At 38.5% G+C, this 120,336-nt stretch overlaps 14 protein-coding genes and 1 long non-coding RNA gene across 18 annotated transcripts; 5 read left to right on the forward strand and 10 right to left on the reverse strand.

Annotated features, from left to right (window-relative positions):
* Positions 1 to 12,397: 12,397 nt before the first annotated feature.
* Positions 12,398 to 21,149, reverse strand: psat1 (phosphoserine aminotransferase 1). Its single transcript, XM_042488141.2, has 9 exons — positions 20,973 to 21,149; positions 19,348 to 19,408; positions 18,286 to 18,355; positions 17,794 to 17,999; positions 16,406 to 16,578; positions 15,979 to 16,148; positions 14,853 to 14,981; positions 13,026 to 13,163; positions 12,398 to 12,832 (listed from the first exon to the last, which is right to left on the reverse strand). The coding sequence occupies exons 1-9, from the start codon at positions 21,027 to 21,029 to the stop codon at positions 12,730 to 12,732; spliced, it is 1,107 nt and encodes a 368-aa protein (XP_042344075.2). The 5' UTR covers positions 21,030 to 21,149; the 3' UTR covers positions 12,398 to 12,729.
* A 1,827-nt stretch (positions 21,150 to 22,976) lies between these two features.
* Positions 22,977 to 27,729, reverse strand: LOC121944403 (G protein-coupled receptor 54). 2 transcript variants are annotated; one of them, XM_088076528.1, is made up of 7 exons: positions 27,385 to 27,729; positions 26,419 to 26,698; positions 25,547 to 25,671; positions 25,124 to 25,259; positions 24,173 to 24,411; positions 23,934 to 24,086; positions 22,977 to 23,764 (listed from the first exon to the last, which is right to left on the reverse strand). In XM_088076528.1, the coding sequence occupies exons 2-7, from the start codon at positions 26,636 to 26,638 to the stop codon at positions 23,525 to 23,527; spliced, it is 1,113 nt and encodes a 370-aa protein (XP_087932654.1). In that variant the 5' UTR covers positions 26,639 to 26,698; positions 27,385 to 27,729; the 3' UTR covers positions 22,977 to 23,524. The 2 variants fall into 2 exon arrangements, with proteins under 2 accessions (XP_087932654.1, XP_042344115.1); XM_042488181.2 differs by having other exon boundaries at positions 26,928 to 27,729.
* A 263-nt stretch (positions 27,730 to 27,992) lies between these two features.
* LOC148189722 (uncharacterized) lies at positions 27,993 to 30,662 on the reverse strand. Its single transcript, XM_088076530.1, has 3 exons — positions 30,606 to 30,662; positions 29,367 to 29,829; positions 27,993 to 28,308 (listed from the first exon to the last, which is right to left on the reverse strand). The coding sequence occupies exons 1-3, from the start codon at positions 30,660 to 30,662 to the stop codon at positions 28,181 to 28,183; spliced, it is 648 nt and encodes a 215-aa protein (XP_087932656.1). The 3' UTR covers positions 27,993 to 28,180.
* A 962-nt stretch (positions 30,663 to 31,624) lies between these two features.
* On the reverse strand, positions 31,625 to 37,667 carry isca1 (iron-sulfur cluster assembly 1). Its single transcript, XM_042488257.2, has 4 exons — positions 37,523 to 37,667; positions 34,675 to 34,728; positions 33,435 to 33,540; positions 31,625 to 32,661 (listed from the first exon to the last, which is right to left on the reverse strand). Exons 1-4 carry the CDS (start codon positions 37,601 to 37,603, stop codon positions 32,513 to 32,515), a joined length of 390 nt encoding a protein of 129 aa, XP_042344191.1. The 5' UTR covers positions 37,604 to 37,667; the 3' UTR covers positions 31,625 to 32,512.
* A 1,126-nt stretch (positions 37,668 to 38,793) lies between these two features.
* Positions 38,794 to 54,671, reverse strand: tut7 (terminal uridylyl transferase 7). Its single transcript, XM_042487877.2, has 29 exons — positions 54,572 to 54,671; positions 52,589 to 53,021; positions 51,767 to 51,921; positions 51,375 to 51,491; positions 51,051 to 51,228; positions 50,794 to 50,882; positions 50,346 to 50,397; positions 49,623 to 49,692; positions 49,234 to 49,360; positions 48,998 to 49,117; positions 48,759 to 48,881; positions 48,054 to 48,231; positions 46,406 to 47,103; positions 46,086 to 46,236; positions 44,748 to 44,834; positions 44,470 to 44,570; positions 44,123 to 44,180; positions 43,881 to 43,984; positions 43,709 to 43,798; positions 43,493 to 43,606; positions 43,094 to 43,171; positions 42,820 to 42,997; positions 42,505 to 42,552; positions 42,325 to 42,416; positions 42,128 to 42,243; positions 41,829 to 42,019; positions 41,537 to 41,610; positions 41,375 to 41,438; positions 38,794 to 40,549 (listed from the first exon to the last, which is right to left on the reverse strand). Exons 2-29 carry the CDS (start codon positions 53,001 to 53,003, stop codon positions 40,491 to 40,493), a joined length of 3,927 nt encoding a protein of 1,308 aa, XP_042343811.2. The 5' UTR covers positions 53,004 to 53,021; positions 54,572 to 54,671; the 3' UTR covers positions 38,794 to 40,490.
* A 1,454-nt stretch (positions 54,672 to 56,125) lies between these two features.
* ccno (cyclin O) lies at positions 56,126 to 59,268 on the forward strand. The gene is made up of 3 exons (XM_042487633.2): positions 56,126 to 56,513; positions 57,331 to 57,516; positions 57,608 to 59,268. Exons 1-3 carry the CDS (start codon positions 56,160 to 56,162, stop codon positions 58,223 to 58,225), a joined length of 1,158 nt encoding a protein of 385 aa, XP_042343567.1. The 5' UTR covers positions 56,126 to 56,159; the 3' UTR covers positions 58,226 to 59,268.
* Positions 59,269 to 59,275: 7 nt separating this feature from the next.
* Positions 59,276 to 63,848, forward strand: mcidas (multiciliate differentiation and DNA synthesis associated cell cycle protein). The gene is made up of 7 exons (XM_042487594.2): positions 59,276 to 60,716; positions 60,796 to 60,865; positions 60,967 to 61,046; positions 61,501 to 61,561; positions 61,720 to 61,946; positions 62,893 to 63,003; positions 63,083 to 63,848. The coding sequence occupies exons 1-7, from the start codon at positions 60,540 to 60,542 to the stop codon at positions 63,521 to 63,523; spliced, it is 1,167 nt and encodes a 388-aa protein (XP_042343528.2). The 5' UTR covers positions 59,276 to 60,539; the 3' UTR covers positions 63,524 to 63,848.
* Positions 63,849 to 66,013: 2,165 nt separating this feature from the next.
* LOC121944700 (cell division cycle protein 20 homolog B-like) lies at positions 66,014 to 80,983 on the forward strand. 2 transcript variants are annotated; one of them, XM_088076531.1, is made up of 12 exons: positions 66,014 to 67,523; positions 67,848 to 67,907; positions 74,445 to 74,667; positions 75,726 to 75,835; positions 76,305 to 76,356; positions 76,644 to 76,757; positions 76,990 to 77,207; positions 77,361 to 77,455; positions 77,623 to 77,851; positions 78,669 to 78,794; positions 78,868 to 78,991; positions 79,656 to 80,983. In XM_088076531.1, exons 2-12 carry the CDS (start codon positions 67,854 to 67,856, stop codon positions 79,751 to 79,753), a joined length of 1,443 nt encoding a protein of 480 aa, XP_087932657.1. In that variant the 5' UTR covers positions 66,014 to 67,523; positions 67,848 to 67,853; the 3' UTR covers positions 79,754 to 80,983. The 2 variants fall into 2 exon arrangements, with proteins under 2 accessions (XP_087932657.1, XP_042344522.2); XM_042488588.2 differs by lacking the exon at positions 66,014 to 67,523 and having other exon boundaries at positions 67,552 to 67,907.
* On the reverse strand, positions 69,550 to 73,030 carry gpx8 (glutathione peroxidase 8 (putative)). The gene is made up of 3 exons (XM_042488360.2): positions 72,744 to 73,030; positions 72,320 to 72,581; positions 69,550 to 70,099 (listed from the first exon to the last, which is right to left on the reverse strand). The coding sequence occupies exons 1-3, from the start codon at positions 72,948 to 72,950 to the stop codon at positions 69,936 to 69,938; spliced, it is 633 nt and encodes a 210-aa protein (XP_042344294.1). The 5' UTR covers positions 72,951 to 73,030; the 3' UTR covers positions 69,550 to 69,935.
* Positions 75,675 to 77,798, reverse strand: LOC148189723 (uncharacterized). Its single transcript, XR_015776393.1, has 3 exons — positions 77,621 to 77,798; positions 77,055 to 77,464; positions 75,675 to 75,809 (listed from the first exon to the last, which is right to left on the reverse strand). It is a non-coding gene; the product is annotated as an uncharacterized LOC148189723 (long non-coding RNA).
* A 911-nt stretch (positions 80,984 to 81,894) lies between the features above and the next one.
* Positions 81,895 to 86,963, forward strand: LOC121944794 (uncharacterized). Its single transcript, XM_042488691.2, has 5 exons — positions 81,895 to 82,314; positions 83,266 to 83,634; positions 84,136 to 84,444; positions 84,871 to 84,975; positions 85,073 to 86,963. Exons 1-5 carry the CDS (start codon positions 82,269 to 82,271, stop codon positions 85,195 to 85,197), a joined length of 954 nt encoding a protein of 317 aa, XP_042344625.1. The 5' UTR covers positions 81,895 to 82,268; the 3' UTR covers positions 85,198 to 86,963.
* A 677-nt stretch (positions 86,964 to 87,640) lies between these two features.
* On the forward strand, positions 87,641 to 91,855 carry LOC121944665 (granzyme A-like). Its single transcript, XM_042488539.2, has 5 exons — positions 87,641 to 87,789; positions 87,981 to 88,119; positions 89,649 to 89,781; positions 90,735 to 91,010; positions 91,107 to 91,855. The coding sequence occupies exons 1-5, from the start codon at positions 87,726 to 87,728 to the stop codon at positions 91,263 to 91,265; spliced, it is 771 nt and encodes a 256-aa protein (XP_042344473.2). The 5' UTR covers positions 87,641 to 87,725; the 3' UTR covers positions 91,266 to 91,855.
* A 4,140-nt stretch (positions 91,856 to 95,995) lies between these two features.
* Positions 95,996 to 107,345, reverse strand: areg (amphiregulin). Of its 2 annotated transcripts, none has more exons than XM_088076533.1 (6): positions 107,220 to 107,345; positions 102,187 to 102,360; positions 101,126 to 101,354; positions 100,839 to 101,009; positions 98,993 to 99,106; positions 95,996 to 96,348 (listed from the first exon to the last, which is right to left on the reverse strand). In XM_088076533.1, exons 1-5 carry the CDS (start codon positions 107,248 to 107,250, stop codon positions 99,013 to 99,015), a joined length of 699 nt encoding a protein of 232 aa, XP_087932659.1. In that variant the 5' UTR covers positions 107,251 to 107,345; the 3' UTR covers positions 95,996 to 96,348; positions 98,993 to 99,012. The 2 variants fall into 2 exon arrangements, with proteins under 2 accessions (XP_087932659.1, XP_087932658.1); XM_088076532.1 differs by lacking the exon at positions 107,220 to 107,345 and adding an exon at positions 103,062 to 103,221.
* A 333-nt stretch (positions 107,346 to 107,678) lies between these two features.
* Positions 107,679 to 116,134, reverse strand: LOC121943904 (proepiregulin-like). The gene is made up of 5 exons (XM_042487505.2): positions 115,827 to 116,134; positions 111,031 to 111,114; positions 109,950 to 110,076; positions 109,707 to 109,853; positions 107,679 to 108,792 (listed from the first exon to the last, which is right to left on the reverse strand). The coding sequence occupies exons 1-5, from the start codon at positions 115,864 to 115,866 to the stop codon at positions 108,732 to 108,734; spliced, it is 459 nt and encodes a 152-aa protein (XP_042343439.2). The 5' UTR covers positions 115,867 to 116,134; the 3' UTR covers positions 107,679 to 108,731.
* Positions 116,135 to 116,799: 665 nt separating this feature from the next.
* On the reverse strand, positions 116,800 to 119,391 carry LOC121944616 (epigen). Its single transcript, XM_042488471.2, has 5 exons — positions 119,236 to 119,391; positions 118,792 to 118,908; positions 118,039 to 118,159; positions 117,738 to 117,890; positions 116,800 to 117,192 (listed from the first exon to the last, which is right to left on the reverse strand). Exons 1-5 carry the CDS (start codon positions 119,267 to 119,269, stop codon positions 117,138 to 117,140), a joined length of 480 nt encoding a protein of 159 aa, XP_042344405.2. The 5' UTR covers positions 119,270 to 119,391; the 3' UTR covers positions 116,800 to 117,137.
* Between the last annotated feature and the right edge of the window lie 945 nt (positions 119,392 to 120,336).

The following is a 120,336-nucleotide window of genomic DNA, read 5'->3' on the forward strand; positions in this document are numbered from 1 at the left end:
TTTTTTTTGTCAAGAAGAGATTTGTTTCTTGTCTGTTGAGAGCTGACAAAAAGTGTGATTAAAAACAGAGCTTATAGTAAAGCTACCGTCTGTAAAAGGGAAACAGAAGATTTTAGATCATTTTAAAGCAATTATTTGGTCATTTTGACTAATTTAGACTGCCTGTTCAGTATGTATTTTATATAATCAAAACGAACACAATTTCTCTTTAGGATAAAAAGAAAATGCTGAAGTTCATTGCCAAGTAGAATAACAACTATTGAGATCTGCAAAGTTTGTAAGCTTACTTTATCTAATGAATTCAATAGTTATCCAAGGTGATTTTTTTCTTTCATGCCAGCTATTATTTTTGAAGGTCTAGAGTGACAAAGTGTCGGCGTTATCTTTCATACTTTTCTGAATTTAATGTGATGATCTCAAGACAAAATATCGGCCGTGTCAAAGAAAAGATTAAACACATTTTTGAAGTTCAGAGTCTAACTGATGAGATGTGTCATACTGAATTAAGAATATTTATCAGCAAGTGAAGCATGTTGGTATTAACCCAATTGCCATAAAAAATGTAAGTATTGCACGATGACATTGTTCTGCAAATTACAGATACATTACCTTTGAATGTTATTATGTGGCAGATATGTTGACATTTCTACATTTCAGTTATGCTGTAATTAACGTGTGGTTAGGGTTAACAACAAAAACCTCCTGGTTATGTTAAGGAAAAGATCAGATTCTGAGGGGGCACAGATAGGTGAGTGGGGAGAGTGGGTGCCCCATGTACAAAGGCAATGTCCGTGCCACAGCGGCTGTGGGTTCACTTCCAGCCCGTGGTCCTTTGTGCATGTCATCTCCTCTCTCTCCCTCTTTCATGCTTATACTGGCCTGTCAAATAAAGCCAACAAAGCCAAAAAATAATCTTAAAAAAAATCATGTTTTGTCTTAAAATAGTCTAGCCAGTTTTTGCATGGCACAATCACAGCAGGCAAAGCAGCAATGTATGGTGCCTATCTGGTCTTCCAACCATGTAAAGCACTTTTACTCTACACGGCACATTCACCAATTCACACTTTCACACCAGTGGCTGAGGCTAACGTACAAGGTGCCACCTGCTACTCATTAGGCTATCACAGGCACTCACACACCGATGGAACAGCCATAGGGAGCAAATTGGTGTTCAGTATCTTGCCCATTACTGGACGATACTTCTACATGCAGACTAGAGGAGACCGAGCACAAACTGCCAAACTTCTGATTAGTGGATGACCCGCTCTACCTCCTTAGCCTTAATAGAGGGAAAAACAGGAATAACTTACTAAACCACAACCATGTTTTGTTGGTCTCAAACAGGGTGTCCATCAGCCCCAACAAAATGTAGCAAGACGTTTATTTAAAACAAAAACAGGAGTGTGTCACGCAAGCACTGTCTTTGGTGGGGTTTATTTTATTGCAATTCAAAGATTTATTGGTAGGGGAGACAAGGTTGAACAAGAAACCCGTCGCTCAACCAGAATATCACAGCAAAATTCATGGGTTTTTGTTCTGTTTTTTGTTATTTCAAAATCATGGGTAGATGGCAATAAGCAACTTAAGAAAAAAAAAGAAAAAAGTAAAAGTAAAAAAGTAAAAATTTTAAAAAAATTATATGGCCTGAGAAAAAGGGTTTAAAGATTATAACAGTCCTGTAAAATGATTCTCTGAACATTTTCCCTTGCTTTTTAAAAAAAATAAAATTTTAAATCTACTAAATTTTTTTTGCAATTTGCAGGTCATGTCTTTTCCCCCATGTTTTTGAAAAAAATCAAACCAGTTTGCTCAGGGTTCAAAGCTTTAAATACTAGTTACCACAGGTAGATTTCTGCTAAAAAATACAAAAAATAAATTGTTCATGTAAACCCTCAAAAAACTCATTAGGTTATTATTTTTGCATGACAAAGTCCAGGACAGGAAATGTTTAGCCAACCTGTAGCAGATCAGGAAATGTGGAGTAATCAGAATAAAATAAATTCATCACCTGATTTTGTGCATAACCTGTTTTATCGCAATAATCTGTTTTGTAAACGTAGTCAGTGATTTAGCAAAACCATTTCAACAAAGCAAATGTTCAGTGATTCTGTTTCACCTGAATAAGTTAAGCACACTTGTACCTCCGCGGCGCTGAATGAATGAGTGTCAACGGTGGCAAAATGACAACGTAACACTAAAATCAATGGCACTCTGCTGCTAATGAATGACAAGGCTAATTGCAGGAACGGCTTGTTGCTCTTTGGTTTAGATAAATACTCCGACAAGTGAAGTGCTTTAATTATCCCCAGTGTGTTTGTGCCTGAGCGCTGCCGCCGCCGCTTCACTCGAGATGCCTGCCGAATGAGACAAGCTAATTAAGAGTGATTTCCCCGCTCCCTACTCATTAATAACACAGCAGCAATTAAGAGGAGCTAGCGGAACATGGTGCATTTGGTGCTAATAAGATTAGCCTCATGGAGCAATGAGTTTACGAGAGAGACAGAGACGCACACAGAAAGGGAAAGGTAACGCTGGGAGGGAGATTCAATTGAGAGGGAAAGATATAAGAAGGTGTTGAAAGGAAGGAGAGTGATAGTGTGGCTGTTAAGAATTGAGACTGGAGAAATGAGACAAGAAGAGCAAAGGAGGCAGAGAAAAGACAGAGTAGGAAGGAAAAGACAAATGAAGTTAAATGAGGAAGGGGATGGTGCAGAGAAGGAGGAAGAAAGAGACGAAAACGAGAGAAATTGCTTGCTTCGGATTCAGACAACCTATTTTTTTTTTTTTCATTTCATCGCATGAATCACCAGATTGGCCTTTAAATGAGCTGTTGCATAAAGGACATTCAGTTTCATGAGCTCCCTGAATAATAGCAGAGGCAGGAAGAGACTGTGCACCTCTCATTGTGACAGCATTTAATTACCAACAATACTTCAGCCTGTGTGAGGGAGATTATGGTGGTAATAAACAAATTCAGGATGTAGACAAAAATGCAGTATGTAGGTTGTGTTTACACTCAGGCACCAGTTTATGACATGCAGGTACAACAATCGGTACACGGAACATTAACATGGTGAATTAGATCACCTCTATGAGTCACATGGCTGTGGTTTGCTATAAAAAGCAGCCAAACTGGCTTCAAGGGGTTTCCTTACTAAATGAAATAATAGGATGAGCCAAATTAGGGGCCTGAGTGATTTGGAGCAGGATCTAACTGTTAATGTTTGGTGGTTTGACCGAATCTCATGAGCAAAGACCTATAGTCTACAGCTGTGAAAGACCTATAGTCTACAGCTGTGAAAGACCTATAGTCTACAGCTGTGAAAGACCTATAGTCTACAGCTGTGAAAGACCTATAGTCTACAGCTGTGAAACACGACTTATGGCCCATGAGCCAAATCTGGCCCTCAGGTGCCCCCCCCCCCCCAACCATTTTCTAATTGATAATAAAAATAAAGTGATTCACAATTTTTTTTGTTTTATTTTTACTATACACAAGGTGCCAGAGTGTATGACACAAAAATCGAGCTTTTTATCACAAAAAAAGGGCCAATAGAGGATCCCCCGACAGAGGTCTTAGAGGCCCCTAATGTCCTAGAATGCTAGAAAAGTCCTAAAATATTCGCTTAACCGAAGAGCTGTCACGGGAATAAATACAAGTTTCAAGATAAGTAATGATTTAAGTAAAATTAGTAGATTAGTAAATTAGATATTTTTTGCATCTTTTCAAGTGGCTTGACTACCATGTATTTCCTAAATTATACAATATTACAGATTTTTAATGCATTTTGTAATCTCAAATGGTTGAAAAACAGTGCATATGGCTGCCATGAATGAAAAAAAAAAAACACCCGGGGGAGCATGCTCCCAGACACACCTAGATTTGGGTTAAGCCCCAAATGTTTATTAAGTCTGGCTCAACCCCTGCTGCAGACGATGCACATCTGTATAAAAATCATGGTCGTTCACTTGAAATCTAAACTATTCATAAATCTCAGGATGGACGCGCAGGAGCAGTCAGGGGGTGCCCAAAATCACTGAGACTCATCATCTGGACGGCACAGAAGTGTGTCCATCCAACATTTGTTTAAATACCTCAAGATATACCAAGTACTGACATTGCTGTGCTGCTAGAAAGTCCCAGCACTTAAACACCTCTCCAAAAAACTGAAATATGCTTTGGGGGGGTCAACTCACCCTTCTATAGTTGGAATCTAAACCTATAATGATAGTGGTTCTCTGAGCATGTTGTTTGTGTGATTTCAAACTTTGCACTTTGCAATTAACGCATAAATCTGTGTTTTTTGTGTGAGCGCTGACCTTGTTGTGGCACTGTTGAACAAACTAGCTCATTTACAGAATACAGACATTTTCAAGCACTTCCTTTTCTGTTGCTTCTTTGAAAACAAACTGAAAAAAAACAGTCTTGTCCATGTGTTCATGAATAATAACCCTAACAGCAAAAGATTTTAAACAAAGAGCCACCCTAGACTGAATGTTGATGCTGTCCATAACCACTGCACGTACGTATATTTATTGTGCTCTTGGTTCTGAAAAAAACTTGTTTGACCAAATTAAAGCAGGTGGTGATGCAGGTTTTATGATCAATACACTGGGCATCACATAGCATCACTCTATATGACTTACAGTTGTGCATTTCCCTATAGGACTTCTGTATGCAGCAGTTTTGGAGTAAAACACATTCACTTTTTTCCTTTATGTGGAAAAGCGTACTTGATGTTCTGTAACGCACACTGAGCTGTTCCAGGTAAAAGGACTAAACTAGTTCAAGGATAAATTCTGAATTGAGTGATCCTCTTTGGGCAGACAGTATATACAGTATCTATAGAAAACAGACCCAGAGGCAATTCAAACTGTGTGTGTGAGTGTGTGTGTGTGTGTGTCTGAAATAGGCTGTATAAAGGATGTCAGTCACAGTAACTTTTCATGCTGCAAGCATGGAGCTCTTGACAAGAGACTCAATCAGCAGCACTAAAGCCTGCCTCTGCCTCCTCTGCCTCTGCCACCCTACTTTTGTGTCGACTAATCTCCTCTGTAGGATGTAGAGGAGCCATTTGATATTGTCTTCCCCGGTGTTTTTCATTATCACCGTCTTACTGCAGCCTGCCGGTGGCATTACCTCGACATTAGTGGGCTTGACAGGACGAGAATCACCACACAATCCTGTCACAACCTCCCATCTCTGCTGTAACCCTACTCGCATTTCAAAGCCCCTCTGCCTCTTCTTATTTTTCACTTGCTTTTTTTTGCTGCTTTGAGGCGGATCTGCAGCAGGGTCATGGACAATATTTTGGGGGGTGCTGCTGAGAGGCTAGGCAGTTTGTTGGAATCCAAATTGCATTTAGACAGAGTAGGGTATAAAGAACTTGTCACAGAGATACAAGAGCAAAATCTCCGTAGTGCAGATTGAATTCAATGCACAAACATCTATACTATTTCCACATATATCCCTCACAAATACGTCTCTTCTCACACAAAGAGTTGGAATTAGCTTCAATTCACCACTAACGAGGATTCTTTCCCAAACGTGATCTGTTTTTTCTTCACTGTCAAAAACGCACACTGCACAGTCCATTTCACAGCCACCAGCACAAACAGCAAGGTTTGTTCAACACAGTCATGCACTCGCAAACATACACAAATTGTTGACAGGCTTGTTCCAATTAATGCATGACTGCTATCAATTACTGCGCCCTCCTGTGGCTGTTGTAGCCGAAAGCAGCAGATTTGTTTAGACTAAAAGATCTGCACCTTCATTTACATGCTTTGTTCCAGTTCTTTCTCCGGTCTCTTAGCTTTGCATGAGCAGCTTTTCTCTCCTGAAACAGAGATACAAACATAGAAACAGAGATATTGGAGGAAAGATTTCATACTAATCCTTTCGCATCATTTACTGTACCTCTCTTGCCTCAGGTGACAGTGGATCTTATTGTGTTTCAGCCTCAACTTGAGGTCCCAACCCAACAGATATTTATCTCTGATTGTCTCATATTTCTTTTATCCTGCCTATCCACATGGTACCCAGAATCTTGATTCAATCCACAGTGAGTCAGTCCATCACTGTGCATTAGGGTAAAATAATGCAACTATTCTCCCCAATCTCTATCGCCCCCTGGTGTCTGTCTGCAGCATAGGTCATAAAGCCCACCCTTTCATGTTAGTGACTGGGACATTACTCAAATACACACTAAATACATTTTTCCCAAAGATGGTCTCTGTCACTGAAGAAGTGAAATCACCATCCCATAATGGCAGCACCCATATCTCGAACATTTTAACCTCACTTAAGAATAGCGGGGGAGTGTAGAGGCTTTGGTACGGACATTTGTGGTGTCCAGAGGATGAATCTCGAACACCACCATGAGACTGACAATTGTGGTTTTGAGTAAAAAATCTCTTGGACTTGGATAGACGTGATCCCCTGACTTTCTCATCAGCCTTAGCTGTACGTTGTTTTTTGTGCCAAACAGCAAATATCAACATGTTAGGATACTAAGACAAGATGATGGTAAATGGTGAAGACTCATTGCCAGCCATGCAGCATCTCTTATTTGAGGCAATTTGATTTTTTTCATTTGCATTTGTCGTTAAACACAACGACAATCACTGTCTCCTCCATACATACTTCACCAAAGCTGAGCCCAATGCAAACATGCAAGTTTGATTTGCCACGTTTTATTAACCCGACTGCTTGGATTTAATGGGGGCGAACGGGAAGCAAATAATTGCCATTATTCTTTTTGTTCATGTATCGCTCACTGTTTGTGAGCATGTTCACATGCAGATGCTAGCAGATAACTGTCCAGTTTCACAGAGCCGCCAGCTTCAAAGCTGCACAACACCTTGATCCAAACACAAGGTGTTGCAAATGTTTAAGTTGCCATCTTGGACACGGTCCCAATAGACATCCCACACCGTTCTGGAGCACCATGACTATAAAGTGCTCCAGAAGATGTTTAACCAGGAGCTGAACTACAAACACGCTGTGTGTAAGCTTAAATAGCATAACTGTCTGTCAAGATGCAGTTTCAGGTCTTGGTACACTGAAGATGAGACACCAAATCATCCTAGGAGCTACAGATGAAGTGAAGAAGCAGATGTGTGCTCATGCCCCTGTGGCTCTAATGGGAGCGGAGTAGACTTCCCGCAGCTGATGAAAGCATGAAGGCTTTCAAGGCCTTTGTTGAAGACGACCATGAGCCAGAAGACAAACTGTTGCTGAAACACCTGCAGCCTCCGAAAGCTCCAGATATCAATGCAAAGAAAATGATAAGGCGGTCTCTTATCACACTGACAGAAAACTCATCTGGCTTAAAGCAATACCTCACTCTGGAAGAACATTTTTACCTTTCAGCACACAACTCTCCGCAGCAGGTCCAACATCTCCCGCTCTGGGGATCCACAGTCAACACCAGCATTCAGACTTTCTCCCCTGCTCTTGGTATTGATATTTGCTAACAGCCAAAATTACTTTTTGGAAAGAATCATCCGGGATGTTATATAAAATAATAACTCCTGGATCAACTTTACCTTGTGTTTCATTACATTTCAAAATGAAAGTAAGAAAATAGCTAGCTGCTTTTTCGTCTTTTTTTTTTTTGACTCAAAAGGAGTCCGTTTCAGAGGCGACACTTTATGATGACCTGCCATCGAGTTTTCAAGAGGCATGTTAAATCTATGTGGGGGAAAAAATGAGTTAAATGGGAAATATCACTTAAAGGATCTTGCTTTTACAAAAGTGGGCTACAACATAATACAAATGCTAAGCCTGAAAACGTTTTGAGAGGCTGCAAGGTGAAGAGTTCAATTCCCACTTATTCCACACAGCCATTCATGCACTGATAGATTTGTAAAGGATGAAAGAGAAAAGCACTGACAAAATGGTGCATCTCATGCTCTATTAACTCCATGCCCACTACACACTAATAGCCTTTTTACACGAGTTGACATCAGAGGTGTTTTTTCCTCTTATTCTCCTAAATTAACCAGCTACTGGAAAGTGAATTATAACATTTGCCTTATAACAAAAAAACTGCAAACAACATGCTTTTCTTTGTCTAATATGGATATTTTTCAGAGCTTGCGATTTATTTTCAAAGAAATAAATGCTAACGAACATTAGAGAGTGAAATGCAATCATGCTGAGCGCTCGGCATTTTTGTTTTTCTCTCAAAACATTATGAAGAAGAGATGTTTTCGGAAAAGATACTAATTTTGTTCTGTAGTTGAGCACTCCTCGCTTGTGGTGGTGACTTAACCTTATCAGAGGAAATCACACAAATCAGTGTGTGTGTGTGTGTGTGTGTGTGTGTGTGTGTGTGTGTGAATACAATACAATGCCTTTTCTTTTTTTGAGTAATTGTCAATAATTTGTTGCTTCAATCCATGTTTTGTTTGTTTTTGTATGTTAATCACCACATTATTCACATTTTTACACTATTATTACTCTATTATCATATATTATTTTCCACATGATGTTGGTCTTTTCATGTATATGCTTTGTCAACATGATTTAGTTAACATTTTAAAGAAATAAATCCTAAATGAATGGGATGGGCAGCACCAGACATCACTATAAAAGGAGTCAGATCACCTTTGATTGCCTCTGCTTGTAAATGTTTCGTGTTTCTTGTTGAACACTTCCACCTAGAGGCCAATTGCAGCAAAAACAGTTTCTAGTCCCATCTGCCGAGACTCTCAAAAACTCTGCTATACTATGAACCATTGAGACCTCTCATGTCACCTGGGACCAGTGTGCGTTGTGTCCCCGGAGTCAAGACTAAACCTGAAGAAGCAGCATTTAGTTTTAATGCACCACATAGCTGAAACCAAAAACCTGCAGGTCTGCTGCAACTCGGTTTTAAACAAAGGCTGAAAATGTATGATTTTTATTATTCAAATATTATTCATTTCTTACACTGCACCATCGATTTGTTTCTTGGATTGTATTATAATATTTTATTTTCTATTCTGTTGCTGTTTAACGTTTTTAATTGGATTAAAATGTTCTTTTATAATGTGTTACTTTTGATGTTTTATGTAAAGCACTTTAAATTGCCAAACTGTGATATATTAATAAACTTGCCTTGCCTTAATTCTTGAGCATCTTTTGGGTTACGAGTGTGACCTTTTCTGGTCCAGATTTTTTTTTTGTCCGTTCTGTTTTGTTTGTTTCTTGAAAAATGATTTTTAATTTGATTATTTTGTGCCTTGTTTGAAACAGTATTTTAAGTACATTATAGTTGCAATATTTTTTCAGTATATTCAGGCAGTCTCTACAGAAAACTTTTTACATATATTTGAATATACATACGTATAAGAGACTCGCTGATGAACCCCACCACCCAAATTTGTCTTCCCCTTTTATTTATGTCGACACTTTTTGTTTATCCAACACTAACCAATAGCAGAGTTCCCACACCTTTAGCATCAGATTCAGCGACTGTTGTGTTTCACCAGCCCAGTTCCCTTAAATTCAAGGACCAAACATGGCATAGCAGTATGAGACTCGGATCCAGGTTACCTGAGAGAGAATTTTTATAATGAGAAGTAGCAGGCTCCGCAGAAGCTCCCAGAAAATTAAAAAGAGAAAGATACGAAACAATAAATTGTGTAAGCTGGGTGATAGACAGATTTAATTATGAATTAAAGAGCTGTTCTTGTTCTTAAATGTAGAGAGGATGAGATTTGCAATCCATGGATCGACTGATAAATTGTTGAATGTGTGGCGGCCTTTTAGAACATGCTTGCTTAACCAGTTGTAAATATATTTATCTCCTGTTAAATCGGTGCATAATGTACCTTTGTTACTGCAACTAATGTTAGTGTTTGTGTAGGTTTTGCAACTTTTTGTTGTTTTGGAATTACTTTGTTTTTTTCCTTCTTGCAAAGAGGGATGTGGTTATTAATTTATTTTTTATTCCCACTGCAACAGACTTATGAAATAGTCACTACTTTTTTTAAATGTAGCTATGCACACTTTTTTAGATATCTATTGAACTGTTGTGTGGTTTTATGTGTCTCATGAGTGTGAACGCTTTTTTTTCATGTTGTTTGAGACCCTGACTGAAAGCAATTTTCTGTCACTATATGATATTAAATAAAGTTTTTTGGATCTTGAATCTATTACTGATACTTTGCATAGAAAACCAAATAAATCAATTGTTTGTTGTTGTTTTTAAGAAACTATTCTTGCATAGATGTATAAAATCAAGCACTTTAATGACCCATGTCTTTTAAGGTCTATTGTCTTTTAAGGCCTTAGTCACAAGCTTTCAAGGATTTCATGGACACGTGGGCACCCGGCCGTACAAGCTTTAGCCTCTTAATCGAAAATTCGCACTTCAACAATGGACAAGCCCATAAACAGACAATTCAAAAATGCCAATCTGCCTCTATGAAGCAAAGAGTTGGATATATTATCAACTTCCAATCTTCTACCACCATGAAAAGAGTGAAATTCTCCATTTTCCTGTTTTGCAACTCCTCTAGGGAGGTCAAAGGTCAGGGTGAGATGCGCTCAGCGCTCCTGGAGCGGATACGGCTGCTGCGTCTTGCTGAAGAACAGCCTCAGCGGGGTGAAGGCAGCGGGGAACTGGCCTCTGGACATCCAGACGGAGGACAGTGTCTCTCACCATGAAGCCGTCCTGCCGCCCTGCTGATGTTATGTGGACCTGTTCACTCCTACATACCGAGCTGTTTCTGCTGTCAGTGAAGTCGTAGGAGGTGACCGCTTAACCTCGCAGGCAAAAGACTAACTGTGCTTGTAAAGTAGCTGTGCTGCATATTATCATTATTTAAGAGCAACTTACTGACAGGCTAAAACGCTTTTTGTCACTGCCCCCAAAACCAGCCATACTGATGCGATTCCATTGACCTCCATTGTTTTGGGGTCGAGGCAGAAATCTTGGACACTGACATCTAAAAATCTGATCACACAAAACTTAAAAATGTCTGCATGGCTAAATATCACTACAGGTAAGTCAGAAATATGCTTTTCAGAAGTTTAGCGAACTAATCCTTTAAAGTTATATTAACCAAAGTAACAACCACAGCCAATCTGACTGGTGAGGGTACATTTGTACAGCAGTGGGTCATTTTTCTAAGAATATCTGGATTGTGACAATTCTTAATAAAATTCCTCATTAAATCAGAACCAGACTGGCATCACATTGCTCACTTTGGTTGTGTAACACTACTCCTCTGGTCTCAGAGGTGAGAAATGGTCGCTTATTAGTGGTGTTTCCATTCAACAGTCCAGTGAATTTTTAACACTTTTAAACATGTGCAGAAAAGAAATGCCAATTGGACGCATCAGGTTTCAAGCAAGGTTATTATAGTTCACTAAAGCTAAACTAAAAACTAAAACTAAGTGTGAAAAACCATAGTTACCAGAAATAAAATAAAAAAAGTGTTTAGAGAAAAAAAGGAAAACTAACTAAAACAATAATGTTCTTACAAAACTAAAACACATATATAAAGTAAGAGTTGTAAGTTTTATTCTTTGCCAGTTTAGTCAAATTTGTGAACACAGCCAGCATGAGGAGGCATTGGTGTATCCGTTTCTCAAGACTGGGATGTCTAAATAACTCTGAGTTAACTGCCTTCAAAAAATGGTTGGTCTGTTGTAATACCTCTTCTGAACTTCCTAAATCTTGCTCCTAAAACTAATAAAAACTAAACGTTTAAGTAACAAAAACAAAAGGGAGACAAAGCCAATCCACTCTGGTAACTAGAATAAAAATGAAAAGCTAAATACTAATAAAAAGGGAAGAATACAAACTATAATCAGCGTGGTTTAAAGTGAATAAACTGAGCTACACAAAGCACTTTTGTCAAAAAGTTGGCATTATAGGCTATTCGATTTAGACATGGCTGTGTTTTGACAGTAAACAGAGTAGAGGAAGTAGAGGCTGCAAGCTGATGGGAGAAAAATGAAGCGAGGTCTTAAAGAATTTGTTTCAAGTGGGCAAGTTTCAGTTGTTCTTTCATGTCAGCGAGTATTTGCCATAATTCATACTGTTCAGGCACAAAGGCAAATTGGGAATAACCAAAAAGTAGCAGACAGTAGATAAAGTGCTTCAGTCATGTTAAATGTTTGCTACTTACTCAGCAAAGGTGTTTCCATATCCTATTTAGCGCATTAACTCTTTTTCACGAAAGGCAAAAACCACCCAATGACTGTTTTTCTTTTGCAAAATTTAGGATGTTCTAGCAAATGTTGGGATCTCCGTGCAGCTTTTTGTAATGTAACACTTCAAAGTGCACATAAAAATATGTTTAGGAAACTGATATTGGCTCAAAATGGTTATAAAATACAGAATGCTGTTTATAGTAAAATGCACTCAAGACAATAGATTGTGCTGCAAAACTTAAATATTGCCAAGTTAATATTTACTGGAATGTAAATGTATTTTAAACAGCTAACAAGAATTACCTACAGTATTTACATTAAAGCACTGTTAGTCAACAAATGCATTAAAACAGTAATTCTAAGACACACACATGTATTTAAGACATTACTGGCAATAGTAGTGGTTAAAGCTTATTAGGAAACATTGAACAGGTTTTACAAAATGTGTCTAAAGGTGCACCTTCCAGATCCAACATGGATCTTATCTAGAAGAAGCAAACTTTTATTTTCAGCTGTAAAATGTAGTTTTGAAATGCTTCTGTGTGATGTCACCTGACTTTTGAGACTGGCTTGTTTTACTGGTGCTCTTTCAGGAACTCTTTCATATAGGTGGCCAGGGCTGCAGTGTCCTCCAGCGTCACAGCGTTATACAGAGATGCCCGAATTCCTCCAACTGACCTGCAGGGGGAGACAAAGCGTGATGACCGACGTCCACAAACAGAAAGAACACAAATCCATCATGCATCTCATTTCTAACTTTACCTAACCTCCTTACTTATGAAAAAATAATCAGTATTCTCTCTAGTAACACATGAAAGTTAGCAATAAAGAAGTTATTAATGCAACAACAGGAGGCATGTGTTTGACTGACCTGTGTCCTTTCAGCGATATCATTCCACGTTTGGATGCACCGGCCAGAAAGTCCTTTTCCAAAGCTTCGTTGCCTTCTTTCTTCCCCACACGAAACGGTACGTTCATGCGGCTTCGACAAGTCAGGTCTACGGGACACCTGGACAGGTGGACACACCCCTAAGTTTCTCCAAATTCAACGTTGCAATTAATTAGATTAAAACTTTTTTTAAAATAAATGTTACATTGATTGTAGACTGTCTGGTCCTTAGTTTGGTTCACTAGCTAAAAATAGCACAATTAAGTTGTTGTTTTTCATGTGTATGCATGACATGTTTTTTTTCTTAAGGGTTTAATTTTTTGCTTTGGTCTTTAAGGCTCAACAATAACGGTGAAAACCAATTCTTGGCCTTCGGTTAGAATCAGACAGATGATGTCTACACTGTATTAAAAGCTCCCCAGCAATTTTAATTGTGTAGCATTTTTACATAGAGTCCATTTAATACAGTGTACAGTTATTGCCTTAGTTTGATTTTTGGATCCGGGACCTGTGAAAGTTTTTTTTGGAAGTGCGTACCCTCCTCACTGCTTGTTCTTGGCCTTTGGTTGCCATCTGTGGCAGCCACTTCTTAACATATAAAAAACAGGGCCAGCAAACAGCAAAACTTCCAATGAAAATAAGTGCATTTTTAACAATAGTTGCAGAAGTATTTAAATAGAAAACGCCCCATTTAAAAACACAGCAGGTGCGTTTGTGGGTTTACCTAAGGCACAGGTGTGTTTGAGAGACAACGCTGGAGCAAATTCATTTGTTTGAGTGTGGTGTGAATTAAAAAACAAGAACTAGATGGACCTGAACAAAAAACAAACAGGAAATTTGTCTTGGGAGGTAAAGTATAGCAGCATCTTCAGCTGGACTGAAAGCATTTATAACACACACCTCAATAAGTCACACATCAAGTTTGTTTTTGGGTGATTAAGTATCTTAATCACCCAAAATATGGTGACTAAGAAAGGAAAACATATTTACAGAAATTAAAGAAAGCTCTCATTTTTGTCAATTTGTTCGAGGTCAGCACAGTAAAAGTCTGTTTGCCAAAATAATGGAAAAGCATTTTATCTTTGACGTCAAGAGCCGACTCTTTATCAGCTTTTTTTTTCAGATCAAGTGACAGCATCGTTTCATAGCTTTATTAAATTTGAAGGTGCGTGTGTGAATCGGCAGGGCTGCAATGCTGCCCTTTAGCCCTCCATCACAGACATTTAGGTAAAGATAAAGAGTATTAAAAGCAATTCATCATCAGTCTGAGGTTTGGGATAAAAGACCTTAAAGTTTGTGGTTTATTGTCTCTTTATAAGATAATGAGGCTGCAGATGTTAATTCTGTTGGGATACCAAATGATGGAAATGTGTTTTTTGTTGCTCTTGGAGCAGCTGTATTGTACACCACCACATCTCCGTCAGTTGAAGAGTTAGACCATGATTCAGCCGGGGATGCTACACAGTATTTCATGCTAATACAAGTGACTTAAAATGTAAAATTTCAGAACAAATAAATAGTTTGCACATCTATTTCCAAACAGGTGCCTGAGAGAGTGAGCACAGCTTGCAGAGAAACTTAAAAACTTGCCTAACCTGCAAAAATAATTATCTGATTGTGGCAAACCTGCCTGACCACCTGTTATTCTTGCAAGTTTGACAGTGTGCGGGAGTTTTTACTGAAAGTTTGAAACCTTAAAACAGATTGTGGACCTGGACTGGCACTGATGGTTCAGCATTCCCAGAAAGTTTGGACTTTCGTTGAATTCTACCATTTCTACCTCTGCTGTGGAAGTTTTGTTTTACTTACTCATAGAAACCATTAGAGGTGTTGATGATGTCATAAATCATGGAGGACTTCTGCTTGTTGAGCACCTCCATAGCAGCACTGCCTCCGTTGTTCTTAATCCACTCCAGAACCAGACCCATGATGTAGATACTAAAGCAAATAAGATTTAAACAAATGTTAAATTAAAAAATATGATTTTTTTTATATATAACTAGGATGATAATTCTGATTTTTAGAATAAAATAGAACAGAAATACTTAATTAACCCCGTGAGGGAAATTGTTTTGTTACAGCAGCATATAAAAGCAGCAACTGAAAATATTTGTTAAAAAGGCAAAATAATGCAAATATATATACAAAGGAAGGCACTTAACATAGAATAAAAGAGAATAAAATAAAATAAAATAAAATAAAATAAAATAAAATAAAATAAAATAAAATAAAATAAAAATAATAATAATAATAATAATAAGAAAGATTCATTCATTAGGAGAATATAATATTTTGGTAAATACACTTACTTGCTTTCTTACCAAGACTTAGATGAGAAAATCGATGTTTATATGTGACATTTAAGGCTACAGCCGGCAGATGGTTATTTTAGCTTAGCACACATTAAAGCCTGGAAACAGCTAAGGAAGTACTCCAGGAAGTAAGCGGGTCCCAGTCTAGCACATGAACCCCCAGAAAACCACACAAAAGACATATGACGTGCTGGTTAATGAGCTTTAGAGGTGCTGGTAATTTTTTTTTTTTTTTTTTTTTTTACCTTTAAACGGAGCCAGGCAAGCTTTTTCCCTGTTTCCAGTCTTTACGTAAGCTAAGTTATCCAACTGATGGCTGTAGCTTCACATTTAACAAACAAGAGAGTGACATCGACCTTTTCATCCAACTCCCAGCAAGAAAGCTAACAAGCACATTTCCCAAAATGCTAAACTATATTTTAAAAAAATGTCTAGTGAAAAATGCAACCAGGTATTTCAGGAGACACAGAAAAAAGTTTTAAAAAATTAACATGTTAATAAAAAAAAAACTAAAAAAAAACAAACATGTAGATTATACAGATGCATTTAACCAGCAGGCAGGTATACGCTGATAATCTGTAAGAAACATGCTTAAAGTGATGTGAACAGAGGCGAGTGTGTACCTGAAACACGGCGGTGTGTTGTAGAGGGAGTTGTTTTCAGTCTGCACCTTGTAGTCCAGGACAATGGGACACTCTTTGAGGGCGTGGCCTATCAAGTCCTCTCGCACGATGACCACAGTTACCCCAGCACAGCCGACGTTCTTCTGAGCGCCGGCGAAAATCAGCCCAAACTACAAAATGCAAAGAGGACACATCTTTCTTTATTAACCTGTGAGACAGAAACTTAAATTCGCCTTTGGAAGATCAACACGAGGAAATGTTTTTACCTAAGTCGAATATGAGTGCTGCCAACAGAATTTCTCTTATAGTTTAGGAATAATAAATGTTTTCCTGACTATCGATCCAGTCAACATGGAAATTTGAGGCAAAACTTTGGCTCAGAAGCAAAACAACTGAATATTTTATTCAGTATTATTCTTGTGTTCACCTTCGACACGTCCACAGGTCGAGACAGGAAGTTGGAGGACATATCGCTGACGAGAACAACCCCGTTAGTCTCAGGTGTGAAGTTGTACTCCACGCCGTGGACCGTCTCGTTGCAGCAGTAGTACACGTATGAGGCTGAGGGGTTCAGGGTCCAGCTGCTGGGGTCCGGGATTTCTGGCAGGAGCAACAACAGAATATTGTTAAAGAAGATCAACAGAGTTAAACCAGTTTCTCTGGTTAGTTTTTAAATACAGTTGTCTAAAGCAAATCACTGACTTGTTAAAAAAAAAAAAAAAAAGAAAAAAAAGTCTGTACAGGAAAAAAGAAAATTTGCTCTGTCATTTTTCAAAACCTAGGAAAATTCCTGACTAATTGTCCTGATGTTTAAAGTTTACAGTTAGACTAGACGACCAGTCTAAAAGCACACAATAATACAATTTTGTTTTTTTTAAATTGTGCTCAGTTTTGACTATTTTCTTATATTGTAGAAGCCATTTGAAATAGTGAATCATATTTGTCCAAATAAAAGATGACAAGTCACTAAATAAAAACTGACAAATAAGAAACGTTTAGAAACAACTCATCTCCAATCAAAAACCACACACACACACGTGGTAACTGTCCTGCATGAGTGTGCAGACACACACACACACACACACACACGTAACTGTCATGCATGAGTGTGCAGACGCAGACACACACACACACACACACACACACACACACACACACACACACACACACACACACACACACACACACACACACACACACACACACACAGGGCTACATTCTGCCAGTGCAAACATGTGTGAGGCTCAGACATTGTTTCTGCGCTGAGCGTCTGCAGACAGCTGCAAACAAGCTAGTTGGAGCACAGAAGGCTCGACATATTTTGACTTTGTATGACAAATCTGAAAGTAATTTTGCATTTATTTTTTTTTTTTAACTGTGAAACTGCATCCAAAATTAGAACAAACAAGAACCCTGCTGAAAGCCTCGAACCCGACCATGTGGAAAAGGCTGCTGGCATTCCAGAGTCTTTCACAGGTCGTCTGCTCTATTGTTTATTACCTAACAGCCTGGGCACGCAGCCAGGGTGTGCACAGGGACTGTCATTAATGCAGCGCGAGTGACAATGGCCACATCATCAGAGCTGAAACTAGTTTTTAATGAAGTCATTATATTTAATTAAAAAAAAAAAGAAATTTATCTTGTTATCCTTTAAACTATTTGTTACATAAACTTCATTCTAGGACTAAACTTTGTCACCAAAACATGCCTGCTATTAAAAAAATGTTGATTTAAGCAAATATTTATTTATTTTTTTTGTAGAATAGCCAATTATTAGTCTGTCTCTACATTGACACAACATGCACACAGACTTACTCGTGTAACTATCCAGCTTCGGGTGGACAATGTTGACTTTGCCATATTTCTCTGCTTCTTTCGCTGCTTTTGCCGACCACGTGCCGGTCACCAGGTAATCGGCACACATGTCCTCTTTAAGACCAATCAGGTTGAGGGGGACACCGCTGAACTGTCCAGAGCCGCCGCCCTGCAGGAACATCACCTTGTAGTTGTCCGGGATGTTTCTGTCAAGACAAAAGGTCTCGTGTTAAAACGCTGTATTCAGAGCAAACACACGTCATACTGATCTACTGTCTTACAGACAGAGACGCCGTTTACAAAATATCTAAAACAAACGCAGCATATCAGTATCTGATTCACTGGTGCTGCATATTGTGAGAGAATCAGAATTAACACACTAGTTTAGCAGTGTTACGGTGGTGCTGCGGTACAGTATGGAGGAAGGAAAGAGGAGCGGAGAAGAAGGATAAAACACTAGAAGTCATGTGAAACAACAAAATCGGCACTTACAACAACTCTCGCAGGAGATTCTCCGTTTTGTTGATGATTTTGTTGAAATCTCCTGATCGGTGACTCATCTCTGGTTCGGACAGAATCAAAAACATCATTAGCATTTACTCACCTTTTAGCACATGTGATCTTAACTAATGATTACTTTCAACTCTGGTTTCACATCTATGAACATGTTTCCAGCGAGTGAGGAAGCAGCGACCAGCTGTGAGGGCAGATAATATTGTATACGGCTTTGAGTACATCACATCATTTTTCTTGGTGTATAAGAAATATGTCAAGTAGATATCTTCCAAGGTCACGGTCTATTAGCACAACCTTTCTCCTCTGCAGTTAAACAGGGAAACAAAGAGGGTCTTTTATATAAAAAAAACCTTGTAACAGACTTTATTTGTTCTATTCAGACCGCTGAATATCTGCAGATAAACTTTGGAATAAATGTGTGGATTTTGTTCCCATTCTTTTCAACTGAAAGCACATCATCACTTAATGTCCGGTGTGAACAGGAGAAACGATTACAGCAAGAAAACCCCGACTGAAGAACAGACCTGAAAATTTGTGAACTTGTTCTGAACCCTGAACACCTGGATCGCTGCATTCAGAATTTCTTTTGAAAACATGGGGAAAACGTAATGAGCAACTTGGCAAGACATGTCCAGCAAAAAACCTAAATTAGCAAAAGATGACAAAAAAATGAAAAAGTAGCTGGTTGTGATCATTTGATATTATCCAAAAACAAGGAAAAATGCAGAGAAAACTACACTTACAGATCATTTTCGTTTGTTTCTGTAACTTTTAACTAATTTCTTGCAGATGTTGTTTGGCTTAGTTTCAGATAAATTTTCCTTTGAACTTTTTACTTAATTCTTGGCAAATTTTTGGGCCGTCTCCAGATTAGTTGCTCATCTCTCCTTCCCTTGTCTCTTGACAGAAAGTAAGCCAATTTGCTTAGTTTTCAAATGCTTAAATGAGTCTTTCATAATATACCTACTGATCATGACTGGAATACAGAAGTTTTGTCACATAAAAACTTAAATGCCACTCATCTGTAGTTTTACTCACCGAGGACACTAATACCGAGGCCACTGAAGTTGAGGAGCTCCTTCTGAGCTTGAAGCAGCACCTGCAAAATAAAAGCATCATTCATAAAGCCTTTCTTCAAAGACTTAAGAGACAGTTCACCCCAAAATCAAAAACACCTTTTTTTCCTCTTACCTGTATTGCTATTTACCAATCTAGACTGTTTTGATGCACGCTGCCGAGTGTTGGAGATATTGCCAACAGAGATTGCCCACTTACTCAAGATAATCCACAGATATTGTTTTTAGCAATTTCACACAGGAACTATTTTTTTTTCGACCAAACTACACCTGCTGACGGTGCCACTGCGCAGAAGGAGACGTGCATCTACTGCCAGCTCACCTGTCACCACTGAGCCAGCTAACGTTACAGCTCAGCCAAAGAGGACATGTTAACATGTGGCACTGTCATAAATACAAACCTCTTATCCATGAGTAGATGCACGTTTCCTTCTGCACACTGATTTTGTTTACAGGTGTAGTTAGGTAGAAAGAAAATAGTTCCTACATGAAACTGCTCTCAACAAAGTCTGTGAATTATCTTCAGTGACCAGGTCATGACGTCTGGAAAGAGACACTGCTGTTGAGTTTTTCCAATTGTTTTCTTTTTAGTGCTTTGAGCTCCACAAGCTGAGTGCCATCCAGTGCTGTTATGTAAAAGAGACTTTATCTGCGACACTCACGTACTATAACAAATCTAAACTGATAAGTAGCACTACAGTAAGAGGAATCATATTCATTTTGGATTTAGCTGTGAAATGTCCCTTTAAATCCGTTTCGAAATGATGTTTCTGTAACATAACAGTTTGAAAGATAAAGTCAAAAATTAGTCAATTCCAACCAAGCACTAAAAACTGGAAAACACAAAAAACTCAAATACAGTGTGTCTTTGCAAATGTAATTAGTAAACTTAAAAAAAAAACGTGCATGGTTAAGTGTCTACATTTTATTATGTAGCGATTAAAGCCTTTCTGTCATGTTAGAGGAAAATGATCTTCCTGTAAACTTCTTTGGTACTTTAATAAAGTAAAAAAACACTCAATCCTCAATTGGATTATTGGGATCTAACGTTAGAGAATCTCTGACTCAGCACTAAAAAAAATATCTCAAAATATCCTCAAATGATGTTTCATGCAAAGAACCAAACACACAAATGACTCAGCGAACTTCACCAACTTCAATGTGGCTGAATTTACCATAAAATGTGAATATTTACCATAAAATGTGACTATGGTTTCGTACGTGCTTTGATTTATTTGTCAGACACGTAAAGTGTTTTTCTGCCATCTAGAGGTTTTATCTGCTGCTGCCAGTGAGGCACAAAGGAGCAGGTTTCCACTTCAATGAATGAGGCTGATGCAACTCAACACACGATTTTCAACCCGGTTGAGCGGAAACATACAAACGCCAAACCAACAGCAGCTCTGACACCGACAATCTCACGTTACTGCGAACAAATCTCACTCCGAGGCTCAAACAGGGTCCTAACATTAACAGCGAATAAGTGGATGCGGCGTTTTAAATGTTGCACTGAGTAAGACTCGTGTTTTTGTAGCTTGCTCTCGCATAATTAAATGTTACACAAGCAGTCTGAGGATCCAAACTTACGGATTGGGGGAGTTTTGCAGGACCGGCGCCAAAGTTGATGGTTTGTTTCTGCTCCATGATGTAAGAAAAGATTTCCTGGTGGATGTTTCCTGCGTTTGGTTGAGCGATGCTGCTAATTTTCAGACGCGACTGCACTCCTGCTGCTGCTTTCCTCCGGCTGCGCTCGGCGGCGGCGTGGATGCCAATTATCAAGCAGGGTGTACAATGCTGCGTTCAGGTGCGCCCCGGAAACTCGTAAACTCGAGGAAAAGCCAAAGTCAAGCTAAACACAAATTACCATATGTGGACAATAAAGATAAAGATACAGTAAATAATGAGGCTTATAAAAAATAATTTCATGGTTATTGGTTTGATAAGTTAGCATTTTTTTTTTGCATATTCTGAGATAAATAGGCTTTTTTTTCACAGGAATGGAAATATGAAAACAAACAGCAGTAACAAATGTTTTGCCCCATTTTTATTTATTTATTTATTTATTTATTTATTTATGTTAAACACACAAACAACAGATGCCAGTAGATACAGTTTACTACAGCACACCGTGCCTTTACACAACAATGGTTACAACAGAGACCATTACAAAGGTCACATAAGAGGCCACCATAAATACACATAACACAGGTCAGAATAACTGTCCAAGGGCTTAAATTCTGTCTTCAACAATAGTTAGGTGCCCATAGATGCACTAAAAATGTTTTAAGCTGTAATCATTCCTAATGTCAATATTGATAAAAGATCTTTTTCCAACATACTTTAAATGTATGTTATGAGGGACAAAATCCATAGCCCTTGTTCTGTTCAAATATTTATTCTTAATTTTATCTGAAATTTACATGAGGCTACAGTGTTCCCTTGTTGAGCTGCATTGGAAAATCAATGTAATTTTGGCAGATTCACACTTAATTTGTCTAATTCACAAAGCTGGAGTCTAAAAGTTGCTGTGCATTTTGTCTTATATACGGTTAATGGCCTGTATGGACATGAGACATAATTACAGCTGGAAAATCCTGTTTGATTCTTTATATTGGCACCTGACTATTGTGTTAAAGCAGGTATAGACTGTGCAGGTGGGCATGTTTCAACAAGAGATTGTTTCCAACAGTCACAAACGAGGAACCTCCTCTGGATTTGAAGTTTGAAATTCAGTCTGTCAAATGCCAATCCATGTTTTTGTCTCTGAAAATCTGAATGTCTGATATGTCTGTAATATGTATACATCTGCTGTGGGAAATAATTTCCAGTGCATAATTAATACAAATAATAATAACACAAACCCAGTCCTTAAACCCAGTTGATAACCCAGGCCATTATTGGGGTCTGTGGTTTATTCATTCACGGGCAGTTTGTGGAAATACAACTTTTTTCGGTACTATCTGAAGGCAGCACAGGGACCCAAATTCTCAGCCAGCGTTTTTATTGGCTGGTGTCACATGTATGTTTGGTAAGCAGCTGTCATTGGTGGATATCGACTCAGCTGTGGACTGATTGGCTCTAAAGTCACGCCACAAAACTCTGAGCGCGCGACAGGCATGATGGAGTCAAACAAACAATTCCAGAGCAGGACAGCTTTACATTTAACCATTAATATCACAGTTAACAGTGTGGCATCATGGGAGACTGCAACCCCTCTGCCACTGCATTTAGGAGGAATGAAACTCTGCTGCAAAAAATGGTTTAACACACACACACACACACACACATATATATATATATATATATATATATATATATATATATATATATATATATATACACACACACACACATATATATATATATATATATATATATATATATTATGCCTCCATCTGCTGTTGAGCCATCATGATAAGAGCATGCATAATATGATTTTAAGTCCACTACAGAAGAGGCCTGATGATCACTAAAATTAGGTGGAAAAAATATTTACTGTATATATATATATAGATGTTAACATCAGTTATCAGACAAGTAAGTTATATATTGGCATATTGTATACTATGCTACACAAAGATAAAGCGCCGAGGTCCCAAAAATCCCAGTCTAGAGAACTCACTCAAACAGACACAACACAGTGGGAGAAGAACATGAACATTTTTTTTTTTTTAAAAGCAGGTGATGACAAAATGACCTTTGAAAACTGACCGAGCAGAGTTTGTGCAGTTTGGAAACGGCGTATTTAACCCAAATTGTAGCACTTGACCTATACACTTTACTTTACTTCCTTGAGATATAGTAAAGAAGATAAAACCAGGATCTCAAACATTTTCACATCCAGTAAACTGATTGCTTCACTCCACCTAAATTGTAAAAATGTGACAAAGATAATTGTGTTTCAGCAGCTCGTGAGGGTCACGAGAGGCTCCTGATTGGTTTGTCCTTTTAAAAGATCATACAGCATGCTCCTCGTTGTGTGTGCGTGTGCGTGCGTGTGCGTGCGTGTGTGTGCGTGTGTGTGCACACTAGCAGTATGTCTATGCACACATAAACCAGATTGAGCAAACTGCTCTCATCTCCAGAACAATCTATAAATAAACAATGAGCTCACAGTGTCCGAATGCCCAGCATGGCCTTTAGGAGCCAGATGAAAGAAAGTGCATCTCTGCTTCTCCTTTGGGTGCCTGATGATCCATCTCTCCAACGTCCTCCTCTGCGTCCATGTTTCCCACCCTGACTCTCCCCCTTGTGTGCCACAGAAATATGGCGGGGAACGCGTGCTTGAAGGCCTTTCTGAAGTTATTGCCCATGAAGGCGTAAACCAGCGGGTTGACGGAGGAGTTGGAGTAAGACATGCAGTGACCCCAGATCTTCAGCTGTGGATGTAAAATTGAGATGGAGTCAGATGAAAGGCATCGATCATCAGGGTCACAGTGCAAGAGTATAGCAAGAGCATCAATTTCTGTCCTCGCAGTCCAGTCATGAGATAAATTGAGACTGCAGTCTAGTTACCTATGCTAGAAAACACCATGGTGATTAACTCACCTTGTATAAAATGTAACTGCGGAAGCCAAAAGCTTGCAGGAGGATGCAGATCTGGATGGGGCCCCAGCAGATGAGGAATAACGCCACCATCACCACCACCATTCGGGAGACTCGCGCCCGCACTGCTGCAGCTCGCTCCGCCTGAGCCTGCAGCTGGAGTTGGAAAGGCTTAAAACATTTTATTCTCTCTAGAGTTAAGAAGTACAAATACAAAGAACAATCCTATATTTTTGTCTTACTTGGTATCCGCTGTCGATGGGATTCACGCTGGCTTGCCCCATGCGCTTAAGCATGAAGGCGTAACAGGCTGTGATGGTGAGCAGTGGCAGCAGGTAGACAGCCAGGAAGCTGTAGATGATGAAGGCTCTCTGGAGGCAGGCTGAGGGGAAGACCTCACTGCAGTACGTCTGAGGGCCAAACCAGTATCCTGCTTCCAGACGCTGGTACACAGCTACTGGAATCGACAGAAGCAAAGAGCCTGCAGCGGACAGAGGACATGACTGTGTGACTCAGAGCGTGGTAATATGTTTCAGTTGTGCCACAAGTTGCTGGTGCCAAACCAAAAAACAGACCATGTGGAGAGCAACTGGAAAATCCACAATTATAGTGACTTTGTGTATACTTGCTCAGTAAGTTTCTCATAGAGCCTCTAGATCAGCGTCTGCATGAGACTGTAAGATTTGGGCAATCAGCTTTTTCTGTGAAAACTACAAATCAGTGGACCACTTTGCCTGACGATGTGAGGGGCTGCAGCTTTATCAGGACTTTCAAAACCACCTTGAAAAGATGGCTGAAAGCTGCTCAGCTCTGTACTCACAGACCTTGAACTCTTGACTTGAAGATTGTGATGAGTTAAAGTGATAATCTCAAAGATTTTCACCTAAATAAATATCTGGTAAGTCACTATTTGTTGCTGAATAAGGTAACACAACAGTGACTGCACTTATGATCCTCTGATGATATTTTTGCAGTATTTTCTATATTTGCATTGTAATTAACTGGGTGTCAACGGTGACATTCCCCCAAAAAATGCTGTATTAAGTTTTCTACTGCTGCAGCTTCATATTAAAAGTATTTAAGTGGTTAAAAACTGGTTGTGAATGTGTGTGTGTGTGTGTGTGTGTGTGTGTGTGTGTGTGTGTGTGTGTGTGTGTTTGTGTGTGTGTGTGTGTGGTGTGTTTGTGTGATACCTATCCAGATAGACACAGAGACGGCCAGAGCCATGCGTGGGGTGCGGTGTCGCAGTGACTGCAGAGGATAGACGGTCACGTAGCAGCGGTCCACACTCATAGCTGACAGAGTGATGCATGTTGCCTGAGCGGTCACCTGAAACATGACGAACACAAGGAAGCTTTGTTTCTGTTTCACACTCTATACTTTTACTTTTAATTTTCCCTTTTCTTTTCTTTTGTCACTGTCAATTTAATTTTGATTTATGTTTTGTTTCTACATTTAGTATTTAGGTTTTTTGGGTAGCTGCACATCTAATTGCAGTTATTCTGCACATACAGTCCTTAGTCCTTAATGCTACAACGCCATGATATTACTATTGTGCCAAAGTCTCCAGCACTTCCAGACCGGTTTGTTTGTGTGTTTTTGTGTGCGTATCTCACTTGCTGAAGGTAGTTCACCAGTCGGCACATGAACTCTCCAAAGATCCAGCTGGGCAATGGGTACAAGGTGGCAGTGAAGGGAACGCAGCAGACCAGAAACAAGAGGTCAGTCGTGGCCAGGTTTACTGTAACAGAACAACAGCCGTAACTCCTTAACAGAGAAATTCAATTCAAGACACGCTGAAGTGAGATGCATTCAAAGACGATTGCACAAAACCACAAATACCTGTGTTAATACCCATAATTCTTCCTTTCAAAATTCACCAACTGAACTGTGTGCTCACTTTTGGATTACTCAGAAGAGAGCACTAAAAATTAAAATGATGAGGTGTAGGTAATATTAAGCTACATGGGTAAAAATGTCTCAGATAAAAAGTCGGTTGGTTAAAATTGACTCTGCATTACATTTTTAAAGAGGATTCTCTATATGATGAGGATAAAAATGTTATGTGATAGAACTGATAAATTAAAGACACCTTTAGGCTTAAAGGATACAACAAAAGTGTGTTTAAGACCTAGTGTGTATGTGCAGACAGCAACCAAGTCAAACTTCTGAAAGAGAAATCCAGCACTTAATTCATATACCAGATGAATGACAACTTAATTATGAAGTTGGATGTTGTTCTGATATATAATCAAATAATCATCAATGTATAGGCCTATTATCAGGCATCAATATAATTACACAATTACACAGGGAAAAGAATATATATTTACATAAAATTAACATTACCCTAAATGCACAAGATAGGCATGGACTATTAATTTTGCCATGAACATTAATTATGCATGTTGTAGCCACCAATATATAGAACTACTGAAAGGTTACCAAAAAGACTTGATCTTGCTGCAGAAATGTTCAGAAATGTTACCTATGTAAAAGTTGGTGACGGTCTTCATCTGCTGGTGCTTGGTAACCACATGGATGACCAGCGAGTTCCCGACCAGGCCGACCAGCATGATGAGGCCAAAGAAAGTGGGGACCAGCCAGGCGTCGACCAGCACCGGGGGCCCTTGGCCCTCCTGAGCTGTGGACTCGTTGCATACAGACCCACAGTCTGGACCCTGATTGCCTGTTGGTTCCTGGACCATCTTCACAAATCAAAGCCAGGAATATTTCTAAGGTCCACGTAGAACATATTTGATTAGTTTCTAAAAAATAAAGAATAGAAAATAAAAAAATAGAAAATAATTTAAAAAACACTTAAGTTACACAAAAATCATCATATTATTAAGAATTTATATTCAAAATAAAACCAATTAAATTTATAAATATATGCCCATTTCAAATTATATTATTATTATAAGATAAAGCCTATTTAAATACTTAAGCATATTTAAAAAGTTGTTTTTTTTCCTGTGCAATAAGGTTCTACCTGACCTGTGCCTCTTTGCTCCTGCAGTGTTCCTCTCTCTGCTCTGTAAAGCCGGGTTTAGTCCCGTGTTGATCAGCGATGGGCTGCTGTTCTGTTCTCTGAGATGAAAGCACTGTTATAGACCCCCATAAGTGCGGAGGGGAGGGGGAGTTTGGGGGAGACAGGAGTCATTTCAATTTGTAAGCAGAGAGAGAGAGAGACGGAGGGAGCAGAGGCTTTCAAACTAAATCTTCATCATCGCTTGTAATTGCAGAACCGGGTGTCAGAAATGACAGCAGCTGGATTTGAATTATTTAATTTTTTTCATTGTGTCAGCATCCTGACTTTAAGACTTTAGCTGTCACATGCTGTCTAAATTCTTGTCACAGGTCAAAGTTATTCCACTACAGTGTTTTTTAATCAATAACAGCTGATTTATAAAAAAACAAAAACTCTGGAATAATCATAATGACTAGTGCTTACCTGAAACCAAAATGAAAATGAATGGGAGATGCAGCTGGGGGTCGTGGTGACAGTACAGCTTGATCTTTGTACAACAGGCAGCTTCTAAAGCTGACATTACATCTTCACCCTTTGCTGCAAAAGAGCAAGTGGCAACTGTTGCCAAGTACTCAGCGTGACACAAATGGAGAAAATGTTCAAGTACAGGGGTGACGTCTGCTTTTGCAGTTGTTGTTTGGCAGATTATGCTCGCCATCAGACATGTAAATGTCTTTTCTTCAGATAAAATAAAAGAAAACTGGTATTTTACAGGCTTTTTTTCTGTGTGTGCAAATCAAACGTATTTGGGATGTGTTCAGGGCTTCTGAAAACCTTCATTACAGCTACTCCTATTTAGAAAAATTACTTTGCATATGTTAGACCAGAAAGTGAAATATTTGCCTTTTATCAATTTGCCGTTGCAAAAAAAGAAGGAGCTTATATTTTTTTGAAGTACGTAGAGAATATTCACAGTGGAAAATGGGTTTACTGAGGCGCTCTTAGTTTGGATGTGTGCCAGGAAACATTTTCAGTCATTATTTTTTTGTCATCTGCATGCTGAGTCACTAATGTTTATACATGCAACTCCTTATTTATTTATCATGTATAACAAGCTTCTTGTTTGTCCTTGTCTTTATCAGTGCTGCAGTAATCTTCAGTCTTTTACACAAAAGTGATATGTTAAAAAAAAAAAGCACACTATCTCTGCTGGTTTCAGTTTGATTTTTATCTCTCCATTGTCTTTTCCTCAGCTGAGTGTTAAAGATATAAGTTTTGATTAGTCGTGGCGAGCAGTTTTCCACGCCGTCTGTGTGTTCCTCTGAACTCCAGATTTCTTTGAGGCACCTAAAAACAGCTTCATCTGGAGGTCCGTCAAGTCCTTGAAGTACCATGGACATGTTGACTCTGGATCAGGAACAAGCATTAAGACAATTAATGGAGGATCCATTATTGATTTACTGTTTGGTCCACGGTTGCTGCATAGAAGGTAAAAACACAAGGAATTATTATTTCATGATGAATTAAGCAGGCTTTGTTTGCTATGATCATGAAATTCTTATGTGATCACAGGTAAATGGTCTGTCTATTTATACGTTTACATCAACTTTTTTACATCCCATTCATTTATACTTGTTTATTATGGCTTCAAGAAACATGTTCAAACTAAAAAGTTAATAAAAAACAAGCTATATTATAGCTTGCAATCAGGTTTCCTTATTATCCAGTAAATAATCCCCTATACTCATGTCCTCTGTGGCTCGCCGTCCACAGGGAACAGGGTAAGTTGAGTCATGGGCATCATTCTTTTTTCTATGTTTTGCTTTCCTGTTAAAAAAAAATCAAGACTTAATCAAGACACTTAACATAGAATAAAATAAAATAAAATAGAGGCCCAAAAGTTATAACCATACAGCCATAAAGCTCAAACAATCAAAACACATGACGACAACATCAACAACAACCAGCTGTGAAAGCAACGTCATTAACCCTTAGGGACCACTTAAATATCACACGCACTTATATCCCTCTGAGCACAAAAGGCTTTTCAAAATCAAGCTTAAAAAATATTACACATTAATATTATTTTCTACTTTCAATGAGTTTTTTTATTTATTTTTTTTTTTTTACCAATATCAGTACTAATCATAAATATCAAATATTAATAACTTTTCACAATTTTAACCCTTTGAATGCCAGGTTTTTGACACTATTTTTATAGGGAAAATTATCAAACACAAAAACTGAATTATTTTAAAATGTCCTGTATGCAAAGTAGCTTTTTTGTTGTTTTAAAAACAGCACAAGCTAACTGTAGCAGGAAAGTAGTAACTGCAAAATGGCCTCTCAAACCTGACTATAGTTGAAGCACAATCCTCCAAATAATTAGTTTGTGTTGTATGGAGGGAGGTCAGTAGGGGAACTATATGTATTTGCAAATGTAACAATGAATTGTTGCTTTTTACCAGTTTGTGGAAGCTGCTCAGGCAGTGTCCTCTGTGGTTCACAGGCCTGCTGTTTGGTCCAGGCCTGCACACCCAGGATGTGTGGATGCATCTCTTTAAGCCGCTCTCTGATGGAGGAGGTTGAGCCAGAAGGCAGCATCTTGGACTTTGCTACCAGCAGTGAAAGGATGGCAGGATTTGAAGATGGTAAATGGGGCTGCAGTTGTCTCTCCTGAGAGGAGGCCACTGTAGTGATAATGGGGACAGAAACAGGTGAGGTTTCTCTCAGGTGATCCCGCCTCTTAAAGTGACACTGGGACAACCGGCTGATGTTTTCAGGGAGGACAGCTCTGGATCTGAAAGTCCCACGGGTGTTAGGAGCGCCTGTCCTAATGTTCTTCAGGGTGGAGAGAGTGGTGCTGATGTTTCGGGGGTCAAAGGTTGGTGGTTTGATCTCAGCCAAAGCCTTTAATAAGTCTGAAATCTGTGAGAAGTAGCAGACACAGAAAGCACACAAAAACTGATACAAAGATGAAATATTTGTGAAGATTCTGCCAACACACATCGTTCTCAGTGACTTTACTGCTGTAATTCATATATACATGATGTGAATCTGGTTTCAGTGGGTCGTTAGGGTTTTTTTTTTTTAATTTTTATAATACTTAGCCACATTTTCTTTGTAAACATACTGTATTTCATAGCACAAATTAGCTAAATAAAATCAAAAAGGAAGTACAGGAGAACAATGATACTAACTGCAAAATAACTGAAAAATACCCCAAACTTTTTTAGAATTATTATAATTATCAGAAATTATTATTATTTATCTATATAATTTTTTTATTTTGATGGTTTTTAGGTAATTTCCTGTTTTGGTTCATTTACTTTTATCATTATTTTTGCTGACTAATTTTGCTAATTTGGGGTAAATTTGGTAATTTTATTGGAACTTGTTTCTTGCTCTTTTTTGGGTCATGTTTTAAAAGGTGCTCATTGCCTGATTTCCATGTTTTTGAAAGTAATCACGCGAATCTCAAGTTTGAAGGGGTTAACACGAATGGGACTTACGGACGGACAACTCAAAAACATGCTGCCTCCAACCACGGCTATCTCCATTGCAGAGTCTAAAAATAAAACTGAAATATCTGCACATCCCTCCCCGGTCCCATGATATCATTCTTTAAACAACTCAAACTTTTAATGTTAAAAGGTGTTGTGCTTGCTCTGAAAAAGCTCTTTGTAAACAGTATTATTCACTACCTTCAGCTCATAGGACTCTCTGCTGTTAGAGTCTCCATCCTTGTTTTGATGGTCCATGACCCCAATGTACCTTAAAAAATATCAAAGACCCCACCTATTACTTCAGCAGTGAGAATGCTAAAATAGGGATTAAAATAAGTCTTTAAAAGTGACTGTACCTCCCTCTGCTTCCACCTGAACAAAACACACAACAACACAAAAACAGTGAAAACAACTTGAAAATTTAACAGGCAGAATCCATCTGGCTCTGACAACAGAGCCGTCACCATGACAACTGTGCTAAATTTGTCAGTTGAGTAATGATGCAACTGTAATTCTGCCACAGATCCTACAAACTGGCACAGAAAATGGCTTTTACCTTATAAATTTGGTATTCGTAACAAAGTGAAAGAAATTCATTTCAAAATTTTGCACATCTATCCAGCAAATTCTATCATTTCTAGGTATGCAGATGCTGAAAAATCTTACCTCTTCTGTGGGCTCGCTGATGTAACTTTAATCCAATATTTTTTTCATTGTAGTATCACAATGAATTTTTGGTCTAATTTCAGTTGTCACGTTTTTAATAATTGTAACATCACTCATGATTTAACCTTTAAAGACATGATTTGTTATTATGTTGATTTAAGTAACAAATATTTGAACTATGTTTTGTTTGTTTTTATAATGGGGAAAATCTTTACCCATTAACAAAAGATTCACATCCCTCTGTTTATCTTTTCTTAACTAATTTCAACTCAACGCTTTCCTCTGTTGTTCTTACAAATAACAAAAAAAGTGAAAGGTTTTTAGACTATTACAAAAGTCGACTTGGTAAAACCCTCGGATGTGACATTAATTATTTTGGCTTCCTTGCTTTTGCTTCTGTCCGTGTTGAATGTCAATTATCTGTGCTCTCATGTATGTTTGTGTTCTTGTTTGCCTGACATACTTTGTACATATTTTTGTGAAATAAAGCTGTGAAAAAAAACCAACAAAAAAAAAACTGCTGAGCACAAAACAACAGCCAAACAATTCCATATGACTGGATTTATCTATTTATTATTTCATATATACACAGACATATTGCACAGTACAAACACAAAGTCCTGGCTTTAATCAAGCAACAATGAACATAGACCTCATGTACTCTTATGTGAGGGATAAGTGTTTTTTGTGCGTTACTTTTTTGTGCGTTTGTGTGGTTCACGGGAGATAAACATTCTTTATATTTACACACAGAGATAAATATACACTTTACAAGCTCATAAAGCAGTTTCAAGACACTCAAAATCTTCCACCTCTGCATACTGCGGGGTGCATGACACTGGGTGATGGTACACTGTCTTACAGTGTTTATCAAAGCTGATGTTGGCCTGTGGATTTCAGTGGATGCATTCAAATTAGAAAACAGAATACTTAATAATTCATCCAACTAAAACCTGAACAACTCTCAGCTTCAGTGAGCATGTTGGGCCATGTGGTACCGTTTCCTCCTGCATACAAGTCATGGTGAAATTTGACTAGAATTTGTGCATGTATGTGTAAAATTGCAGCCACTAAATTAAAAAAAACTTGCCTGTGAGGTCCTTCTAAGTTTTTTTTTAGATGCAGAGCATAAAAAAGCAGTTGCTGACATCAGAGGTATCCTGAACATAAAATCAACGTTGAGATCGTGACTACACAGACTGTATTAAAACCTTCCACGAAGCATGAATATGCATACTTTGTGTGTGTGCGTGTGTGTGTGTGTGTGTGTGTATGCGAGTGGTCTGCAGGAGGAGCAGTGGTAGTAATGCAGGCACGTCCACATCTCAGAGATTAACTCATGTCCGACGTCCTCGTCAGCATTCAGTCTCTCAGTCTTTATGGGTGGGGGGGGCTTGGAACAGGGAGGGTTGGGGGAGGACGGAGAGGATCCATGATGCTCAGATGTTGAAGCTTTCTCCACAGCCACATGTGCCCTTTATGTTTGGGTTGTTGAAGACAAATTCGCTGGACAGCTTAGACTCCACAAAGTCCATCTCAGTTCCCAGAAGGGTCAGCTGAGCCTTCTTCTCTATGAACACCCTCACACCTGCAAGAGAGTAACAGTAGTCTTTACTCCCACGCTCCAACCTGAGCCACAATGTTCTGGGTTTATACACTGCAAACAGTGAAACAGCCCTGTAAGTGCATTCAGATCAAATGCTTATAAATCATAAACCAATTTAAAATTAGACCCATCTATCTGCACCGAATCAGAAACTTTTGTATTTTGCATTGCAGGGTTTCTTTAAGATGCCAATAAAAACAAGCATATCCATAAAATAATCATTTATGCTCATGCATTATATCATTATTACATAATCTTATATTCCTGTTTATACCGTCACTCAACAAAATGGATATTGATCATTTCATCCATTTGATCTTGCAAAATAGTGCTGTCTTTGACAAACAAAATAAAGATTATAAAAACAACAAAGACAACATCTGGGATGTACAGCAGCTGAGATGATTTGCTATGAAAGAGGCTGCATGCAGTCGATCGGCTGTTGTTGTTCGATGCAGAGCTGCTCTCCGTCTGCTTTTTCTGCCTGGTTAGCACGAGCTAACACAGCAGGGCTAGGCACAAAATGTTTGAACACAAAAAAATCTAAGAATATTTTGTATTTCAAGCTAATTAGTTTCAGCCCCCGGTATGCCTTTTAACTCCAAAAAAATATATTTTGTTATTAAAGCCACTACGTGTGAAGTTTTATCTTTAGCATGCAGTTATACTTTTAATCTTTGTTCTGCACGTCTTCGTAACTCAAATATTCAAAATTTGTTCCTAGAAGGAAAGCATAAAAATAAGACACAGCTTACCATCCTGCAGCACTTCCTCATCCGATTTGCCTTTCTCCATGGCGTAGTCCAGTGTGTAAGTCATGCCATTACAGCCTCGTGTTCTCACTCCGACCTTCAATCCCATCTACAAAGAGCCAGACAGGCATTACCATTCGGGTCATTAAGCCCTTTACCGATCACTACTTTACAGTTTAATCAGTTTGAGTGCCACAATTAAAGGCAGAGAGAAACGCCAGCAGCCATCATACAGGATTGGGTACCAGGCTCAGTACTGTAAGGGTAGCAACTGAATAATGTCAGTACTACTGAGTACAGATTCATGTTAAAGCGAAAGGCATTCCTATAATTTCTCTTTAAAGGATTATTATTATTATTATTATTATTATTATTATTATACTGTACCTTACTCCTGACAGTCCACTTAAGTCTTGTAATGCTCAGTTTGATTTTAAATTCAACCATTGTTTTTTCTTTTGTGTTGTAGTTTTGCTTTTTACCATTTTTCCTGTGTGTTTTATTTTTTTATGTGTAAACACTGTAACATTGGTTTTGATAAGTGATATAAAAATAAACTTTATTATTATTAAATACATCTGTCCCAGTGAGCCAAAACTGTCACTGTGGCACCAGTTACTGAATTGGTTCTGACATGTGGCCTTATTTCTTTTCTATATAATTTTACAAGCAGCCGAGTGCCACTGCTAGACGAGCACAACACATACGCACAAGCAGACAGACTGAGACAGACGATGTGGAGCAGAGCTGCGTTTACGTCTACATGTCTCCCCTTCAGCTTGTTTAAAAATTACATTTTTGTTTTTACAGAGAAGATTAAGTACTGAAAAAAGAAACTGTTGGGTACTGGTACTAAATTTCACGTACCTGAAGAACATTAGCCCATCATGATCACAGAGAGGGCTTTTTGATATGGATACAAGTGCAAAGGCACAGTAAGCAAGTGGAGGCATTTAGTTGCACTCTGTTGTACACATGAAAAGTGTCACAAATTGTTGAGTAACAGATAAAAATAAAGAGCTACAGAAAGAAGTTCAAACCCAGCTTGCTTCCTCATCTCCAGACAGCTGGTCAATCACCATGTAACATGGGTTTAAAGGCGGGATTGTTGGTTTTGTAAAGTTACAGAAATGATGAGACACTAAACAACATAACAACCTACTGTCATTACTGAAGATGTGCAGAGGCATTGTCTGTTTGATGAGATTACGTGTCAGTGAATGTTGATTTATCTGTTACTCACACATTCCGGCTTTTCCTGCAACAAAAACCTGATCTTGTTCACAGCTGCTGGAGTCTAAAGGAAAGACAACAGAAGATAAAAATGGTTAATGCTGGATTCTGTTTATTTTTTGCTCAACCAAAATATTGAGCTGGTTTATGTTTCTGTTTTGGTTCCCACTGTGAGAAGTTTCTGTTGCATGGGCAAATACTTCAACAGGTCTGAAATAAGTATCCATCTACAGTATAATGAAAGAACCTGAAACCCCGTTGCTCGTGCTGTAATTGAGTGGGTGTATGTGCAGAAAAGAGGGAACACTTTGTGTGGGGCTCTAACGTGGAGGCTTTTGGCAGAGTCAGGTGAACCATGTTAGCCACATGGAGTTAATCCCTTAAACCCAGCGTGTTCATCTGTATGAGAGAAGCTGCTGATGCCAAATGTACAGTAGATCCTAACTGTGTCACAGCCTGGACTTTTTTCAGGACTATACTGTCAATCAAGTGTGATGTTAATCTCCAAAATTTAACTTGTAAGCAACAGATTGCTGCAGGGATGATGTGTTTTTAATGCAGGCCAGCCTGGAAGTCAGCATCCTCCTTGTTCCCTCAACAAAAAGCCAGTTGGATTTTTCTAGTGGATTTTGGATTATTGCAGAAAATAAGCTATGTGGCAAACAAAAGTTTGATACAAATTACACGACTCCTGTGATTTTTGAAGCTTAAATGCAATCGCCAGAAGAAAATGCTAATGTCACCAACAACCTCTGTAGTCTCATTTAGCCAACTGATAGCAGCCACCTTTTTTAAGCCAAGTAAAAGCATCAAAATTCACAAAAGGTATATTTACTAACGTTCTTTGTGTTGTAGACCAAAATGTTAAAATCCCGTTATCTCTTGTTAACCACAGACCTCGTTTCAGACATCGAACCAAAAACTTTTTCAAAAAGCAATCAACTTTGAAATGAGGGAACTGGAAGTGAAAACGTGCTGACTCATTTCCAGGTTTTAGGACTCACTCCAGGAGCACTCTGTTGTAGAGTATACGGTTAAGAGATGCATAAGTATTTTGCACTGGGTTTTTAATTTTTATATATTTTTTAATCTTAATTCATAAAGGGTAGGATGGCTAAGCACACATTTCTTAGCTTACTGTTATATCAAACTGAATGCATCATTTGGCAGCATTTCGGTTTATCATTATCCTTAGTCCCCGACAGGTAGAGTATATGGTGACGATAATATCACAATTGTTTTTTACCAACTACCTCAATAGTGACATTGCAACAATATTGTAGAGTTGACAATTAGTGCTTTCAATACATAGTCACACAATGAGATTTTTGATAAATAATTATCAGTGATAAGGATATAATGACTAAGTGGGTAAAATCAAAAAATAGAACAGTCTGTTGAGTTAAGAAAATTACAACACAGAAAAAGACCACACTTACAATATAAATATTCAAAAATAAGAAACATTTAAGGACACATCATCTGCAATTGCCACTGTGTTGAGGGACTTCCCACCACTTAACATTTCCTGTAGCTTACTCCCTTTATCAGCTCAGACCACCATACGCACACATTATCTTGCAGCAGCACCACCATCACACCTTTTATCCCGCCCATAATGACAAACCACGACTCTTCAGCAGTAACACTATTTTATTTGCATTAATACCACACTGATTGGTTTTCCACTAACCACTGATTATTTTCTGTCATGTTTTCCTTTATTAGACAATGACGAGTAAAAAGTGGCAGTGGATTTGGGGAGAGACTGGAGCAATGACATCACATTCAGAGATGGGTGACAGAATCATTATGTTTCTCCACTCTCCCAAAAAAGATTTATTAAAAGATAAAGATTATTATTATTACTACTATAGATTATAGATAGAAGATTTTTATAGTACATAACGTATGTTAAATGCTGTAAATTTGTTTGTTGTATACCTTTACTTGTTTGAGTGATTTCTGCAGCAAATGTTTCTTTACATCTTTTGTACATTAAAGGGGTGATCAACCGCTTTTACACAAAAAGGTTTGTTTGCTATTCAATTGTGAAAACGTGTAATATCCGAGCACAGACTTTTTAAAAAGTGTACAAAACAAACACATCAAAATTATTGATTGTTTTAAGGAATTTTATCTGTCTTTTTTGGTTGTTTATATATTTTTAACTACTAGTTTTGTTGTATTTTGCATGTTCGACATCAATACATCAGTCAATAAATGTTGGGATATTTCGACCACTGCCGCATGACATTTTAACCACTTTTTGGCCGGTCTCTTGTGGGCCGGTACATCAACAAAGAGTATATTCATAAGTCAACAAACCTGCATGTTGCTGTTATTATCTAGTAAACTAATGTCATTCTAACATATGTGCTTTTTCCCAAAAATGTTTAAGAGTGTTTAATTACCGTGTATTACTTGTCATTATTGTCTGTGTTGTGTTTAATTGTTAGTACGCAGCTTACTGTCGCTATTAAAGAAAAGGGCAGACGATGACACATAGCGTTACCAAACAGCTTAGCTTAGCATCGTGCTTGGGAGTAGCATTAAACTCAGCGAAAGACAATTATAATCTTACGACCGACCTCGTGTGCCAGGCAACTACTACATCCTCACAGCCACGATGAAAATTAATGTTACAGAAAATGTCAGTAAAAGTAAAAAAAAGTTATTATAACCGCGTGTTAAGGTTCAAGTCACAGACGGTTAGCCAGCTTAGCTAACTTTGGGTCACGTAACGTTACGCTACGTAACGGGCGCTTAGTGTTAACAGCGCACTTTGTGTACAAACACATCCTGAAGGAGCATAAAAAATGATTTACGTGTCTTAATAACCACAGTTTGATACTTACAAGTGTCAGTGCGGCTCTTGTGGGCAGAATCTTTCTTTTGCTGACCGCTCGGACGGTCGCTCGCACCATGGAGGCAGACATGTTGCTTCAGTTAAAATCATAACAATGTACTGCGCAAGTGCGTAAAAACATCGGGATCCGCCCAAAGAAGAAGCCCGTTCAGTGATTGGCTGATATTATGACGGACGGGTGCGAAAGCCAATAGGCGTACGGATAAGACATATAGCACATAAGCTTCTTGTGTAAGCCACTTGTAATGTTACATTTAAATACTCAAACTTTAATGAGTTTAAGCTTTGTGGAATTACTCGTTAGGAATATGTTAATTTGATTCTCCTGGTCATACGCATTACTTTGGGAAAAAAAATCCTCTATAGGTCCACTTTCCAGCTCATCATTGTTGGTCAAACCACTACTTCCCAGTTCATTAAGGGACAGTTTATGAGAGTAAACAGTATGTGAGAGAAGGGGTGGTGCATGTCAATATTTTTTAAGCACTGGGGAGGGACTTATGTTTTTTTTTAAAATTTTGGCTTAGGGGAAGGGAATACAACTATAAACGGTTGTTCTTGTTTATTTTACAACGGATTTATGAAGAAAACGTGTCTTCAAAACCTGCGGCGGGGTTGCAAGGCATTTCACTATCATCGGGGAGGGAGGAACACTTCCATCGGAATAAAACAACCAAATCTGACCTCAAAATAGCGACATTTTGTCAAAATCACTTTATTCTACATGTCTCATTTAAAATTTAGCCCCAAATTAACCATTTGCACTAACTAAACAGAATGCTTGGCAAAAGTGAAAAAACAAAGCTTTTCTTTCCAAATCAGGGATTTGCTATTTAACTTTTCACTAATAACACTGAAGGTTAGGTTTTTAAATTTAACAAGTAATTTATGGTGGTTACTCAGAGAGGCTCAAGGAAGAGTACTTGAGGGACTATCAAAAATAAAGTGATCAAGTGGACTAACTGTACCATCCCTAATTGTATGATCTAATAATTTATGTAAATGCACAAAGTTCCTTTTTCTTACAAAAACTACATAAATAGTACAGTTGTTTATGTTTACTGGTCACTGTATCGACTAAATGAAGCAAACAGAGGGGGGAAAAAAGTTCAAAATAGTTAATCATCCACCCATAACTTCAGAGTTGTCAGTTATATTATAGGAGTTGCACATTACTAAAGATTCATTTACAGTCAGTTTGATATCAATAAACATTGTTTTTTTCCGCACAAAGTCTTTTTTCAAGGAAATATTCCACACTTGGATGCGATTTCAGTTTAATGAATGCTTTGAGACACAAAATGGATTGCAAGCCAACCTTTTGTGGCATGATCGGGGGCTCCTTAATAACAAACTAAACCTCCCATCTGAGTCCAACAAAAGAAATGCAATAAAGCTGGCATTAAAACAAAGCTACTTTAAAATGAGAAATTTGATTACGATACCATCCACAACACAGTTCTTTTAATAAAATTCAGCCATATTAGGACAACAATAAAGCAAGTCCATCTTCGAAGTTGAATTATAAGCAGGTCTTTGAGACATTAACTAGCAGCAACATAATTTAAGGGCGTGTACCCTCACACAGTGCAGCTACCAATCTGTGGCACCAATACAACAAAATCAAGCCTTTGTGGCAAATAAATACATTTATCTCTCCACTGAAACTAACTGAGATTACCTCTAGTTTAAGAGTAAGTGAACACAGTGTCTGCAGCAGTGTACACCATCAGCTGGACCAGTTAAATGTTGTTTTTTCTTTTTTTAAACTTTACAACTGAGTGTAAGCATGAAACTTTTTGTCAAATGTACCCAACTACAGCATATGTTCTTGAACTACAGTTACAACACCTCTTAGCATGTGTGGAGACACATACATGTATTGTTAGCAGTTTCACTGTCCTTCAGTTCACACTTACAAAGGCAGTTGAGGGGCATTATGTATATCTATTAAACAGGGGTGGATCAACAGTCTCAAAAAATTAAACTATGATCCTGAAAAAATATCTACAGGATGGTTTCTCCAACACAGAGACGCATTAACACACAGACATACTGTAAGTAGAGCTGCTCTCAAGGCTGAGGGAGAGTTGGACTGATGGACGTCAGTGCAGAGAACAAATTAAACAAGAATTAAAACAAAGTCCATAAAAAGTAAGATCCTGGCCATTACGTACACTGCCATTAGAACTCTTTTGAACAACCTATATTAGAATTTTGGGGGATTCAATCTCAAGAAACAATTGGGTATTCATCTTAAAAACCTTGTAATTAAAAGATAAGGAATAACAAAACTAATGAGTAACTTCTTGGTTTAATTTGAAACGACCTTCATCCTGATAATAATAACTGACCTCAAGTCAGTACAATAGCAGACAACACACCATTCGCATGTCCACTTGTTTTATAGCTGTCGTGGTGTTTGTGAACACTTTCCATACTGTGAGGACTGTTGAGCCAATACAGATTTAAAAAGTGTAAGCATTATGTATAAGACAAATATATGGTATGTTGTCTGCAAAAGATGTCTTCTTATGGTGATAAAGATCGAAGCCATCAGCTATTAACTCATGTACCAGACACTCAACAATCTAATTTAAGAGATTTCACACTGAATCTGCAATGAGATTTTCTGAAATGTAATGAGTATAAAAAATAAAAAAAAAAAACTTGACTGGCAGTGTAGTAAACAAAGACATGAGGTGCATGCAGAATGGCTTCTCTTGTTAAAATGAAAGCTTTAAAAAGTTCCTCTGAGGAGGAGAGCTTTAGGGGGAGAGAAAAAAAACACATAAAAAGGCCCTATTTGGCTTCAAGTCGAGGCGTCCTGGCTTTGGCTTTTAACGGGCTCCCATTGGCCCAACAGTTCCATTCAGATTCAATGGTTTCTGGACTTTGGGTTGCTGCCTGCCTGGACAAGAGTGGAACCATGTGGTTTGTGTAGCCGCGGCTGCTGCTCATTCCACTGGGCTCTTCCTGTGACCAGAGCGACCCAAATTTCGGCAGGCTAAACTACCTGAAACAAACCAGAATGCAATTGTAAAAATTAATTCCAAAACATAATTTCAACCTGTACCGTAACACGTAGATGTAATGTAGAATATAGAAACTACCTATGAGGCTAAATGACAAATCAGGGAAGGTTGCCTCATCCTGATGAACTGACTGCTGTATTTACTTTATTTGCAGCTTTATTTGCACAAAACCAGATCAGGTTACAGGTACAATCACTCACAGAAAATGCTCTTGGACTAAATAAAAAAACAACAAAAAACAAGAGGAGCAAAATGCTAAACTTTAGCCCAGATATCAACGAGCATATAAGACACAGTCCAGAGAAAGATGAATCAACCTGCTGCAAACATTCCTTTTCCTCATTCTGTCTCCTCACCAGCCCTAAGACAAGATAGTTGAGTCAAAATAAAAAAAAAACAAAAACTAAATGACACTGCTGATAGTTATTACTGAGACTAATTCTTCTGTGCAGAGAATACATGGCACATTGTAAATTAAATTATAGACAGTTTTAGTTCAAACAGGTAGTTGTGGCTGGGCATATGGTGAAAGATAATTCAAAAATGGTCCTAAAGAAAAAACACTTGCACCCTCAATGGGGAAAAGGGTGTTTTTTTGGGTTTTTTTTACAACAGGTGAGGTGGAATATTTTAAAATAACTTCCTCCATTACAGGACGGAATTTAAAATAAATTAAAAAAAAAACAAAAAAAAAACAATTAAATGTGACATAATTTGGCACTGCCACAATTTAAGATTGATTGCCTAAAGATTTTTAATTGAAACCAAAAAAAAAAAAAAAAAAAAAGTACAGCAAATTTTCAAACCTGCTTGTGGACTTAAGATCACATTTTGTTGCTTTCTCTTCTTCTCTTCTTGTATCGGTAAACCCTGAAAATTAAGATGAATGGGGCACAGGTGTTGCAGTGTACAGAAATTATGAATGTGATTTAAAAGAATCATTTTAATTGACTGTCACAATATTATACCTGTCTCTCCTTCTCTCTCAAATTCCTCAAGTGGACTGAAGAGGTGGATGAAAAGCCTTCCATCTTCACATTACCTGCCAAATGACGATCGAAATGGAGATAAGAAGTCAGTTGCTTCACTATAATCTTTACTAATAACATCAATGAATAATAACTTCTTTATATTTTCAATGAAACAGAAAGTAAAACAAACTAACAAACCTGTCAGTTCTGCTATGTCGTTACAAGAAATATCTTTTGGTAGGACACAACAATGCAAGTGAAAAAAAATCTAATAAAAGACTGTGTGAACCTGCAGGGTTTCTGTACAGCTGACAGTCCTTCTTGATGTGGGCACTTGACCCACACAGGTAGCAGCAGCGCACCTCCAGTGCATCTCTTTTCCTCCAGTGCTCGCTCTTGTGTCTGACCTGATCCTCTGCTCCGTCCATTTTGTCTCGCAGGTGCTCCGGCCTTTTCTCCGAGTCCCGCCTGTGTTTGGACCTGGGCCAAAATCATCGACAATATTATACAAATATGTAGCTCCACACATTGTGCATGCAGACATTTAAAACCACGACAAATTCACACACGTATTGTGAGTACACCTACTTCTTACGCATGGGGCAGTCTTTCATGAAGTGGCCGATCTTGCCACAGATGCGGCAGCAGCGGTCATTGGGAGCCACTTCTCCTTCAGTGAGGACTTCAGGGTCAAAGAAATACTCCTGAAGACAAATTACAATTTTTAATGCTTAGATAATGCCATCATAACCTGCATACGATGTGTTTAGACAGCAAACACTAACCATCAGACTGGGGTACACCGGAGGAAAGACTTTGACTGGTGTGCCAAACACTTTTCTGCCGTTGATGAAAGCCTTCATGATGAAATTAGTCACTGTTTTCATGACAAAAAAGACAATATGTTAGAGAAGACACCGGGGACAAAGGCAATGAGACAATAGAGGATACAAACATGGTCATACTTTTCCTGGACAGACCAGCACCAAGATTATGATTCAGGTCAAACGGATCTGGAATATGAAGAGAGACGTTAAAAGCAAAACAAATTGACAATGAAAAATATTTCAAAGCAGCCATGTTCAGTGTAACAATACCTAACATCAACAGTGAGATGAATTTATTGAACTTGATACCCAAAGCGCCACAATATTATTTTCACCAGCTTGTGTTGTTGGATAAATGGTTGCATCTATCTAGTGGGATAGTTCTTTTGCGTCTGTGTTTTATGTTTTCCATCTATTGTACAAGTCTGAACTCTGTTTGTCACAGAAGCTGACCTTCAATGACGATGTATTTGGACGTCCACTGCTTGTTGAAGGTGGTGAGGCGGTTGTGCAGACGGATGCAGACGACATGTTCTCTGAAGTCGAAGTCCTCAGTATAAAAGCGGAGTAGGCCGAGCCACAGCTCCCCCACCGACTCAGTGTTTTTGCCAAACTGTGGCAAGCGGCTGGGCTGCAGGTATAAGGAGGGAAAATTGATGTGTTATTAAGAGGAAGTGTTACATCCATCTAATTACTAACCTGAATATAAAAAAATCAATATACTCACAAGTGCTTTTAAATCATCGAAGAAGTACACGTTCCAGCCATCAACGAGCACCTCCGGCTTCTTCTTTCCATCATAGATCTACAAACAAACCGTTCAGAAGTGTGAAAATTTGCAAAATTTTGGCAAATGCATTCTAGATTTTTCTTTATGGCTCTGAAAAGGCTCACAATCTGGTGGTATTTGCGATGTAAAATATCAAAATAAAACTGAAAAAATAAAACTAAACACTTTCAGGAGTGCCACAACAAAGAAATTACGTGAGGTCACTCTTAGTTGTTTTAACATGTTTAAATTAAAAGTGTGTTTGGACCAGAGAGATAAAATACCATTTCTGGGATAGTTTAATACAGAAACATAAAGTATGAAACTTTTTTGTTTTAACAAACATGCCATTCATACCTCTTGCAGCACAGGGATAACTGGAGGGTTTCTCTGCTGGAGAAAGTACAGCACCATGAGAGTGTAAGCGTAAGACGAGAGGCTGCCACGTGAAGCATCCCCAATGTCACACATCTGTAATGGGACAAAAAGAAATATGATGTAATAAAGTAACGCAACATACAGTATAATATATGGTCCTGAGGACATACAAAGACGTGTCTAAAGCACACTAACCTTGGCAAAAACCTTCATGATGTAACAGAGGATTTTAACTCTCCTGTCAATGGCAGCATACGAAGCTAGCAGGTTTGTGTTGTGCAGAGCCTGGGGGAAAAAAGTTTGTTTTAAGGCAATATAAGTTATCAAATACCAAATCTAAGACACAATGAAACAGAGAGGGCCCTACCAGAGTGTTGTAGAGGCTGATGTCTCCCTCCAGGCCAGTGCGAATATGGTAGAACTTCACAATCGGCACTTTAGCTGTGGTGATGGGCAGGATGTTCTTCAGACCTGGTCACAGGGTGCAGATGTGGAAAAACAAGTGAGTGTATTAACCTTTTGTGTTTCAAAAATGACAGAGGGCGTTGTATGCTGCACAGTTTGTGATCTTGGGCTACATAAATAAAGCTGCCTTGACTTATTACTAACCTGAGTGCTTCTTCAGGAGCCTTGCTAGGCTTTCAATGATACTGATGCAGTCAATATCCTGTGGCAAAAAAAAAAAATATCATAAACCAAGTTACATTTCATGGATCAGAGATTAAAATGAATCTCAATAACAAGTCACTATTACCGATACTAACAGAAGCCTCATAAATTAATTTAATCCTTCATCATTTACTGAAACACTGAGCACCAACATTTTTTTTCTGTTTCTATCCATCAATAAGTTACACTCACACAGGTTTCTGAGTTAGAGAGTCATGTTGCCAAATTTAAACTGCATACAAAGACAACATCTCAGTATCTTGAAATAAGTTAAAAAGATAACTCACATCTATGGAGTCCTGCCCCTCCAGCACCATGCAGATGTCCAGGTCACTCTGTCTGAAGCCAAAGCCATTTTTGGATGATCCAAACAGTTGTAGTCGAGCTCCTGTCCATAAAAAAAAAAATACACAATTTGTATATTTAATCACAAGTGTGCCCTCTGTTCTAACACCTTAGCAGTTTATGGTCAAGTCAATAAAACATAATAAGGTGCACAGTCATGCTGGTTTAAATCTAAAAAACATAAAAGATGCACAAAAGTGAAGATGTTAGTTAACTTTACCTGCAAACTGTCGTCTGACAAAGGTCTCCAGGTCCTGAAGGATGTGTTCTCTCACACCCACTTCCAGTTCGTCTGGGGCAAAGTCAGCTATAAAGGGAATAGACACATAATCAGACGGTTTTTTTTCATTTAATTAGAAAACTTACAGTTCAACAGCCGCTAAAAAAAACTTAAATATCTACAGCTGCACTGGGGATTTTGTGAAAGTCCATCCAAGTGAACATCCTTCATTCTCGATACCTGCTTGATAATATTCTATCAAAACCGTGACTCTGTTTCAATCTAAGTCATGAACAGCTTTGTGTTAAAGATGTTTTTTTGCCATTAAACACATGTCAAACCATTCTCTTTATATCTACTCCACTCTGCTGACTTTGCTTCATAGCAATAATAATAATAATAATAATAATAATAATAATAATAATGTTAAAAGTAATATTGAAATACTTTCAGGTGCCTCAAAAGCAACTACTGACACCACTGCATTTTCTATAATTTCCTCTGACATTTTTGGAAGATTTGAAGGTTCCATACTTTTTTCTCCATTTAGAAACATTTAGTCTTGTATAGAAAAAAGGGTAACTGAATGAGAAGTGAGGACTGATGTAATGTCCTTGGCTGTGATTGGTTGTTTTATTGATTGACACTTGTTCTACCAGTTATGTGCAGCAAAGGGGATGCCACATGGTGCAGCTCCGTGTTCGCACTTGTGTTGGCAGCCATCAGACAAAAGTAACCTTACATAGTTTAGCTTTGGGATTTCAGTATCTGGATTTTGTTGGTGTGCAGTCCATTGTGCGCCTAAAAGAAAATGCTGTATATTTTTTTCACATTTACTTCAGAATCACACCCACCTACCAACTTGCACACCTTCAATAAATGGCATCAACAAAGAAACTCAAGTAGAAATAACCAAGAGTGTGATTCAAGCCCTCACCTAAGAAACAGTTAGCTTTCCAGTTCTAATCCTTCACCCTGTGGTGATTCAACTTTTCTTATCATCACAGATAGCCTCCTGGAAATATTTATAAGTGGTTTATGTTTATGCTAATATTAGATCTCACAAATGCACCTTCTGATGAGCAGGTGGCATTCGTCAAGTTGAAATGGGCAATTTATATCAAGGCTGCGAAAGTAAGTTAGTCTGCTGAATCTGACTTGGAGCACTTAAAACATTCAGAAAACGTTCTTGTATGAGCTTCATTGTTCATCAAATATGCTTATGCCACAAGTGAAATATAAGAATATTTAAATCTAAAAATAAATCTAAAACATTTTTTGTATACAAGAAAATACAAATGTAATCATCTCCAACGCAAACCACCACACAATACTCACTGTAGCACTGCTCACAGACTTTGTTAAGGACACTGAGAAACTCCGGTGTTAACGGCGGCAAAGGATCAAGTTGCACTTTCTTGAAATCTTCAGGACAGTCTTTTTTCAGATGTCCATCACGCTTGCACAAGCTGCACACGACCATGTGTGACTGAGAGAGAATGAAAGATTAACTAAGCTCATTTGCCACAATTATTAATTTAACTTCCAGTCACCTACAAGCCCAAAGAACCCCACACTGATGTTCACCAAAATGTGTCATTTGAGAGGCATTCACAGATACTGTATAAAAGTGAAAACAAACATGAGGAGGCACTTACTTTGCCTCTGGTGAAAGCTTGCTTGGTGAACACATAGGAACGAGTCTTCTGTTGTTGGTTTTTATTTTCATGACTCTCATCCTTAATTGTGTCCTCTACATGTGGAGGTGAGAGACTCACAGGTGCCAACTCCAACTCTTCCTCCTCCTCCTCATCCAATGAACCAGGTGTGTCCAAATCTGGGCCCTCCTCATCAGACAAAAGCTCCTCCCCCGAGATCTCATCAACTGGGAAGATCTCCTCATCCTCTGTGGTGAAGCTGTCCAAGTGTTGTCTGTCATGCGTGTCCACATCAATATCCTCATCCTCCTCGTCCTCAGAGAGACTGCTTTTGCCCAGGTCCACTTTTTCCTTCTCTCGCTCTTCATCTGAGTCACTGAATTCCTCAACTTCCTCTTCTTCCTCAATAATGCAGTCAGAGTCTTCAGGGCCGTTTTCTACAGCTTTAGGTTGACTTGCATGTTGTAACTGAACACTGAGCTGACCGAAATCTGTTAGAAACGCAATGTCTTCATTCAAGGCCTCTGCGTTGGCCCCTTGAGCGGGCCCACGCTGTGCCTTTGTCTTGTGATTAGCTGCTGGCGCGTTCAGTGGAAGTGCAAAGTACTTGTAAGTAGTTTTGAGGCAGTGGAGGATGTATTCGTACATTTGTTGGCTGTTCACTGTGCGGGCCACATTTCTCTTCACAGCAAACGGGTCTGAACACAAAAACAGACATTATTTATAAATTAAATAATGTAAAAATTATTAATCTCTTTATGCATTCAACATAAATTACATTATATTAATCATTTACAATGACTTACTTACCAGTAAGTCTAGGGTTAAGTACCATTTGACAGCCTATAAACAAAATCCCAAAGTAGCACTTACAAAATCAACAATATTAACATTTCCATTAATGGCTGTGATAGAATTAAAGTCTGGACATGGAAGTACGAAAGTGACATTTCATTTCATTTCCGCTTGTTTATTTCAATCTGGGAACCCAGTCAGGGTTCTTTCAGCTTATGGCAAGTTAGATTTAAGACTTTAAGACTCCTTGAATGCCACTCATACTGAGGTTTAAGTCTAATTTGACAATAACCAAAACTGAAGACGGATAATTTTATAATATAAAAAATATGATGGGGGTTTCTAGTGAAAAAGCTGAAGTATCTACATCAAATGTTGAAAAAAAGACCCAACCACTTTAATAGTGGAACACACAGAACAAAATGATCTTATATTATATCATTATTATAAAAGTATCTATTTGGTTTACCAACAGAAGTGGGAAATATGTGGCTTTCATGGACAGTTTTCTTTACGATCTCTCTGCAGAGATTCCACTGCTTGGATTCCCATTATGACAACTTTAAGAGGAGGAATTTTTTAATTACTTAACAAAAAGCAGATGCTGGCAATTATTAAGAGATTTTATAACGATTCATTTTCTTGATTCATAAAATCCTGCTGTCCATGTCTTAGCATTTTTAAGACTTTCAAAAAAGTAATTTAAGTCATTTTAATACCAATTAAGGCCTTATTTTTAGATTAATGAATTCAATGCATTTTAAGACTTTGTAAGGATCCGTGGGAACCCTGAAGTCAGTATTCAAAAGCAGAAACCTTCAAATTCAGACTACAAAACGAGAAATCTTCTGACCCTCCACAGCGATGCGTTTCTTTGGCCAGTCTTTCATCTCTCTCGAGAGGACAGCAGTGGTCCGTACACTTATCACATAGTCAGCCAAGTTGAACTCCAGCGAGTAGAAGCGAAGCATTTCCACCCAAAGAAGCCCAACTTCCACAGGTGGGTGAGGGCTCTGAAACACCAGTGGAACCTGCAAAGGAACACAGACAGTACATACTTGAAGCTGCAAGTCAGGATAGTGGATTCAGTGACCTCACTATGCATGCTGGACTGTTTGTCAGATAAGTTTTCTTTGAAATATTCTTCTGATTTACCTGACTCACTTTTCTGTTTCCCTGATTCATGATTGAGTCAGCAATCATGGTGAAAGATTGTTGATATGCAATATTTTTTGCAGTAAGAAAAAGATTTTATACCAAATTGAAAAGGTAATATCTCTTTTAGGTGACCTCCCAATGTATTATGAGTGATAAACGTAACAAATATTAAAATTTTAATTTAATTAAATAAATACATTTAACCCTGCTTACTAAGAAATATCACCTATGATATCAGAAATAGTCAGGCCTCTGTATTTTTTTTCTTTTACTGTGTTGGAGAAAGCATCTAAAAAGGCACATTCATCATAAGCTATAAAATCAAGTTATTAACTGTCAAAAATAAGAAACCAACACCCTTTACAGACAAAAACAAATACATTGTCGTCTTCATGATTACCTTTCCCTTTATGCCCTCTGCTGGCTGTTCTTTGGAGGAAGGCGTGTAAGCCCAGTGTATATATCCATCATCTGTATGTGTGAGATTGAAGTCTGCCAATCTGCTGAGCGAAAATACCTTAATCTAAAAACAAATCAGATGATGACATTAGTATCAGTTTAAAAAAAAAACTACCAAGGATGCATACTGCAATGAATCCTCTGTATTTTATTTCAGGCTCAAGACAAACAAACACACACCTCTGGATTTAGGTAGGTCGGCAAGAGGGACTCTTTACGCTGCTGTAAGAAGTAGATCGCCATGAGAGCGAAGACATACGGAGGCAGCCCACCTTCCTCTGCACGGTCGATCTCACAGATCTAAGCCAGGAGCAGGAACAACACAAACATTAAATGTGGAGTTTTACAAACTAAAATGTAGGCTGAGCAGCTTTTATTAGTTGATAATGTGAGCAGGGTCTTAAGGTGACACATACCTGAGCCCAGCGTCTGAGGCCCAAAACCAGAGCGAGGAGGAGATGCTCTCGACTGGATAGAGCAGAAAGATAGGAGGTGGTCTGGAATGCGTTTTCATTTCCTGCACTCACTTTGCAGATCAGGCCACTGTTGAGAAAAATAACAGTTTCTGTTTACTGCTTTAATGCACTTGCTCATGTAACCCTAATATCAGCAGTAATCTTTTTCGCTCTCTCTGCATGTCACAAAAAAAACCCCACAACATTCTGCTAGTTTCATAATTTGATTATGGTCATCTTAAATATTTTTAAAAGATCATGACTTCAGAGTTTGTAAAAATAATAGAGTTTGATTCATAAATCTGATGTGCAAATAATCCAGTAACCCAACAACTGTGGGAGACACCAACCTCTTCTTCTCTTTGCAGATGACCACGGGCACCCTGGCATGAAAATCAGCTTCCATATCAACAAAGAGAGCTGAAGACACAACAAGATGGGTTACATTTAAAACAGGGTTCCTGCAGCTTTAGGACAATTAAATGTAATACTTTTAAAGACTTTTTAATGCCACTCAGGATGAAATTTAAGACCACTTCTACAAAACCCAAAACTGGAAGAAAAAAACAAAACATGAAAACAATGAACCAATTTTTTTTTTTTTTTACACAGAGTTAAGGGTTATATCTGATTAGAATTGGGAAACACCGAGCAGTTATTGGTGAGTTTTACTGGTGATCTTGTATTTCTCATGCTGTATGTGGGATTCCACTGTTTTAATTCCCATTATGAAGAGTTTAAGAAAAGGGATTTGGTAAATTATTAAAAAAAAAAAAAGATTTTACCAATAATTTGGAGACTTTACAATTCAATGTCACAAAAAAAAAGAACAAAGTCACTTCCCATGTCTTTGCATTTTTTAAGACTTTTGAACAGTTGATTTATGACATTTTAATACCAACTGAGGCCTTATTTTTAGATTAATGTATTCAATGCCTTTTAAGACTTTTTAAGGATCTGTGGGAACCCTGTTAAAACTTCCATGACAGTTTAGCACATGACTGACTTTCCTATGGCGGCTTTTTTTAAAACAAGGAAAAGTCTTGTTGTTAAATGAATGAGAGGTGACTCACGGCTCACAGAGAGGCTCTCCTTGACCAACAACAAGACGTCTGGCTGATGCATCTGTGAATACATTCCATTTCAAAGCCTTTATATAACATAAATACAATATAAAAAAGGACATATGAATGCGGTGTTTTTTACAAAACAACTTCCACAAAACAGTCACCTTTAAAGATAACAAATACAACATAATTGCAATGGAAATTTGCCAACCAGAATGTCACAACAGTCCATTTCTCACACTGATGTGAATGAATATCTAACATAGATATGAATTATATTGAATCTCAAATGTCTTGTCGAACTGGAATAATAAAAGCTGTTTATGTATCTTTTTGTTACTGAGAGTTGTGAGAGTGTTTTCTAAAAATTTAGAAAACCCAATTAAAAACTGTTTTTTAAAAAAAGACAACAACAACATTATTCACACTATCAAACTCACACTGGGCTACTCACGTGAGGTGGATACTGAATGTCAATGTTGACATCAGAATCCTTAAATCCAAACTTAGTGCAAGATGATCCATAGAGCCTGAGCTTGATCTCTGCAGATGAGATAAAGAAAGAGAAAATAATGTTTTGTTTTGTTTTTTTTTAAAAAAAGAATGGATTTCAAAAAGGAAAAGCTGACAGCCTGTTTGCTAAAAAGCAATATCACTATCAGGATGAATTCAGGTCACGTCTCCGTCACCAAACATCCCTAGGTGACTTACCAGGCAGGACGGACAGAAGGAGGTCTTGCATCATGGAGACGACACATTGCCTCGTCTCAACATCCTGGTCATTCAGCCCATGTTCCCGAACAACAGCCTCTAGTGCCGCACTCACTGCACTGATCTGCTCTGGACCAGGGGGCAGAATCTCAGTCAGCATCACCTGCTCTTGCCTTTCCTAAAAACACCGACAAGAAAATACAGGTTAGTTACATTTGATGCATAGAAAACATAACTACAGTGACAGTATAGTTGCACTATCTCTCTATAAAAGTGTACAGTAATTATTTAAATGGGGATTTGCATTATGAAACCATTTCTCACCCTGGCCCTCTTCTTATGCCGTTTGTCTCTGATATGTCTGTAAGCGTCAGACACAGACTCCAGCAGAACTTCACACAGAGTGCAGGTGTATTGTGCAGCAGGGTTGCTGTGGGACTTCTGAACAGATTTCAAAATGAAGGAAAATACAGACAACAGCTGCAACAATTATACTGTTATGGATGTTCTTGTCTCAGTTACACCTCATTAACGTCAAATACTGTATCACTGAAACAACTCTAATTATAGAAAGAATGCCTTATCAAGGTAAATTACTCTAGAGAGATCTGTCAAAGCAAATTAAGGGTGCAAGTACCGATTATTTTCTTAATCAATTAATCTGCATCTCTCGAGCAAAAATCCATAATTTAAGCTACCACACTAAGAGCCTGTACCTTCTTGAGGCTGTGGATCTCTTCTCTGTTAAGCCGCCTCTCTGCCTGCCGGAGGCTGCGCAGCTCTTTGGCTGAGAGTGTGGACTCTTCAATCACAGGACCCCTGTTCTCTTCAACGTAAGCTTTATTTTTGTTTCTGTTTCTCCGTCTTCTGCCTTCAGAAGGAAGATATATATGTGTTAGAAATGTGTTGAATATATTTTTGTGGAGATAGTTAATCAGTAATGGGTATATGTCAATGGCCATATGTCATATGGCAACCTGCGGTTCTTGGGCCACGTGAGCCCTGTAGGCCCTTTCCTGTGGCTTTGACAAAAATGATATGGATATGACTAACAATTGTTTTTTAAACATTTTAATTTTCAGTTTTCCAATTTAATGGCCTGGCACCTTTTCCTGGAGTTTTTGTTACCCTGCCCAGGTACCTATGCATTCCAAATCCATAAAACAAAAAGTCTCAGGGGAAAATAGAGAATTGAATGGTGTCTGGATAGATCTGTTTGCTTTCACAGCCAATGCTGTAAAGTTTAAGTACCAAATAATTATAAATAGCCCACTGCAGAGTAGCCATCTTGTGGTAAAACATATCAGTTCAGCTCATTTAGACCAATAAGTAAAATTGATTGGCTAATTTAGACTTAATAGGCCTTGTTAACCTTAATTATAAAGGCTTAAATATGTTTTTATGGTTAGAGACATACTCTTTTGATAGTAAAGGTTCCCTACCCTTCCTTAGACAGACTTCATTTTAATTTTATAAGGTATTCATCTTAAAAAAGTTCAACTTTTTTCCCCCAGAGTCGCAAATCTTCAAATCCTCACCTGATTTATGAGCACCACCATCAGTGTCCTCTCGTCTCCCCTGCTCCCTGTCGTCCCTTGGACTTTCTCCCTGCGTACTCCTCCTCCAGTGTGGCTGCTGCAGGCGTTCTCTCCAGTTATCTTCTCTACTTCCACCACTGCTCTCAGGACCTGAGAACCACCGGAGGTCATCCTTCTGCGAGGGGCTGTGTCCACCTCTGAATCCACCAGGGGAGTAACTCATGGGCCCCAGCCCTCCTTTCTTAGGACTGGCTCGGTAGGGCCCTCCCTGGTTCTTGCCCTGCTGACCTCCCTCTGATCTGTAGTTCTGTCCTCTGCCCTGGTCCTGGATCCTCCAGGCTTCTGCCCTGTCTGCTCCCGCTCCTCTCTCCCAGCCACCTTGCCTAGCCCGGTAAGGCCGTCCTGAGTTTTCCATAGTTCACTTCTGTTAAAACTGCAAGATGAAGAGTACACTTACTATGGGAATAGTAGTCATGTAACCAGAACATCCGAAATATATGAATGTATGAAATATCTATTTTGTTGACAACCTGCCTAACTTTGTGTCTACCTGTATTTTGGTGCATAAGAATATACTGTTGACCCATGACTGTATTTTTTTGAAAATTTCATTTAAGTCCACGTTATGACTATTGTATTTCACCTCTTTTTCTGTCTATTTCTTGTTGCCATTGTTGCATGCATGTCTGCCTGTTATGCTTAGTCTGTATAGTTGCTTCATGCTGCATGCATAACTATTAGTGCTAAAAAGCTATCCATTGTTGAATAATGTTGTGTGAATGGCTTTGTTGTGCTAAAACACTATATGCTGTTGCTGTGCTATTCTTTTGCACTGTTCTGCTGTTTTTTGTTACTTTGCATGGCTTGTGTGCTGTGTTCTGTCTTGGGAGATCCTGTTTGTTGTAGCTGTTGCTGTCTTTATGGTGTCCTGATAATGTTGTTATGTGAACTTCCCAATTTTACAGGTTTCATAACATCTTTCCAAAGGACTACAATTGAAAATTAGCCTGATGGCTAACACTGGCACATTTACAGAAATTTTAATTAATATGTGTAGTCCTCATACATAAAATAAATGAAATTGAAATATTCATCTATTCGTTCGTCTAACGTTTTATTTTGGAAGATGCCCTTCCTTTAGCGAAGCAGTATGCCATTTTACTTGCTTTTCTATTTCTTTGTGCAGAAACGTTCACTAGCAGTAACTTCTGTCACAGCTCATCGTGTACTTCAGACCAATCTGTTGCACAATATTGCAGCTAAATAAATCACAGCTACATTGTGAAGTTAAAACCAACAGAAGTCTGGCGGCAAATTGTGTCATTTTCGTCTTGTATAACATTGCTGTCTGACATGTGCAACTTCCAGTTAACCGTTAACAGACTTTTATTGGCTGTGAACGTTGACAGTTTTAAAACCGAAAGTCTGAATCCGGTGGAAAACTAACGATAAGATTGATACTTCTCGTGTTACCAAACATACCACCAACTAATATAACATCACCGTGAGGTTAACTGGGGCAACTGTGCATACACAAATGTAACATTAGCCAACGACTCAAGTTACCTGGCTAACGTTAGCTGACTTTAAGAGCTTGTTATTGCTTGGTGTTAGCGTTAGCTAGCTAACTAGCTTCTGTAGTCTGATTTGTCTTTAACGTTACTACGTCCACTTCTTCGAGTTGACTGCGTTTAACTTCACGCACGTAGCTAACACACCTTTTAAAAAAATAGCCTAAGTCACCCAATTTCATGTTAGCTAACTTGCCACATATAGCCCAAACAGCTTACATTACTGGTAGCTATTCATATTTAGCTTACTAGCTAGGACACATAACAGCTAGCTACCCAGCTAGCAACAGCTAGCGCTACTGTTTATTTCATAGATTTTACCCAACGGTTCAACCTGCAGCTGCAGCATAGCGGCCAGCAGTCGACTGTCAGCGATAATTATCCACAGAGGACATTACAGTCATTAAAATACCTTTAGTACGGGTGCAGAGGGCATTCTTGAAGCCTTGCTCGGGTCTGACTTGGCATGATCGCTGGTCTTGCGCTGGAGTTTGAAAGATGACGTACAGCCTGTCTGTTTTGTAGTCGACGCGTTAAAGTTCCGCCCACCGCAAAGTCAGCACAGGCCCCCCTCTGATTATTAATATTACACAAAATCCAACTGCATTAAAATATGATCCATTACTAAATACAACATATCTTTATGAACTGTGTCTATGTAGCATTTAAAGTCAGTTGAAAAGAAACCCTGTAAAACCAAAGTTGTGTCATTGTTATGGATAAACAGTGACCTCATCTCAGTCTCCTACCATCTCAGCTGTTGTTGTTTTTTTGTGTTACTGTTTTCAGAAAAATTCAATTGCAAATTGCAATTTGCAGATTTAGAATATTTTTTTTTTAAAAAAGCTAGTAAAATGTGTAAGGAAAGAAAAAAAAGCCATGGAAAAAACATTAAGAATGATCAACATTAAATGTTTAAAATTATGGTCAAAATCATATTATTTGAGCAACTTCTTTTAATTTAATTTAATTTCTTTATTATTAATTTTTAACTTTCATTTTTTTCTTGTTTTTTATCTTGCTAAATTTTGGGTCATTTCTTCTTTTGCAGCTCATTGCCTTCTTCCAGTGTTTTTGAAAGACATTAAGCCAAGGCTCGGGTTTCAAGGGGTTGAAGGTGATTTTTTTGTGTTACTGATTTCAAACCTCCCTTAATTGCACTGTACAGGTCATAATAATAATAACAATAATGATAACAATAATAAGGATAACAATAGGGAATGTCCTTACATTGCAAATAATGGACTGTTCATCCTATATGGGGAAGTGCAAAACAGGGGGGGCATTTCTTTTTTTAATTTATTTATTTAGGGGAGGTTTTCGTAAACATTTTAAATGCTCTCTATTTATAGCTTCAGGGAAGGTCAAAATTTAAAAAGAAAAAAAGTCACACACCACCCACCCCCTATTCTGTTAAATAAATTACAGTCCCTAAGGCATTTTGATTTATCACATTGAACACTATGTCATGTATTTATCACGTGCAACGCCATTTCACACAAAGGCAAATGTTGTTTTAAGTTAGTTCTTGTGATATATAAAATATCTGATGTGAGAGCAAACCGCATTTGTCAAATGCAATGGACTATTACAACTGAAACAGCAATATAGGCTACAGTTGATGCATTTACGCATTCACATATGTGATCAATGAAGACTACATATTTGTTTTGTCTCTCTCTTTCTTTCTTCTCAATATTTTGCTATTCTCTTGTGAAACAGGTCCTACGGGCATCAAAAGAATTGGCCTAACATATGGCCCATGGTTTCGGATAATTAATTCCTAGTTGGGACAAGTGATTGTTTATCCTCGGTTGCCTGGCAACATGAGAAAGGTGCACTGCAGGAGCGGGGACGACCCCGGGAAAACTGACGTAAGCCAAACCAGACGGGGCTCCCCTCTCCATCCTACAACCAGCATCCAGGAGACTGCTGCTGCTGTGTTAGAGCTGGCCACTCTAATACACAACCAGTGAAGGCTCCAGTGAGAGATACCGGAGATGGTATCATTTGTGACCGGTGAATGTGGCACCGAGACTGTTTACAAACGGAGACGGACAACCGGCGTATCTCTTCCAGCAGAAGCGCGCACACCGGCGCAGCAGCGGCACACTGCCCGGCACAGGAAACAGACACTCATGTCCAAGTTGAGTGACTCCGGTTTTGAGGAAGACTTGGGATCCTCCCCGATTTCTTCCCCATCTCGGAAAGATGTTTCCCCGCTCTGTTCAGACGAGCCCCCTGCAGGACAGCTGTCCAGCTGGTACCTCCAGTACGGTGACATCGGATTCAAGATCCAGAGAGAGAAAGAGGCCCACTTTCACCCCTGCAAGAGCTTGGCCCGACAGCCACAAGTAAGACAATTTATACAGTTTTAGGGGATGTTCATGACACTGAAATGTTGCCAGACTGAATAGAAACCACAGTATAGAAATGCATAGGCGTAGATTTCTGGGGGAAACGTAGCAGATGACTTTTATTTTGACAGAATCAACGACATTTACACTAGAAATTGGTGCAAAAATTGCATAACAAGATATCAGAATGCAGAATGTTATGATCAAAATTTTCTGGTGGAGGGCCCCAAAAACCAAGTTTCAAATGTGTCCCCCTCATCCACACCCCCAACTTTTGTTAAGAAATCTATGCCCTAAGAAATATGAAATATGTGTTTGTTTTGTATGAATAAGATCACTTGTCTGTCAATTTATTCAGTTAATGTTGACCAAAAATGATACCTTCTTTTCAAAATATACCTACACTAATTAAGAGAACAGCACCTGGAATCCAAAAATTTTATTTTTTCTTCTGAAATAATAGTTTATTTACATGACTTGTGATGGTGCCTCAGAGTCAATAGATTCTCCTGTGCACTGCATAATTTTATGAGGCAACACATATTCCAGTAGAGATTATATTTGATATCTAATCATATTGCTTTTATTATCTACCTCTCAATATCTCTGCATATGTTATGAATAAAATTTTGTACTCTAAAACAGAGTACAAAATTTCAGTAGTCGGTTCTGTAGTGGCTAAATGCATGAATACTTGGGGATCAATGACATGAAAATATTTGGGAAATTGCTGTTAACATGCAATAGCAGGACACAGAAGAGGTCATATATTTCTATATGCACTGTACTAATGGTGTGTGTGTTTTACTCTCAGCTGACTGCAGAAGCACGGTGTAAGCTCGTCAGCTGGCTCATCCCGGTACACAAACATTTCCGTCTGTCCTTTGAGTGCTGCTGCCTGGCGGTGAACATCATGGACAGGTTCATGGCCTCCACGCCGGTGGCTGCTGACTGCTTCCAGCTGCTGGGAGTAACCGCACTCCTTCTGGCCAGCAAACAGGTGAGTCTCTGAGTGTGGTTGATACTTGATGATGAGCCAGTTTGCATCTTTGGGTTTCATTTTACTCCCTTCCTGTCTCTGTGTCACCCAGGTGGAGGTGTGCTCACCGCGGATCAGCCATCTCTTGTCACTGTGCTGTGATGCCTTCACTAAGGAGCAGCTCTGCAACCTGGAGTGTCTCATCCTCCTCCGTCTTAACTTCCGCCTCGCTGCACCCACCCTGGCCTTTTTCCTGGACTATTACACCAACTGCATTAAGGCTGCTCAGCTTGAGATGGAGAACACAGGTAGTAACAGGCACAAAGTCCAGAATCCAGACACAAAAAGACCCACGCAGTGCAGCAACCTCGCACAAAAGGTGTGCGAGTTGAGCCTGGCAGATTATGCTTTCAACAAATACCCACCATCTCTGACTGCTCGCTGTGCACTGAGGCTAGCCAGTGAGATACTGAAAATTGAAAAAGGGCTTGTTGAGCATGTAACCATCCAGTCACAGGAAGACCATTTGGACAGTTTTGTGGATGAACTACATGCCGAACCATCTGCGAGCTCTGAGCTTTCTGAGGGAGACTCTCAGGCAGTGAAGGGCCACTTCCTGTCTGTGAGTCAGGGCAGCTACAACCACAGTGTGGCCCAGGAATGCAAAGACAACCTGAAGCTGCTGGTTTCATTAAACCAGGAGACATTGGATGTGATGTCTGTTATGTGATTACACAACTCAGATGTTTGCAAAATGCCAAATTCCTCTCCATTTTGGGAGTTTTAGTCTTTGGGTTATTTAACCCTTTGGAACCTGGAACGGCATCACTTTACTTGTGCTGCTTGAACATGCCTTTCACAAGTATTTAAACCTTTGAGCCCTGAGCAAATTGATGCAATTTCAATCACCGACTTGGAAAGAAATGAACTGCAAATTGCAGTTAGTACATCTAGATTTTTTTTTTTTAAAGCAAAGGACAATGTCCAGGCGAAAAGAGAAAAGCTAGGGAAAACTATACATGTAATTATTATAATTACATATATTATGGTCCAAACTGATATTTTCAAGTATTTTTGCTAGGTCAATCCTTTATTTTATTTTTATTTATTTTTTCTTGTTCTTTTTACTAAATTCTTGCTATTGTTTGGGTCATTTCTTCTTTCGTTGCTCATTGCCATCTTTCAATGTATTTGAACAAAATTAAGCCAATCTGCTCAGGTTAGAAGGGGTTAAAGGTGATGTTCTGGTGCTTATGCAAACTTTGCGCATACCTCATAGACAATCTCTTGATTACAGCCACTGAATGTTTTACAATTTAGCATAGTAATTTTATTTATTTTAATGAGAGTAGGCTATTGTTTTATCAATTAAGTATATTAATATATTCTGGTTATTTTAATTAATTTTGAATCAAAGTCATTATTTCCTGTGTATGCACTGACTTGCTGCAAGTTTACGACTCATGTTACTGTTGTAACCTCTTTAATGAAGGACCTGGGAAATGTGCTGTAATTAATTGTTTTTTTAAATTCCGAAATAAATGATCATTAAATTAATTTGTGTTGGTCTCTGAATGGATAGTTAACCCTTTAAAACCTGGATGGATATTAGTTTTTCTTGTGCTGTGTTCAGATGCCTTTCACAACTATTTAAACCTTTGAAACTTGAGCAAAGAGGTTTAATTTTCAAAAACAGATGACAAGAAAACAACCTGAAAATAACGTTAAGAAGGGAATAGAGAGAAATTAGAAGATTATCACAAAAAGAGTAAATGTCGACTTTATTATATATAGACTAATATATTTATGGTTATGAGAATTTTATGTTCAATATATCATATGTACATATAAACATACATATATACATACATACATACACATATATACACACACATATGTATGTATATATGTGTGTGTGTGTGTGTGTGTGTGTGTGTGTGTATAAATTGCTCATTGTCTTCCTCCCATGTTGGTGAAAGAAATCAAGACGATCTGTTCAGGTTTCAAAGGTTTAAAAGTGGAGTCGTAATTCAAACTCGCAAGCCAATATTTGATGAAAAACCACAAGGCAATTGAAATAAGTCTGACAAAAAATCAGAGACTGGACAATGTGAATATAGAATCATAAAATTTGACAAACTGCACCACCTACAGTTTAATGTTGGTAACTTTATCTGGATTAAATGGGTATAGCAGTGACTATCAGAGTAGATTGCAGAAAATTAGCTCATCAGTCCAGACTGACATGAATCTAAATGTGAGGCTACAGGCCCTCTTTAGGGCGAACAGCAGAAATAAACACTTCTCTCCCAGTATACTAAGTGCTTTTGTGGCTTCTATTGTAGCTGTTTGCCTGGAGGTCAGTTTATCCACATCTTTAATTACCGTTGCATCACTATCCGACACTGACCTGTGCCAATACAGCCTGGTCAATTGAGGCTCTTTCTCTGATAATCCATTACGCGTGGCATCTCAACCTGCTGACACAGTGTCGACCACACAGGCGTATTCAGCGTTAAGGGTCAACATGGCTTACTCTTGTTTGTTTACTAATAGAGGCATTTGTCACCAGTGTTTGCTGAGCTGTCTGCTGTAATAGCCCTTTTCCTTTTCCACTTTGCTTTATATGTGGCAACAGGCCTTGACCTAATATGGATAGGAATTATTTTACGCACAAAATAATGTAAATTACGCACTTAATTTTGAGCACTGAATTAAATGCACGTGAAACAGACATTAGTCTCGACTGTGCCGACGGGCTGCTCTGCCTTAAAACTATCTAGACAAAAGCTAAAGTGTGTTTCATTTTACAAAAACAGAGTCTCTATGTGCACTTCTATCGGGGTGCAGTGAATATTTGGCCGCAGGCGGAGGGAGGGCAGGTCTGACGCAGAGAGCACCTGCTGTAATGGCGCCGCTATGCGCGGTACCACTTCACACTTCAGAAAACCGTTAGTCTGCCCCAATGTAATCTCCGAGGACGCTGACTCTCCCTGGAGACCAAATAAGTGCATTTGATTGGGCCAAAACTATAAGACCGCGGCATGGAGAGACACAAACCGGGAGAATTTCGTCTATATCAGCTCCAAATCAAACCATGGCCCTTCAGTCCTGCAGCAAGACCTGATCTGATGATGATGCAAAGAGACAAAAAGGTGTTTGGTGCGCTCTGTCCCAACCACATGGGCCAACAAGGGAGGAGAGCTACACGGAGCAAAAAGGTATAGCATCTTTTTTATCCTCTGAAGTGATGCGCACAGTACTGCTCTGAGTAGAGATGTTAACAGGCTCTACTTGCAGGATAAACTGGTGCCAAGAAGTAGCAGTCCAGTCAGTTTGTACGTTGAGCTCCCCTACATCATTGAACAAGGTGTGACATATAAGAACTCCATTCACTGCCTTTACGCATGTAAATATAAGGACAGCATGTGTAGAAGTGAATCGCATAGAGAAACTTTTCTTCTGTTGCAGCTTTTTCAACAATTGCATGGGATGATTTGGAAGACTGCGCGTCTGTGGTGAGAAGAGAGAGTGAGTCCCTCGGCTCCCAGGTGAGAAAATAACATGATAAGTACCGCAAATAAATCTCCTCTCAACTAACATCTCGTGTATTTGTGACGCCTGATTTTAACATGTAAATCCAGCAACAAATTATATCTACCTGAGAGTGATGGCGTGATGGCATATCTTCATCACTCCCTGGCTGTTAATGTTTGACACGATGTGCTGGAATTCTTCACGAATGAGACTTCAGTTTGCTCATGACACGCAGGCTTCCGCTAATTGGCTGGACCTCCCAAGTTTTGTCCAGCTCGCCCTGCGCAAAAAAACACATTACACGACGGCACACTCACTGAAATGACCACCAAGATATGTTCTGCCATAACGCCACATTATCCTGCTTGGTCATTGTGGGACTTTCAGGTCTGAGGCTGCTATAACTTCTATGTGGAATGAGTTTTTAATTACGTATGTCCTCTAATTTACAATTTTACTCGCCTACAGGTGAACGAATCTGATCCAGATGACCAAGACTTTGGAGATTATGCGCTGGATTTTATGGCAGGTAAGTCAAGCAAAGCTGTGGAGATACAACATCACCATCTTAGCTTTGATACTGCACGTTATGTTGTTACTGCTATTAATTTTATATTTTCAATGTTGAGGAAATCCTCAAAACTACACATGCTGACTGAAACAATGTGTGTGTTTTTCTCCTGTCAGATTCTCCTGCCACTCTGGAGAGCAGTCTGTCTCCAGCTGAACTGGTACCATTTCAGGGATGTGTCATTCCCCCCCTCACCCCTCAAAGGTACCTCTCCTCTGAGGACAGTCTGCATCACTCCTGCACAGAGGCAGGCAGCACATCTGCCCAAGAAGAAACTCCATGGGAGGGCATCGCCCAGAGCCAAGGCAGGGCGTTACGAGACTCCGTGGAAGTCAACAATCAGGTAAATCCTTAAGATTTCTCTCTTTCTTTCTTTGATAATCAATGGATCTGAACTGACTGATGGCCTCTGACAAATTAACTGACATTTTTGCTGACACACTCACCAACACAGTCTTTCAGCTGTGTCATGACTTTATATTTTCAAAATGATGCTCAGAAAAAGACCTTGAGGTCCCTTTACTATCCAACCCCGTCTGTAGTGGCGCCCTCAGAGATTCTTCACAGGGGTGGCCAGATGGGGCCACTGAAAATCTTGGGGTCGCAGACGAAAGCCATAACTGAATTTCAAGAAATCTGTTATGTAATTTAATTATATAGGCTATTTGAAAACTGAGAGTTAGGAAATCACATGCTGATTGGCTACTCATTTTACAATTAATAGTAATATTATAATAATAATAATTAATAGTAATAAAAACTGTCCAGCATACATGGACTAAAATTTTTCATTTTCATTTTCATTCAAATATCAAATATCTTAAGCTGAAAGTTCAAGGGATCCCTTTTAAAACTGCCATGCCAGTTTGTCCCTTTCAAAAATTTTGCTGAAATTTGGAGAATTATTTAGCCCCCTTCCCCACAAGCCAGTTTGACATGTTTAGTATCAATGGATGCCTTAGGTTGTCTAGTTTCACAAGACACCAATATCTTCATGCTGGCTTAAAAACGAGCACATTGCAGCCTCTTAAATACAATAATGTCAGCCTCTATTTTTTTGCCATTGTTTGGTTTGAAAATATGTATAATGGGTAGTTTGTGCAATGGCTGGCACAAGAGGGTTAGACATTTTAAATTTCTATGCATATTCATACTGCATCTTAACACTAAGATGTACATGAATATGTTACACCACGGTAAAGGAAAGGACTCTCATGCTGACAGTGACAGAGGACACACTCTCTGTCACTGTCAGCATGACTGAACATATTGTCTATGTGTGTCTGCAGCTCCATGTGACTCTACACCGGAAACAGGAAGAGATTGAGTCCCTTCAGGAGAGAAACCTTCACCTCAGACAGCTGGCCAGCCGAGCAAAGCACCTGGCCTCAGTGCTTGAAGTGAGTACATCCTGGATGCAATATTAGACCTCTTATGCATGAATAATCAGATATTAATCCTATTTCTGTTGGTCTTCAGAAACTGATGACAGTCAGAGACCCAAATGTGATAGAACCAGTGATGCCTTCTGGTGACAAAATGTCAATGAGTCCCTGTAAGCGGCAGCGACTGGATGAAGGATATGACACTGAGTCATCTGACTCGGTGGAGGACATGCTGAGGGACGTCAGCACACGCTGCAACGCCGTCCTGCACAGCGCCGCACCTGGAACGAGACTACAGCAGGAGTCAGAGACGGTACGCATGTACGGTGCTTTCTCAGGCCTACAGACTTCTATATCAAAGGTCAGCAGCGTGACAGCAGATGGAGCAGAGCCTGAAGAGAGCGTTTCATCTTTCAGGACTTCTATCAGAGAACACTGCACCATACGGACTCAGGTGTTCCCTCACGGACGGGCCTTCACCTCGAGGAGTCAGCAGGGAGGATACCGCTTCCGCTGGGTGCCCAACCACAGCTGAAACCAAAGATAACACGTGTAAACTTGGATCCATTAGTGCTTCTAATTACTGATATGAAGGTGCTATACGTCTATGAAGGAAGTGTGGGTGGGCAGTGAGTGTTAATGCCTAACTAATAATCTATACTGAGATCTGTAAATGATTAAATAATGTCTTCCTCAGGTAGCTTGTAAGCTAATCAGTCAGAGGAGGTGGAAAGGAAATGACGCTGCCACAGCTTTTGTTTTTAGTGTGTTTCTGTTTACATGCCTGAAAATGTAATGATATATCGCCAAACAAACAAGTAATGTCATGTTTATTTTCACATCTCACAGTGTGTTTTGTATCAGAGAGCAAATCTGATTTTACCAAGTTTGGAAATAAAAGTTATGTTTTATAAAGATGACTGAGAGTTTTATTATTATAATTATTATTATGGAAAGAGGACTGAGGTGATGTTTTAACAAAAGGAAAGAAACTGTTTTCAATGTGAACTTTCCATGTTTGAGCAGTAAATGTGACCTCTTGACCTCCCTTAAGAGGCAGGGACTTCCTTCCCTTTTGTCTCTGTCTGAGTGACTGTGTGGTCTGAAAAGGACACTGAGTCATGATGTATTGCAGTCAACTTCTTAAAATCCTTCATTTTTGTAAATTGATTTAGTTTTTTTCCAGATTGCATGATGCATTGTTCCTTTAAACCTAATGCTTATTACACTTTGGCTCCATAAACAGTGAAAAAAGTCACATCTTTTCCAAAAACATTTCTCATTAATCATATTTTCTATACTTGGATAAAAAAAATTGGAGGAAATAAAAAGAAGCTGAGGAGATGAACTTATCTTTAGAGGATGTGAACTTCTGACCTTTGGGTATCTGTGATGTAATCTTCCTTCAGCATCACTGTTGAGGGCTTTAGCTGTAAAAAGTGGGTTTGTGTGAAGTGGACTGCTCTAGAAGACAATATCGAACCGCAGGTCAGACACCTGTTTAAACTCCCCAAACCTGGGCCTGTTTACTTTAGAGCAGTGAAGGCAGCACTGCAGCCTCGAGGGCTGGGGACAATTTAGAGCACTGCTGCTGCTGTCACAACACAACAACACAAACAAAGATAAGAAGATGCAGATAAACAGATGGAGGTCTGATAACACAGGCCGGATGTTTCGTTTTGGAAAGCTACATGGTAAATCTGCCTGTCTGTCTGTGTCTCTGTCTGAACATTTAGCCATAAAACTACAAGCCTAATAATAATAACTTTGTTTAAAAAGGTCCTTTAAAAATAGAGTTTACAACGTGCTTTGACAAGAAAAGCAAGAGCAGAAGCACAGAAGGCAATATAAGAGCACATAGCTATATATTTATTTCATATTTCTGGATTATAATCATTGATACATTTAATATTACAGCTGGTAAAGGTTGTTCTGATTTGTATGATTTTATGTACTGCTGGGTAGCTTGTGAATCCCCCCTCAAGATAATGTCTTATTTCAATCAATAACTATACTTATAACATGAATATGATGATTATATATCATATTTTTTTGATTATCCTATATTTTATATTATTAGTCTGAATCTCATCTCATGTAGTGGAGTGAAAACAACATTTTCCTCTTGACTGTAGTGGAACAGAACTAGTAAAGTAGCAGAAAATGAGTAAATAGCCTGCATTACTTGGGTAAATAGGAACTTAATGACTTTTCATCACTGACATCCACACCTGACTCACACTGACCCCACTGGCTGACCACAGGCCGCCGTTAACTCGTTAACTTGCTGCTGCCAACGTAAATCAATCAAGACGCTTGTTGTCAGACCTCTAACTGCACAAACCTTCACACCCAGACGCGCCCTAAACCACTTCTACTGCAAACAAATCTGCTGGTGAGAGACCAGCAGCGCTGCGCAGAGCGGCCACAGAGGGTCGAGCTTTGTTTAAGCTGGTTGTGACACATTTGACCGGTTAAGCTACCGCCAAACTGCGGGGCACAATGCGGGAGGGGAGGGGAAAATGCACACACAATGAGTTTCTAAGGTGACTAAAGCTAAACCCGGAGGGAGGCTGCAAACCACTCAGAGTCCCGCGGGAAAAGGGAAAATCATTCATTTTTCTTGCTGATGTAGCCTGGTGATGGTGCAAGACTTTTTGGCAGATATAGTAAAATGTTCAAAGTGAGGATTTAATTTTTCAGCCTTCTTATGCAATAACAGCGTTATCAGGCATATCGAGCAATATGCTGAATTAATAAAAGAATGGAAACAATTAGACAAACTGTGCAAAACTAAATCTGCGCATAAAGTGACAAATAAGATAGAATTTCTCATTAAAAAAGAGACATACAAAATATCCTATAGCATTTATCAGTTTAATTACCTGAAAATACCTACATTTTCCTTTAATAATGGCTTTAACCGATAACTTGTTTTCAAGACCAAAATATGCATATTGCTTTTCAAGGGTCAAAGGTGAGATTTTTGTTATTAAGTGTGGATAAACTAGCCTTTATCTTCAGTATGAATATTGGACTACATGTCTGCCTGCTGACGGAGCTCTGATGGAGCTGCTCAGACTCAGCGTGTCTGTCATTGAGAGCACGCACCTGCCGCGCTGTTGCAGGCTCGAGCTCTGGGTGTGAGCGCATATGGAAGTGGCAGGTGGCGAGAACGTGCGCTGCTCGCGCCGTTCAGCCCTCTTAGCGCCAGAGCAGCTCATCATTAGGATGGTGTGGCCCGCGGAGACAGGGCCTTTTCCCGCAAAACCAGGCGATTGTTTAAAGAAGTTACAAGTAAGCTTGAGCATAAATATTTACTAAATTGCATTAATTTTGTTGGTGTTGGTGAATTTGTTTATTTTCATTGTGAAAATTGTATACAAATATTACAAGAATTTATATTTTATTAGTTAAGTAATAAATAACTTTATAATAGTATTAGCCTACATTTTTAGTTTTAGTTTAATTATGTATTGGGATATTTAATTAACAACTAAAATAGGCCCACTCACTAAAATATTTTGCACGAACCCTGGAATAAAATTTAAATTTCAGTTTTGTTGTTAGCCCTCAAATCTTTCATTTTTATTTTATTTTTTTTAATTTCAATTCAGTTATCAAAAATATTTACTTAAATAAAAATATTTCTAAAAATAAAATAAAATAAAAATACTTTACACAAACTCGATCTTTCGTTTTATTTATTTTTCAAATTTTATTTTAGTTGTTAAAGTATTGTATTTGACAACTAACAAAATAAACTGTGAGCTGCTACCAAGGCTATTGTGTTGACATCATGTATAGGCTATAATCTTACAAAAAACAATACCAGGATACATTGTTACTATGTTAACATTGGCCTGAACAATTTATTATTGTATCCGTGTTTTCTATCATTGTTTTGTCCTTTTTTTCTGCCTATAATTGAAGAATATATTTAAAGAGAATATATATATTCTAATTTTCTTTTAAAGGATTGTTTGCTTTAAATAGCCACCGAGTCTTTCCGTCTTTCCTATTAATAGGCTAATAGTCATATCTAATCATCATTAGTATTTTTATTTGCTTATAATTTTTTCTTCAGCCAAAGGACAGAGGCTATAGCTAAAGGGGTGAGTCAGGCAGTTAAATGATAAATTGTGTATAGACACTAAAGAAATAAAAGTCCGTCCTTGTTTGGGTCATTAACTGATATCATGTTGCCGCCTCCACCTTTAAAACATTACCGCGTTGCTCTTTTTTTCACTGTGTCTATTTGTTTCCATTAGAAACCAGAACGCGGAAGGAATCCCTCAACACGACCAGTTAATTAAAAAAAAAAAAAAACATACCCGCCAATAGCAGAGCAGAGGACGGGGCTTCCCGCTCCACCTTCCGCTCGGGGACACTATTTAGGAGCCGAGTGCGTCCAGCAGAGCAGACAGACAACAGGTGCACCGGGCAGGACCCGCTCCTCAACCCTGCAGAGAGGGAAGAGGACGAAATTTTTAAAAACTGGAGATGAAACCTACAGGTGGTGATTCATAGACTGGGTGAGTAATTTATATATATCAACAAATAATAACAGCGGAAACAGCCTAATAAGTATTTCCTTATCATTATGACCACCTGCTGCTGCCAGGCAACCTCGTCAAACTCTAAACACATGGCTGTGTCTCTTTGGTTACTGCAACAAGTGGCAAAATTAAACTTATTTTACAGTTAAATGTTATCAAATGACACCTGCAATTCATTACAACATTACTAAAATAATCCCAGATTTTCTGAAAAAGAGATTCCAGTTTTAATTTAAGAAAGTTGCTTTTAAATGAAAATGAGCATCAACATGATTCATGTCTTTTTGTTTTCATAACCAGGACAAAATGAGGAGAATGCTGAGAGATTTTGTGGGAAAGAGGAGACACTGCCCCTTTAAGGTAAGAGGGGAAATAAAGGGAACAATCTACAGTCTGATTTTAAGGTTAAAGTGCTGGCTGCATCCTCCCGTCCAGCCTCTGAGCTGGTGGTGACAGTGTGGCAGTGTACTGCTGCTGGCTGTGTTATGTGACTGACAGCTGTCAGCTGCACGCCTCACTGCTGCTACACACTGACCTCAAACATGCTGCTGACTCAGTCTCATATCACTTGTTAAATCAAAATTTAACAGCTGAATAAAGTCGCGAAAGGAATTAATGAAAAGTGTTAAATTCTGCACTCAGCACGATAAAAAATACAGCTCAACATCAGTTCAACATAGTCAAATCCATTCATTTGCATTTACAGTGGGATGATGAGTCGTGGCTGGTTGGGAGGCAGTGTAATGTTAGCTGACGTTTCCTCTGCCAGCTCACACTGCTCTGCTACCTTAACAGTTACATTTGACTGTACCATTATCACTCATTCCCCAAATGCTATGCGGGCGGATCAAGAGATGCAAGAATCCTTTATCACATTTAGACACTTTGCACAGGAGGGAATGAGCTCAGTTTTAAAACAGAGGATGTTCAATTTAGGCAGCTGGTCTTAAGACATTCACTTTCAAATATTGAGCTTCTGGTGTGACAAAAGGGTAAAAAAAAGAGAACAATTTAGAAGATAATTTCGTCCAGTATTTCTAATTCGTTTTTCAGCTCTCTGATCGTGGGTGGCTGGTAGGCAGTGTCTTGTTAGCTGGTTGATTCTGTGTGTGCCAGCTTACCTGCTCCTGCCCTCCAACTGTCCATCTAAATCCACGCACAGCAAGCCAGGTTACTTCTGCAATTCACATGAACTTTTATCAATTAAAAACAGCGGAGCCTTCAGAGCTTTGACGAAAAAACTTTTTTTGGCAACCGATCTTAAAATATTCCGACTAAGAGGTGACCAAGGACACTGAAATATCTATTATAAAATGTAAAATGTCAACATCTACTTCAGAATATTGGTGCCAATATGTATTTGTGTTGCATTAATTGTAAGTTGGCATCAACATTCTGCATCTGAAATGTGAATTCATGGTTCAGTTATCAGCATTTGAGATACCATTTTTGCCTTCCTGATACTGATTCCAATACCTGAAATTGCATGTAAGACCATACAGAATACAGATCCGATATCATTGCATAAAAACAAAACAAAACCAAACCAAAAACAAACAGCTGTATACTGCAAACGTTGAAACTAAAGCCTTGCATACTGTACATATTACCTTCTTCTAGTCTTAGATTCTGCCAGTATTGCTTGACATTTTACTAACACTAAAGTTAGTGGACATCAATCCTTTATCGCAGCTCTAAAACAGTTCTTGACAGTGGCTGCAAGCATAACTTGCTGTGTAGAATCTGTTTTAAAGCTGCAAGAAATGACATAATATCAGATTAGACTAGTGAACTTGCAGATACTCGATCCAGCATTTTAGGTAATGCTGAAGGCATTTCCAATACTTGTATCGGTATCATAACTACTCTGTTTTTCTTGCTTTTAAAGCATGAAGTGAACAAAAGATCCTCATTACCTAAATAACAGCTATTACATTATTTTATGGTTGGATGGATGTTTAACAATTTTCTGGGTTAAAATCAGTCAAAATAGGCTAAAATGTAATGCTTCACCATCAGAAATCGATTTTAATGTAAACATTAGAAAGAGATGGTACAAGATACAGACTAAGCCAAACTGTACATCTGTAAAAACCCAACACTTCGATGGCTAAACAATCCTTCAGCTGCAGCAGTGGTCAATGTAAGAAATGTTCATTATGATTGTCATTATAAACCACAGGATGGTCCTAACACACACGGACAAACACACACACTCTGACTAGCCTCTGACGACTTGAAGTGGATCTTTTTATCCTGCATGTTTCTGGAGCGAGTCGTCACCCAACCAACACTCACTGTAACAGTTCAGAGTTCAGTCACTGCTTGCTGTCAAAGCACAGGAGACACTGACACACCACGCACAGATGCGTCCAGTGTTCATCTGCATCATAGCTCCACTCGTTTCTTCAGGATGATTTCCCTCACCAACGCCGTCACTTCTTGTCGAACGCTCTGCATGGGCTCGTCCGCTCGCCAGAACCGCACCACTTTCCCCTCTGGATTCACCAAAAACTTCCAGAAGTTCCACTTGGGGATTTTCTTCACAGAATCTGAAGCATAACACATCATTAATGATTATTTCTCCGTGCTTACGTCTAACTAGCCTCACGTAGCCAGACCGATCTTGTGCTGCTGTCTGACTGACTGAGGTGCACATTTAGGTGCTGTAAAAAGATAAAATCAAATCGTAACCTCATAGCAAGTGATGTCAATGGTTAAGTTATGACTTTCAACCTTAAAATATAAAAAATCACCCCTTGGCTACTCTCTCATAGTAGTTAGTGATATAGATAATATTGTCAATATAGAGTATATTGTGATATAGAACATTTCCCTGAAAAGTAATTGGGAAGCTGTTTGGGTGAAATAACCGGATGTTCCAGTAAATTCAGTTCATGGACAGATCAAGATAGCTCATCACATTGATGCAAACATGTTGAAGTGACAGAAACCACATTATAAAGTGTATATTAAATGATGAAAGGGTAGCAGTGCTCTACTGTGGTATGAAAAACGTATGGTTATCATACTGTGAATATTTGCCTAGCTACAGTATATATACTTTATATATAAGTTTAAATACTCTTGAAGGTCAAGGGGGGCGTTAGTATAATATATAAACTGTGATGCTGAGCAAGTTGCAGTGTGTGGGATCTACTTTTCTTAAGACTCAAGTGATCCTTTCTAACAGGGGTCGACAGATTATCCGCCTGGGCGATTACTGGGGTCGATATTTGGCATTTTGCTGATTATCTGTATTGGTATTTTAATTTAATGATTGCCAACAAAATCAATTAAAATGTGAAAAGAAAGTGTGAGCATGGGAGGATTTTTTAGTTTGTAAAGCCTCAGGGAGCTCTTTTTATTCATTCATTATTCAAAAGTTGCTGGGCACTTGCTGTATATGATGTTGAATGTTTTGATTAAACATTTGTTAAAGGCATTAAAAGAAAGTTTTGTGTTGGAGTTTGTTATATTCCAAAGTTAAAATTTTGACAAAACAAGATTTTCGTTTTTATTGTAAATGCATCTCGGTTTCAAATATGGGTTATCGCTCTTATTAACTACTAATAGTCAGTATCAGTATCAGCCCTGAAAAAATGATATCGGTCGACCCCTTTCAAGTGCATCTCCATCTGAGACAGTTGGAAGTGTGAATATCTTCTTTAAAAAACAGCTTATACACATTTGTTGAAAAAAAAAAAGTAAGAATCTTACCAGCATGTGTGCATCCCCTTTCCTCTTCGACTGCCTGACAGACTTTTTACACGTACTTCAATTATGATAAAGCATTTGTTCCAAAAAACCCAACAACTTCTGTTTTGATTCCTTTAGGGTCATTGTAAGTTATAATATTGATAATAATAACAATAACAACAACAATAATAATAATAATAATAGTGTGATGTGGTGATACTGTGTAACCGTATTTTTTTCTGAGATGGCTGTCGTACCTCGAAAATCTCACACCGTTGCAACCCTGGTATCAACATAACACTGACATAACTGAAGAAATTCACACACTGGATATCAGGAAAGTTCACAACAAAGAATAAAAACGATTTTTTAAAACTTCTTAAGGTGTACAATCAGCAGCTTCTTAATAATCATATTTTAGCAAAACTGTAAGGTGTCACACCCAAAGTAGGCACTTAAGAACTGCTATCAGGTAAAATCCCAAATTAAAACCAAGGTTAACATAAATAACTGCAAGACTTGATATTTCAGTAACTTTAGAAGTTAACAGACAGATGTTTTTCAGATGCATGTCAATAAATATAAATGTTACCATTTTGCATTTAGCCTTTTTTTCTCCGAGGAAGCATAATTATGTATTTTATATGTCATTGCACGTTTTATTTGGGATATGGGTGTTATTGCTGGAAGGCAGGTGTAGGTGAAAACCTTTTTTCTTTCTACACATGCAAAGACTTAGTGAACACTATGGGCTATGTAAGCAAAGAAAACTGGACATCTGTGTTTTATAGGCTGCCTGATTTGAGTTATTTGATCATAAAAATAACATTTAGTTGCAGCCTCATGTGAAAATGTGGTACAGTGAAAGTAAGTAGATCTAGTTTGTGCTTCCTGTCAGACAGCTACAAAAGTTTAGCCATAAATCAGACGTCAGTATAACTTAATGCAAATACTAACATTAGTCATAGTGATGGTGAAGGCCAGTGCAGGTAGGCCTGTCTGTGCAGCCTCATCTTTGTGTCCAGCATGGAGCTGACAGCAGACAGATGTGGTATGTGGTTTTGTGTGCTGACCTGTGATGAACTTGAAGGCAGGGTCAGCCTCTGAGCCCATTATTTTGATCCTGCTGAAGAAGGGAAAGGTGACGCCGTAGGTGGACTTGGCGAAAGCCTCGATGTCCCGGCTGGTCCCGGTTTCTGTGTCCCCGAACTGTCCACAGGGGAAGGCCAGCACGTTAAAGTGCGAGGTGCCCAGCTCCCGGTGCAGCTCCTGCAGAGACAAGTAGTTCGCCTCCGTCTGCTCGCTGTGACTCGCCACGTTTACAACCAAAGACGCCTGAACAGGAGGAGAAAAAACAGGCTGCAATTATCTGTGAAATGCTGACAGAAAAACGTATTCATGCAAAGAAACACACCGTGAAATGACACTGGATGACTTGGACACATTTTGCACAGATTTTTTGTCAAACTGCTGCGCCTGGTGATGATGTGGACTTACTTTTCCTCGGTACTTCTCCAGAGACACCGTCCTCCCCTTCGCGTCTTTGACCTCAAACGCATAAAAATCAGTGTGTTTCTTCGGCTTCATCAGCTGAGTCTGCAGGAGGAACAAACAGCCGACACCCACCGTCATGCTCAGCAGGACCCTCAGCTTCTTCGCTTTCGGGTTGGAGGACTTGGTCGGGTAGCCCCCTAAGGCCTCCATCTTGGAGGGGGAAGAAGAAACCGAAGTTGGAGCGGAGGCTCCTGCATAAAGTTTTGGGGCGGATCGATAAAAAGCAGCTTAGTAAAGCCAGTAAACACAACGACGGTACCGGAAATTACGCGCCAATTCCTCCAAAATAAGTAAATTAAGCGTTCTCTGCTCGTGTCGCCGTGTAGGTTTTGTACACGTTTGCACAATACAACACTATGCAGCCGTTCGGCTGTTCTGCAGATACTGCAAATAAAAACGTAATTTTAACTCATTTATTTGTTTGTTTTATTGTTGCAGAGATGCCACTTCAAGTTTTATTGTACTTTGTATAATAACAGGAAGGTCAATTCTGATTCAGTAAAATGTATCCGTTTGATAATAATATTAAATGATTTCTCAAATTATTTTGGTGCAAAACGTGTGCTGCTGTGCAGGGGCGTAGCACAAACGTATGGGCCCATGAGCAGTTTCTGTGGGCCGTCCCATCCTTCCGCTCTTGATTTATGTCTCTCTCATGTAGTCTACCTTTTGATTACTTTTGAAGCTAATTTCCTGTCTTGTCTTTCTTTCTTACTTCTCTTTATTTGGAACACCAATTTCTCTTCATTGTGGAAAGATATAAGCAGTATAAGCAGTTGAGCACGCAGCTCTGGGCGAGTTTAGGGATAAATTCAAGTTCAGGGGTGGACTAAACTACTTTACACCTTTAAGGGGCAAGAGGGGACCCAGAGAGCTTCCACTAAACTTCTATATAAAGTTCAGTTGTTCAACCAATTTATTCCACCTGTTTGAATATATTTATGGCACACATTTATGACACTGATTGCCCAGCTCCCCTTTCACTGGGACTCACTTAATATTTCAAACCTCAACAACACAGCAGCAGCAGCTGTCATAGTGGAAGGGAAAGTAGGACTGATTACCCAGGGCCCAAATGGAATCAGTCCCACTTTCCCTTCCACTATGACTTCTGGTGCTGTGTGTTGTTCAGATTTAAAATATGAAGTGAGAAAGCATGATTAGGTGCTTTTAGCTACAGTACCTTAATTCAAGCATGATTATGATTGCTTACAAAAATAACTATAGCTACATATAAGTTTTGGTGATAATAAACCTATATTGTGTGCTGTTAAAGTGCGCTGTAATTAAAATAGAATGTACAGTATAATTTGTTGGACTGGGGAAATAAAAAGAAAAAAGGCATTGCAATGCTTTTGCTTTGAAAGTTTTAACCGGAAGTTTTGCTTTTTGCATTTCGTGCTTGGTTTGAAGTTTATGGAGGTATGGACTTCATGTCAGTTTACTGTGTTTTAAAATTATTGAGACTACCTTTATTTTTTGTTTATCTATTTATTTACGAAACGTATTCATTTACATTATCATGGATACATACATCACTGAGATAAAATACACAAAAATGACAATAGGAAATAAAAAGACATACAAAATCAGAATAATGTAGGTATCATTTATTTTTTGTTTTTGTGTTTTTTGTCTTCTCAGGGACAAAACAACGCATGTCAGGTCTCTTATAAGCGCTTCAGGAGGCGGATCATCAGGCGGAGCAGTTTTGATGGTGCTGGTCCTGCAGCCAGTACACCGCTGGTCACTGGGCGGCAGTGTGAGCTCAGCTTTGAGTTTGACACAGTCTGTCAGAGACTCGAGCTGGAGTCACCACCGAGACACCGTGAACCAGCAGAGAGAGACCTGCATGGAAAACTACAAGGTATTTAAACCACACATCACCTCATAGAAAGATGTAGATCTACCTGTCTCTGTCTCCCTGCCTTTACATGACTATGCTATTTTAAGAAGTACATGCTTGCCTGCAAACACCATTTTAAAAGTCTGATTTTAATCAATATATAAACCATAACTATCATTCTTGTTCTTTGCCACAACTTTACTGTAAATACACAAGATTAACAAAGCTCCACCTGCAAGGGGCCTGATGATGGTTTATTGCAGGGTATTATACTTTTCTATACTTTCTGTTTGTTGTTTTTTTAATTGTTTATGTATTATTATTAATATAAATATCTTTTGTAATGCTGTTATTATTATTATTAGTGGTGGTGGTATTCATTTTATCTTATTTTATTTTATTTTATTTATTTATTTATTCCTACTGCATGTAAAGCAGCCTTGTTATTATTATTATTATTATTATTATTATATTAGTAGTAGTAGTGCATTTTTGTAGTAGTAGTAGTAGTACTACATTTTGCAAGTTATTATTATTATTATTATAGTAGTAGTAGTGCATTTTTTATATTCCTGGATATGAACAAAATGCAATAACGCTAAAAAAATGCTTTTGTAATTTATAGGTCAATAAATTGTGTTATCTGGAGCATGCCTCAGCTGTTACAGCTAAGTGTTGCATGTAAGTGAGCAGGCAGTGTTGCAGAGTAACATTTGTGGTTCAGCTGTAACTGCCTTCACCAGTATACCACCATATTTCAGGGCTGATTGCTAAAAAAATATATATACCATCTTGTTTTTTTTTTAAATAAATGAGCACAAGCTGATAAATCACCAACATAATTTTTTATAATGACATCAACAGTGAATCAGTCACAATGCAAAAGTGATTTGTTTTTGTTATGTTGTCAGAATACACCCACTTATTACATGCACCTCATTACTTATCAACTTCACCTAAGACTGGGGCAACACACTCTGTTATCTTCACCATTATATCAGCCCCGTCTCACTGTGTGGAATCATTGCAGCATTGTTTTGTGATGGCATGTTTTCTGTGATATCACCTTTCCTCATCAGAGACGGCATCAGTGGGAGGAGTGTCCCACTGCAGGACTGTCACACCACCAAACACGCCATGCACCTTCACTGCCAGGGGACGGCCTGCCATAGAAAAAGCCCCAGAACAGGTTTGCTTAAGGAACTTGTACCATCAGTTTCTTTGTGTGTTTATTATTTTGAATTTGTTCCATTGGAGCTCAGACTCCCTCCCACTGGCTGTCTGTCTTTCTTACACAATCATATCAAGTACAATGTTGAAAACTGTGTAAGAAGACAGAAAACACAATCAAGGTTGTTTTTTTCTTTGTTTTGTTTTTGTTTTGGAAGCTTCAGTTACAATAGCAGAGAAAACATTTTGTTTCTTTTTCACCTGTTTTTCTTAAGCAAGATCACTTAAGGTGAAATATGAAAGGTGAAAAACATCCCAGTTATATCACAGCAAGAATGGGATAGTACTCTATATAACTTCATGCAGTTTATGCCATTATGCCACAAAATACATGGAATATGTCCCCCCTCTGCCAGAAAAAGATGAGATTTGTTTGAAGAAAGCATCATGTAAAGACTAAATCTAATAATAGCTAAACATTTTTGCAGGGGTGGGTATGGAGAGCTGCTGTTCAAGAACCTGGAAATGCCCAACAAGCTGGTACATTATGAATGTTTTTCCTTCACTACATTTTTACAGTGCATTAATACTCAAACACAAAAAAGAGATGGTTGCTGATCTGAATGACCCACTGAGTGATACTACTGCATCTTTTAGAGCTTATGGGAAGTGTTTGGTGTTTTTTTTAATTTCTTTTTTGAGAAAGACAGCAGTGTGATTGCAATGAGTGAGAATTGATGCAAACCAGTAAACCAAAGATGTATCGCACTGGATGTCAAAATGTGTGTTGTGTAACTGTGTTTTCATGTAATATTTTTCAATTGTAGGTTCTCACGAGAGAAGACATGCTTTGCAGCCATTTGCAGTTTTGGACAAAGCTGTGAGTCTGCAAGGACAGTCAGTAATAAAGTTAGCGGCACCATCACTGCTGAATGACTTCTGTAAGAGAAAGTTCAAATCCTGCAAAAGATAACTACACTGAAAACCTCTCAGTGCTGTCTGTGTTGAAAGAACACATCATTGAAAATCACGTGTAGCAGAGCAAGCACAGAGCACACTCATGCTGTTCTGTGGTGAAATATTATCAGTCAGTTGAGTCTCATTCTGCTTTTCATTGTCTGACTCAGTCTAACCTCTGCAGCCCTTCTCTCTGTTCCATCTCTTCCCTTTCAGACACTGATCTCCTCGACTGCAGTTGTAAGGGTTTTGTTGCATTAGCGCTGGGCTCTTCTGTTTACCTCTGGAATTCAGAAACTTGTGCTCTGGTGGGATATTTGGACCCGAGTCCACAACCCGGCAGGCCGCACAACCAGACACAGTCCATCTCGTGTCTGAGCTGGAGCAGAGATGGCCGCGTTCTGTGCGTTGGGACAAGGCGAGGGGAGATACAGGTAAATGCTTTGGAGCTTAAAGTAAATGAGTAGAAAGAAGATGGAAACTGATCGACACAGACTGTGGTGTGGGGGGCTGTGAGAGGAGAAGTGTGACACCTAATTAAATCAGCAGCATGACTGTTTGTGGTCTCTCTCTCTTTGACATTTTAGTTGTGGGATGTTGAACACAAGAAGTGTATGAGGTGTCTGCCATCCCACACGTCTGTGGTCAGAGCTCTTTCCTGGAAACAGCAGTTACTCAGCAGGTTTGTGTTCTGTGCAGAGAATGAGCGTTAAAACATTTTTAGTATATAACAACTACACACGTCTATACTGGTTCAACAAGCAAAAAGAAATGTAGCTGGTATGATGAGGACATCACTGTGAATATAAAGTATTGATGCAGTGGAATGACAGTTTCATCATCTTACAGCGGCTCCCTTCTCGGACATATCCATCACCTCGACCCTCGGGCTCAAACATCTCTGGTGGGCGCAGCCGTCCAGAAGGAGGCGATCTGCAGCCTTCAGTGGTCACCAGGAGACGAATGGCTGGCCAGTGGCTCCTCAGAAGGCCTCCTCCGTGTTTGGGATAGAGACATTGCAGGGCTCACTAGGTCACGTCAGCCAGTCACTACAGTGAAACAGCCCAGTGGTGTTAAGGTCAGTGTATGCTTCGTGACTGGGACTTAAAATCGAAACATGCACACGCACATTTGTCAGCTAGTGCTGTCCTCCTGACAAAACTTCTCTTCAATGCATTAACAATCAACTGGTAAAATATTAATTAAATGCATTGTTTCAGAATCCCACTTACATGTTGACAGGTTGTGTAAGCTCAATATGGTGTTACAGAAATGTCACTGATCAACAATCTTGTTCTTTGGGGAGGAAGTAGAAGATGTACCACTCACCTCTATTAGAAATTAGGAGGGAAGCTTGTCTGCTGTATTGTGGAAAATTTAAACAGAGACTAAAAGTCTACAGCCAGACTAGCGGTGGCAGTGTGCTCAGCGATGATTTGAGATAAAAGCTAATGTCAGCATGCTAACCTACTCAAAATGACAATGTTAACATGGTGATATTTAGTTTGCCGTGTTTACCATCTTACGTAGTTTAGTTTGTTGGCTAACATTTGCAGGTGTTTAGTCATAAATTATAACAATTCATCCTGAGGTGAACAGGAATTTCACCAGATTTTATGGCAATCCATTCAACAGTTATGCTAAGATTTTCCAGCGCAGGATGATGAACAGCCTCTAACCCTTTTTAGACTGTATATGGCCTAAAGGTAGTCATACTTAAGTAAATTGAGTTTAAAAATACTGGAAAGTGGGTGGGTATGCTCAAAGGTTCAGCTGTTATTATACAGCACTTTTAGAAATATTGTTAGTTGATCCCGTAACTATTCAATGGGTGGTTTGCTTTAACCACCAGATAACTGCTGACTATTGTATGCTTTTGTATTTTATGTGTTTAGGCGATGGGATGGTGTCCATGGCAGAGAAAGATGATCGCCACAGGAGGCGGATGGAAAGACGGAGAGCTAAGAATCTGGGACACAGATTCGGGGACTTGTGTGACTTCTGCCTACACAAATTCACAGGTGCTTAAGACTCGGACATATTTATACTGTATATGAATATCAGATGGACTTCTCATAACGACTCCCACTGCAGATCTGTTCTCTACAATGGGCTGAAAAGAGGAGATATCTGGTCACAGGTCACGGCCTTCCTCATCATCAAGTTCACTGCTGGTCCTGGGAGTCTCCCTCCCTCAGCCCCGTCGACAAGCTCACAGGTAAGATCCTGAAATATGATAACAGCTCTCAAAACATTCACAACAGCTTCATAGGAATAAATGAACATTACACATGCTGAGTAATATTAGTATGACAGCATCAGTGTGATAATTGTATCATTGCTGAGATATTTCATAGCCATTGAAAACTGACTCATTTGTGCAAGGGCTTCCAGTGAATGTGAAACTATGAATCAAACATATCAAAAGTCACTACATTTGGGATGTCACATTTTCCTGAGTTATTGTGAATTGTCAGAGGCAAAGACAGACCCACTCGTGAAAATTTCTGTTGTACTTCACTAATAATTTTGCCATCAATCAAAGAAATTTAAGGCTCTTTGGGACTCCTATTTAATCTGCAATGTCTTACTTTTTTGTATTTCGTTGTGCTTTTCTCTAGATTGAATGCATTAAAATTTGCATGATGCAAAACTTTTGTATTTTGATGTGATGCAAATTATAACAAATGCAAGTGAAACCGATTGCTTGAAAACACAAGCATCATAGTCCAGTGTTTATCCCATCTGTTTAGTAATTCTTTGTCAAAACCAGTGCTTCTTCATTTTCTCCTGGTGAAATTAACCATTGAGACACCTTGTTTGGCAAGTGGAAAGGTATTTAATCATAAAACCTCATTCATGTTGTGTCTTTTTATTTTTAGGTCATTCCAACCGAGTCCTGCACTTGGCCTTAAACCCTGAAAACACTCAGATTTTCTCTGCTGGAGCAGACCAGCAGTTTCACATCTGGAACATGTAATTATCAACATCACTGAACGTTGTCGGTGAATGTTGTTGGAGTGTAAAACCTGTCCACAGATAAGCAGCTTTCATGGTAATGCCACTGTGTTTTCTCCCCCCTTCTCTGAAATAACCACAATGAGATGTTATAAACCACAATAAAACTAGGCCATGATAGTTCATGCACCACAGTTTCAGGGTTAAATACCACAATAAAAGGTTACTTAAATTCTATACAATATGTTACTTTATTAACTGCAGATAAGTCTTAAAGCCTCCGGGAACCCAAAACTTTCTTAATATGTAACTTAGGGTCGTTTAACACATAATAAAAAGCATTTAATTCTCAGACATTAGCCTCAATCCAAAAGGCTTTTTTTTAACGATTTTAATATGGATGACAATGTGAAAAAAGTACAGAAAATACCTCCAAAGTCCAGTCAAATATGGCTCAGGCAGACCAAGTGAAACTGAGTGTGAAAAATTGCAGTAATGCTAATAATTATGCAATTTTTATAGCACCTCTCACGAAAAAAGCAGAGTGCTTTCCAGTGCAACTCTCTTTACCGTAGCCTAGATTTAAGTTGCCTTTTTGGACAGCAAGCAGTCAAAAATTGGCGTATGCACTCCTCCTCCTGACCCTGTGAAGCCCTGCAAATAATAAGAATTCCAAAAATACATTTCGTAACCAGTGCAAAGAAGACAGACTTTGTGTTTCGGCTCAGAAGCTCACTTTCAAAAGACAAATAATGTGCATGTGGGACTTATTAACACTTATTAATTTATGTATTTATTTATGTTACTTTTAAAAATGATGATGATGTTTTAAAAAAAGTTGTTGCTTTGTGTCATGCATGTAATGCTCTCTTGTAGCCTCAAAGGTTAACTTCTGAGAAAAGTAAACCAATAAACATTTTAATACCTGTATGTACCACTTTGAACTATTAAAGTAAGTTTGGAGGATTTATTTCTCTTTTTATAGGGCTTATGAGTTTTTACTCGACATTTGTTACTCATATGTCACTTTCCACAGTGAGCCAAGTGTGCCTGAACTACGACTACTTGATTTTATCTGCGCTCATGTGTCACATGTGAATAGATGCACAATGAGGTCGTCCTGACAGAGACCTGTGTGTTTAAAGATGTCTCACTTGCAAGTATGTGACCAGGCGAGACTTCGGAGAAGACTTTGTGCAAAAGCACCTGTGGTGAAGACTTCCTTTCAAAAAAAAAGAAAGAAAAAGCAAGACCACCGTCTGTTGGTTAAAATGTTCACAGGCACAGCGGTGTAGCAGAGCTGGTGCAACATGAGGTTTGTCACCCCAAATGTGTGATTTAAGCTGTTAATCTGCCCACCATTGTGCAAAAACTGTGGCAAATTTTTAACAGCTCTTTGCATATTCTGATGCTTTGCACTTTACATCTAAAACCTTTTCAAGGACCAAAATAAATTACCAATACAGAACCTTAAATATATCAGAGGCCCAATGAGTTCACTTGGTAGACCTTGTTAGACCTTACCAACAGGTGCACAAATCATAGCTCTAGAAAGATCCTTGTTTTTCTTGTTTTTTTTGGATGTGGTTTTCTTTCACATCCAAACCAGTTTTCAAGTTGCTTTTCATATGAGGTAACACACAGTGGACGCTGAGCTCACCCACGCTGCATTGTCCTTAAAATGTTCCTCTTTTTTGTAACATTTCATTCATCTCTGGAGGCTGTGGATTGTTCTAGTTACTCATTATGAGATTGAGTTTCAAAGTATGCAGAAACAGACTTTATCCAGGCTGCGAGATCTTAAAATAGACTTCAGGGTGGAGCTACGCATCAGTATTTTTAGCACCTCCTTTAAAAAGCTCAACTCCTCTCTGCTGGTGTTCAGTTTCATTCTTTAGCCTGTTTAGACACTTCACACTGCCAAACTACAGGAGTAGCCATTTTTCATATATGTTTACCATCATAATCAGAAAGTAAGAATTTTGGGCTACCCAGTAGCTCATCTGGTAGAGTGGGGGCCCCATATAAAAAGGCTATATTTTTGCTGCAGTGGCCGCAGATTCGACCAAACTCCCTTTGCTGCATGTCATTTCCTCTATTTCTCCAACTTTCACGCTATGACCCCTTTCAAAATAAAGGGCAACAAGCCCAAAAAATAATCTAAGAGAAAGTAAGGATTTTAAGTGGTGATACCTACGCAGATTGCAAATGTGTTCTAAGGATTGCATTCATGTGGTGACACTGAAATATTTTGGGAAAGCAGAATCACAATGAGGTAATGAGAAAATGAATATTGCAGAAGGTGAAAAATAAGTGACTTGGCATATTTTTTTACATGACGTCTGAAATTATTTCCTGAAAACTTCCTGAAACAAGTGAGCAGTCAATGTAGTCACTCCCATTTTCTCCGCCTCTTGCATCACCACACAGCATAAAAACACTTATTTAAACCTCCCAAGTGCAGACGACAGGGAAAGTTGTATGTCTGATGTTCTGCGAAACACACACCTTCGAGAAAATAACAAGGATTTTGCTGTATGTTTGCTCATGAGACGCAGATTCTACAGCGAGTGGCTCTCCTGGGTAACTGTTTAACTTTGGTTAAGCTTTGACATTTAATGCATTTTGTAAGTTTGTTGATTTATGTCACATTGTACAGGATTTCACAAAATAATTAAATATAATGACAAAGTGTAACAGCACCATTTAGTTATGTTATTTTTAAGTTAGAGCTATATGTCTGTCTTCATTTTGCATCCCAGTTTTTGGTTAGTGTCTTTTTGTGGTTGTTTTCTGTCTCTTTGTGGTTTGTTTCATTCCATGTTTCATGTGGTTGGCTAGCTGTTTTGCATCTCCCTGTTGATTTTTTTGAATCTCTTTTACATCACTTTTTGTTTGTTTTGTATTTCTGTAGGTTTTTTTTAAAATTGACATGTGGTTGTTTTGCATCTCTTTGTGTTTTTCGTGCATCTCATTGTGGGTGTTTTGCATTTCGGTAGCCATTTTGCATCCCTATTGGCTTGTTTGTTGTTGTTTTGCATCCCTTTGTGGTTGCTTTGCATCTCATGGTGATTGTTTTGCATCTAAATACGATTGTTTTGTATCTCTTTAAGGTTAAGGTCACATGTATTTATATAGCGCATTTAAAAACAACTAAGGCTGACTAAAATGATGTACAAAAGTACAGGAAAAAATAAATAAGTAGTTTAATGTAATTTTGCAATTCTTTGTTGTTGTTATCTGGATCGTTTTTGTAGATGTTTTGCACTTCCGTCTAGGTTTTTGCTTCTTTTTCTGTTGCATGACTCTTTGTGGTCATTTTATGTCTCTTGTAAAACTACAGCTGAACTTCAGTGTTTGGTTCACGCTGGAGATAAACAGAAGCCGGGCTTTCTGAATCCTGTTATGCCCATTAAGCTCTCCATGCACAGGCTCACAGCCAGGAAATCAGGCCAGAAATTAAGTTGAATTACAGAATGCAGAAACTGTTAATACCTCACCTGTTTTTCTCTCTGTTTTCTTCCCCTGACCCAGTTGTGTGCCATGACTTAGCAGTGGGCCATATGATCCAACAACACTTTCAGGTCCAGAGACCCGCATCCTGGTTCAAAGCCCGGGAGTTCTGCCGGAGGCACTATGTCGACCTCTCTGTCCTGAGCACAGAAGAGCAATACTTCTCTCTCCTTAATGCCACTGCTGCAAGCAAAGTCAGCTTCTGGCTCGGCCTGCAGCGTCAGAACATGTCGAGTGGCTGGAAGTGGGTTGACGGGGAGGCGCTGAGCTACGAGCACTGGTTCAGGATCAACTATGGCAGTCGCTGTGCAAGTTTGGAGGCAATGCTGAAGAAAAACAAGAAGCTACTGGCTCGTTACTGTGACGAGCTGCACATGTTTGTCTGTCAGGGTGAGTCATGCTTCAGTTCAAAAACTGGTGCCATTCATTGTGCTACATGACACCTTATTTTTGTTTTGTTTTTCATGCCTCTACCTGTGTTGAAAGAGGGCCAGTAGGTTTTACAGAAAGCATTTTAATACATCATGGCTTATACGTTGCCTTTAAAATAAAATACAATAGGAAGGGGCAACAGATTTTGACACAGAAACTAAAGAAAAATAAATACTTGAGTTGCCTTTATTCAGGTTAGCCTTTGTTTTAATTAACAACTCTAATTTCAATGCAAAAATCTAAAGTTACTATTCCATCTCCATGTAACTCCAACAATTTATTTCCTGCAATACTGAACCTTATAACAGCCATACCCCAATCAGTTATCTATGTGATGTTCAATAACAACAACAACCTATAGGGCCATGCCACAGGAAACACACTCCAGGTTTCAAGACCAGCCCAACAGGTATAAGTTGCCCTAAAACTTTTCTCTGACTTGTTCACTCGTCCTTGCAGGTCCAGTTTCTCCAGAGTCAGTAACGGTGGATTCAGTGGGCTCCAATCAAGTGATTCTCACCTGGAACGTCTCAGCATTTATGCAGATGACACCACACCGTTACAATGTGACAACATGCACCAACACATGTGAGTCGCTGCTCGTCCCGTATACTGATGGCTCTGCCTTTGTGAACATCACCATCTCCAACCTGACTGCAGCCACAGAATACTTCATAGAGATTTCGGCTTTTGTTGTTCGGCCTGATAGTGTCACTGGTGGAAACATGACCCTTCAAAGTCACCCCACTGCTTTCCAGGTCAAAACAGGTACGAAGAACTTAAATGTAAATTATGTTCTGTGAATTGTGTGGAAGTCAGTCTGTTACATGTTAGTTTAAGTTTCTCATAATATATTCAATACTGATACAGTATTGCCCTTATTTTCTTAACGTTATATTGAAGGAAACAAAAAAAAAAGATCAACAGATTAATCAGTAACGACAACAACAATTAGTCGCAGCTCTACCTAAATTGGCATGGCCATTGGGAGTTTGGGATGCCTTAGAGGCCAGCCTAAATAGTAAAATAATGAAAAGCAAATAGTTACATAACAATTATAACTTTTTAATGAAAGTATAGACATCAAAAGCTGGTCAACACTCAAACTAAGAAAAAAAAATATTAGAAAAAATCAGTGGTCTAAAAACGTAAGTATTTGTATGTGATGAGTATTTTGTCTTTTGTCCTCCTCAGTGGACTCTGGTGGGCAGCACAACATCATCATAATCGTTTTGAAGCTCTTAAAACTCGTGTCTCTGGCTCCTCCACTGTGGGTTCTTTATCGTATCCTGATAAAAGGCAAGTGTCTTTTTTGGGGTTAAGAATTGAATACATCTATATACACATGTAGAAGTATCAAATATTTATCCTTCTTGTGTCATTTTTTTTTCTCCAGGTGATTTTAAGCAGTCAGATCATGACGTCTCACCAGTGGAGCTCTCAACTGAGGAAACGACTTATGATCTGATCCCTGAGAAAACCAGAGTAAAAAATAAAGACTTCCTTGAGATCCAGGTCTAGGTGAAGGGCAGGCTATTTAGTCCTCCAATAACCTTGTTCACAATCGCATGAATTTTTCCATGAACGTAAACACAAAGTTTTCTGGACAAGTTGGATATATAACACACAGAAAAAGAGGAATTTTAGTGGAGAAAAAATAGAGATTTGGAAAAAAACTGGTCAGCTTGAGGAAAAACAGTGTTTCAGAAACTGACCAAATGTCTGACTCCCTTGGTAAGTGATAAAATCACCAACATCAAAATTATCCACATGTTTTGATCATAATCCAGTCTCAGTATTTCCACTATCACGGTGTAACATGCTTTAACCCTGCAGATGTTGTTGCATCTCTGTACAGGCAGAGCTGAGGCACAATGGTGCTTGAACCATGGGTCATTGACAGGAGGAGTCGCTCTGTTTTTACTTCAGTAGTTTTCCTGCAAAATCCTTTGCAAGCTGCCATTGTTTGGATTTAGAGGAAATTATTATTTCCTCAATAAATATTATGTATCTGCCTTTGGGGCTAGTTCTGATAAGCAACTTAATGTTTAACTGTACAGTGTTATAGCCCACTGTGGTTATTTCCTATAACCAGAAAAAGCAGTCACCGGAAGTTTTGGGGGGTATTTTTGTGTCATATTTCTGAAATATTCGGAGCCAAGCACAGATCATGGAGCACATGATCTACAGTAGACACATTGGTAATTGTTGTGTTGATGTAGAAAGTTTACTTCGAGCTGGAAAATAGTGTGTGATCTTTATTTTGAGGTTCTTATTTCTCTCAAGATTAACACGTACTAAAGGTTCAACAAAGATGACTCTGTTCTCTAAATGTAACTTAACTGTTAAACTGGAGGTGGCAGGATTTGCATCAGCCTTAATGCAACTCTACGTGACTGCAGCTCAGAGCGAATGCATACTATTCACAGACTGAGTCAGCAGCAAGAAAAAAATGCAAAGTATAAGCTACTTTTTTGACAAACAAGTAAAACCTCATTCAGGGATGATCCAGTTAGTTTATTTCAAAGGGCACAAGGTCAATAAATGTGAAGCCAAGAAAGGTACATTTAACCTGGTGTCCCTGGCCAGATGATAAAATAGACCCTTAAAAGTGATCTAATGCCTTAAGACTAAAACATTATTTCAGTGAAACTCTATGTGAATATTTTTGTTCCAAAAAAAGTGAACATTAATGTGAATGTTGCAGCACATTTTGATAGTATTAGTTATATTATGGCATTCGGCATTATTTTTACTTTTGCACTTATATGTTGTTTTTATTTATTTATTTTTTGTTTGATACAGTATTTTAGGTTTGGGCCTTAAATCACATGCTGATTACACCAAGTCAGATAATTATTTTTTTGTTATTATTATCCTCATCATCAGACCATTGCTGTTATTACACTCATTTGAATGTTTTGGACCCAAAGCAAAAAAAATTCACATTTTTTCACATTCAAAACAGAAAAATAAAACTTACAGTGTTCTGATTCAAAATGAAATAATTCCCAGCTTTGAAAGCTAAGTTAAAAACATACAGTGATGATTTAGGCAATGAACAAAAGAAATTATCTGTGACAACACATACTGCCGTTCTCATGTTCCTCGGGTCTTTTGGTTGAAGTTTTTTAAGATCTGTGGTGCATTCATGATAATATATAACATTCTGTTATGGGTGATGGATGATATTTTATTCTACAATAGAAATGTACTGGAAGCAACTTGTTGCTTTCTTTGGTAGCTGCTCATGTAACTAAGAGTCAAATAAATAAATAAACTGTAAATTGGCTGAAATGACTATTTCTTTACTTATTTGAGGAACAAATTTAAGCAAAAGACCCCAATTTTTGGAAATGTGCTGCTTCGTTTTCAGGAGAGTACAGATTGATACCACTCTCGTGTCTGTTCAATAAAGGTGAAGCTTCAGCTTGTTAGCTTAGCTCAACATAAAGACTGGAAATAGGGAAAAGTTTTGCCATTTTCGGGGTGGGATGTGTGTCATTATTATTGGTTCTGAGTTGTGCCAGATAAAAAGCTGAGACTTTGCTCAACTCGCTCTTGGCAAGAAAGAAGATAAGTGCAGCTGTTTACCGAACTCTCAAAATCCACCAGTCTATTGTCACATCAGCCCATATGTTCCACTTCTCACAATTTCCTGTGAATCATTATGAAGTTATTAACGCACACTCATAAGTGTTTCTGAAAGGCATAACAACAGCCTCCGCTTTCAGCTGTTTCACACGGAGCCCACCCAAAGTAAACTGTCTGTACCCCGATGATATGACCTGCCTCACGTCAAAAAAAACCACACGGCCTGTCAATGAAGTGGTAACAATAGTTACTGGGAAATGACAAAAACTGTCACCACAAGGCTTCTACATGAAGACAAGACACATTAATTCTCATGTCATGTTTGCATCTATTCTGCTGACTCATTATTCCGTGGTCAAACCACATCCTTCGAGCTGAACACATAAAAACGAGTGAGTGCATCCAGGTGGGTTTCAGAGCATTCACCATCACATCAAAGAGAGAGATAAGAAGCAATGTCCTGCCTGAAGGGTTTCAGTGTTTTTATCTCCTGTCTGGTCCTCCTCGCTGTCCAGCTGAGTGAGTAGTATATTTTATAAATCACAGTCATTTACTTTTTTATCTCTTACTAATTCATGTAAAAGTGCAGACAGTTATGCAACTTTCAGTATTACAGTTCAGCTGGAGTTGTTTCATTTGGCTGACCAATTACTGACTAATTTATTCTACTGTTTTCATTAAAATTGTTAACTGAGTGTGTTGTGTTTAAGGTCATGGCTCTGAGATTATCGGTGGGAAGGAAGTGCAGCCTCCTCACTCGCTGCCTTTCATGGCTCTGTCACTGAGTCCACCCTGCGGAGGAGTACTGATCCATCCAAAATGGGTCCTGACAGCCGCCCACTGCCTTGGGTGAGAATAAGATACGTTTCTAAAATTGTCAAATCTAAGAATATGCACTTAAACTGATGTTCGTTTTCTACTGATGAAATATGTTATCTAAACACTATTTAAAATCTTATAATAGTTTAAGTTTTAATGGAAAAAGAGAAACCTGATCATCAGAGTCACAAGCATGTCAGACTTACGCTGATGACACAGCTTTGTATATTGATGTGTCAAACTGCTCTGAGGTCACTATATGCCAGTTTTCTAACAGCCCCCAGAGGAAAATGTTGGCATTTTACATTTCTGTAAACCACAATTACCTTACATTTTCACATTTTTTTAAGTATCATACAATGTCTCTAGATTGACATTGGTTATGAGCTGACTCTCTCATCAGAATTTGAGAGGAGATGATGAGGAGATCTGTGATTTTAAAAGCAGCTTTTTAGGCACCAAGGAGGAATTTCTGTTTTGACCTGCCCCTGTTTTTCTAGGAACTTAAGTAGAAAATCCTTTCTGGCAAAAATGTTAAATCAATTTTAAGCCAAAACATGATAATAACCAACGTAAGGTTTTTTTTGCACAGTTGTTTGAATGTAGTTGCAACGTATCCACTATTTAAAATCGTGCAAATTTAACATATCTGTAGTTATCAGAAACTTTAATTTCTAACATTTTCTTGCACTTGCATCAATACTTCAGTGGTTTCTGCTTTAAGTCATTGTTGGGGGTGCATTTAGAAAATCAATAATAAAGAAACAGCAACCAACCCAGAGTGCTCAAAATATTGCAACATTTTGTTTAGCATTTTATCTGACAATACATGTAAAGTGCATGATGGACTTATACAAAGGAGAAAGCAAAAATGTCACTCATTTCAAGAAACCACAAAGGACACAGGGCTTGAGACAGGATATGCTCTTGAGCTTTGTAACATTTGTATCTGCACCTCGGGCAAACTTTAACTTGCATTTTTTTTTTTTTTTTTGAAAAACAGAATCTAAGGGAGGTGCGGCTCAGATAATGTTATTTCAGTGAAGTTCGACTTTGCATGTTTTGTCACTTGCTTCCTCAACACTATTCACGGCAAAAAGACAAAGATCGTGTTTGAGAGCCATTATGTGACTTCCTAAACCAGTCCATGTCTGCATTGTAGCCCTGTTGCTTTTTAAAAACTTAATAAGACTTATATTGAATTAACCGACTTGTGTTTGCTGCACAACCAACAACAGACTAAAGGAAGCAGACACTAGAGCACTTATGTAGTTCGAAAATAAACATAACAGTTTCACATCAGCCCACACTCATAGGAGTTATTTTTACATTTTTAACAATTACCGCACAGTCACATTGGCTCCGTTTGAGGACAAACTCCCCTTTCAACACACCACTGAAGTAGGCATATCCTAGCCCCATTATATGTGATAATGCACATATGATGATGTAATTGTGTCACTAAAGTCATCATTTTATCATTAATGTGTGCACTTCTAGCATGCTAAACTTTAGTGCATGTGAGCAATTATAAAAGCCCATGTTTTCTGTTCTCGCAGCATTAAGAAGGTGTTACTTGGGGTGCACTCCATAAAGGAAAAGGATTCCAGGCAGGTCATCAAGGTTAAGAAAAGTTTTCCTCATCCCTGCTTTGATGACAAAGAAGGGGACAATGACCTCATGCTGCTCAAGGTAAGGTGAAGCAAAGATGCAACAATGTGCAATCTAAAAAAATGACTTAAGATGGAGATATTCAACACCCTTTGCCTGTAGGCCACTTCAAAGTGACAGGCGGGCAGGGGCCAGTTAATGAACAAATGATAATATATAATATTTATGAATAATTCGCCTGTACGTGTCAGGGTGCTGGGGGTGATCCTGGGGGCACTTTTTTTTTATATAAACAAGCTCTAGTTTGATGCTTTTTATGCACTCTAGCACCTTATTTACATGCAAAGAACAAAAAAATAGTCTTAATGTATATCAAATAATTTCACTGTGAATTAGGAACGGTGGGCCAACCACCAGGCATACAATAAGTTGAGTGTCACTGATAATCAAGATAATTGAGAAACACATTTTGAGCAGTTTGTTTAGGCAGAAAGAAAAAGCTGCAACTAAATTTGATCCAAATCAAATCATTGCTATTGCAAAAAACAGGCAGCTGCTCATCTTCAGTTTCTTTCAAATGTTTAAAAAGAGCACTAATAATAAAGACATGAAGCAGAATATAGGCTTTCAGTCTGTCTCAAATGTAGACAAATGCAGCTAGCAGCTAGGTTTAAGGATGAGGGATGAGGGATGAGGGATCAGGCTAAGGAGTAAAGAGTAGGGTGACAAAGGCATGTGAGAGGTGAAGTGGTTATGGTGGTTATAGCCTGCAGGGCTGATTAGGGAAAGTGGAAACAGGTGAGCAGGTTAATGAGCGCCAGGTGAGTCTGACTTGCTGGAAAGTCTGAGGGCATCTGGTGGATGGATGGGGAATGGTAAGCTCAGAACATTTCTAGGAAATGCTCGGGCCTGGGGGTAATTAGAAGTGAGGTGGACACTGTGACACACATTCATGAAAACCTACTTTCCTTGTGCTGTGACGAGCGCTCAGACGGTCAGCATCATTACATAATATTCCCTTTTTTAAATTTCAGCTTGACAAACCAGCGAAGCAAACTGACACAGTGAAAAGTCTCCCGCTGGGAAACACTGTCAAAGAACCAGCAGCTGGCACAAGCTGCACGGTGGCTGGATGGGGGAAAACAAACAACAAAGTCGATAAAATGTCAGATGTCTTGATGTCCGTCAATGTGACTGTGATCGACAGAGTGAAGTGCAACTCTCCTGAATATTACAATTTCAACCCCATTATCACCAAAAACATGATATGTGCTGGTTCAGATGGTAAAAAGGCTGCTGATACCTGTGGGGTGAGTATGCTTTGTATTTTTTGTGCAGAAATAATCCTCCTTAATTGCTATGTATGTGCCTAAAGATGACATGTTATGTATCTGTTCTCTTTCCAGGGGGATTCAGGAGGCCCACTGTTGTGCAACAGAGCGCTTGTTGGTGTCACTTCTTTTGGAAGGAAGTGTGGCCTAATGAAAAAACCTGGAGTCTACTCTTTTCTGTCAGAGAAACAGCTCATCTGGATCAAAAATACAATGAAGAAGTCTGAAATATGAGATACATGCTAATTATTCTGCTTCATACCACGTCGATCTTCTTTCATGTAACAACCACTTTATTTTCAATAGATGTACTGTATATAAAAGGGATTTACATTTTTATGTTTTTGTGATTTTTTGGAGAGTCACAGACACATCTTTAAAGCTAATTGTTTGCAAAAAAATGTTGGCATTTAACATTTCTGCTAACAATGAATACATCACATTTGGATGTAAAGTGATGTAATATAAATGATGACTTTGTTATTGAGAGGTGGAGGGAATACCACTTCCTTCTTCAAAAGCTCAAGTCTTTGGAAAGATTTTGTATGAAGATTCATTCTTAGGCAAGTCTCATTATTTCCACATTATTGATTCTTATCATCATTATTGCATGAAAACCTCAAACCAGTAACATTTTTCTTCAGTCTTCAGGGCAGAGACATTTCTTTCTTATTATTTGTGTAACTTTCACAATGCATTCTCAAAACAGTAGCTCTTGATTTCACATCTTCATGGCATCATAGATTTGTGTTTCAGTTCTCTGGTCTCAGGTCATGTGAAATCACTGTTCAAATTAAAAACCTTTGATGACTGAGCTAACATGACAGAGCATTTCCTTTGTTGTCTTTCTCCTCTCATCTGACTGCAGATGAAGCTAAAATGCTTCCTTCATGAGACTATTACAGTAATGTCAAAGCAGAGAACATGAAGCTCGAACCATAAAAAAAAGATGTTGGTGATTGTGTACTTACTCAGACCAGACCACAGCAGACAAATTCACACGTTGAATTTCAAGACCCCCCACAGGAAACGTGCAAAATGTCACTAGTGTTGCATAAATGCCTTTATTTTAACACTGAAGGGGACGTTAACAGGCAAACATATTCACATTCAAAGGAAGTGTTTGCTGTTGTAATCAAAGTTGGCACAATAACATTTTTGAAAGGATTATTCATTAGCTTCTTTGTCTCTTATCTGAAATACTGTTCTTGTTCATTCCTGTGAGCTGAAACAGTTTATTTGTCCATGCAATATTTGATCCCCACTTTAAATTCTTGTGGGTTTTTCCTGTCACACAGAGATCAGCTTAGACTTCCAGTTACATCCCACCATATACACCCAGTCTTCATGACCTGGGATTTACTGTAAATGTGCCATTGATGCTCAGTTTTAATGCTTTATCACTAGGTGGTGCTCTCGGCTGTCTCTCTGCTGTCTCTCTGCAGTCATTTACAGAAAGGAGATTTCACTCAGCTGAGGCTCAAGATTATTTCACTGTATAGGACAAAAAACCGACAACTGAGTTTTGTAAATTCGAGAAAGTTAAATAGAAAAATGCCATGTTTATTGTTTATTTATCTTTATCCTAATTTGCTTTTATGACAGCACGGATACCAACTCTTCCTTTTACAATACTTCAGTAAAATTGGAGCACACAACATCATAACCAACTTTTTTAGAAGTCACATTTGTCACATCCAGATCAACCAAAGCGTTGTTGTTTTTTTCTCCTTTGTCCCTTAGTTTTATTTACAATTGTCTATCTTTTTATTGCACAGGACTGTCATCAGTTTAGCTTGTATTTTGATTAAAAAAAACACTTTTGGACAAAAAAAAATATCATGCAACCAGAAAAAAGATTATTACAGTTGATCCTGATATAGATAGCCGAGATATTTGAGATATTGAGATATTTCTCAAAATCTCTTGTGTCACCTCATGGTGAGAGTTAAGGAGACCTCAGGGGATCTGAGGGCCATGAATGTTTGTCGAATATTTCACATAAAGCCATAAGCCATGATCACAGTAGTGGGCTGACTTACTCTGCTATTCATGCAGCTATCACAAATAAAATCTGCTTGACAACCATGTGTCATGTAGCTGAAAAAAAGTGTGGGGGAAGACCGAATTAAAAACTAAAGAGAAGTAAAAATGCTTATCTTGGCAACTGACCTGATCTCTTTTGTAAAGGTGCAGGGAAAAATGGTACCACACCCAGGAATTTCCAGCATGTCCTTTATTTGAGCTCTGAGTGAAATATCACTGACCAACCATCTGCCCGTTTGTTTACACTGTTTCCATGGTCACCCACAAAAGCTCACGGGCCCACCTCAGCGCCGTCGAAACTATCAAAGCTCACCACGCCCTTATTAACGGATTTTGTCGAATGGATGACTGCACAACTTTTTATGAATGTTTTTACTGTGTTTAAATAGCCATTTCTACCATGGAGATTGGTGTCTCACTCACTCACACACACACACACACACACACACACACACACACACAAGTAAATGTTTACCTGGGCTTGCATCACCTGTGTGTGTTGGATGAGCTGCCCACCTTGCCTCACCTTTTCTTTCGCTAATTCCTAAAAAGACGTCACACACACGCCTACACACACACACACACACACACACACACACACACACACACAGGTGACACCTGGTTTTATAAAGGTGACTGGAAATGGTTGTATGCTGTCAGGTGAGTCAGTGTCATGGTAACATACTTTACGTTTGGCAGAGGTTGGTTGGTATCACTCTGGTTTGCCTAGCTTGGCACAAAGACTGCAAACGAGGAAAGAGCTAGCATGGCTGTGGCAAACAGAATTCGCCTACCAGCAACCTCTAAATGTCACTAATAACACATTATATCTTATACAAAAACTCAAGTGAAACTTGGCAACACTTTTGATTGGTTTCATTGTATTTTTTGCTGATTTACATCTCACAATAACATGCCAGGATATGCTAGAACACACCAGCAAAAGCAGGGAAAAAGACAACTGCAAGCAAATAAACATCAGCGTGAACAATTCTGTATTTAAAATACTTTAAAAATCATGTTTTCAAATGTTTTATGAAGGTGGAAGTGCATTCAAACTGTTTGTACAAGCTGTTATACACACAATGCAGTTTAGTGAGCAACACTAACTAACTTCTGTTTGTTTAAACAAAAACTTCACAGCGCAGCTTCAAATTTGGAAAGCGTGACAATTTTGCAGATATGAAGGCAGGATCTGAATCGATCTGAGGATGGAGACAATGTAAAATCAATTGGTTTGACTATCTGATGTGTTTATGTTGACCCTAAATTTACGTCAATGTTTGTTTTGTTATTTCTGCTAAAGTCACATACAAAAATTCGAAAATGATGTTAGACTTCTGAGCAAGAAGTCTGACTTGTGAGTTCATAGAATTCAGTCTATAATATCAACATGTGGTGTCCAAGGCTTTCTGGCTTTATTTTCCGATGTCTGACTTCAAGTTATTCTGCTGCTATTGAGATTTCACACCTTTCCAACAAACCCCAGACTTTCATGCTGAAATCCGGTGTTTGCTTCCATCTGAATTTTGTGTTTTTTTCTACACCTTACCATTTGATCTTTTGGCCTAATCCTAACCATCCATGATTTTATTGCCAAATCCTAAACCTGCCCTTTTGTTGACATCCCAATGTTGGATGCAATATGCTTTTGTTGCCTAAACATAACCATGTGTTTTGGTAGCAGCATCCCAGAACATCAACAGCAGATGCAGGATACCTGGAGAATGGTATTTGATTGCCCATATCATTTGAACCGAATAAAATTAAGGAAAGTATGGTCATTCCTTCCTACCAGTAACTTAAGGCGTTTTTTACACATTAAAAGGGAATTTATTAATTATACAGTTGTTGATGGATTCAAATTAAAGTAAAAAGTGTGAAAGCCAGTTCTGTGTGTTCTCCCCTAAGCGTTACCCTCTGAAATTTTGCACATTAATACATCACTACAATATGTGCATGTTATATAACATGGACTGGTGACTTTATAAATACTGTATGCAAATCTTAATCTGTAATTAAGTGACACCCAGCAGCTATTTTTGGAGATGAATACTTCTCTGTTAATCACTCTGCTGCGGCAATGCAGACAAGTCATGACTTCAAACAGCCGTGCCATTAAAGAGCAGACAGAAGTTTGTTTGGATAATAACACTCTTCTTTTCGGGCCAAGATTAAGGTTGAAATCTAATTATCTTCTTGTTATGGCATATTTTTCTTTGTGCGTCACTTTAACAAGTCTGTGTCTCACGGTGTTTAAGTGTTGCTCTCTTTGTGTCTACTCTAGGCTCTTTTGTTCCGAACTATCTACTTATATTCAAATTTTTGTTTGTATTTGTGTTGGGAGAAAACCTCCAAGTTACCTGGATTTTCTCAAAATAACTCAGACCCGACACGCCCCCACTTCCTTTCCCAGTGCACCTGTGCCACAGCATGTCGTCTAACCATTCACAAAGCCTCCAACGTCACTGTGCTGCTGAAAACACTGCAGTGCCATAGCAACACAAGTGGCTGACAAGTTTGTTCATGCGGTGTAATGACAGTGGAGAGTGAAAATCTTTGTTTTTTTCTTTGAGAGTAACATAATTAACATTTGCACTTTGTCTCACACACACACACACACACACACACACACACACACACACACACACACACACACACACACACACACATGCACACACAAAAGCCTCAAAAGTTTCCAGCCTCTCATGCTTTTGTATTGCTCTCATGATTCTTTGAATTCCTCGCTGATGTCAGACAGAGCTTCCCTCAGGGTTATTCTCGTCTACTGAATCTGTGTTTGGCTAAAAGGCCGAGCTGTTTGTGTGAGCCGGCTGCAGAGGTATGGGATGCATCCACAGACGGGAATGTAAACACAGAACTCAGGCAGACTTGTGTGAATAAAAAACTCTTTCATCTTAACACTGAGACAATTTATTAGTGATCAAATTCCACCCCTTTTCCAGTGTGAGATGAAGAGCGTTTCTCTGACCTATAACAACAGCAGTGCAATAAATAAAACCGAACCGCACATATTTCGTACAGAATAGGCATCATAACAATAGTCCAACATACAAACATTCATACAGTCATTAGCAATAAATAATCACACTAAATAAATTACATTCTAACAAGTTCTGGACAGTGTTGTTTGTTATTTGTTTTTTTTTTTGTTTTGTTTTGTTTTTTACAGCATTTAATAAAGCAGTCTATTGCTTTCTGGGGTCTTTAAACTCCTCTGGTCCACTTTGTCTTCAAATCGTGCAGCTGGCTGAGGAAAGATGGAGAGAAATCAAACATTAATAAATATATGAGCATAAAAACAATATTAACTCTAAGTAAAAGTAAAACAGTTTTGTAAGAAATCAAAACTGATACATAAAACTCTACGCAGATTAATTACAATGTCAGTTATTTATATCTGTGGATTCTGTGCACTTTTTGGTTACTTCCTCAAAGTAAAAAGTAAAGGACAAAGTAAAATCATTTACAGATACGGTTTTTAAATGTCTAGTGTGTATGTATTTATTGGCAGTTAGTGGTGAGGTTGTAAATTGCAAGACACTGAAATTTCTCCTGTGTGCCAAGCATGTAGCAGAAGTGTAATGGACACGAAAATGACCCTATCCAGAGCCAGCCAGTACGTTTACATGCGCAGTAAAGCTGAACTATGGTTAGAGCTCGGTTAGGCTATTTCATTGACTTGCTTTCCTTGTCCCAGTATACTTGTGGGGGATCACTGATTTATTGAGTATTTCGGGACTCTGTCGATAGTTCAGCTAGTTGCTATTGGCCCTTCTTCCGGTTGACATATTACGTTACATATTAAACAAGTTAGCAAACGCAAATGGGTTGCATGTTAAACAGTGACATGGATAACTTTTCTGAGCTGTAAATGCTATATACTGTTATGTGTACTCATTACATTACTTTTTACCTTCTTATTGTCTTGTTTTCCCTGGCTTTCTTCAATGAATTTATGCTGCACAACATGGCAAAGCCCAGTGAAGGGACTATGGAGCATGTGCAGAACATCAAGGCCAGTTCATATCCAGTTGAGGCGTATACATGAAATAGTAAAACGACCCCTAACCACATTACCTAGTTGTGTTAGTCCGACTTTGATAAATAGCACAATGATTTAATTTTTTTCTAACACCATGTAAACGTACTTAGTGTTTAGTTTATCCATTCTGGGCTACTGTAGAACTACGCGGTGTACTCCATGGAAGAGGACCCACTCCGTATGAAGACATAAACCGCTCACAAGGTAATGAAAACACAACAAACAGGGTTATGGTCCTGATATTACAATATATCTCTAAATCCCACTACTGGATCTTTAAAGCCACTGCATGTGGATCTGTACATGATCGAGCATCTTACAAATGATTGTAATGAAATAAGCATGTGTTTGCACAAAAATGCAAAATTTACAGACCAGCTTCCTGATTCAGCTTTGGCTTACTATAACATTTTGTGTGTGTGCACTTTTGGTTTAAGTTTTAAATAAAGTTTAATAATCTGGTTGTTGTAGAAATGTTGCTGATATTCCATAGCTCAGCAATTGCTTTGGTGGGTACAATCTTTTTAGAACTGATAGACATAATAGCTGAAGTCATATTTTTCACATTAGAGAAACTATTTAATGCCTGAAAATGAATGCATAGAGAATTCATGGTCATGTGGTAACGGATCTCATTTACCAGCCAGTTTCAATCTGAAGTATAAACTTACAGTTTTTAAGTGCTAATGTTATACAGGTTTCAGCTCTTCAGTCTTAATCGTATATGTGAGGCAGACTTGCTTTTCTCACGGTGGACACTGAGTGACGCACGACCTATGATGAGAATGTTGTACCGCCGCATTGTTTGTCTCGAGGTTAAATTTTCTGTGTGAACACGTGAAGTCTGCATGTGTGCTTGCGTGCATTGCTCACTAAGTTCTGACCTCATGTAAGCAGAGTAATTAAGCTGTAACATCAGGGTCACCGCGTGTACAGTCAGTGTGTCAGTGTACTGTTATTGTTTGGACACACAGGTGAATGTGTACGATGGAGTGTGTGGCTTTTCTTTACGCTGGTATGCGGTGCAGAGCTGGGACAGGCCGAGACACCCCCAGGTTAATCCACACTAATTCCTCGAGTGGGGATTCCTCTTTGCGTGATGCAACTTGCTTGTTCAATAACAACAACAGGCGTACGGGCTTTTCTGTTACTCTCTGTGCCCACTCCTTCCTGTTTGGCTTAAGGCTCACGTGAGTAGAGGCCAGACACCGCCCTCTGAGGACTTAGGCAAGACTTTTTTGAAGAAATACATCACCAAAATATACACAGCCGGAAATACAGGAGTGCCCGATTGCATGTCCTTCTCACAGCATCACAATATTGCTTGCACAAATGGCATTAACACAGAATCAGCATGAGCAGGTTTGGTTTTCAGAGCAGTAGATCAGATCAGTACATTCAGGAACTTAACAAAAATCAAGGCTGTGCAATGGAAAGCCAAAGATCCGATCTGACTTCAGTTTTGAAGACGTTTGAAACTGTAGAGGCCTCTTGGATGAGAGGTGTTACATCTTCAAGAGAGTCAAGCAAGTCCAGTTGCCTCCAGTTTTCTAATATAGCATTTAGAAAAACCCATCTTAAAGCAGACAAGCGCACTGTTTAAGCCTTACACTGTTAGCCTCCATACAAGCTATATTTTAACATTAGAAATGTTAAGCTTGGGAGCTACAAATTACACTGCCAAATGAAGCTCTCAAGTTTGTGGGACTTGAGATGTTTATGAATGTTAAGGCATCAGAATTTCTTTGATTTGATACAGATGAACTCAGTACAATGTAAGAAGTACAGTAAAAGTACAGTGACTGTGTGTGTGTGCACATAATTAGATCAAAACCTCTGCGACACCTACCTCATTGTAACTCGACGCCCTTACACCACGACGTCCCCGATGGGTTTCTGTAGCTTCTCCTGCTCTGCCCCAGTTCCCAGGTAGGATGCCAGGAAGTTTTTATGTGACCTGTAACTACAGAAGACATTCAACATTGGTATAAAAGCCAAGTAGGCTATAATTCTCGTGATTATGATCATAGTTAAGTTGTTTTGAAAAGCAGGAGTGCAGAGTCAGGTACATGGCTTGATCCTGTCTAGACAAAAATGAAATTCAAGGCGTGTTTTTATTGCTTGTGGCAGTGATTTCTTTAGATTGCAGCACTCTAAAGTACAGTGATCATAAAAATTCTTACATGACTTTTGAATTTCTGGAATTTCTGGCTACTTGTATCTGTAAAGCAGTGGACTGTTGACTTTGTCCCACATTCCAACAATCGCTGTTATTTGGTTACACACTGATAAGGGACAGTGATTACACAGTTCTTGTTACACTATTACGGTAAGCAAGAGATGGCAGTTTGAAATCAAGAATGAGTAATGCATATGTATGTCAACGTGACACAATTTAAAAAGTCTACAATAAAAGTAAGACTGAGACGTAGGAGTCACTGAGTCCAGCTTGTGGAGGTGGTGAGCAATAGCTGTAAAGTGTGGGCGTGTTTGGGTGTGTTAATGTGCTTTTTGATGTGTCAGTGTGTTTAGAGGTGTTTATTGGGCAGAATGTCTGGATTGTGATGTGTGTTAGGTTTGAGGTGTGAATGGTTTCCCTCGTGCGTTTTCACTTAAATCTTCGGGTTATAAAGAATAAATAAGAGGGGGGCTTTAGCACCAAACAACTGACATCAGGTCTTTTCTTATATTCTCACCTATGTGAAAATAATACCACAGTGGGAGAAAGAAGCAGGTTACACTGACAACCAGTATATTTTTGATCTGGCGTGGATAGTATTGTGACTTTTGAGGTTAAAAAGAAGCATTTTTAAGTTTAATACCTAAAAATGATGTACAAACTGTACTCACTCACACAAATCATCCCCTCTATTTAAACGAAAAGGATAAGAAAGCCAAAACATAGAATGCTGGTGAATCCAGCTTTTTCTCGTCACATTTGATTCACTTTTGGTTGGGACACACTTTGCATTTTTCTCTAACATTTATTAACATTTTCCTGCCCTATAAAGAAGTATAACTTTAATTTAAGCACATTTTGATGATTATCAAGATATTATCGCCAATTGCGGTTATTTGGGCCGAGATAATCGTGACACAAAATGTTCATATTGTGCCATGCCGAGTGCAGAGACCCCTAAAAATAAGACATAAAATTATATAGTAAAGATAATAAGTAGACAAAATAAGTAAACACGTTTTAATTTATGTATTCAACTGATTGGTGGTTATAGGAATCGTACAATCGCTATATTCTTCATTCGATATTTATATATTTATATATATTAATATTTATTTTATATTATATTTATATTTATATTTATTTTGATATAATTATTATATTGATGAATTTAGTAATACTTTAACTTGTCTGATAACCTTTGACTATTTTGCCAGTTTCATTCTGATTTTTCCCCTCTTGTCTTTCCACTTTATCTAACTGGCAAAACTCCCATGTATACACTTGGCTTATCACTTCCACCTTTGTTAGCTTATGCAGGTTTAGATCTCCGCCGAGGCTCATATGAAGTCAGTACCTGCATCTTTACACTTGTCACTGAGAAGTTTGTCCCAGTTTTACCACATGATCCCTCACTGGCTTCCCACCCACAAACACACGCTCCTTCTGAAAGCCACACAGATATGATGCCTCTGAATTACAGTGTTTAAACCAAAATATCTACGAGCATACTCACTGAGCACAGGTCATGAGCAGGATGGCGGTGCAGCTGATGACCGACAGAACCACGGCGATGATCACCAAGACCGTCTGCACCAACTCAGTATTGTTGACCTGATCGGACTTGTTTTTAATCGTCCCCAGAGTTTGGATCCCACAGCGCTCCCCATCGTAACCCCTCATACATCTGCAGAGTAAAAAGCTGATGTCAAATATCGAACTAAAACATGTTTGAAAGAGATTTGAATTTGGTATGAAACGTACTTGTAGCAAACACACAAAGTGAAGTGATGCTGTACTCACATGCACACTGGCTCCTGCAGGCCCTCTATGTACTTGCAGTAACCATGGATGCAGTAGTCCAGGTGGGTGGAGGTGCAGGGGTCCTCTGTGCTGCTGAGAGTCGACGTGTATCCATCGGTGAAGAATGAATGCTCGGGGTTGAGAGGAGTCGTGTTTTTGCTCCTGTGCCTGTTCCTCTTCTTGCCTTTGCCTTTCCTTTTCTTTTTCTCATCTTTAGCGGGATGTAACTCTGTAGGAGGAGAAACTGAAGTTAAAACTGAGATGTATTGCCTAATTTATGTTTAAAATTAAATGACTTTCAGGCTCAGACAAGCTTATAAGATGTTAAATATTCAGGCACAGATACAAGAGGAAGACAACCTTGGATCTTACCAGTTATGTATTTTTGTGACAGTAAGACAAAACTTTCAAACAAAAGATTTTTAAGTCAATAAAATATTTGTATAATTAAAAAGGGTATCCTGAAAACTGTATCTGTCTTTGACCAAATGTCTTTAGACTGCGGCAAGTGTGTTTTCTTACATACTTTTTTGATTTAAAAAAAAAATATATATCTTAAATGTCTTCTCTAAACAAAAACTCCCCCCTACACGGTACCATAGATGAATGATTTGTTTTTTTTAATTACAAAGGGAGCTATTTCATATTGTCGGATTTTTACTATCGATGTTCCGATATGGATGATTTTTCTGTTGAGAAAGCAAAATTATTTCCAGGATATCAGTTCAAGACGGGTTCGGGCCAGCGTTAGGGCCAAGTGTTTAGGGGGTTAGCCATCCTAATGGCTACCTGAAAAGCTGCATACATCTTGACTTTTGTCCCATACTATATAAAACCTATTAAAGGTTATTTTCTATTAAAATATCTTTAATTTTGCACTATTCAAAAAGAATGCCGGTTTTGTTTCTTTACTTCTTCAATGCACTCAGAAAACATATATTTACTGATCTCAGATTGAGTTATTCTATTAACAGCTACATTCGAGTTTTAACCGAAATCAACCAGTATTTTAATCAGAATATATGTATAAAATAAAAAAGATCAGAGTATGGTTGTTGTACCTATAATGCTGACATTTTCGTTGTCTCCTCCCGAAACTTCCTCGTCTACTTCCAGCTCATCATCATCACTCAGCGAATTCTGGAGGTCCCCCCCAGAGGCCGGACCCCCGCTCACTCCGGCTAGATCACCGGAGAACGTGGCCTCAGATCTCTGAGCACCTACAGCACCGGAGACTATAAACCAGATAAAGAGAATGATGAGTGAGATCACATGAAAACGATAACCAGTAAAAAGCAATTAGGGTCAAAGTTGAAGTCATATGATGCAGTTTGATGTTAGTTTTTATGTCAAGGCTCAGTCTTTTTAAAGCACCAGAAGACCTGATTCTGTTGCCATAAAGAGATTAAATGAATGACAATTATCCAGAAGTGTTACTTTTCTAGTTAAAAAGACAAAAATAAAGACATTTATTCTCTTCAGGCAAACAGGAACTTTCTCAGTTAGCTCTTATAAGTATTGTACTGTATAATCTTGACCCATTTACATCTGACTCATACATTCATCTTAAAATTTGGAGAGATTTTAAAGTAGACACTGTATCCACACTGAAACCAGTACAACCAGTCCACATCAAGAACTGAACTGTACCTGAACAATTCATTCACAGCAGCCAAGAACAATGATGAATAGGACTCAATCACAGGCCAATGAAGTATCTGAAGTATGCTGACCTTTTCACAGAGCGCCGCACTTCTGACACGGATTATTTTCTCTAAAAGTCCTGAATATCTCTCTCCTGCCCGACAAATCCTCACTTGCTTTTCTTCATTCTTTTGCCCCCTCCTCATCCTGTCTTCATACCATTTTTCATTTCTTTCCATTTCATTGAATCACACTCTCTGCACACACACACAGAATACAAGTCCAGACTTACCGAAGCACAGGAGACAGGTGAGGACGAGAGGGTTCATATCCCAGGAAGAGTGTTGTGTGTATGACAGTCCTGCTCTAATCTGTGTGTGCAAGTGTGTGTTGGAGTGTGTGGTTCTCCCCTGCTGATAGAGATTGTGCTCTCTTTACCTCCGCTGGGTGCAGCTTTTATAGACCAACGCCTGCCTCTCGACTCCAAGGAGAAAGAAGGGTGTGTGTGTGTGTGTGTGTGTGTGTGTGTGTGTGTGTGTGTGTGTGTGTATGCATGTGCATGTCCGTCCAAAAGAAGCAAGAGAGGTTCATGCAATCAAGCTGTGTGTGTCTGTGTGTCTGTGTGTGTGTGTGTGTGTGTGTGTGTGTGTGTCTAATGATTAATCTGCCTCAGGCGACACATTTTGCACCTCATGTTCTCAAACATGACGAGGCTCCTTTCGGGGAATAATGAGTCTAAATGGAATCGAGACACAAAACAGTTTGATGTATTCTGACTTGTTTCTCAACACCACTAAAACACACACACACACACACACACACACACACACACACACACACACACACACACACACACACACATTTGTTCCTGCTTCTTTAACTGTAATCACTTCCGCACGTCTCCCTCTATGGTCACGAATTAGATTAGGCCATAATTACAGCATCAATCCATTAGTGACACCCACACACACACTCATAACACACTATTAACAGGTAAAAAACCTTGTGTCAACTTTCCAAACAGTGTAAAAAAGCTATTTTTTATAGCTACTTTTTTGTATTATTAAGTGGTATTGAAAAAATTTAATGCACTTAAAGGGTTGAAAACATATTTAAAAAATCAACCAAAAACTGAAGACTCAAAGTTTTTACTTGGCAACAATGATACACACACACCTTTGTTTGTAATAAACTGAAACCAGGAGTGCACTTTAGTCCAGGTACAAAGATGGTCAATAGAAAGAAAATAAATGACGGCGATAATAAGAATCATAAAATATTTTTATGATTTAAAGTGATATCATGTTCAGATATGAGCAAATGTTGAGAAAAAGGTCTAAAGATGGTAATCAAACATGACTTAATCTGAGATAAGTCATGTTTTAATAACTTCCACTCTTAAAAATAGATTATTTCATGTCTATTTTCATTCAGTAACTGGTTAGAAACACTAAATCTGTCAGTATCCCCATGTGTGTTTTATGTTGTTCTTTTTGTGTGTGTGGTTTGATTAAATGAAGTTACTATTTCGGCACACTGTAACCAAGAGGAGACCTTAAGGCCTGGGTGGGGATGCTGCACAGATGGGTGTGTTGATAATGTTGTTGTGTCTGCACACAGAGGCTATCCCATCGCCCGCTGGTATCCTTTAGAAACCTGCGAGGAATGCTCTGAACTCTCATTCCTTTGGCCTCCACAGCGACCAGAAGCTCCTGACTCGTTTTGTTTATAACGGCGGTGGATCCTGAATTGTTTGGATTATGTGCAATGACATTGAGGATGTGTGATATGAATGTGTGGAAAGTCTGACACAAGCTCGGAGAGATGCACCTCATAACAGCCGCCCACTGTAAACACACACTGCTACGTAGCTAATGAAGGAGGGAAACGTTCGGATACACAAATACAGCCGTATCTATTTGGATAAAACTTTGAATCATGCATTAACACAAAACAGTTATAATCTCAGTATCTGGTAGGATTAAACAGCAATTTGTGTTTGGTTTCAGGCTGTCCTTAAATTGGGCTTTTAACCCTTTGAAACCTTAGCAAATTGGCTTAATTTCTGTCAAAACATGGGAAGAAGGCAATGAGCAACGAAAGAAGAAATAACCCAAAATTTAGAGAGAAATTAGTGGAATTTATTAAAAAACGCAAAACAAACAGAGAAACAAACAAAACCCCAAAACAAAACAAAACAAAAAGAAAAAATATAATTGAAGTAAAAACAAAAAGAAATAAGTAAATTACCTAGATAAAGCATTTAAAAAACTATAATATCATAATAATGTCTGATAAATAGAAATAAAGCTTTTTATCTAATTCCTTAGACTTTTTTTCTTAGCTTTTTAAAAATAGTTTTCTAAATCTACTATTTTTTTGCAATCTGTGTAACATGTCTCACCACATTGCTCATTGCCTTTTTCCCCTGTGTTTTTGAAAGTAATCAGATCAATTTACTCTGGTTTCAGAGGGTTAAATACTTGGAAAAGGCATCTGACAGCAGCACAAGAAAAGTGATGTCGCTCCAGGTTTCAAAGGGTTAAACTGATTGCCCTGATTTGTATCACCTGTCCCAGTTGGCATTACAGGTGACAGCTGTATAATACTGCAGGCAAGTTTTTTTTTTGTTGTTGTTGCATTTTTGCCTTTTTAGTCCACATGTGTTTTACGCCACAAAAAACAAATCTTTTGTAAAATTCCATCCACAATGAAGATTTTTAGAAACACTTTCAGTGTTGGTGTGTAGACAGAGAAAGCAAAATTTTGGGGTTGTGACATCAAAATGTGCATCATTACACAAACACACAAGCCTCGCTTACAGGACTTTTGACATGTTTAGAGGTGAATGTACACTGTATTGAGGAACAGATGAGTCAGGCTGCAATATGAAGGTCACTGCCTCAGGTGGCCTTTTGGTTATAGCTTTTTTCAGGCCTTAGTTGGCCAACAACTTGAGAGTTTGAGTTAAATGGCCACCTTTGGGTTTTGGCATACTTTTGACAGTGCTTCAGCTGTGTTTTGTTCTTTATGGGTTTTTTTGTTGTTGTTGTTGTTTTTGCTTTTATATTTGATAGGATAGGGCCTAAATAGACTTTGTTTGCATAAATATCAATCTCACAATAATATTGCAAGAAAAGTCAGATGATCATTAGGGTTCCTCCTCTGGGAACAATGAATGTCTGTACAAAAGTTTGTGTCAATTCATGTCATAGATGCTGAAATATTTCACTGAATAAACTGGGGGCCGATCAGCATACATGCATTACCACCCTAAAAGCATGCTGCTTGCTAACAAAAGTAACAGTGAAAAGAAGACATGAACCAGTCATGAGCGGCAAAACAAATGTGTGCATGGCACACGTGGAAGATTTTGTTTTCTAAAAGGACACGCAAGGATGCAGCTTAACAGGGCTTCCACCAACCACATTACTCACGAGCAACCTACTTGTACTTATGCAATATGTAATAACAGTTGCACAGAAGGAGCAGTGTAGAGATTAGAGCAGCATCTCCTGAGTTTTTTGATATGTGTGTATGCACATTCTATATTTAGAGCAATGAGTATGCAACTGGGTGGGTGTGTTTGTGAGTCTGTGTGTGTGCCAGTGCATGCTTATGTGTTTTTAAGTATGTTTTAAACAGATGAGGTGAGTTAATGTTTACATGTGATCATTGTTGTTCATTAGTATACAGAACATTTAGATGCTTCAGTCAGCTGTTAAAATGGCTCATTGACTCTGGCTGAAGCACTAATGAGGGTGCAGAGAGTAAAATGTTGTTATAGATTAACTCGACATTGAACACTGCGCTCGGGAGGTCAGAAAACGACTCCCATAAACATTCCTATTCTTTGCATTGTGTAAGTGTAGCGTGACCTTACAATAGAATATTTATGTTATTATTCAAGCCGTTTTTTAAAAAGGGTAAATGTGAAACTGGTTTCATAAATTTGAAATTATTAATACATTCCTCAGTTAAGTTTTATTTGAACGATCAATGCACTTGCCATGGTTTTTGTGTTGTAGGATGTTTTTGTGCACCACTCTCACACGTGAAAGTAGAACAGCAACAACATGAACAAAAGTATAACCTTAAAATACTGATACTTATAATGTGTATGTGTCAAATGGTTTCTAAGTTGCCTGATGGGGTGATAATTTTTCATTGATTCTTCCAACCTGACATCACATGAGCCTTGGTAATATTGAGTATGTATGAATATGTTTGCACAAAACGTGGACCAACTTTTAAATATGTCCTCTCAAAGTGGCCTCCAAACAAACCCTGATCTCTGTTTTCGCAAGATTTACTATACACTCTTGATAGGTTAGTCACTTTTCCACTGCTACTCTCATGTGTGAGTCTTATTTGAAAGGTAACAGAGAGTCATAGAGTGAATCTAATTTATTGCTACTAAAAGGTTCCCTTGCTGTGTTTTTAGTCCTACCTGTTTTGTAGATCTCTTTCACTGCACACATTTGGCTTTTCAGAGCAGGAGCAGCACAGGTGGCTCACACACATTCAGCAGCAGGGCTCTGAACTGTCCATCAAACACAGCTGTTACTTAATTAAGTAATTACACCTGTCAGGATGTCTTTCGTTAAAATGCTTGTTAAAGGCCTTCATTGATACATGAAGCTACACCTTAAAATTCAAGTAGAACTTCTAAAAAAAAGATCCACAAGACAAAACACAATTTCCCACAGAAACCTACATTTGGAAACTTATCTTAGTAATCAGATGATTCACTTTAACTTATATTGTTGCTCAGTATATAACTGCATTTCAAAAGTATTATTGTGGCAAAACACCTGTGAACATGCACTTGGTATTGATACAATTTTAAAATAAAATTCACACTCATGCTCTAAAGCTTTAGCCCAGAAAAGACTGACAGAGTTAAACGTTTATTTATGTAAATGTAAAATTTTATTAAACATGTTTTACTAAAACTAATGCTAATACTGCTATTGCAAAAATCTTATGTGAAAAAAGTTGAGTTCAAGAGAATAAGTGATGACATGGATGAAAAATGTGAAAACTGTATAAACACTTGAGAAGAATTTGAAGACTCTCAGCGGTTACTATCACACAACAATGTCATATGAGGTGAGACTGAAGTCAATGAAAAAGAAATCTGTGAAATAGTGGTAACAGAGCTTCCAAAACAAGACGTGTAGTGTATACAAGTGTATACAATAATAGACAATAATAGACAATGTATACAATAATACTTTATAATAAATTATCAAAATAAGAATATTCTCTGACAAAAAGCAATTAAAAACAGAAATGTTAAACCCAGTGGAGAGTTTCAAGACAACAATGGCTTTTAAAAATATTCACCAGAGCTACAAAAGGCAAAAAGAAACAATAAATATAAGTAAAACAAGTCAGGAGTGTAAAGTATAAATTAAAATACCACAAAAGAGTGCAGAAATGTGCTGTAGGAAGACAAAAGGCAGCTAAGGTTAGGATTTTATTCTCAATATGTTTTAGTTCATGATTGCCTAAATATCTAAAAGCATGGATGATTGCCAGAGGGTCCGAAATGTTCGACAGTCGTGTTGGTAAATTCTTACCTAATATTTGTTTAGACATTTTTGTATGACTTTTCCATGACCCACCCTCCTTATCACCCACAGAAACTGTCTTTGTGCGTCTCACCATTCATCTTTTCAAACATGAGGGCAGCAGGTGCTGAAACACGAGAACCGTTGCGGCTGGGAACAACAATCGCACCGAACAAAAAAGCTGACTCTTTTTTTAACATTTTTAAACTCTTTGCGTGATCTGCTTGCTTGATAAAGTGATCCAAAGCTGGGCAACATCCGTAAAACCAACCACTGAGCGAAAGCTCGTCAGGTGACGTCATGATATGTTGAAATTTTCTCATATGAAACCGGGGCAGTCCTGGTTTGCTGGTTTTCCAGAAGCGGAGGATGCAGTGGGTGTGCGTCTAAGCTGTCTGAACTCCTTTGTAACCCTGCCGCTTTTGCTGCCGTGGATTTTTCTTATACCTGTAAAAAATATTCACAGATCATTTATTCAGTTTTTTTAAAAGGGTGCTAAGCAAATGATTAATTTCGTACTCAACCATCCTTAAATAAAATTATCTTTGAAAACCAAAAACTGCAGAGTGACCCAGTTTAAATGTCCAAAGAAATGCCTTTGAGATAACCATCATCCGTGGTTTGACGTGTCGCTGCACGAAACAGGGCAGATGTTAGGGCAGACTTTACGTCACAAGGGGCTTGATTTGAAACATGTGAAACACCTGCAGGTTTTACATGATGACAGGTGTTGAGTCTGAGTCACCCTCAAGTCTATGATCACACTTCATTTGCATGTCAACAACTAAATGCATCTGTGAAAAGAAAAGAAACAAGAGTTTCAGTGTAAAAAAAATGTTTTGCTTTACTTTTTTGTACTTACATTTAGTTTATAACCATGCTTGTTGTGGCTGAAATAACACTACAACAGTAAAGTTGTGGGTCAAGACTGATAAACAAAAAGCTGTAACTCTCTATTAAGCCCTGAGCTGCCCATTCAGGAGATACTCCTCTGCAAGCAACCAATTTCACATTGTCACATTGTCACATTGTTTTCATTTATGTGTTTTGGCATATTGTCTAAACTAGCTGGAATAATCTGAAAAACTGCAGCATGTCAACACTAACAAGCTTTCTGATTATTTTCTAGCATCCAAGGACAATGTGGAGGAGTTAAAGGTGGCAACAGTGAATATAGATTCAAAATTAAAAATGTAACATTTTCATGTCAAAAAAGCATTTTGGAAGATGGCCATCTGCATTCCTGAAACAACAGTATTGACAAAAACTAACTTCATCATCATAATACTTTTAAAAATAGTTAAATTGTGTCAAAAATCAAAAGGCAAACACACACACTTATTCACAGACTGAGGCCTTACCATTTGCAGCAGAAGTACAGAGCTCCAGCCAGACCTACAATCAGCAGAGTCACACAGAAAATGGTGACAATGATCTGCCCTTCTCCCATTGGCTGAAACACCAGCTCCGGGTTGTTACACCTGGGGCCGTAGAAGCCCCTGTCACACCTGCAGCACATAGACATGAGTCATTCACCATCACACCTGAAAACTGAAACTAGCACACACACACACACACACACACACACACAAACAGGATCGTACTTGCAGTGGTGCTCATTGATGTCCACCAGAAGCATGCAATGGCCATTGTTCATGCAGTAGCTGTCGAAGGAGCTGTCGCAGTTCTGTGTTGACCGCCTCACCACATGAGGGCGCTCTTCTCCCTGTCCTGAAACACCAAAACAAGAGGGAAGGATTGAAACCTTTTCACAGGAAACTGCATCATTTTCACAGTGTAAATGAACATTTATGCATGTTTAGAGATCCTCACATCTCGTTAGCTAAGCCCCAAATGTGAGTATAAGCTGCAGCTGTGCTTGCATTGTTTGCTTTTATTTTTGCAGAAGTAAAAGGGCTATCGCTAGAACACGAGTGTCTGCATAGATTTTGGGGCGCGCACACACACACACACACACACACACACACAGAGAGAGAGACACTAAAAACATAAAAGCAGCAGTAGACTTCTATGAGGACAAAATTAAAGACAATTCTATCACAAATTGATGCACAAAAGGCACAAATTTGTGCAGGAAATACAGTGTTTGACACTCAAACTCTCTGCTGACCTGTTTGGCAGAAAGAAAATAATTCCAACATGAAACTGCTCACAACAAGGCCTGTGGATTATTTTTGATTAATTGGGTCATGATTTCTGGAGAGAGACACTGCTGTTGAGTTCTTCAGATGTATTTTATTAGTGTTTAAGCAACACAAGCTGAGTGCCATTTAGTTGCATCATATTGGAGAAAAGTCACACATCTCTACAGCCAATATCTCCAACACTCAGAAACTTACACCCAAACAATCTAGACTGATAAATAGCACTATAGGTAAATGAAAAGTGTGTATTTCAGGGCTGTACTGTCCCTTTGAGAACTGTAGAAGCCTTTATATGTTGTCTACAGTCATTTAAAAGCTCCTTAAAAGCCTCATTTCTGCTGCTCTACCGCAGAGTTCATCAATGTTACAACACACTTTGTATGGAAGAGAAAAATATCCCTTAGTGTACATGATTACCTCCAGCTGTCCAAATGCATTGCAATCCTTTAAATTTTGTATTTGCACTAATATTTCAAAGACAAATCCCTGCGTGTTTCTTCTTGACAATTAAAACAATTACCTGCAGGGAGAGAGGAGCTGTCTGTAGTCTGAAGTCTGGGTGAGACGCTCTTGGTAAAAACATATGGCCAGAGCAGCATGACACCTGTGGAACAGAGAATATTTGACTCATTAAATACGCTGAATACACAGTGAGGTCATTCAGCTCTGTACAGACACTGGGTTTTACCGGCCCTGTATAAATCCACAAAATAATGGCTGCCAAACTTTTTGAAGGTTGGTCAAAGGTCAAAAAAATGAATGTGTGAGCCTTTTTTAAAGGTTTAATATATCTATGATGTTGTGATCAGTTTGGGAAAAGTGATTTTCTCTTTTCAATTTCTATTATTGCAGTCAATTTAGGGGCATGAAAAGGTGAAATTGTCCAATAAATCACAACAAAAAAAGAATAACTAGAGAAAAATCAGAATGTTTTTCATATGTCAGATCCAGACAGTCATGTTGGGACTCATTTCGGGGGATTTGAACCATCTAATCACTTAATCCCTTTTTCTTTTTTTAAATTTAAGAGTAGCAACAACCTTTAATTTGTGTTCTCCCATGTGAACATTTATATGTTATTTATAAAAACCTTAATTTGACAGAGAAATATCAGGTTCACATGAACATCAACATATTTACAAAAAATTGCTTTGAATTTTTAACACACAGTTGTGGGTGAGCAGGGGGATTGTTATTTATTGTCACCCCCAAAATGATCTGTGTTTTTCTACTGTGTTTAGATGAGGCGCCACACCAGCATTAAGGAAAACTACAAACGTCAGAAATATTCTCTTTGAGCGTGAAAGGAGAGATTTCCTGCCAAGTTTCTCTGTGTAAACTTTGCCAACCGGGACATGGTGTGGTGCGTCTCGTGTTGCCCAGCCCCACATGCCTGTACCGGCCTGCACAGCTTCATAATGCGTTACGTTTGCAAACGCCCATGCACATTCCTGCAGGCGGGAGAACCTGGATGCAAGATGTGTCTGGTTCTGACTGGTTATGAATCTGGTTATACTTGATATCAAAGCCCAGCCATGGTGCTCTCTCCGGGTTTCTGTTCCTGTCTGTCGTTATGGCTGCAGAGATATTTTCCTCTGTTTTCTGTGCGAGGACTCAAACATGGTTGTTGGGTGGTTTTGAAGTGGCTGATGGGTTGAAAGTGCATAGTGTGCTTGAGCTTGAAGTGTTGACGAAGCAACTTTTCTGTTTTACTAATTAATCACTGTCCAATCAGCCCATTTATATCATTAGACAGTGACTCACTGTAATCCGGCAAGAGCCAGTGTTATCCACCCATCTTCATCGCATTCATTTGGACGAGAGTTACAGCTGTACTTTTCCAAAAGGTTTGTGCAATAACAAGAAAGTTTGGCTCTTTGACTTTGTGAAAGGTTGAATATTCAACATGCTAAACTGGTTTATGCAAATGTGTGGTGCAGGAAAAAAATAAAATCTGGGCTAAAGGTGAGCAGCACCACAACAAACTCACTTTATATGACCCACATAATCCAGCGCAGCAAAAGGAGGGCCGGTTATTAGTGCAAGTCATTTCTTATCAGGATGGTTAACTAGTTAATACTCTACTGTACTTCAGAGAGAAATATTGTACTTTTCAGTCCACTATTTATCGGTTCTGTTACTGGTTATTTTACGGTTCACATCATTGTTGACTTGTGATGCCTTACAAATAAGCAGCCCATTCACCAGAATTAAATGTTGGCATTGTACATTTCTGCAATCCACGGATACGTTACACTTATATGTTACTTAAGGATGACATTTAGTTCAGATTACATGCATATGAGCTGAGCTTCTCATTGGAAGAAGGAGGCTATGGTGGATGACGCCCAGACGAGATGAGCAGATCAGCAGACCACTATTTGAAACCAACAAAAGTGTGCTTTTTATTGTTTTTAAAGTGTTGTTTTTTGGTCGCTTTTGCTTTTTTTGAGAGGACAGCATGTAAGAATGAAAAGAGGAGAGAGAGGGGATGACATGCAGCAAAGGGCCATAAGCTGGAAGTGAACCATTTAAATGAGAGTTTGGAACATGTACAACCCAAACTGGATGTTTTAAGCCAAAACATGTTTTCCTAACCCAGTCTTTTCTTGTGCCAGAACCTAACCACACTTTTACCAGTGCTGTCACAACATAAAGTTGAAAACATAAATGTATACAAGCACAAAGTTTCTGCCACATATAAAATACACAAATGTATAATATCGTGGTTTGCACAAACATTTAATGCCAACATTTATTCTAACTACTGTGTTGGAATAAGAGATGTCTAGTCGGGGCCCCTTGTCCTGTTTCAGGTGTCTGTGAGTTGCCAGCAGCTGATTTCACCGGTAAACTTCTCAGTGATTCCTTTAATATATCTGCTCAATGCCCAATTAGCTTGGATTACTCAATATTTCACAAAAAAGCAAAGATTAGAGAAAGTCCAAAACATTTATAGAAACGTATGCAGCAGAAGTTGTTTTTCGTCTTTCCTCTCCAATGTCATCAAATCGTTTCATGACCCCTCAGATTTATCTTGTGACCCTTTGGAAGGGCATGACCCCTAGGTTGGGAACCACTGGACTAAACTATCAAACTGTATAGCTCCATCTCCACCAGCTACAACTGCATATGCATAACAGGCCAGTATTAACGATCTAATAATGTCATTTCTAACAGTAAATGAGTCACAGTCGACTTTGGTTTTGCAGAACGACAACTTGGATTTTTGATACTTTGAGTGCATTTTCAAGATAACACTTCTGTACTTAATTAGGATTTTAAATGCAGCTATTTTAGGCTACTTACATTGTAGTATTTAGCACCCACTACTGGGCACTCAACAGTTTATACAAGCTTGGATGCTCTATGACTTTTTATAGATAAGAGTGAACCGAAACAACAAGCGAATGACAGATTTAATCAGACCGCATGTGCTTCCAAATAATAAATCTTCCATCCACAGTTTAATTGCCAACATCCTGCAGCATCCCTGAGGCTCTGAGCTCAGCATGTGCGTCAGCTCATGAACACAGGTATTTGGCAGAGGCCCTCACCGGACTCCAAAAACTTCCATCAGGTAGATCTCTACAGCACTTCATACTTGCAGTAAAAAAAATTAAAAGTACTCATTACACAGCATGATAACAATGACAGGGTCATTCTGCTGCTTAATAGGTAAAATTCTTTAACTTTTGTGAACTTTTTTATTTTCTGATAAGTACTTTCATCTAAGTGCATTCTGTAAATATTTTTGCTTTTATATCTAATGGGGTATTTTTACACTGTGGTACTTTTACTTGAGTAAAGGATCTTCCACCACTGGAGGCTGCAAAACAAAAAGAGCAATAAGTTGAAAAAATAAAGAAGAGTAAAATACAGATGACTAAGTATATGGCAAAGTATCCAGATCCTTCACTTAAGTAAAAGTAGCAGTACCATAATAGAAAAACACTCAAATAAAGTCCTGCATTCAAAATGTTACTGAGGCTTAAGTAAAAATACAAAAGTATCACCAGATAAATAAAGTATCAAAAGTAAAAGTGCTCATTTTGTAGGAAAATGGATTTAAACATTATTGGTCAAACTTTCCTGACTTCCCAATAACAACACATTTTCTTTAGCCTACAACTATTTTTTTCTCCTTTTTCTTGCTTTGTTTTTTGTTATTGTTTGAATGCAATTTTAATCTTTTGTGAATGTATTTTATTTAATGTATTTCAATGTAAAGTACTTCAAATTACCTTGTACCTGAATGGTGCTATAAATAAACTGTTTTATTACGCTGTAAATTACCAGATGACCAATAGTGATTCATTAATGTAATATTTTACTGTTGCAGTTTTACAAATGTAGCTAATTTAAACTTAAACTTAACTAAGTAGGTTAATCAACAACAATGCCTTTATTTTGTAAGATGATTTTTAACAGTTTGAAACCTGAGCAAATTGTTTTGATTTCTTTAAAAAACATGGGAAGAAGGAAATGAGCAACAAAAAAAGAAATTACCCCAAAATTTGGAAGAAAAAAAAGCAAAAAGTACAAGAAAAATACCTGTATAATAGTAGAAAAAAATCACAAAAAAGACAAATGTAAAATTCCCCAAACAAGCAAATAACCAGAGAAAAGTGCTTAAATATTATAAGAATTATGTAACATAATTCTAAATATGTAATTATGATAATTATAACAATGAATATAGCTTTTCCCCAGACATTTTTCCTTGTTTTTTAAAAATCCTTTTTACAATCTACAATTTTTTTAGCAGTTCGCAAAACTACTACTACTACTAATACTACCACTACTACTACCTCACTAAGTTGTTTCTAGAGGAACTCAAACCAATATTCTCAGGGGTTCAAAGGTTTAAATACATGTGAAAGTAGACTGGTTACCCCAGGATTCAAAGAGTTAATATAATCTTATTCTGAAAAGTAATAGGCCTACTTGGATCGGAAGTAGTGAAGTACAAAGTAGCATAAAATGTACTGGAGTAAAGTAACAAGCCTACTTCAAAAGCCTATTTCACTTTATACAAGTACTCGCGTAAATGTACTTTACTGTTCGTTTCCTACTTTTGAATCATTTTATTTTAAGGCTATCAGTGGCTTTAACGTCTTTTCTCATCTTCCTTTTGCCACATTTGGCCTTGAGTGAGTCGTTTTTCTCATCTGATTTGCTCGATTTTTATAATAACAGCTTGATTTAAACTCAGTCCACACCTGAACTCTGCAGCTCTAATCCGCCGTCACATCAGTGTCAAACAAATGCGTGAACTTGACTTCTTCCTTTCAAAACATTTAACACACAACTTACCGAGAAGAGAGAGGAGCGCTGACGGTTTGCTGGTCCTCATCTCAGAGCCGGCAGACGGGTCGCTGACAGGAGGCTCCGCGCGGTGGGCTCGCAGGTAAGAACCAGGTGTGGACGCTTCCGATTCGTCAAAATAACTATTAGGTGGTTGAAGGAGGCAGGCGATGTCTCTGCTGGCACACACAAAGCACCGGGCTCAGTCCTGCGGTCTGGGTGTGGTGACAGACTCCTGTAATTTAGACAATTTTACACTTCAAACGTCCAAATAAAAAGAGAGACCCTGAAGGCAGCATTTTACCGAAAAGGAAAAAAAAAACAAAAAATAAGGAGGAGCCTCATCCGTCATCCTTTCACCCACTGATGATCCACTGTTTAAATTAAAATCAAGAAGTTTCATCTGAGTCATCTCATCTTACTCATATTTTGTTTGGCTATTTAACAGTTGATGTTTATGAGCAACTGTAATGAGCCACGATTCAAGTACAAGTACAAAATTATAAAGAGTAAATGCACTATCACTGCAGACAGATGTAGTTTAATTTAATTTAGAAAACCTAATTAAAGACTACCTGTGATATATGTTTAGTTAATTAAATTCTGAATATTATTGTATGATTTTTAAAAATATATATATATAATGTAAAGTAATAAAGTAAGAATATTTAAGCCCTGTGATAACTCATTATGGTTGTTTTTATTCATTATTCTGAAAACAAAGACAACCTATGTGTCATTTTAATATATATATATATATTCACCTACCAAAAATAGTAACTGAAGTATGTCCCGCTAAAATAAAAAAAAAATGCTTCTTGGGCCTCCAAAACACACAATCCATTAATAACTACTAAAAATTTCATCTAGTAGTAGTACATAATCCTCTGTGTGTGTGTGTGTGTGTGTGTGTGTGTGTGTGTGTGTGTGTGTGTGTGTGTTTATTTACCTTTAACCCACAAAAATCCAAGCAACACATATACATTTTTAAATAAATTTATTACAAAATCTTAAATAAACTGAACACTTTAAAATAAGTTATTACAATAAATAGTGACATTTGTTCTCACTCATTCTTCCAAGGACAATTAAGTGATACTTGACCCTGTTTAACATAAAAAGACAGTTTAGTTTTTGCTACGCGTGTTGAATGATCTCAAACTTAATTGTCCTTACTTTATGAACATCAAATGTCAAAGAAAGGGAAAAAAAATACATTGAATTCTGTGTAGATCATGTCCACAGCTATGGGTTTTACAGTATGATGAAATGTTATGATATATTTATAAATAGTGAAAATGGCAGATGAGTTGTAGGAGGTCACACTGATGTCTCAGACGGTGCAGATTTTATTAGTGGAGCTGATTTTTTACACCTGAAAAAAAAATCAGAATTAGAAATGATTCTCTCATTCTTGGTCACAAATCAAGCCATTTTTAAACAAGACTCTTAATTTTCATACACAGTAAAATGGCCTAAATCTAACTGTAAGTACGCCAGTGCTACCAATCTAAAAAGTATTTATTTTATCATTTAAAAGGGGTACACAACCACAAGGCTGGAAAAAAAAACACAGAATTTGTTACTGTTTGATTCTATGAAGAAATCCCAAATTAATGTGCCTTGACTTGATGAGTGATCTCTTGAACATTTTTGATTGATTCCACAGGGAGTTCATTTGGCAGAGAGAAATATGTAATAATAATATGTCCAGAGCACAGAGGATTTAATTTAAAAAAAGCAAATCTAAGCATCTAAGCTCTATATCGCACTACATTTTTGAATCAGGTCTGGGGGAAATTGTTGACTAATGTCAAAGGTGTTTCAGAATTCCCATAAAAGTTATATTGCCGCTGATAAATGCCCCTAATTCCTTCATACAAGTACATCACTGTGTGGAGGAAACCTGCAGATACTCACCTCTTACAAGCAAAGCAGTAAATGATGACGACCAGGACGATGATGAGCATGACTACCCCAAAACTGACACCAATCACTTTCTCCAACTCAGGGAGGCTGTGAATTTGTGCATTGAGGAACAGGCAGCGGCGCCCGCTGAACGAGGACGTGCAGCTGCAGATCACACAGACAAATATGTGAGTGCATTCCAAAGCTGAACACGAATCAACATGTGCATGTGGATAAGAAGCACTGATCATAACTTAGACATATTCAGGTTACTGAGGCTTAAAAAATGTGTGTGTGAGATAACACTTCTTACATGCAAGAAGGCTCGTCGGTGTCTTGAGGGTACATGCACTCTCCACCGTTTTCACAGTAGTTTGCATGTTCACTTCTACATGGTCGGTGGGATCGCAGAACCCGAGGTTTCTCCATAGTGCCTGCAGGGAGAGGCAGAGAGAGTTTCATGGTCAAGTACGGGGGTCCATTTGTGCCAAATTAGAAACAAATAGACACACCAAGTGCTCCAGGATTTTAATGCTGTGTAACGTTTCGGCCCCCTCCCCTTGACATTTCAAGGCCCTTTCATGCTAATCCATTAACAATGGGTCCCATTAAGGTGGGACTCATTGTGCTGTCATTTACTTATCATTTAATGGATTAATTAATCAATTGATTTTTGAGTGGCAAAACTGGGCACCCATAGAGACAAGTGTTCTCCACAGTTTTCTTTTAATTTTTGCACAAGAGAAAATATTGAGTGCACAATTTAAACGTGTTAAAACATTTTCAGAACATTGGGTCAAGATGAGCTCAAGCTTGCAGCAGGTGGGACCCAAACTGCTGTCAGTTATTCAACGTATGATGGATTAATAAATCGATTGTTGAATGGCACTATTGGGCCCCCATATAGACCTGTGTTCCCCACATAGATTTCTACATATTTGCACAAGATGAATCCTAAATCCTGACTACCAAAGTTATATTTCTGAATCCTTTCAGAAATGTGGGTCTCTGTAAACACTAAATCAGTGCTGAAACACAAAAATCAGACAGTATTTAAGATGCTTACTGTTGTTGAGCTGTGTAGTCAGAGGTGAGGTCGACAGAGCGGAAGTTGCTGTGGTCTGGAGGTTGTCAGTCAGAATCGCTGATTGTCCTGCTGAGGTCAGAAGAAGCAGCAGGAGGGCTGGAAACATGGAAATTACATAAACTATGGATTTATACAAATAGATTTTACTGTGAGGTTATTTGTTTTTTTGCTGGGTCTTTGTGCTGCAAAACTACTGTGTAGTTGAGATGTTGTTTTACTTTACAAATGCTGTAATTCCTTTACTTATCAAACATGCACTAGTGCAATCAAAAATCCATTTTCTACTTTTAAGGGGCTACATTACCAAAACACATTTTAATAATATTGTTTGTAATCAAAGAATATTAAGGTACTTTTGAAATAATAACAAACTAGAAACTCCCCTAATGTTACTTTAATTTGAAACCACAAAATAAAACTCACCGTTCTCCAGGTATGTCTGTCTTTGTGCAAACATCTTGTCTTCTGTCGGCGTGATGTCTTGATGTTCTCAGCTCAGCTCCTTCTGTGTGCTCAACAGCAAGCTGCAGCTGAGTTTATATGTGCTGAGCTCCCAACCGCTGAAAATGCCAATCAATGAACCGAATATTTTTTTTTTTTGTCAAATGAGAAGCATTTCCTTCCAAAAACCCATTTGCATCACTTCCTTTGTGTGCCCTGACTCTTTGCATGCAGAGGCAAAGTCTGATGATGGTGGTGCGGTCACGTGATTGCCCTGAGGCTCCTTAATTGTGGTTTCTCCTTAGGAAGACTCTGAACCCACGCAGTCTTTTGACAGATTGATAGTTTCACTCAAATGCATCTTTTGTAGTTTTGAACGGTTGCTTCATTTGTGTTGTGTAAGCCTTGATTTTTTTCAGAGGGGTTGTTACAGAAGGAACATTTTTACAGGATTTTTTTGTGTGTGTGGGGGGGGGTGTGTGTGTGTGGCTGCCTCTTACTTTCTATATGACAGGTGAAGGAAGTGAGGATGTACTGATCAGAAAGACAGACACATAGAGGAGTAAAGATGAAGCGAAGCATTCATTACTAGATAGAGGCTCAAGTTGGAATTTCCAGTGTAGAGAAGAGGAAGCAGCCTCCAGTCATTATTCGCCAATCTCTACTCTTATTTTACCTCAGGACCGCTCTCTAAGGCACCCTTTTTAAAAGAGTTTGTGAGCCTTTATCAATAGCTAATAAACCATTTACTCATGTTCCATAGATCAGTCACACATCATTTAAAAGAATAACTTTTGGTTTGACACTTGCTTTAACTTTTTTACCTGCTTTTAATATCCTGTTCTCTCCTAATGTTTACTATCTTAAATGCCGCACACACAAATGTTGCACAGAGAAGGAAGATGTCTCTACGGTTGATATCTCCAGCACTCTGTGACTCACAACAAAACAATCTGGATTGATAAATAGCACCACATGTAAGAGGGATAAAAAAAAATGTTTGATTTTGGGGTGAGCTGTTCTTTTAAATAATAAAATGAACTCCCATTTTTCATTTTTCGAGCGACGTGTTAAGTGACACAT

This window comes from Plectropomus leopardus, chromosome 4 (assembly GCF_026936395.1).
Source record: "Plectropomus leopardus strain MGB_pleo_1.0 chromosome 4, ASM2693639v1, whole genome shotgun sequence".
NCBI lineage: Eukaryota > Metazoa > Chordata > Actinopteri > Perciformes > Serranidae > Plectropomus > Plectropomus leopardus.

What these genes read in the sequence shown, in the direction of transcription:
- LOC121944403 (XM_088076528.1), bottom strand. Translation starts at nt 26,638, where the DNA reads ATGGTCCAGGAACCAACAGGCAATCAGGGTCCAGACTGTGGGTCTGTA. An exon ending in CGTCACCAACTTTTACATAG is followed by an intron (nt 25,672 to 26,418) that starts GTAACATTTCTG and finishes GTTCTGTTACAG; the next exon opens with TAAACCTGGCCACGACTGAC. An exon ending in CTCTGTGTCTATCTGGATAG is followed by an intron (nt 24,412 to 25,123) that starts GTATCACACAAA and finishes TGTCCGCTGCAG; the next exon opens with GCTCTTTGCTTCTGTCGATT.
- LOC121944700 (XM_042488588.2), top strand. Translation starts at nt 67,824, where the DNA reads ATGTCTTTTTGTTTTCATAACCAGGACAAAATGAGGAGAATGCTGAGA. An exon ending in TAGAAAAAGCCCCAGAACAG is followed by an intron (nt 75,836 to 76,304) that starts GTTTGCTTAAGG and finishes ACATTTTTGCAG; the next exon opens with GGGTGGGTATGGAGAGCTGC. An exon ending in AAACAGCAGTTACTCAGCAG is followed by an intron (nt 77,456 to 77,622) that starts GTTTGTGTTCTG and finishes ATCATCTTACAG; the next exon opens with CGGCTCCCTTCTCGGACATA.
- areg (XM_088076532.1), bottom strand. Translation starts at nt 103,098, where the DNA reads ATGAACCCTCTCGTCCTCACCTGTCTCCTGTGCTTCG. An exon ending in CGAAAATGTCAGCATTATAG is followed by an intron (nt 101,355 to 102,186) that starts GTACAACAACCA and finishes CTCCTCCTACAG; the next exon opens with AGTTACATCCCGCTAAAGAT. An exon ending in CTGCTCATGACCTGTGCTCA is followed by an intron (nt 99,107 to 100,838) that starts GTGAGTATGCTC and finishes TGTCTTCTGTAG; the next exon opens with TTACAGGTCACATAAAAACT.
- isca1 (XM_042488257.2), bottom strand. Translation starts at nt 37,603, where the DNA reads ATGTCTGCCTCCATGGTGCGAGCGACCGTCCGAGCGGTCAGCAAAAGA. An exon ending in CAAGAGCCGCACTGACACTT is followed by an intron (nt 34,729 to 37,522) that starts GTAAGTATCAAA and finishes TCTTTCCTTTAG; the next exon opens with ACTCCAGCAGCTGTGAACAA. An exon ending in TGAGGAAGTGCTGCAGGATG is followed by an intron (nt 32,662 to 33,434) that starts GTAAGCTGTGTC and finishes ACTCTCTTGCAG; the next exon opens with GTGTGAGGGTGTTCATAGAG.
- gpx8 (XM_042488360.2), bottom strand. Translation starts at nt 72,950, where the DNA reads ATGGAGGCCTTAGGGGGCTACCCGACCAAGTCCTCCAACCCGAAAGCG. An exon ending in TGGAGAAGTACCGAGGAAAA is followed by an intron (nt 72,582 to 72,743) that starts GTAAGTCCACAT and finishes CCTCCTGTTCAG; the next exon opens with GCGTCTTTGGTTGTAAACGT. An exon ending in TGCCTTCAAGTTCATCACAG is followed by an intron (nt 70,100 to 72,319) that starts GTCAGCACACAA and finishes GTTATGCTTCAG; the next exon opens with ATTCTGTGAAGAAAATCCCC.
- LOC121944794 (XM_042488691.2), top strand. Translation starts at nt 82,269, where the DNA reads ATGTTTGCTCATGAGACGCAGATTCTACAGCGAGTGGCTCTCCTGG. An exon ending in ACAGCGAGTGGCTCTCCTGG is followed by an intron (nt 82,315 to 83,265) that starts GTAACTGTTTAA and finishes CCCCTGACCCAG; the next exon opens with TTGTGTGCCATGACTTAGCA. An exon ending in TGCTTTCCAGGTCAAAACAG is followed by an intron (nt 84,445 to 84,870) that starts GTACGAAGAACT and finishes TGTCCTCCTCAG; the next exon opens with TGGACTCTGGTGGGCAGCAC.
- LOC148189722 (XM_088076530.1), bottom strand. Translation starts at nt 30,662, where the DNA reads ATGGACCATCAAAACAAGGATGGAGACTCTAACAGCAGAGAGTCCTAT. An exon ending in GAGAGTCCTATGAGCTGAAG is followed by an intron (nt 29,830 to 30,605) that starts GTAGTGAATAAT and finishes TACTTCTCACAG; the next exon opens with ATTTCAGACTTATTAAAGGC. An exon ending in TGAGCAGCTTCCACAAACTG is followed by an intron (nt 28,309 to 29,366) that starts GTAAAAAGCAAC and finishes TTCCTGATCCAG; the next exon opens with AGTCAACATGTCCATGGTAC.
- ccno (XM_042487633.2), top strand. Translation starts at nt 56,160, where the DNA reads ATGGTATCATTTGTGACCGGTGAATGTGGCACCGAGACTGTTTACAAA. An exon ending in GCTTGGCCCGACAGCCACAA is followed by an intron (nt 56,514 to 57,330) that starts GTAAGACAATTT and finishes TTTTACTCTCAG; the next exon opens with CTGACTGCAGAAGCACGGTG. An exon ending in TCCTTCTGGCCAGCAAACAG is followed by an intron (nt 57,517 to 57,607) that starts GTGAGTCTCTGA and finishes TGTGTCACCCAG; the next exon opens with GTGGAGGTGTGCTCACCGCG.
- LOC121944616 (XM_042488471.2), bottom strand. Translation starts at nt 119,269, where the DNA reads ATGTTTGCACAAAGACAGACATACCTGGAGAACG. An exon ending in GACTACACAGCTCAACAACA is followed by an intron (nt 118,160 to 118,791) that starts GTAAGCATCTTA and finishes CTCTCCCTGCAG; the next exon opens with GCACTATGGAGAAACCTCGG. An exon ending in ACCGACGAGCCTTCTTGCAT is followed by an intron (nt 117,891 to 118,038) that starts GTAAGAAGTGTT and finishes TGTGATCTGCAG; the next exon opens with CTGCACGTCCTCGTTCAGCG.
- mcidas (XM_042487594.2), top strand. Translation starts at nt 60,540, where the DNA reads ATGGAGAGACACAAACCGGGAGAATTTCGTCTATATCAGCTCCAAATC. An exon ending in GAGCTACACGGAGCAAAAAG is followed by an intron (nt 60,717 to 60,795) that starts GTATAGCATCTT and finishes CTCTACTTGCAG; the next exon opens with GATAAACTGGTGCCAAGAAG. An exon ending in ACCTGGCCTCAGTGCTTGAA is followed by an intron (nt 63,004 to 63,082) that starts GTGAGTACATCC and finishes GTTGGTCTTCAG; the next exon opens with AAACTGATGACAGTCAGAGA.
- LOC121944665 (XM_042488539.2), top strand. Translation starts at nt 87,726, where the DNA reads ATGTCCTGCCTGAAGGGTTTCAGTGTTTTTATCTCCTGTCTGGTCCTC. An exon ending in CCTCCTCGCTGTCCAGCTGA is followed by an intron (nt 87,790 to 87,980) that starts GTGAGTAGTATA and finishes GTTGTGTTTAAG; the next exon opens with GTCATGGCTCTGAGATTATC. An exon ending in ATGACCTCATGCTGCTCAAG is followed by an intron (nt 89,782 to 90,734) that starts GTAAGGTGAAGC and finishes TTTAAATTTCAG; the next exon opens with CTTGACAAACCAGCGAAGCA.
- tut7 (XM_042487877.2), bottom strand. Translation starts at nt 53,003, where the DNA reads ATGGAAAACTCAGGACGGCCTTACCGGGCTAGGCAAGGTGGCTGGGAG. An exon ending in TGGTGGTGCTCATAAATCAG is followed by an intron (nt 51,922 to 52,588) that starts GTGAGGATTTGA and finishes TTCCTTCTGAAG; the next exon opens with GCAGAAGACGGAGAAACAGA. An exon ending in TTATCCCTGTGCTGCAAGAG is followed by an intron (nt 43,172 to 43,492) that starts GTATGAATGGCA and finishes GTTTGTTTGTAG; the next exon opens with ATCTATGATGGAAAGAAGAA.
- LOC121943904 (XM_042487505.2), bottom strand. Translation starts at nt 115,866, where the DNA reads ATGAGGACCAGCAAACCGTCAGCGCTCCTCTCTCTTCTCG. An exon ending in AGCGCTCCTCTCTCTTCTCG is followed by an intron (nt 111,115 to 115,826) that starts GTAAGTTGTGTG and finishes TCTGTTCCACAG; the next exon opens with GTGTCATGCTGCTCTGGCCA. An exon ending in CAGCTCCTCTCTCCCTGCAG is followed by an intron (nt 110,077 to 111,030) that starts GTAATTGTTTTA and finishes TTGGTGTTTCAG; the next exon opens with GACAGGGAGAAGAGCGCCCT.
- psat1 (XM_042488141.2), bottom strand. Translation starts at nt 21,029, where the DNA reads ATGGAGCAGAAACAAACCATCAACTTTGGCGCCGGTCCTGCAAAACTC. An exon ending in GAAGCTGGATAGTTACACGA is followed by an intron (nt 16,579 to 17,793) that starts GTAAGTCTGTGT and finishes TGCTCCTGCCAG; the next exon opens with AAATCCCGGACCCCAGCAGC. An exon ending in GACCTGTGGACGTGTCGAAG is followed by an intron (nt 16,149 to 16,405) that starts GTGAACACAAGA and finishes TGCATTTTGTAG; the next exon opens with TTTGGGCTGATTTTCGCCGG.